The following is a 144,179-nucleotide window of genomic DNA, read 5'->3' as shown; positions in this document are numbered from 1 at the left end:
AAGACTTCCTTGTGGGCTCGCAGAGCACTGCGTCCCTCCCCGGGTGCATGGACAGCTTCAGGGCGAGGGACCAGGGTGGTCAGACTTCCCTGTGTGCAGATGGGTCTGTGTTTGGTTGAAATTCTCCAAACTTTAGAACAAGGGGCCCTGGAGTCTCCCTTTCCTCTGGAAGATGACAATTTCTTAGCCAGACTTGCAGGCTGTAATCAGAAGGTCACCCATCAGGCGTATGAAAAGGATCTTGTCTCCCGTGGTGGGTGGGGTGGCCCCAGCTGCTTAACCAGGGGTTGTTGGGGTCTTGCCTTTGTCACTCAGCCCCACTAGGGTTAGACTAGCCCTCGAAGTTCATGGTGAGATTTAAGTGCCATTGTCACCATGTAAAGAAGCAGGGCCTAAGAGGTGACTGAGTCACAGGGGCAGCACGCTCCCAAGTGAGTTCGTGTTGTGGTCACTGAGAACTGGTCATTATGGATCGAGCGCAACCTGCGCTTCTCTCCTGCACACATGAGCACGTCCTTCTAGTGCCAAGGGTGATGCAGCCCGCAGGCTCTCACCAGACCCTCTTGACTTCTCAGCCTCGAGAACTATAAGAAATAAGGGTTTTTCTTTACAAAGTTCCTAGTCTCTGGTATTCTGTTATAGCAACGCAAAACAGATTGTGATATCATGAGACATCTGTTTGTTCTTCATCCCCATTTCATGGCTCAAAACTCCCTCCCCAAGACAGGGATTTCCCCCCAAGCAAGAATTTTTCAGGCAGCCTGGTGGTGCACACCTGTAATCCCAGCTACTAGGGAGGCTGAGGCAGGAGGATGGCAAGCTTGAGGCCAGCCTCAGCAACTTAGCAAGACACGGTTTCAAAATAAAATTTATAAAGGGCCAGTGGTGTAGCTCAGTAGTAGAACACTCGCCTAGCAAGCATGAGGCCTGGGTTTAATCCTAAATACCACGAGACAGAACAAAACAAAAAACCCTAAAATCTCCCTTCCCCAAGGCAGCTCATAGAATCTCTAATCTGCCCCTGTCTCTGTCTTGGAGTTGCCATAAACAAATCCTCTGTTCTACTTGAGTCCCATAGTAGGTCACAGGAGCATCCTCATTCCAGAGGGCAGGGTGAGGAATGCTGCGGAGGGAGGCCCAGAGGAATCTGAGCAGACAGGCCTGGCTGGTCTCCCCACCCAGCCCCTCAGCAGCGTGCTGTGCCGGGCAGGGGAGGCTCCATGAACCCCAAAGGACAGGGCTCTGAGAGCTTCTGGACCCCATGTGGCCCAGAGAGGCCTGGACGCCCACACCTTCCCCACCCTCACCCTCTGCCTGTGTCCTGTAACACCATGTGGATGACGTACAGAAGTGTTTCCATAGTTCCGAGCCACTCAGGAAAGTCCACCCAACTCGGGAGGAGGGTTGCGGAACGCGAGGTGGAGAAGACAGGAAGACCACCTGGGCTGAGGGCTGGCTGTCGAGTGAAGGGCGGTCTTCGGGACGGAGCCCCAGCTGGGGGACCCACGGCAGATGGATGGCCTCCTTGCTGGTGGGGAGAAATCCCTACTCATCTGGTGTCCACAGATTGTGGCGTGAAAGTAGAGGAGAAGGAGACACTATGCGAGCTGCGTCCCTAACAGGAACCAAACACACTGTGTCTACACCGTGTCAGAATTTATTGAACAACAGTAAGCTCACAGCCACACCACGGTACCCGGCAGCAGTTCTCTGAATACTTGGGGGTCACCCCCATCACAAGCTGGGCAATCACAGCTTCCTCTATTCCAATCTGAACGTCTAATATCTACGACCCCCAAGTCACCCGTCACCACTTTACACGATTATGTGTGTAGGTCACAGAAAGGCCAAGGACGGGTAAGGCAGCCTGGGGGCTCAGGGGGCTGAGCTGAGGGCGGAGGCAGAGGCAGGTGGGAATGGGAGCCCCTGTGGGTGGGCAGGTACGGTTAGGACCAGCCAGGGACCAGCTCCGGGCGCAGAGCCGTCCAAGGGCGGGAGCTTACTCTAGGCCCAGGTCCTGACTGAAGGCAGTGTGGCAGGGTCAGCTTGGAGTGGGCCTTGCGTGGCGGGCACAGGCAGGAGAAACCCTGCTCTGCTAAAGCCCAAGGACAGAGGTTCCGAGGTCCATCGCTGTGGCAGGTTTCCTGGGCAAAGCTCATGATGAGTGACCAGGTGACTGGGTCAGGATGCTGTCCCGTCCAGTCATGGGGTGCCCTCGAGGGAGGGGTGCCCCACGTGGTCTGGTGTGTGATAAGCTCATGGCCTGGTTATTCCAGTGTGAGTCCGACACGCCCATGCATCCGTGAGCTTCTGGTTAGTTCTGGAAGTCCACAGGTGAGCATTCTGATTAGCACAACGCATTTGTTTATCGGTTTATGCCTTACAGCTGTACCAGGGAGATGGCGGCTGTTTACTTGTGCAAACAAGATGTAGAGTCCTCTCACCTCAGCACTAAACTCAGAATGGAGCAGCCTACAGACAACCCCTGCTGACAAGATGGAGTAGCAGAGGCTCCGACACAGCCGAGAACCGCTGCTCTGTACGTGGTGGACTAACTCAGAGCTGCCCACACACCGTGTCCCCAACACGCGGTAAAACAGAACTGGTGCTGAGCTCTGGCTGTTACTAGAGCCAGTACCTGAAAATGGGGAAACCGCTGCCGAGCTGGGCCTTGGCGGAGGCTGGAGGAGGGCAGGGGCAGGTGAGGATGGCATGGAGCTGGTGGCATGGAGCGTCAAGAGCAGTCAGGTGAGGGTCAGAAGAGAGGGAAAGTCCAGAATGATCTAGAAAGAACTGAAGAGGTTGGGACCAGAATGTGGATAGAAATGTGGGCAGTCAAGGCATGGTGGCAAGGTCCCAGGCAGAGCCACAGGGAATTGGGATATGGAGTAAAACCAGGCTTGTTACAGAGTGAAAAAGACCTGGCCGCCCTGGGTGCCAGCCGGGGCGTCTCCTGAAGGCAGGATTCAGGAGAGAACAGCTGACTCTTTAAATGTCCAGTGGTACCGTGTGTCTCCTTTTAATGGCCAATAGCAAGCTGCTAGAGAAGACATTTTTTTTAAGAGAGAGAGAGAGAGAGAATTTTTCAATATTTATCTTTTAGTTCTCAGCAGATACAATATCTTTATTTTATTTTATGTGGTGCTGAGGATCGAACCCAGTGCCCCGTGCATGCCAGGTGAGCACGTTACCGCTTGAGCCACATCCACAGCCCCAGAGAAGACAATTATTTAAAAACAAACTTATAGCTAAAAAGCAGGCAGAGTGGACAAATCTGTGAAATTTGAAGGCTGGCCATGTAAGAACAAAAATGTGTCCGGAGGAATGGCCAGGCTGCCCCGTGGTAAAGAGAACAACAGAGATGGAGGAAAGCCGGAGGCTGTCACCAGGACAATGGCCGGGTCCCCAGAGGCATTTTAGAGATATGCCAGCTGCCCCCACCCCACCCAGGCTCTGGGTTCTGGGAGGGCAGAATGGTTTCAGGGCACAGCTGGGGTTTCAGCTCCCTGAATTCCAGCGCAGCGCTCCTGGGCACCCAGGAGGGGTACAGCCCAGCTCTCCAGAGGTGCTGGCCACAGGCCTCACTGGCACCCAGCTGCTTGCTCAGATTGCAGGTGAGCAGGAGGGAGGCCGAGGGAATGGCCCAGATTTCACAGGACGTCCCAGGGGTCTGTGGGCCACAGCAGAGGCTGGCCACAGGGCAGAGCCCTACCAGGGCAACACTCAGCAGACATGTGGGGACACAGGAGGGGCTGTGGCGGTGGGATGGAGAGCCCAGAGCTGTAGGCGCACCCGTGAGAGCCTCTAGCTGGGAGCACTGCGGGCGTGAGAGGCCAACCCGTGAGAGCCGCCGGGTGGACCGTTCCTAGCAAAGCTACAGGGCAGGGCGTCCAGACCCCCGGGGTGGCCAAGTGGAGGGCTTGCTGCTGTTTCCCCGACTCTGTTCTTTGTGCCTGTTTCTCCCTTTTGGGCTACAAATGTCTGTCCCAAGCCAGTCCCACCATTGTACCTGGGAGTTGGCTGACAGTTTGCTTTCCCAGGCTCCTCCAAGTAGGGGATCCACTTGAGGGGATCCTGTCGTGAATTGTTGAGAGCCACAGCGAACTGCCCCAGCAAACTTCCAGCTGATTGCTCCTGGTGGCCCCAGCAAAGTTCCAGCTGCCAGCTGATTGGCTCCTCTGCGGTGATGCTCATTGGGCTGTTTCCCCCGCCCTTTCAGACCACGGAGCTGCTCATTGGGGGACTCTTTTCGCTCCGCCCATGCAACCCAGCCAATCGGCCTCAAGAGCAGGAGGAGTGGAGGTTGAGAGGCTGCAGGAAGCCGGTGGTGGCAGTTGGGCTGTGAGGGAATTCCTGAAGCGTGTGTAAATAAAGTTCGTTCCTGCTTGATAAGTGGCTTGTGAATTGTGCCCAGCCAGACTGCGGCAGTGAATCTTTCATGCAACACTCTGATTTTGGACTTTCCGGTTGGTGCCAAGACAAAGTAAGACTTTGGAGCTTACCTTGATGAGGGAGTGTATTCTGCAGGTGAGAAGAAAATGAACGTGGGGAGCAGGAACAGGATGCTGTGGTTCAGATGTGTCCCCTGGATTCATGTTCTGAGTCTTAGTCCCCTGTGTGGCAGTGAGGGCAGGAGCTGGGTCAGCAAGCAGGGCCCCTCAGGAATGGACCAAGTGACTGTCACGGGGCGGGGTTGGTTATTAAGAGGGCGGACTGTCGTCGCAGCAGCCTGCTCTTGCCCCCGCCTTCCCTGGCTGCCCTGCTCTTGCCTTCGCTTGCTGTAGTATTTTCAGACCTAGCAGAAAGGTTTTCACCAGATACGGCCCCTTGGTCTTGGAATTCCGAGCCTCCAGAACCTCAGGAAATAAATTTCTTTCTTTCTTTTTTTGTTGTAAGTGGCCCAGTCTGTGATGATTTGTTATAGCAGCACAGCATGGGCTACCATAGAACCTGTTCAATTTGGGGTCAAAAATGTCCTCCAAAGAGCTCATGCATCAGGCAATGTGGCAATGTTCAGAGGTGAGAAGATGGAACTGTGAGAGGTGTGACCTCCTCCATGGGTAATCTATTTGATGGACTAATATTTAAATGGACATCTGGGTGGCAGCTGTAGGGAGGTGGGGTGTGGCCAGGCCTATATCCATCCCCGACCCCTCTCTCCCTCTGCTCTCCAGTTGCCATGAGCTGACAGCCTTCCTCCACCACCTCCTTCCTCCATGAAGTCTAACTCACCTCCAGCTGGAGCAGTAAGGCTGCTCAGCCGTGAACGAAACCTCTGGAGCCATGGCCCAGAACAACTTCCCCCCTAACTTACTCATTTTAGTTGCGGTGACGGTGACACAAAGCTGATTAACACAGTGCCCTTCTGATTGAATATAATAATTTTCCTCTTGTTTTCGTGATAAGAGTCCAGAGTCACTACTTTCTTTTTTCAACTTATATTTTCCTAATCAAGCAGAGAAAAAATAAATCCTTAGAACAGAAAGGGCTCAGATCTGGCCAGAGGCAGGCTGGCGTCTAGTTTCACCATTCTGCCCTGTCCCTCTCATCGTCATTTTATCCAGACGCATAAAAATCAAGACAACCTGAGGTTTCAGGAAGGTCATGGAGTGATCCCCAATCAGCACTTGGGTACAGAAGTGGGTGTGGCTGGCACCATGCACGCCCAGCTGTGTTCTCTGATGGTCTGGAGGTCAGGTCCAGTGACCCTCTCAGGGCAGCTGAGGCAGAGAGCAGGAGATCTCCTGAACTCAACACTGGGCAGACAGCCCAGCCCTGAGAGGCCCTAGAACCAGATTTAGGAAGGACCCTGGGCCCAAGAGAACGCTTTTCTCCACCTCTGTCTGGGGAACCATCTGCTTCCTCTTCCTGGTTTCTCTCTGTGTGTCCATGTTTTTTGTTTCTCTTTTCCCAAAGGACATCTTACTGTCCCACTTTTACGTGTCTTTTCATGACCTTGAAGTTCAAAGACCCTGAAGAGATTACAAAAAGCTTCAAGGTACAAATTCTAAATTCCCAGGAGAGGCGATCAGAGTAGGGCTTTGGTCAGGAATGCTGTCTAGTCCTAGAAATGGTGCAGAAGGGTGGGTCGTGAGACCTACGGGCCATTCAGTAGGGTCCACAAGAGCAGGCTCTTATGAAGGAGTGGACTGGAGGTCCAGCCAGCAGATGCATATACTATCTAAGGTCCCACAGGAAAGACATGGTCAAGAAGTTCCAGATGCAACTTGGGAGAGGGCAGGCTGTGGGTGGAGCTTGCTGCTAGATGAAACGGAGAGCTGATGATCCAGCTCTTGTGCTGAGTGGTGAATTCACGGCTGACCATTTGCATGTACATGCCAACAAGAAAGACAGGGACAAGGGATCATGGGTCAATGGTATTTCATCCTGAGCCAAGGGCTATACTTAATGATCAGTTTCAACTTACAGGGAAAGAATTTCAGTAATTTAAAAATGTGCAGAAATATATATGTCAGTTTATGTTTATAAAAGTCATTTTCTGTTGAGTGCCCCTGGTCACTAGACCAGGAACTTGGTTGGAGGCCAGAGGCCAAGAAGCCCACAGTAGCTAATGTAGCCCAGCTATTGCTGTCTTGGAACCTGCCCCCTCCCAGGCCCCCAGTGGCTTTGCACCACCAACTCTAAAAGAAAAATAGTAATAGCATCTTTTTTTTTTTTTTTTTTTTTTTTTTTGGTACTGGGGATTGAACTCAGGTGCACTCAACCACTGAGCCACATCCCCAGCCCTATTTTGTATTTTTTTTAGAGACAGGGTCTCACTGAGTTGCTTAGTGCCTCACCATTGCTGAGGCTGGCTTTGAACTCGTGATGCTCCTGCCTCAGCCTCCCAAGCCGCTGAGATTACAGGTGTACACCACTGTACCCGGCATATCAGCATCCTTTTACATTATCCAGTGGACGCTCAATGTCACAACAATTTGATCCACATTGTCATCTATTGAAACAAAACCACACCCAATGAGCTCTTCATTAACAGCTGGAATTTTACTTCTTCCTTTTCTCTTTGAACTCACATTTCCATCTACAGGTTTTCATCTGATATAAAGCATTTTATGCTTAAAAGTATTTTATTTATTAGATGTCTCTGGATCAAAAACAAATGCGTACACGAACAGGAACTGAAGCATGTTCTCCATGTGCCGCCACCACAAGAATCTAGATGCTGGGGCCTTCCTCCAATCACATTATCATCACCGTCGCTGGCAGCAAGCAAGGGGCAGAAAGGCAGGTACGTTCCACCTCTTGGAGTAGGCCCCAAGAGGAAACAGCACCCACATTTCAACTCTTAATGGAATGAGGGTGTTGTGTTGTTTTTCAACTAGTTCATTGTCTGAGTATAAATATTCTGCCAGAATGAATTGGGATTCAGCATGAAAACTATTTCTATATTTCATTTTATACTTATCAGCACTGAGAATTTTACACTCACACAAGTAAGTGAATTGTTGGAGTATAAGAAGTTTTCATGGTGATGATTTTTATTCAGTCTCACTTAACTCTTTGAACTCTTTCTGCATTGTGTCCCAAAACACACAGTGTTCTTTCACTAAAAACATTGATATTTTTCATTAAAAACATTGTCATTAAAAATGAACCGAGCAAGTGCCTGATGGTGCTGTGGAGCAGGTGCCCACTCAGTCCTGCGGCCTGAGAACCAGGCACGAGTAGTTCAGGGGGTCCCTTTTCAGTGTCCCCGACTCTAGAGGGATCAATGTTGGGGTCCCCTCTCCCACCTCCCCCTCACACAGCCCTTCGCCCACCTCCTAAGGAAGCCTCTTCTCTCTTATAGGGACACTGGTCTTTTTGGACTGGGACCCACCCTAATGACCTCATCCCCTCCTGATTAGCTCTACAGAGACCCTCCCTCCATACCTCCAGGGCTCCTGAAACACCGGATTTCAGCCCTGGTGCTGATGTCCAGAGCCAACAACCCTAAACTGAACAGCACGCCCTCTTCAAGCCGGGGGATGGTTTTGAGAGCCTTCAGGAGACACAGGGACAGGCAGCGAAGCACCTTCAGACCTGGGCTTGGGGTGCTTGGCTGACAGGTTCACCTTCATCACTTTGAAATCATCAACCGCTGCCTTCTGGGCTCCAGGCAGGGTTCTGGAAAGCAACGTGATAGGACCTTGTGGGGACCTAATGACAGGCACCCTTGCTCTCGGCCCCAAAGACATCAGGAACGTGGCCATGGGGCTCAGGGGCCCAGCATTTTGTTCCGGTGTGGTCAAGTGAGGGACGTGCTACCACGTTTTTGACTCCAGTCAATCAGAGCACATCTCAGGGCCGTGGGTCTGCAGGAGGAGGAGGCCAGCAGGGTGTTCAGGCAGGTGGCCAGCGCCGTGGGCTACTGCCGCACACAGAGCATCGTGCACCGGGACCTGAAGGCAGACGACGTCCTGCTGGATGCCACAGGCAGTGCCAACTCTGGGACTTTGGCTGATGGCTGGCCAGAAGCTGGCCATGCTCTGCACCACCATCGCATACTGGGCCCTGGAGCTGTACAGGGTGAGGAGTACGGGGCCCGCAGTGGGCCTCTGGAGTCTGCATGTCCGGACCCTGGGTGTCCTCCTCTTCCTCATGCTCATGGGGGCCTCCCATTTACCAGTCCTTTGCGCAGGCCCAGGAGCAGGTGCTGAAGGCCAGGTGTGACCTCCCCTCCCACCTGTCAGCCGAAGTCTAGTCTCCAGGATGCTGACCGTGAAGCCCGCACACTGGCCCACGCTTGAGGAGATCTTGGGGCACTGGAGGCTGAGCCAGGGTGAGGGACACTGGCCAAGTTCACTGAGTTGCTCCCCAAGCGCCTGGACACCTGCATCTTGCTGGCCATGCTGGACCTGGGTTACTGTCTGCAGGACACCTGGATGTTGGTGTTGACATGCCAGTTCAATGAGGCCATGGCCACCTACCCCCTGCTGTGCCACCAGAAAACCTGGACGGCCACAGGGGGAGCCTTGCCCATCCCCCTCTGTCCCCTCCAGGTTGGCTGTGGGCCCAAGGAGGAGTGCCGGCAGGCCTGCCCCTCGCTCCTGGCCCCTCTCGGCCTGCCAGCAGCAGCTGCCTGAGGAACAAAGCCAACAGGGCAGAGGGCAGCCGAGGAGCCAGGCTGCCCGCCATTCACCTGTACGGCCTGCCAGCCAGCACCCCTGCTCCCAGCCCTGCGGCCCCTCTGCCTGGCTGCTGGCCCAGCAGCAGTGGGTGGGAGGCAGAGAGCCAGTCCTCCTAGGCCCTGGCCCTGGAACCAAGCTCCCACACCCCTGTCCAAGCTATGACACCACCAAGCGCTGGAGGGGGTGGCCTGGAGGATGGCCGTCTGTCTGGCAAAGCTGTGCTGCTGTGTGCAGGCGCCCAGGACAGGCCCAGGACACCAAAACAGAGTGGCTTCCATGCCAGAAGGGCACACACCACCAGCAGCACCCACAGCCCAGCAGCTCCCCACCACGATGGTTAGCACACCGCACAGCCTCCAGGAACAGAGTGGCCCCCTGGCCAGCGCACAGCTGAGACGCTTGCAGAGCCAGGTAGGCGGGGCCTGGCCACCTTTGGTTCCACGCGTGCTTTGATGGGTGTCATTTCCAAAAGTCAAATCAGCAGCTTTCACTCTTGCAGGGTGCCACGAGAGTTAGGTCCACCTGGACGCCATGGGGCGTTGGCTCTTGCTCCTTCCCTTATCTGTGTCCACAGACAGATGACAAGGGGTCTCACAAGGACCAGCTGCTGTGGCCGCCTCCTCATGATTCCAGGCAGGAGGATACCCGAAGCCACCTGGACCCAGTGGGACCTCCACCCGGATCAAATATCAGGGACTTCTCCAGGGACACCTGCCTGCCCTGCTCTTCTCTTTCTCCCATGTATCTGGGGCAGAGATTCTTCCCATAAGTTCTTGATCCATTTCCGTTTCTCACAAATCTTGCAATAAATTTGGGGCTCCATTGGTGACCAGCTATTGCATTCCGTGGCCGCCTCCTGGCAGCCAGGGGTAGAGATGGTGTAGGGGGAATGTGTAAGGGAGTAGGGACTTCACAGACCTACTGAGGTGCCCCAACAGCGACATGTGACTCAAATGGACAAGACTCTAAGCTGCCTGGGGGACCTGACACTGTGTGGCCTGACACTGATCATGCCTGGTTCCCCACTCACTGGTTTGGTGAGGCCCACCATGGTGTCTCCCACTCGGGCTTCCAGGATTTTTGCCACCTTCACAGTCAGATGAAGCTGGGACTCTACAACTTGGTACTTCGGTGCGTTCTGGACACTGAGATTGCCTGTTTAGAAATGTGTACCTGTGCAATGTCACATAAACCCTCGGGAAAGTCGAAGCCTGATGATCACCCAGAAATGTTCGGCTCCTTTCCCTGAGAGCCTTTACTTACTGGTGACATCGTCATTTCCTCACAGAAGGCAGCGTGCTGTGCTCAGTGGTCACTTCCCCAGAAGAGCTGTGGTTGAGATTATAGTGTCCCCCAAGCCCCAGCAGCTGAAGGCTGAGTCCCCTGGAAGTGGTGGAACCTTTGAAAGGCGGGGCCTAGAGCAAGGAAGTTTGGTCTGAGGCTGGTCCCTCCTTTTCTTGCTCTTTTGCTTCCCAGACCTGAGACAAGTGGCTTTGCTCTGCCACCCGCCCCTGCCATGATGTGGTGCCCCACCACGGGCAGCAATGATGCACCGAAACCTAAATCCTGCACTAAAGCAACCCTTTCTCTCTATAAGTCCATCATCTCAGGTGTTCCTCCTAGTGACCGACTCAGGAACACGACAGGTCACCACCCCATAAAGAGCAGACCTTCTGGGCAGCCCTGCGCCTTCCTGCCCCTTCTACCCCAATGCCATGTAGCCATCAGGCAGCTGTCACAGTCCAGTGTGTCTCAGTCTGAAAGCAGGGCTGCTAAGGGGCCCAGACAGGCTGCAGGATGTGGAACACCCTGGCCACTAGTGGGGTGCCATCGGGCAGTGGGGACTCCTCCCACTCCAGCCAGGGCAGGGGGAGATGGACAAAGAAGTCCAGCTGTCAGCCCTGACACCCATGTGTGGGTGCCCTGGGGTCCCAGGGAGGAGGCTGAAATTCCCATGTTAGGAGGCTGCTTTGGAAATCCGTCATCAGAAAACGGAACCCTCTGCGAGGCCATGGAGGACCTGGCCTCGGGTAGCGGACTGTTAGAGAGAATTAATGTTGATCAAATGGAGCTGAAAAATAAAATCCCAACACTGCAACAGAATTGGAAAGGCGTCCGTAGACAGCAGAGGACATCTTCCTTTTCCTTCGAGCCCTAACAAGGAACCTGGTTAAGCCTCTTCTGGGAGAGAACCCTGTTCTCTGACCTGTCCAGGGACTGGATCGCTGACTTTCCACCTGACCTCTGAGGGCCAGCTGCGCAGAAGGGCTGGACTTCCCTTGCACGTCTGTGCCTGCAGCACGGTGGCTTCCCTGTCTGGAGAGCATCTGGCCTGGTGTGAAAGTGTAGGGAGACCTTGCTCTCCCAGGAGTGACCTCAACAGGAACATGTGAACTGTTTATTTGGTTTTTTCCTGGAAGTTTTGTTCTGAAATTAGTAAATGTACACTCTTTTTTCCTGTTTTCATAGGTTTATTTCCCAATTGGCTAAACAACTGAACATGTATTCAGAGGCTGGTTTTATAAAGTTGTGGTTTCTGAACCATGATGACAACCCCACTCTTGAGCCAGAATCCCACAGCAGGACTCAGGGGTGAACAGAGGCCAGCATGCTCCCCTGGGCCTGGGACAACCAGCTTGCCTTCTCCTCCGAGTCACTCTGAGAATTTAGGGGTCTTGGCTGGTGAAGGGGGGTCCCACAGTAGTGGCAGGACACATGACTCTTCTCAATTTAATAACATAAGAGGCTTGCAGGTCTATTATAGGAAACGACAGCTCGTGGGTCTGGAGAATCAGTGCTGACGAAGTAGTCAAGACATCCTACAGCAAACTCTGTTCTTGTCAACACACCCTCTTCCTCACGCCTGGCTGCAGATAAAGTGCTGCTGCTGAGGAGCCCTATCCAGGCTGGAGAGGAGCCTGAGCCTTCCTCAGATGCCCCCTTAAGAGACCCTGCTGTAGTTTTCCTGAGAGGCATCGGGGGGCGCTGTGGGGAGCTGCCGGCTTGTGTCTGGGGCTTGCAGACACCTCTGGATTGCTGTCCCTTATCGGTGCTGTTTGCCTGATTCATATTCCTAAGCGTTTCTGAGCTCCGTGACCTTTCTCCCTCTCCCAGAAGCCAGCTTGACCTTCGGGTGACGGTGACACTAGCTGTTTGTAACTCAGGTGGGAGGGCAGCCACGTGCTCCAGGATTGGAACTTTGCCTGAGGAAGGAGCTGCCTTCCACTTGGGTGAAATGACACAGCAGCCGGGATGTCTGGGGACATGATTCATTGGGACGTTCAGGCTGGAGAGGAAACCTGAGGCCTCTGGTCTCAGCTTTGACATCACTGAGTCACTCTGAGAATTTAGGGGTCTTGGCTGGTGAGAGGGGGTCCCACAGTAGTGGCAAGACACATGACTCATGTGCAGGCTCAGTCCCGCCCCCACATCCAGCCATCAGAGCGGGAGGGTGGAACATGAGTGTCACCCGCTGAGAGCCCGGAATTCTAACCCTGCTTCTCCTCTCAGGACCAGCTGCACAGTTTGCAGGGCCTATTACAAGGGGGAAATGTGGGTCTTCAAAAGATTATTAAGAATGTCAAGGCAGCAAAACAGAGCACACCGCACCAGACACAGGCCCTTTCAAGTGCGTGGCTGCTCTGGCCTGTGGCACGACATGGAGCACAAGTGTCAGGTCCTTCACCTGGAGAGCAGGGCCTGGAGCCCACAGCTCCTCCCAGGTCCATGCTGACAAGTGCCCTCTCACTCTGGCCGGGGGGGGGGGGAGCAACCAGGGAGAAGTAGCCCCAGGAAGCAGGTGCCTAGTCCTGTTTGGAGGGTGGGGAGCCAGGGAATCCCACTGAGTTCAGAACCACTGGAAGAGACCCAGGAGGAGCTGGGGGAGATCAAGTGCAAGCCCTGGTGCTGATGGCACTGCTGGGGGATTAAGAAAGACACACAACCATTTACAAAGAAAAAGCTGGGACCAGGGACCAGGGGGGACTCCAACCTCTGATGGAGGAGCAGGGACCCAGATCTGGCCCAGTGTGTTTATCATACAGGTTTTTTTTAATCATCACAGGGTTATTTGTGGGAAGATTTCTGCAAAGCAGGCAGGCTTGAAGGTCGCAGGGCTGGGACGAGATTGTGCTTAGGTCGTCATGCTCAGAGTCCTCTATCCCCGGCAGCTGGTGTCTGAGCTCAAGGTCAAGACAGGTGTTGTTCTCTGCACCTTTGCACAGAACTTCCTCAGCAGGGCATTGCCACAGCTCCTGGGCAATCTCGTCCTGCACCTTTGCATAGAAAGTTCCCATAGCAAGGCGCAGCCACAGCTCAGAGGCAGTCAAAGACCATGGTCTAAGTCACCGCTCTCCACAGGTCTTGGGCGGGCAGCCCCCAGGCTTCCTGACCCTGGACCTCAGGAGCAGACCTGTGTGGCACATGCCTCTGCAGGGGCAGCAGCCTTGAGAGCCGAGCTGTGTCCTTGAGAAGGGGTGAGAGGAGAAGGGTGGCCTAAGCTACCCTGTCCATTCCCCTCTGGCCTTGCCCATCAGATCAGTTCCTCACCTTCCACCAAAGCCTGGAATGGCCGGGAGTGTCCCCTCCGTGAGCGGGTTTTTGGAGAGTGCCCTGCAGGTGCTGAGCAGGAATTCCCTGGGGGTCCTGGGTTTTCCGGAAGAGCATCTGCCCTCAGAACACATAGCTCTTCTGTGTGGAGCCCTGTGCTAGGCCCCTTCCACCATCCACCGGGGCCATTCTGAGCCCTCAAGTGGCTGCGGTCTGATCAGGTATTGCCTTGCCCCACCCCTGGGCAGGGATTCTGGAAGGCCTTCTCCAGATGGGCTCACAACAGGTGCTTCTAAGTTGAGGAAGGAAGGAAGGAAGGAAGAGAGGAAGGGAGGGAGGGAGGAAGGAAGGAAGGAAGGGAGGGAGGGTGGGAGGGAGGAAGAGAGGGAGGGAGGGTGGGAGGGAGGAAGGGAGGGAGGGAGGGTGGGAGGGAGGAAGGGAGGGGTTTGAAGACCTGACAGTGCGTGTTCCTAGTGACACAGCACAGGTGAGTTGCCCCTCATGTCCACACTGCTGGAGCACAGGGAGGGTGTGGATACAGCAAACACAGAGGCCAGAGAGCCAGACAGGGCAACAGGAGGCCAGGGGATGACTTGGCTGACACCTGCTTCTTTTGGTCAGTGTTTGGTGAGGAGAGCGCCTGGTGAATGGCAGGACTCACGTGGTTCTGTATTTCTGAACATCACACAGGGAGGGGCTGCTGAACCCCTGGGTTACAGCCACCCTGGCCCTGGCGTTGTTGGTGGCGTGGGCTGGGACGGTTTTCTGTTTGACTGTCATACACCGAGTCGTGTGTGGTAGAAGCTGAAGATTGAGCTGCAAGATAGAAGACCGCAGGCCACAGCCGGGCTCGGTGGGTCACTCCTCCTCCCGCCCAGGAGAGAGGGCTCCATGGCAGAGCTGGCTTCCTAGGGGAGCAGGTGGGTGGGGGTGGATAAGCAGACACAGGGGTCATGCTTTCTAGGAGCAGGCTCCCCTGTGAGTGAAGGGACAGGGTCAGGAGTGCAACAGGCTCACCGACACGTGCACAACGTCCAGGGCTAATTTATTTCCGGAAAACCCCCAAGTGGTCTGGGGCCTCTGGCCAGCTGGTCAGTGGGCGGCCCCTCACCTTCCAGAAATGAAGGCACTTTCAGGGTGCTGGGAGGACAACCTGGCTCACAGCCACCCATACAGACCCAGGCTGATGCAATACAGGCTCAGGCCTCTCCTGGGTCCTGACTCTGGGACTGTTTCTGCCACAAGCCTGCTGCGTAAAACAAAATAACGAAATAAACCCCAAAGCCCCTCAGACACAAGGCAAATTGCCCTGCGTGAAATTTAAAGTTGAAAGGATGCTGGACCCATGGAAGGATGAATCAACGAGTGCCTTTGTCCACCACACTCTATTTCTTGTTCTGACATGGGCGACATCACAGTCCTAAGAATGTGCTGTGCTTTATCTGACAGATTATTTCCAGCAATATGATGAGTGGTGGTTTTGGTGGGATCCATGATTTCTGGGCCATGTGGCTGCAGGGAAGACCAGGGTCTCTGGGGACAGAAGGATGCTTGTACACAGTGCTCCCAGGGTTCTGCCTCCACCCTGAAGCTCCAAGCAAGGCTCTGGGCCTCTAGGTCATTTGGTCACCCTTTAATGTGGGCAGAGTCCCCTGGGGAGCCCTGGGGACTCCGTGACCAATAAACTCAGCCCCACCCTTGAGGACTGCTCAGGATCAATCGGCATAACGTGTTTTGACAGAAATAAGCAAAGGGATCGCCCATCTCATATTCAGGGGTTCTGGACGGCTCAGGAGAGGCAGAAGTGAATACTGGGCTTGAGTTGGAAATGGGGCATCCAGTCCAGCACCCCCTCCTTAGGGATTCAAGTGGAGCAGCCGCTGCCCTGCGGTAACTTCTCCTTGGGAAGCAGGCCCATGCCCAGGGGCTGGGTCTCAGATTGTGTTAGGAGCAGAGTGCTCACCAGGGCACTTCCTCTCTGGGCCTTGGACCAAGCAGTTGTGCCTTGACTCCCAGACTGTCCTGGGATCCTGGCCACTATGCAAACAGCCCAATGGTCTGTCCACTGGAACTCCTGAAGCCTCAAGTTCCACGCCTTTGGAGAGGGCCCCAAGCTCAGTTACCCTTTGGAGACCCCATACCCCCTTATTCAGAATGTTCCTTATGCACACCACCCCAAACCATAGAAGTGCAAAAAATTCAACAAGTAGTTCTTGCTCACTCTTCTCTACAATGTTGACTTTGGTACCTTTATTAAAATATCCCTTATCACCACCTCCCACATTTACCATGGCCCTCCGGCTCCCTCGCTGGCACCCTGAGTGGTTTCAATCGGGTGATCAAGCTCCACTGCCTCAGTGCACACCGAGGCCACCCGTGCTCCTCAGTTCCCCACTAGAGGCCTGAGTTGCCTTCAGACTTTGATGGTAGATATGGAGCCAGAATATGATGCTTTTATCTATTTGCCATTTGTATTTATGTAGTCTAAAAAGGGACAAGTGCATTATCTAAAAATTTCGAAAACACAAAAAACATAAAAGGTATATATTTTTAAATATGTATATTTTTAGTTGTAGATGGGCATACTACCTTTATTTTATTTGTTTATTTTATGTGGTGCTGAGGACTGAACCCAGTGCCTCACACGTGCTAGGCGAGCGCTCCACCACTGAACCCCAGCCCCAGCCCCGTGAAGTCTTTTGATGGGCAGCAAAACCTTGTCTGAACAAATCGTGGATCAGTCAGTGGTTTCTGGAGAAGCCCTGCAGACTGTGTCCAGGCAAAGGTGCACAGTCACATGCTCCAGAAAGACGCTTCCTCAGGGCACTTCCCAGTGCTGGACCAGGCCAGAGTGGGCTGTTTCCTGGGACCACAGTCTGGAGTGTGACAGGGCCACCCCTGCAGTGTCAGAGAAGAGTCCAAGGACAGACGCTCATGTCCTCACTGCTCTCTCTGCACACCCACGCTCCCCCCCCCATGACCAGCATCATCACCGAACCTGTGCCCAAGCCAGGAGACAGTCCTGCCCCCAGCCCCTCCTCAGTCCTGCTCACACACTCTTCCTCACCCACGATGCTAGTGATGCTTTGGTCTGGGCAGGTCTTTGCAGCGGGGCTGTCTTGTGCATTGTGGGCACTGAGCAGCACCCGGCCTCCGCCCACTGCAGGCCAGTCGCCCCTCCTCCTGCTTGTGATGACCTTAAAGGTCTCCAGGATTTGTCTAATTTGTCTTGGGGCTTAAGTCACCCCTGAGCAGGAAGTTTCCAGTCTGGCCTCTCAACATGGCCTCTCAACATGTCATTGACCATCTCGACTGTAAGCCATAGTTTCTAAAACTAATTCTGTATGGGACATACTTCGCTTACCGTGTTTCACTAGGTCCTCACTGCCCGTACTTCAGAGCAGTGGAACACTCACAGAGCCACCAGGATCCTGTTTCATGAGGTGTCAGCCTCCCACCACCAGCGTCCTCTTGCCCAGGCTCCTCTGGTTTCGGCCCCCTGGTCTTGAGTTTCAGATCTCTTAGTTCTCCGCTCTGCCTCCACCTGCAAGCCTCCCCTCCCCCACTAACTACTTGACTGATTGGTGAAAAGGAGAACGTGCCCCCCGTTTCCCCAGCATCGCCTTTGCTCCTGCACCCCTGCATCCAGTATCCTGCCTGTGACCTTCGGAGATGCCCCACCCCATCTGCTAGTCATGGGGGGAGAAGAAGTAGGCCCAGGGAGAAGGCAGGTTCTCCAAAGAAAGAGAAGTCATCAACTAAACCAAGAGCTCCCCAAGAAAAGGGTCGTTAGGTGTGGATCTTCCAGGTAAGAGGGTCTCCGTTCAGACTCAGCTTGAAGAAGACAAACACTAATTTTGTCTGATTTATTAAGAAGGGAACAATCTTCAAAGTCACAGACTGATGAAGACATTGGCAACCAATGGCAGGAGGTGGGTCCAGAAGGGGCGAGCAGGATACCCTTGAGCAGGCTCTGGTCTCAGGGATGGGCTGCTGCTGCCAAACTCTGCCAGAGGAGCCTGGAATCCTAATCGGAGCCAGTATGTCCAGACTTAACCATTATTTTAAATATTCTTTTTCTCAAAAAATAATAATTGTTTGCCTGTAGAACTACATATCCATTGCCCCAAATTTGAGAATCACAAAAAATAGAAAGAAAGTCTGACATAGTGGTGCATGACTGTAATTTCAGACTCAGGAGGCTGAGGGAGGAGGATCACAAGTTTGAAGCTAGCCTCAGCAACTTTGAGACAGGGGAGACTCTGGCTCAAAATAAAAGAGAAAAGGCTGGGGATGTAGCTCAATGGCAGAGCACTCCTGGGTGCGCAATACCGCAGAATGGGGGGTGATTCAACCACACTTTTAATTTCAACTCAGTGTTAATACTTGGCTCACGCCTATTGTTCAGTAGCCTGTTTTTGCACTTAAACTTCATCTCAGCATTTCTCATTGCTATTTCCACGTTTTGAATATGCAATTTTTATGAATGTGGTGCCCTGCCTTGGGGATGGCAATGCATCTCTTGCTGCATCAAAATTGCTGACAGAACTGAGAACTGTCAGCATTCATAAGGAATCGAACTTTTCTTCCTGATCAAAACTTCCTGTTTAAGAAAGGGTTCCAAGTTTTGTTGCATTCTTTTGGGCCTGTTTGCTTGGCACTCCAGGAGTTCTTGTGCACTATTGAATACTCATTCTTGAAACTATTCCGTAGATTCCTAGAAAGAGGAGACACTCCCGTTTTGCTTTGAGAAGCTGCGTTTGTTCACACCCTCTCCCCTCCCATATTTTGTATTATCCAAGTTTCTGCATTTCTTAAAATGTTCTATCCCTCTCACCAGCAAAGGAGAGCTTGTGTTGGCCTATCAAAATCTCCTACTGTAATTTTTTTTTTTTTTGTAAATTTTCTTCTTAGATTTTTAACAGTATTTACTTTGAACATATCGGCCACTTTATTTGCCCATAAATATTTTGTGATTGTAATTTCATCATGATTGAATCTTTCCCAATGGGAAATAATCTTTCCTGCTTATTTTTTCTTGTATATCACCTAGTCTGATTACACCTTTTTAAAATCCTGCTTTATTTCATTAGCGTGCACTTAACCTCTCTTTGCCCACATTTTAAAAACAAATCTATTTTGTCCTTTTGTTTTGGTGAATCTTATCAGTAACACACACATTTTCTTTTTGATCCAGTCTGCTGTTTCTGACAAGAAGAAAACTCTTTTGCTTATGGTCTCAAAAAATACTTTTTCTCTGACTTTTTTATCCTGTTTTTATGCTGTGGGTCTAATATAGGCTTGACTTTTCCCCTTGGCTTTACATCTTTTGCTCTATAGACTGTATTTCCGTTTCTTCCTATAATTTGGGAGCTATCTATGCTATTCTAATTGTAGTGATCTTATCTATAAGATACAAGATACCATCTGTCTCTAACCTGACATTTCTCTATTGGCTTCCTGTCTGCTAAATGGCATCCCTGAGTGTGTTCAGAGCCACGCTGTGGTAACACTCTGGGGCTGGGCTGCGGAAAGGCCCTGGGATCTCCTCACTGTCCGCCCTATTGGTGACACTATTCTGTCCTCAAGTTCTTAGCCGGAGGGAAGGCCATGGGCCACATTGCTGGTGTTAATAGGATTCGGTCAGTAGGGGGTTCCTCCTCATGACCAGGAGTGCCCCATGACGTCACTCATGACATCTTCAAAAACAGGGATTAACAGGACTGCTGGTGGTTGGGGAGAAGGAAGTGGCCCTCCTCTCTGGATGTGGTCCTGCCTTGCTGAGAGTTCCTGTCCAGCTTCTCCTAGGGCTTGCCGGGCTCCTCTGCAGTGGCCTGGCTTCCTCCTGCCGGACCTCAGGACTCTTTTGGAAACCACACTGTGCATCAGCTAATGAAGTTCTCAGTCTGCCCTCATCTGCTCTGCCTTTGGCAGAAATCCCTCCAAGACTGTGGCCAAGCACTAATTGGTATTCTTAGCTTCTGGTGCAGTCGCAATTTTGTGTGTATCTTCATGGGTGTTTTAATGGAAGGATGGGGAAGATGAATCAGGCAGTCAGGCACCTGCTGTGAGCTGCCATATCAGTCTGGGGGTCTGTGAGTTCTACTTGGAATGACAGAATGAGAACCAGGGTGCTTTCAACTTACTGAGAGCTTACAGCTCTTATTTCAGTCCAGGGTTCCTCCTGGATCATGTGCTAAGGAGAAAGACCTAAGAAAGAACCACATTTCAAAAAGCAGGAAAGAAAGGGGGCCTCAAGGTCAAGGTGAACCTAGTTAGGAAGTAGTGCACTCCATGCTTTGGGACTGTCAAATACACCCTAGTGTATTAAAAATTAGAAGTAACAGATGTAACAGAAAAACTGCTCCAATTTTGTGCAGACAAAATTTTTATTTTATTTTGTCTCCTCTGCACTTGACTTTGAAACCTTTGCAGTGGGCCACCAGGAAATGTCCACCAGTACTGGTGTTCTTCTAGAAAACCATGTGGCCAGTGGCCAGAGTGGACACATAGCAGTCTGGGAGAGAAGGCAGCCCTGCCTTTCCAGCCCCTGCCCAAGTCCCCCCAAATCCCATGGTGGCTACCCAAGGAGGCAGAGCTTGCTGGTCTTCACTTAAGCCCCGTCTTAACCACCCACAAAACCAGTCCTCCCAATTCACAGTGAGGAGTGCATTTCAAAACTTCTTAGGAATTCAACCGGAAAGTTTTGATTTATATCTCATCTCTGTGCTTTAAATAAGACAGCAGCTGAAGACGTGCCTGGTAATGTTACTTAATATCCAAGAACCATCCTGAGAGATGTATTTCATCATGAATGTGGCTGCATTGCAACAGTAAATGTTTCTGGTTTCACTTTTCAGATACTGAGTGTAATCAAATGGCCATGGTAACCAAGAAACTCCAAAACAAAGACACATCCTGTCTCCAAAGTACTTTCTTAAAGTCATCTGGAAACATGAAGCTTCTCTTTTGGGGATAATCCTCAAATTTTTAAATCCTTAATTCTCCTCTGTTTCTGATTTCTTATGCTATTGAGAATCCTTTTAGAATTAAGTAGGACTCAGATTCTCTGTTTTAAATTTATCTGACAGCATATCAGTCTGTTTTACATTACTATGACAAAATACTGAAGCAGGCTAACTTCATAAAGAAAAGAGATTTATTTAGTCTATTAGTCAACTTTTTGCCACTATAATATAATGCTTCAGATAATCAACTTATGAAGACAAAAGAGTTGTTTTGTTCCATTGTTCTTCAGGTTCCAGTCCATGATCAGTGAGCCTTATTTGGTCCTGTGGCGAGGCAGTGCATCATGGCAGAATAGGTGGCAGAGCAAAATATCTCACGTCATCGCCAGAGAACGAGTGAGAGAAGAAAGGGCTGGAGGACTGCTATACCTTTGGTGGCACACCCCCAACAACCTAAGAACTTCTCATCAGGTCCCAACCAGAGAGGGACTGGGGCCCACCATCCCTTCTGAAGGCAGGCCACCCGTGCCCTAGGGACGTCCCATTAGGCTCCACCTCTAACGGTCCACCACCTCCCACCACCACAGTGAGGACCACACCTCCAACACAGGAACCTCTGGGGGACAGAGAACCCCCAAACCACAGCAGGCGTGTAAGGAGCAGTAGGGAAAAACAACTTGGTTCCTAAAAGGAAACAGAGAAAATCTTCGCATTTCCCAGTGCGAACAGTGAAAACACGTCCCTTATTATCAGAAAGCGTGCATCACAGCCATGTTGACAAAGAAAAATAATCCAGCTCATCTTGTTCCCCGTGCCGATGAGGGCTTGAGCTCCACATCGTGACGATGATGTATTTTCATATCTGCAGCCATGGGCGGCTGGAGCCGTGACAGTTTTCATCTTTTGAAGTTTTAAATAGTCCAGCTAAAGGCTCTGCAAAACCCATGTGTCCCTGCCTCAGCTTCAGCTTCAAAACTCACCACCACTTTTCTAACCCCGTTTCACTTTGTTCCAACTCACATTAAAAAAACAAAACAAAAAAAACTTTTGAAGCAAATCTCAAGTATCATGTTTTTTAATGTAAATTTATCTGATAGGTAAGTGCTTTAAAAAAAAAAAAAGAACTACATCTACCGTGTCATTATAACATTTAAAAAAACCAACAATAATTTTATCTCATCTTGTACCTGTTCCATAATCAAATGTTCCCAATTTTCTCAAAACCTTTTTTTTTTTTTTTTTTTTTTAAACAGCTGGTGTGCTTCAGCTTTAAATCAGCCAGGGAGAACTTGTTTGGGGAGATCTACACCATGACTTTCTACCACTTGAAATAAGAAGTGTGTAAGGATATAAAAATATTTTCCTTAAAAGAAACTGGTTAAGAATTTCACCTAATGCATCGTAAAATGTTTTTTCTTTTGTCTGATATTCAATAGCAATCGAATACTACCGAATTAGTCACCATTTTCATTTTCAAGGCGCGAACAGAGCGCACACTGGATTTCACTCTGCTTCTGTCACTTATGTTACACCAAAATCCTCTCTGGGTTGATGGTCTGAACATGATCAGTTTTAAAACTGTCAGCGCATGTTCTTTCACTTCGGTGGCATTTATTCCATACCTTGCAAGTGTTGAGGGGGATGCTGGCCAAGGGCGCCCATTTTTGCTTTCTGTTCCTTAACCTTGTATTTGACCTTGCTCACGGGCTGTGGAGGGAGGAGGAAGGCAGCAGGAAAGCAGGAGGTCTGAAAGGTGGAGGACTGCCTGGATGTGTCTGTCTCCATCTCCTGGGTGCCGCACCTGCTCTGCAGGGCCAGCGCTGGCCTCGAACTCACCCCTCCCTGAGGCCAGCTGCAGCTACAGGTGAACCCAAATCCCGGGGCTCTGTGTGTTCATAGTAAACCTGGAGAGCCAGTCCCCCATGCTGGCAGCTGAGATGCGCCACCCCTTGCTGCACAGAGCCGAAGCCTCTGGTCCCCATGTGCTGTGCGGGTGACAGGTGACGGGTGGGCGAGCTCTGCAGGGTCTAGGACCTGGATGTCAAGCAGGTGGGCCATCTCACTATCAGGGTTTTGTCCCAGAAGGACCTGGTGCTCCAGGACAGGGCTCAGGGTGCACAGGAAACACTGCCACCCCAGGGCTCACTGTGGGTTGGTGGGCAGGAGACAAGGACTGCTGCTTGCCGGGGTCCCAGCCCCCGTGACAAAGACAGGGGTACTTAGCTCCTGTTGTCTTTATTGTTATCCATAGGAAGTTTCAAGGAGATTTGGGGCCCATGTACTTGTTTTAAAATTTTTTTTTTTTTAATTTGGGTTTTTTCCTAGAGGATTTCTAAGGACGGATTGGATCTAAAGTTGAAGGGATTTTAGGAGGAAAAAAAAGATGGAGAAAGAGACTTATACTGCTTTTCAAAAGGATGATGCTGACCACCACGACCACAAACGCAGATGTCTGGGGACAGAAATATTCAGTTTTGTCACGCTGAGGGTCTAAAATGAGACTCCTCAATTACCCCTCCATGATCCGCTTTCGACATGAAGAGACCTGACCACAAATCAATTAATGGACTCCTCTGAGAGGGACCTGTGCAGCTGAAGCCCCCGGCGAGGGTGCAGACGTGGGGAGGCCAGGCGGTCACAGAGGGACAGTGCCACCCGGGGATGGCCACCCGTAGCTCCTCGCCAACACCCGGTGTCAAGCGTGCGCGTGTGGCAGTGGCGGCTCAGCGCTGAGCACCTCACGTCTCCCGTCTACCAAAGCCGGTCCACCCAGAACACCCTGGAAGCCACTGGGTGGAAGCAGTTTTATTTCCAAAGCCACAGAACAGCATCGCTTGCAGCGTCAGCACACTGAGGCCGGCACCGGGAGGCCGTCTCCGGCAAGGGAGGCCCACTCCAGCCAGAGCACGACTGGTGTTCGCTGGGTTCCATGGCGCTGTGTCCCAGAGTCTTCGAGAAGACGCAGCTCTAGGGAGCTGACAGCTCTAGGGAGTGCGAAGTCAAGTGCTGGGGGGTGAAATATGTTCCAGGCAGTAGCAGATGTTCCCAGAACAAATATTTCTGTGAAACGCTGTGGTACAAGAATCAACTGATAAAACAGCAGAGGCTATTTCAGTAGCTGGCCTCATGGTGAGGCGAGCCAGGGGAAGGGGAGAGGTGGGGGGGGGAGATAGGAGATGAACCCAAGGAAGAGAGCCAGAGGGGGAACATTACTGGGCAGGGGAAAAGGACTCCAGAGCCTGCTTCAGCCCTGGCCTCTCAGAGCCCAGATGCCTCCACAAAGCTGAACACGGTGCTTCAAACCTGGCCCTCTCCATGACCACTGAAGCTTCCTGGCCTGGGACTCTGCAGAGTTTGGGGTGAGCGGCTGGGGGGCGCCCAGACCTGGCATTCAAATCCAAGCATCTTTGAGAGTCTTGGACCTCCCCAGCCTCCAGGTCCCCTCTGCCTCCACATGGCGACCATTCTTAGATCCCAGCCTCCTCTTTCAAGAGCTCACTTACTCTAACACGTGTGAGTACTGCAGAACCTTCCGGAAGGTGTGTTGGGGCAGAGTCACTTTGAGTAGCGCCCGAGCTTGGCCGTGGTTCTGGCTCTCCTTCCCTTTCTGGTCCTGCCTTCTCGCTCCTCCCCCTCCCAGGGCGCTCCCCCCAGGTGCTCCCAGATCTTCCCCCCAGAGCGGTGGGCTCTGCCTTCCTTCACCTGTGACGCCCACACCTGAGTCCATCCAGGTGCTCGCTCACCTGGGGCTTCCTGGGGGTCAGGTGCCACCTCCTCCGAGGCTCTCTTGGTCCCTAGACTGAGTGGCCTGTAACCACACAACTCGCTTCTCAAGTTGCGGAGGCTGCGAGGTCTGAGAGCGGGGCCTGCCTGCTGGGGTTTGGGTGGGAACCTCTTCTGGCCTGGGGGCTGCCAGCTCCTCCGAGCTTCCTCCCGCAGTGGACGGAGGGCTGGAGGACTCTCGGGGACACCGACTCCATTATAAGGGTGCCCCCTGGTGACCTCATCGCCTCCAGGTCCCACTCCCATGCCATCGCCTTAGGGGTTGGATTTCAACCTACAAATTTGGGGGCAGGGGACATCTTCAGTCCACTGCAGAGGCCCTTAAGGTTCTGAAGGACAAAACACTTTTTTTTTTAAGTCTTAAGACAAAGTAAATGTGGTGCCTTCTTATAAAGAGACAGGCTGTGAAACGCACCCCCAATAGCCCTCCTTGCTCCCACTCTGCCCGCCATCCTCCACTCCACCTGCCCAGGCTGCGGACCTCACACCTACAGAATCGGCCACCCTAGGTCTGGGTTTATGGGAAGACACCTGACCACACCTCCCTTATCTGACCACACCCCCTTATCTGACCACACCCCCCTTATCATGGGATGAGATTAGAGTGAAGTCATTCCCCGTGATTTCTAGTGGGACCTGGAAGTCCACTGGCAGCCCCGTGGGTTCTGGATTGTTCTCTGACGGCTTCTTCTTGCAGTGGACCTGACTTTTCAGTCAGAGCTGGTGGGTGTGGATCACCTTTGCAGCTTCCTCTTCTTCAGGAATTTTCCCTCCATAGGCACAAGCCTCAGTCCAGTACCTCTGGGGCCTTTCCTCCAGGTCCACTGCTCCTGTCCCTAGTCACTACCCAGGCTCGTTCCCCACCAAGATGACAGTAACTACCTCCCAGCGTTCTGACAGATCTTCCTGTTTAACTCAACACAACAAAACCTTTGCCCTTTTCAATAATGCAGGCCGGGTCCTGCCGACGTTCTCACCTTTCCCCTTCCGTGTGTTCCCACCGAGCCTAAGGTAAGGGCGATGAATCTGCGCCCTCTCACTGGAACACACATCCTGAGCCACCACACGTCCTTCAGGTCTTAGCTCAAAGTCACCCGGCCAACCTGAGTAACGCAGCCCGGCCTCCTGGCCCCTCTTCTCCTTTCTGCTCCTGGGCAGACCTCGTGGTCTTGGCTCATCCAGTTCCCCAAGGAGCTCCATGGAGTAGGGACCTTGTAGGTTCTGCTCACCTCTCTGGTCTCAGAACCCAGAACGATGCTGGTCACATGGCAGGCCCACAAATATACGACTGAACATTAAATTAGATCAAGATGTTGGTAGTAAGTGGTGGATTCGGGATTTAAAACCAAGCAGTCTGATTTGGAGATCTTATTTGTCCTTCACGAACTTTCACGTATGAGGCAGCATGGTGTCTGAGAACTTGAAGTACAACTCAAAATGTCTTATGGAATAATCACACCGACAGGAGAAGCTATTAGCAGATCACAAGAGCACTCCGGTAGTCAAACGTGAGTCTTGCAATATTCTTCTTCTTCCTCCTCCTTCTCCTCCTCCTCCTCCTCCTCCTCCTCCTCCTCCTCCTCCTCCTCTTCTTCTTCTTTTTTCCCAGTGTGCTGGGGTTGAACCCAGGGCCTTGTGCATCAAGGTAAGCATTCTACCAGCCAAGCTACGTCCCCAGCCCATTCCTTCTTGCAGTATATGATGACAGCTTTATGTGCCACCAAAACACAACTCAGTCACATGTCTCTGATGGCTTTAAAAGTCCCCAGATAGTGTTAGCTGGTAAAAGTTTTGGGAGAAACACAAGGCCATCTATTACGTCTTAGAGGAGGAGACCGTTAAACCCAAGCAAGCAAATCAGCCATGAGAACCAAAGAAAAATGCTGTCTGCAGGTCCACAGTCAGACGCAAACATGGCGGAGATCTGTGGGTCTCAGTTTCCGCTGGTGAAAGGGAAGAGTGACTTCGCCCTTCTTCAGTCCAGACAGCCAGCCGGTGGGGCACAGGGAGCAAGTCACTGAAGAGTTCCTGGTGCAGAGAAGAGAATGGATGTGGGGGAAAGCCCGCCCACAGCCCCAGCCTAACGCAGGGGCTTCACGCCCAGTGTGCCAGGTGCACATCTCACCTTGGCCAAACCATCGCCCTCTCTGACAAGGAAGAAGCAGATCACCAGTGGGGGTTCAAGACTCCCCACCAGTGGGCAGCTCTCAGGAAGCCACAGACACCAATGGAAGCATCCAGAGACAGTAGTAGATTGTGAATGCCTCACTCCTGAGAGGTTGGAGGGGGACTCCATTGGAAGAATGAGTGTCCCGATTCCAGATCGATGGCCCACCCCAAGGACCTCCCCATACCTTTTACAAAGAAGCAAATTGACAAAGAAAAACAAAGTTCTGCACCTGAGGGCATGAGAGTGATCAAGTAATGACTTTAAAAAAATAACTATTTGGGGGCTGGGGTTGCAGCTCAGAGGTGGAGCGCTCACCTAGCATGCACGAGGCACTGAGTTCGATCCTCAGCACCACATAAATGTAAAATGAAGATATTGTGTCCACCTATAACTTAAGAATAAATATTTAGGGGTGGGGATTGTGGCTCAGTGGGTAGAGCACTCGCCTAGCACGGGCGGGACCCAGGTTCGAGCCTCAGCACCACATAAAAATAAAGGCATTGTGTTGCGTCCATCTACACCTAAAAAATAAATATCAAAAAATATTTTAAAAAATAAAATAACTATTTAGAAATATGAAATTAAGAAAAAAAACACTTCTCCTAAGTAATAATTTGCAAAAAAATTTATTTCTAAAAATCTACAGAATCCCGACCCCTCACCCCACTAATTTGTTTCACAGAGACTGTCCTGCAGAAACACTTGCCCCCACTCCAAGATGTGTGTCTTTGGAGACTTGTTTTAGCCTTGGTTACAATATTATAGCACAAAAGCCTTGTGGGAATCCAGACGGGGGCCATGGGGGCATCCTTAAGTAAGTTGTGGAGATGTTAAAATAACTCAGTGACACTCGCACACAGGGAACTGAGTGCGAGTCCCATTAGAGGGGGGATCTTCATCTTGCTGTAGGTGTGTTTATCCCAGGGACTTCGACAGGAAAGGGCACATAGTTACCCCCTAGTAAACACTGAGTAGGTCTTGGGGTCTCTGAAGCACACTGTTAAGTGACAGCAGCACCTCAGAACCACTCGTGTGGCACGAGCTGGGCATGCTCGGGTGCCTGTTGTGTGCCCAGAAACTCCTCTGTGCACAGAAAGGCCTGGAAGAAGGGGAAGAGAGACCCCAGCCCCTGCCTGGCCTGGGTCTTGAGACAAGGGATCGGGGCTGGGAGGGGCAGTTGGGGAGAGTCCCCTCGTGTTCTGAATGTTCCTCGGTTTTAAAGATATTTTACAAGAACATTTTCATCCAATTAGTTTTAAAAACAGAAAAGATAAAAAGAATAAAAGAGAATTAATAAATAAAGGATTGATCTAGGAGATCTCTGAGAAATCTCAGAAGGAGAAACTGGATGTGAAAATGAGAAATGAGAAGCGGAGATGAACTTCATGAGAAGTCTAGGCACGAGAAGACACCAGGAAACCTTCAGCCATCGATAACAAGGTTTTATTCTTGCCCATGTATTATGTGAAAATTTTCTCAAGTGAAAACCTGAACAGATTTATTAACAATGTAAAAAATTATAAGGCAAAATCAAACCACAGAATATAAAAGCAAAGCACCGTCAATTATCACTGTTATTGAAAAAAACCCCTTAACTTCATAGTAGAGAAGAAAATAGTACACTGAATAGACAACTCCAAACTTCAGGAAGGAAGAGCTCAATGCATATCTCAAAGTCAGAAATCGACTCTTGTCAGGTCCCGTGAAATGGCACCTTCAGGCCTCCATCTGCTGACTGTCCCTGCCGAACCCGAGGGTCCAGCAAGTCTTCCTCTCACCGGGTGCAGCAGGCTAATATGGCTCCAGAAGTTCTGGGAGTAAAATATGTCAAGACACAACAGTAAATGGTACAACTTTTTTTTATTGATTATTCAAAGCATCACACAGCTCATGACATATCATCTTTCATACATTTGACTCAAATTGTGTTTTGAACTCCCATTTTCACCCCAAATACAGATCGCAGAACCACATCTGCTACACATCCACATTTCCACACAATGCCATATTAGTGACCGCTGCACTCTGCTACCCCTCCCATCCCCCTCTATCCCCCCTCCCCTCCCCTCCCCTCCCATCTTCCCTCTCTACCTCCCCTGCTGTTGTTCAATTCTCTCCCTTTTTTTCCCTCCCCCTTGCCCCTCATAACCTCTTATAATTTTATGTATCATTGAAGGTCTCTTACCATTTCCATATGCTTTCCCTTCTCTCTCCCTTTCTCTGCCCCCATTCGTCTTTGTTTACTGTAGTCTTTTCCTCATGCTCTTCCTTCCTGTTCTGTTCCTAGTTGCTCTCTCTATATCAAAGCAGACATTTGGCATTTGTTTTTTAGGGCTTGGCTAGCTTCGCTTAGCATAATCTGCTCTAATGCCATCCATTTCCCTGCAAATTCTATGATTTTGTCATTTCTTAGTGCTGCATAATACTCCATTGTGTATAGATGCCACATTTTTTTTTATCCATTCATCTATTGAGGGGCATCTAGGTTGGTTCCACAGTCTAGCTATTGTGAATTGTGCCGCTATAATCATTGATGCAGCCGTATCCCTATAGTGCGCTCTTTTAAGGTCCTCAGGGAATAGTCAGAGAAGTGCGATAGCTGGGTCAAATGGTGGATCCATTCCCAGCTTTCCCAGGAATCTCCATACTGCTTTCCAAATTGGCCTCACCATTTTGGTGTTAGTTCCTCTTTAAAGGTTTTGTAAAACTCCGCTGTATACCCATCCGGTCCAGGGCTTTTCTTGGTTGGTAGTCTTTTGATGGCTTCTTCTATTTCTTCCTTTGTTATTGGTCTGTTTAAATTGTGTGTGTCTTCCTGTCTCAATCTGGGCAAATCATATGCCTTAAGAAATTTATCAATATCTTCACTATCTTCTATTTTATTGGAATATAGGGTTTCAAAATACTTTCTAATTATCTTCTGTATTTCTGTAGTGTCTGTTGTGATATTGCCTTTTTCATCCCGTATGTTAGTAATTTGAGTTCTCTCTCTTCTTCTTTTCGTTAGCATGGCTAAGGGCTTGTCTATCTTATTTATTTTTTCAAAGAACCAACTTTTAGTTTTATCAATTTTTTTCAGTGGTTTCTTTTGTTTCAATTTCGTTGATTTCTGCTCTAATTTTAATTATTTCTTGTCTTCTACTACATTTGCTGTTGTTTTGCTCTTCCTTTTCTAGGTTTTTGAGGTGTTGTGTGAGTTCATTTATTTGTTGGTTTTTTCTTTTTTTGAGGTAAGAACTCCAAGAAATGAATTTCCCTCTTAAAACTGCTTTCATTGTGTCCCATAGATTCCGGTATGTTGTGTCTGTATTATCATTTGACTCTAAGAATTTTTCATCTCCTCCTTTATGTCTTCTATAACCCATTGATCATTCAGTAACATATTGTTCATTTTCCATGTGATGTAGGATTTTTCCTTCCTTCTTTTATCATTGATTTCCAATTTCATTCCATTATGATCAGATATGGTACATGGTATTATCTCCACGCCTTTATATTTACTAAGAGTTGCCTTATGGCATAATATATGGTCTATCTTTGAGTAGGATCCATGTGCTGCTGAGAAGAACGTGTATCCACTTGATGATGGTTGATATATTCTATATATGTCGGTTAAGTCTAGGTTATTGATTGTGCTGTTGAGTTCTATAGTTTCTTTATTCAGCTTTTGTCTAGAGGATCTGTCTAATGGCGAGAGCGGTGTGTTGAAGTCACCCATAATTATTGTGTTGTGGTCTATTTGACTCTTGAACTTGAGGAGAGTTTGTTTTATGAACATTGCAGCTCCATTGTTTGGTGCATACAAATTGATGATTGTTATGTCTTGTTGGTGGATGGTTCCTTTTAACAGTATATAGTGTCCTTCTTTATCCTTCTTGATTAACTTAGGTTTGAAGTTGATTTTATTCGATATGAGTATGGCCACTCCTGCTTGCTTCCGAGGGCCATGTGAGTGGTATGATTTTTCCCAACCTTTTACCTTCAGCCTGTGTATGTCTTTTCCTATCATATGAGTCTCCTGAAGGCAGCATATTGTTGGATTTGTATTTTTGATCCAGGTTACTAGCCTATGTCTCTTGATTGGTGAGTTTAGGCCATTAATATTTAAGGTTACAATTGAGATATGATTTGTACTTCCAGTCATGCTTCTTTATTTATTTATTTTAGTTTGGCTAGTTTTACTTTTTGGTTATTTTCCTCCCCCTTTACTGAGATACCTCCTGCTGTTAGTTTTGGGCACTATTTTTCAATTCCTCTTCTTGTAGTGTTTTACTCAAAATGCTTTGCAGAGCTGGTTTTCTTGCTGCGAATTCTTCTAGCTTTTGTTTATCGTGAAAGATTTTAATTTCATTGTCAAATTTGAAGCTCAATTTTGCTGGATACAGTATTCTTGGTTGGAATCCATTATTTTTCAGTGTTTGAAATACATTGTTCCAGGATCTTCTTGCTTTCAAAGTCTGTGATGAGAAATCGGTCGTTAACCTAATTGGTTTACCCCTGAATGTAATCAGCCTCTTTTCTCTTGTAGCATTTAATATTCTCTCCTTGTTCTGTACGTTGTCTATCTTCATAATTATATGTCTTGGAGTTGGTCTATTATGGTTTTGACTGTTTGGGGTCCTGTAGGCTTCCAGGATTTGGAAATCCATTCCATCTTTCATCTCTGGGAAGTTTTCTAGAATTATTTCATTTAATATGATGTCCATTCCTTTGGTTTGAATCTCTGTGCCTTCTTCTATCCCTATGACTCTCAAATTTGTTTTTTTTATGACATCCCATATCTCTTGAATAGATTGCTCATGGGATTTAAGCATCTTTTCTGTGTTGACTATATTCTTTTCAAGTTGATAAACCTTGTCTTCATTATCTGATGTTCTGACTTCTACTTGATCAAGTCTACTTGTAATATTCTCGTTTGAGTTTTTAATTTGGTTTATAGTTTCCTGCAATTCTAGGATTATTGTTTGATTTTTTTTAAAGATCTCTATCTCCTGGTAGAGCTCGTTCTTTGCCATTTGAATTTGTTTGTTTAATTCATTTTCAAAATATACTTTTATTTCTTGTACTTGCTGTCTCATGTCTTCTCTAATATTCCTTTCCATTTGAGTTAGGTATGCCTTGAGTTCTTTCCCTATCCCTGTTTCTGATGTTTCTATGTCCTCCTGTAGAACTGAGTTGTCTTGCATTGTTTGTAATCCTTTTCTCCCTTGTTTCCTCATGTTGTCCGCGTTACTTTCCAGCTCTATTTGATTGTCGTGTTTCTGCTCTCTTCTATAGATTTGTTTTGTTTCTGTATCACTCTGATGTCTCTCCTTTGTGTTGTTAAACTATGCCTGCTAACGTGGATTCCACTGGGAAGGAATTCCGACGTCCGAGCTCCAGTGACGACACTACTCTGCTATGATGGGCCCCAGTCTCCTTGCCGGGGTGTCCTAATGGGGGGGTGTGACTGGACTGTCTCTTTTTGGTTTCAGCTCCTGGTCGCAGCAGGCGGGCGGTCTCCAGCCGCCCAGTATCACAGGCTGCGGGCAGGTGATCAGTCGCCAGCGGGCGGGCGTTCTCCTACTGCCCAGTTACGCGGGCAGTGGGTGAACTGTCACCGGCGGGCCTGCAGTTTACAGCCGCCCAGTCACGAGGGCCTTGCCTCTAGTCTCCTGGTTTCTCCTGCTAGTCTTGGTTTCTCCTGCTAGACCAGATTTCCCCTGAGTGATGGTTCTCGGCAGTTCAAACTGTACTCTGGGCCTGCCGTTTGTTGGGTGTGGAGGGTGGCTATTGGGAACCCCAGCACTCTATTGTTTTGTTTCCCTTGTGGGGGATAGAACTGTACTGCTTCCTTCCCCGTCTGAAATCCCGTACTCAGCCCGGGGGTCAGTGCGGGCTTGGCTGGCAGGATTCCACTGTGTCGCAGCCACTTATCTCCCTGCTTGCTAGTTAATCCCTTCTCTGCCGCGCCACGCCTTCTGTAGCCACGGGGCAGGCCGCGCGAATCAGACAGCCCGGATCTCCGGGGTCACACAGTTGGCTTTTGGGATCCCCGGCACTCTATGGTTTTGATTTTTTCTGCTTGCCCCTCCCCCAGCGCTGGCTAGACAGGTTTTGTTTTGGCTGCTGATGGGAGGGGGTGTTGAAGGTCAGGTGCCTCTAGTTTTCCCTTAGTCTTTATGCAGGCTCACTCTGATACTCCCTCCCCCGGAAAGCCTAGGAGAGATTTTATGCGAAATCCCCCTATGTATGGGGGCTGAGCTGAGTGACACACACCTATTTTGTTGTTGCAATCTGTCGGAGAGTGGCGGTGGATACTTCAGCTCTCCAAGATGGTGGCCGCTGATTGCCTTAGTGGAGTGTCCCTTGTGGGGGATGGGGCTGTACTGCTTCCTTCCCCGTCTGAAATCCCGAACTCAGCCCGGGGGTCAGTGCTGGCTTGGCTGGAGGGATTCCACCGTGTCGCAGCCACTTATCTCCCTGCTTATTAGTTAATCCCTTCTCTGCGGTGCCAAGCCTTCTGTAGCCGCGGGGCAGGCTGAGCGAATCAGACAGCCTGGATCTCCGGGGTCACACAGTTGGCTTTTGGGATCCCCAGCACTCTATGGTTTTGATTTTTTCTGCTTGCCCCTCGGTACAACTTTTAAAGGAGATGAAATCTCCTTTATTTGCCTGTGATATGCTGGGATGTGATTTTTACATTAAAACTATTAAAGTTAACCAGAGAATCCATCAAAGAGGCTGAGTTTAAGATGACAAACACCAACCAGTGGTCACACAGCACAGCCAGATTGGGTGAGTAAGGACATCCTGAGCTGTGGCCGGACCCTGCTGTGGCCGGACCCTGCTGCACCCAGTGAGAGGAAGCCTTGGCTGGACATTGTGTTCATCAGGGACAGTCAGGAGACGGAGGCCCAAGGTGCTGTTTCACAGACACTGTGAACTCCACCATGGTCTGAGGCTCTGGCCTGTTCTGAAACCTCTGCCTCTGTTGGTTATCTGTGATACCTTATCTCTGCGTCTCCATGGATATAGAATCTCTTAAAAAACAAAAATAAGAAAAGCAGGCTCTGGCTACACTTCTGGTCACTCCAAGATGAAGCAGCAGCACAAAGGTGTGCCACTCGGCCTGCAGAGGTCCAGCCCCAGAGGTGTGGTGGGCACAGCCCCCTTGGAGCCCTGCACACCACAGGGGGCTGTGCTTGAGCTGAGCGGTCAAGGATGGTCGGGGACTCAGAAGGAGGAGGCCTGGGAAGTGGTCCTGGAGGCTTCCTTGCACCTTCTGGGCAGGCCTGGAAGCGCAGGCGACCAGGCTCCCTAGGCTGCACCTGCCCCCTGCTGGCTTGCCCTCCCCAGTGCCCTTTGGGACAGGCGGGGTCAGCAGTGCTGGCTGCGGGATTGCTGCCTGGCCTTGGGGTGGAACATATCCTTGCCCAGGGTCAGCTGCAAGAGGTAGAATTTAGAGTCTCCTGCACAGTCCTCCTGTGGCCTTGTTCTTGTCACTTGCCAGGGGATGAAGGCACACGTGCCAAAGCCGTTTTATTGCTGCCTCATTTTCTTTTATTTTTAACTGACAGCACATCCCCTTTCTTTCCATGATGCCATAAAGCCCGTGACTTTTGTGAAACGAGCTTCCCCAAAAGTCCCAAGAGGTGCCTCTTGCACCCGGGCTCTGACACCAGGCTCTGGCATGCTGCGCCCCAGGCGGCCTCTTCTTCCTCGTGAGCTCTGAGGGCTCCGGCTGTCCCGGCCACTTGGCAGCTGGTGCAGATCTTTTCACAGACGAAGCGAACACATTGTCTGTACTGTGGCTTCCTCATTTTTAAAACAGGGAAATCAGCGAATCTCTTGAGTCACGCTATGTTTTTGTGACCGAGGGTAACACCCTGAGATGGTATCTCCGAGAGCTACATGGTTCCAAGGAAGGACTCTTAAATCAAGCACTATGGTCTTCCCGGTTCACACATCTAGAAAACATGCCAAGGTGACCTTGCACCTACACTTGTGGGTGAGGACAGAAAAGCACACGGAGCTCCTGCTGAACCACCAAGCACGTGACTCTACCCACAAGATTGTCTGCCCAGGCCCCATGGGTGAGAAGCCTTGGTTGTCTGGGAAGGGGTGGGGACAGGCGGTTCGCGCAGAGCACTGTTAGCCCTTCTCAAAGTAGCAGGCTGAGCATGGCAGCGCCTCGATTTTGTTTTCTGCCATAGGTTGCTTTGGGGCTTCTAGCAAGTCTTTGTCCTCCAATAAACTCATGGAAGGAAAGATGGGAGTTACGTAGGGATTGCACTATCTTTGGCTTTCTCTGCTTCCCACACCACAGCACCCATCCCAAGTCCTGCTCCAAATACTCCTGTAGACTAGGAGTCTCACAGTGCTGGTAATCAATACGAGGGCTTCTATGAACAGGATCGCCAGAGAATCAGTCACGTGCTTAATGTTTTCTCTGGAGGAAACTCATTCTGCTGTCCAGTGGTCAGTACTGGCCTACTGAAGACCAAACGCCATCCATCTGTGGCATTTGGGCAAGAAGATGGCTCCTCACTAAGTTGGGCTTCTTCCCATCGGCAAGGTCCGTGCCCAGGAGGATGATGGACGTGGACTGACCCGACCATCCTTTGGAGGAGGCCCAGCCTGGGTTTCCAAGGTTGGAGGTGAGGCAGCGTGCAGCGGCCCTGGGCCTGGGAGGTACCTGGACCCTGTGAGCTGAACCTCGGGGTTGCTCAATTACCCAGGTGATCTGCCCGGGGTCCACACGGCATGCATCACTCCTTATTCACACTGACTGGTTGACATTATTTCTTAGAAAAAAGTTTTTTCTGCCTCAGAAACAGGCGACTTGCTTGGTACCTGCGTTGGTACCTTGGTACCTTGGTATCTCGCGTTGCTTAGTGCTTATTAAAACTCTGGCTTCTTCCGCTAGATGGTACGTCCCTTGCAGGTGGATGCTTCGTGTCCATCTGTCTTGGTATTCTTTAGTATTTCAATCTGGAATGTCCCCCAAAGGCTCATGTGCTGAAGGCTGGTCCCCAGCCGATGGTGCTGTTGAAGGTGGTGGACTTTAGGAGGTGGGGCTGGCTGTAAGAGGTGAGTCACTGGGCCGTGCCTTTGAGGGTTACATCTTGACCCCTGTCCCTGATTCTCTGTTTCTCTCTGCTTCTGGCCACTGTGAGCTGATTAGCTTTGCCCTTCCATGCCCTTCCATGCCCTTCCACCATGATGCTGTGCCTCACCACAGGTGCAGAGCAAGGGAGCCAGCCAGCCATGGACCGAACCCTCTGAAACCAGGAGTCAAAATAAACCTATTCTCCTGTAACTCATTTTTCTCGAGTGTTTTGTCACAGCAATGGAGAGCTAAGAGTATTCTCACGCTTTTCACAGCAGATGCCTGCATCTGTTAGCAATTGCTATGTAACACAGCACCCCAAACTCAGTAGCTTAAGACACCAGGCTCTTACTGTTCAGTGGACCCGCTGGGGGCTGGCTGCTGCTTGTCCTGAACTTGTCTCAGCTGGGCTCAGTCATGCTTCTAGGGTCATCTGGGGCCACTGTTCCCACCTGGGCTGGGCTGCAGGGATTTAGGAGGGCAGCTCTACTCCTCAGAGCTCACAGGGAGCTACTCTGTGCGTCTCCTCAGCAAGACGTCAGAAAAAGAAAAGGGTAAACAGAAACAGGGAGGCCCCTGAGACCGGGCTCTGAAATGGCCGTACCTTGCCACCTAAGTTGGGCTTCTAGGTCTTGGGCAAGGTGAGTCTCACGCTCACCCACACTGAAGGTCCCAGTGAAGGGGGAAACGGGCTCTGCAGACTTCAGGGGAGAGGCTCCCGGGTCAGCCATGCGGCAGGAGATGAGCTCTTTGACCTGACCGCCCACACCAGCAGCCCGCCCTCGGCCAGGTCAGGCTCAGCTCACCTCCGGTTCATTCCCCAGTGACAAGGGACTCGAGGGTCCTTCAAGTGGTGCTGACCCAGCCTCGGGCACCGGCTGCTTCCTGGTATCCAGCCCAGGGGTGCTCCGGCCTTGACTTGGGTGGGGCGCCCTGCAGTAGCCGGGAGGAGCCTCCTGTCCTGGGCCCATCCGAGGTGGGGCCTGCAGAGTCCCGAGAAATAGCACTGCAACCGCCGGCCCTGCTCTGCAGTTCCTGTCATGCGGAGGGCTGAGAACGAGGGTCCCGTCCACCAGCAAAGCTCCTCTCTGCCCTACGAGGTCTTCCTGTTGGCCCTCCGTGGATGGAACTGTCAGGTTTGGGCTCCTGAACTCAGATGTTGAGTCAAGCCCACAGGGCTGTCTTGACCGAAACAGAACAGGGGGAAAGCTTGTATTTGAAAACTGCTCTCATACACTTAATTTCACTTTATCCTTTTAAAAGCCTCACCTGTAAAAGGGAAGTTTAAACTGAGAAGATCAAAAAGTAGCAAAGAATGGGTCACTTTCTTAAAATCAACTCACAAGCAAGGAGCGGAGCCCAGGCTAAGACCAGGCCCCGACTTCTAGTTCAGGATTCCTATGCCTGGGCCGGACCCTCTTCCAAGAGCTACCGGGAGTGGCAGGGAGGTGGTAGCAAGGACGAGCCGCGGGACCGAGATGGTGATACATGGTTGTGGTCCCTCTTCCTTTCACCCCATATGCCTGACCGGACTACCTGGCCAGGTTGTAAATGGCAGGTCACCTTGGAAATACCCTCAGTGGTTCTCAAAGGGTGACCACCAGGGCATCAACGTCAGCCTTACCTGGTTGCACCCTGTACCTCCTACATCAGCAACTTAGGATGGGCCCTGCATTCTGTGCTTTCACAAATCCTGCAGGGAATTCTGATGCACGTTCAAATCCATCAACTACTGGGTCTTGAGATTTCTAAGCCATCACGGGCCTATTGGTGATTGCTTTGGGACACATGGGGCCATTGGAGTGAGATTGTCCTTAACTACACGAGGACACCATTTCCCTCTCTACCAGCACCATAGCCAGAGTCAGGAGAGAAGGTAGAGAGTGAATTTGTTAAAACAGATTGGAAGGGTTGGATGGCTGTTGTTACTATTTTTAATTTGGCAGACAGAGGTTGGAAACTGTGGAGGGAGATGGACAGACTGGGTGACTTGTCCCTCTGTGTGGTGGGTCCGGACGATAAGGGTGGAAGCCCTTGGAGTCTACAGCAGGCCCAGCGTCGCTCAGCCCTCTCCAATTCTTTCCCAGGTCTCGCTTCTCCCAGGCCCCCTACTGCATTATTTCTGTCACCCAGTGTGGCCAGCTCCAAAATGAAGTAGGTTAGTGCAGGTGATGCTTGATGCTAAGGGACGCTGCCTTCTCCGTGTGGGCCACGTTGGGGGAGGGAGGAGCTCTCCATTGTGCTCAAGGTGGAGGGAGCAGGGTGGGAAGGTCGGTCAGCAGAGGCAGCGCCCTCCACTCTGTCCTGGAGAACCCAGGGTCACTGCTTTGGGGAGTCAGCACACAAACTGGGTCAGATCGCCATCCCTGCCGCCTTGAAGGCAGCAGTTGTCCTCGGGTGTACAACCTGAAGCGTCACTTCTCTGCTCTGCGTCCTGGAGCTCAGGGTCCAGGGTTCATCTTCATGTCCCAGCAGCGCCCTGGGAAGGCTCAGCGCCATCATGATGACCCAGGGTCCCAGGAGATGTTTGCTGAAGGAACAAGAGGCTCCAGGGAAGCTTCACAGACTCCATCCCTGGTGGGGGGACAGCCTGGGATCCTTGGGGCAGGGGTCCTGATGAGGACACCCCTGACCTCATTCACAGCAGGCGTGGCCAATGGGCACTATCCAGACCAGCCTCCTCCAGGGACCGCAGCCACAGTCAGAGGAAGCAGCAGAAGCGGATCTCCAACAGGAGGAGACGGGAGAGGGGAACCTGAAGGAGGATAAAAGAGACCAAAGGGACGCAGGTCCCCAGGACCCCCAGAGCAATCTGGTGCCGGGGGTTGCTTTTTCACTGGATCAGACTTCCTCCCGAGCTGATTCATGTGGAGTCCATGCAGCTGTAGGAAACAGGGCAAAGAGATTCGGGGGCTTTGGGCTTGGCTTCCTCAATGGGAGCATTTTGCAGCGCCACAGCTCAGTGTCACGATCACAACAAGACGCCGATTCCATCTCCTCGGGTCTCCTGGGCCCTCACCTGCCTCGCCCTGGCCCTGGCCCTGGCCCTGGCCCTGGGGAACTCTCTTCACATAGACACCTGGAGATGCCTCTAACTAGGCTGGGGTTTACGAAATGGGAAGTCATTACTTTCAAACTAGAGAGTTTAAAGTATTTAAAGAAGTACTTAGTGGTTTCTTCCCCAGCTACGGGCACCCATGCCCTGAGGAGGGTGAGGCGGGCACCATGAGGACTGGTGATGTCTGGATGATGAAGGGCTTGGAGGCCCTGGGTGAGTCTGCGTGACGGAGCAGGAGGAGGGCCCGGACCTGGCACCCACTAGTCCAGAGAGCGGGTGGACCAGGGAAAGAGGAAGCCCCGAGCAGGGTCCAGAACCCATGAAACCAGGGAACAGGGTGCTGGAGGCTGGGGGACTGTGTGTGTGGCCTCATAGTGAAGTCTCTTGGCAGTGGGTGGAAGTCAGTCACACACAGGCTTTGTGAGTCCTGGAAGGAAAGTGGGGTCCCTGGGGGGTGCACCTTCCTCCTCAGTGTCGGATACCACCTCTGCAAAATAAGTGGGACCGTACCTGTCCCTGGAAATCAGCTCCAGTAGAGAGACCATCTCCTGGGGGGCGCTGACCCTACATAAATGATTTCACAGGAACTCACAATTTACCCTCTATGCGAACCTGAGCCAGGGCTGATCCAAAGACAAGGTCACTCTTGTGTTTATAGAGGAAAGCTTCCCGAAAAGCCGCCCAGAACGGCTTCAATACCCCTTCCCAAGGGAGTGGAACCCAGCCAAGCACAGAGGCTACTTCTGTCCTCCGTGGGCCTTCCCAGCAGTGAGGATAGAGCTGCAACCCCGTAACTGATGTGTGTCTCCTGCTGCAGGAGCCCTGGACCAGCTCCAAACACGGGGGGTGGGGGTGGGTGCAGGAGAGCCACCCACAGGAGGCGGCTGGATGTGAAACCCTGGACCTGAACCTCAGGAGGGGTCTGGCCTTCAGCCTGCAGGGCCCTGTGAGCATGCATGGGAGCCTGCAGCCCAGGAAGGGATCCTGTGGCTTCCAGCTCCTAACACAGTTGAGGGCCTTGGTTTGGAAGAATCGGGGCATTGGGGGGAAATGAGAGCAAGACAAGACAAGGCAGGCTCAGTGGCCTGGGCTGTGTGGCTGTTGAGCTCCCAGTTCTTCAGGATTCTAAGCACCTGACTTTGATGGACACAGGGAGGCTCAGCACACACCTGGGAATAAACCCCGCACATGTGGCTGGTGGACACTGTGGGCTGGGGGTGTGCCGAGAGGTCGTGTGTCTGCATGTGCATTGACACACATGCATGAATTTGTGAGCAAGAGGGTCTTTGTGTTGGAGAGTGTGTGTGTGTGTGTGTGTGTGTGTGTCTGCACACGTGCTCTGTGTCTGGAAGGAGGTGCGTGTGTGAGCGTGTGCATAGGCAGGCTCACGGGGCCCGGGCGTGGAGAGTGGGGCAGGAGCAAGTAGAGAACGCTGACCAGGCCGACCGAGCAGAGGACTGCGGTCACCACTGGACACTAGAGCAGAGTCTTCTCAGGTCAGGGAGCCCAATGCCAAAATAAAAATGTCTCCGTTTACTTTGCTACGATGTTGCCGGCAGCCAGCGCGTGACAGCAGGGCTGTCGAATGGGCAGCTGGGTTCCTTCCCTCCTGCGGAAGTGAGAGGAGGACGGTCCTTCAGGCTGCGGCCTTCACAGCCGGGCCTGCCCTTCTGAGGTGAGACGCTGGGCTCAGATCTCCCCGCCTCCCCTCAGGTAAGGGCAGAGGGTCCCCAGCAAAGGAGCTAGAATGTGCTGTGCTCAGGCCTGCTGCAGGCTGCGGGCTGGGGAGAGCCACGGGGAGCATCCAGACTGCCTGCAAGTGGCCAGTTCTTGCTCCTCTGTCAGAGTAAAGGTGTGTGTGTGTGTGTGTGCGCGCGCGTGGGGGAGGGAGGGCTGAGACATGCACATGGGACAACATTCTAGTCAGGCCAAGGGATAAAGAAATGGCAGCCACTCCTTTTTATCATGTTACTAAAAATCCTTTTCTGACACCACTCCCAGCTTCATGCCTTGGGCAGGGCTAGGGCAGGGCTACCTTTGTGTAACTATGGGAAGGTCAGTGTGCAGTTATCTATTGCCACAGATGCCATGCAAGTGCCATGCCCAAGCTCCGAGGTTTGTTTTATCATCACTCATTTATTCACTTTATTTATTTAGGGTACGGGGTTGAACTCAGGGGCCCTTGACCACTGAGCCACATCCCCAGCCCTATTTTGTATTTTATTTAGAGTCAGGGTCTCACTGAGTTGCTTAGTGCCTTGCTTTTGCTGAGGCTGGCTTTGAACTCACGATCCTCCTGCCTCAGCCTCCTGAGCCCCTGGGATTACAGGTGGGCACCACTCACCTGGCTCATTTATTTACTTAAATTATTTTATTTATTTTCAACGACTGGGCCTGATACAATCAATTGAGCCCTTGCCAGGGATTGGGATCCCACTGGAGACAGATCCAAAACAGAGGGAAAACAGATACTGGCTTCAGAGATGGAGGCAGCTGAGTGACAAGGATCTGGGTGGACTCTAGGAGCCGAGAGGCCCCCCGCTCACAGTGGCCTGGAGCCACAAGGAACTGAACTCTGCCAGGACCTGAAGGAGCGAAGTTCTTCCCCAGGACCACCACAGCAACGCAGCCCGCAGATGCCTGATCCTGTCTTCCAAGACCCGGAGCAGAGAGCCCAGCTGAGCCTGTTGGGGCTTGTGATGCCAAAGCTGTGAGCTCTGTCTTAAGCCACCTAATTGGTGGTGACCTGTCACACAGCAACAGGAAACTACTACATGCTGGCTACCTTCTTCACAGGAGAAAGGCAAAAAAATTCAGAGGGAACAAACCCAAACTACTCTATCAATTAAACTGCCGCACCTGGGATCGATTCCTGGTCTCCTACATTGGATATGAATGGCCCAAGTGCTTGTCTTTTAATCAGCATTGAGGCTTACAATTTTATTTGAAAACGCCACTTTGGTGTTATTTTAATATACTGCTTCTGGTGAGAAATGCTCTTTCTCGTAGGATCTTAGCCCAGCGACTGACAGGAGCATGCTCTCTTACCTCCTGGTTCTTTGGACTTTTTTTTAATTTGACTTGCAGCTAATTTGTTTTTGCAGAATGCCCCACACATTGGGTGCTGTTAACATCTGCTGAGTGACTGACAGAGTTAATAAATGAATAAACAAGAATCTTCAGCAGCCTGCTCACTGACATCAAGGGTGTTGGTAATAGGACAGCACTGCAGAGTGCCCAGGGCAAGGCCAGCTCAGTGGAGCAGAGGCTGCCTGACGTGCAAATGTCCTGGAACACCTCGGTTGGGAAGCAGGAGGTCAAGCAGGGGCCAGGGGAGGAGGCAGGAGCAGAGCAGATGTGAGGGGAGGGAGGACCGGAAATCTCTGTGAATAGATGTTGATGGTCATTCGGGGCGAGTGACTGAGAATGGGGACATTGAGGCTGCTTCAGTCCACGACTTTAGGTCATCAAAGACATAAGTTAGGTATGGATTTTGGTTTGTTGGAAACATACTTTTACCTTTTTAAAAAAAGTTTACTTGCTTAGAAATAATTACTTAAAAATTAGGGCTGGGGCTGGGGCTGAGTGGCAGAACGCTTGCCTTGTACGTTAGCGGCACTGGGTTCGATTCTTAGCACCACATAAAAATAAATAAAATAAAGGTTTTTAAAAAATTAATATAATTACTATTTAAAATATTTCCAAGAGTTTAGAAATATTTAAAAAGGGGAAAAGAAACTTTAAGGCCTCCATCTCTCTGCCCTCATGGTGAACTGTAATTTACATACATAATATTAAAAGGAAAAAAGGATCAAACTAAACCCACTGTCTACCATGTATTTTATTGTCCCTCAACAGAATCTCTTGAGTATATTTTCTGAGATGTGAAATTCAAATCAGGAGACTGGGGTATGTAGGTCTCAGTGGGGGTCCATGGATAAATGTCAGGGTGCACCTGGGTCCTGGAATTCTGGTGCCTTCTCGAGGGCTTGGGCGCGCAGAGGTGTCAGAACACTCCGTCCCCCAGGCCTGTCTCGGCATGGAGACCGACTGTGATTTGCCCCAGCCTCGGTGTTATGCGGGAGATTAAGAGAACTTACTTAGTCAAAGCATAGATAAAAATGCCGCGTGTTTTGACCCTTTCTTACCGGCTTTTCTGTCTGGGCAGGGATGCCAGGCCTCCCGGGAGACAGATGTCCTGCTCTGGCCTCAGCCTGTCCTTTGGTAGCCGGGTTGCTTCTGCTCAGGGTGGGCCCCACTGGGCAGCAAGGGCTCACCACTGAAGCTTGGTCCTCACCCACCAGGCTGGGAGGACCCCTCCTGCCGCAGCTTCTCCGTCCATGCCCTACAGGGCAGCGCCCGCCTGGGACTCCTGGGAATGGGGGATCCGGTGGGCCCTCTGCTGGACCTCCCATGCGCCCACGAGCCAGGCTGCAGGGCTTGGTGTGGGAGAAGAGGGGGCGCAGCACCTCCCTGGGGAACGCTGAGAGGAACAGTTTGTTAATTAAACTCGGAAGTTTGGGTTTTGTTGAACAACTCATTGGGGATATGCCGTGGGCCAGTGTGTGGCTCTAGATACAAGGACAGCCAACTCCAGCAGGGGACCCTCTTTAGAAATGGACATAGTTTCTTGTCTGGGGGGCCAGGGGCTGGTGACACCTGGAATCTGGTGAAACAGGGCTCATGAGCCAAAGAGCTGAGCTCCCTGACGGGGGTCAACGTGGAGCAGCCGTGTGGCACACGGAGACGGGCCCAGGAGTCATCGGAGGAAATGTCTGAAAGGGGGGTCGGGAGGGGTTGGGGGCAGGGAGGGTCTGGGGATCTGAGGCCAGTCTGGCCCCTGTGGAAGGAGAGGGGTCAGGCAGGGGAGTAGAGAGCCTGGGGTCCTGGCTGGTGGCAGGGGCGGTGCCTTGCATGGGGCAGGAAGTTCCAGCTCTGGTTTCTGCGAAGAAGCACTTCACCAGTTAGAAAGCACCCACAAGACAAAATACCTAAGAATATCCTTCACCACAAGTATGAGGGGCCAAATAGCTAATACAACTAACAGTGAAGCCAATAGATATTTTTATATAGCTGCACATATTAGAATGGAAAGTCCTGTGTTTTAAAGTGAGTCACTTGGGCTGGGATCTAGCTCAGTTGGTACAGTGCTTGGCTTGCATGCCCAGGCCTGGGTTCCAATCCCCAGCACCACACACACACACACACACACACACACACACACACACACAGAGAGAGAGAAATAACTAACGTGAGTCACTTTCCTAAACGATTCTGGAAGAGGGAGCAGGTAGGAAAACCATGGAAAACATCACAGACGAGGAGAAGTGAAGGAGCACTTGTGGGAGATCTAGAGCCAGTGTTCCTGGATGTCACGGGCACCTGAAGAAGCAGAAGAGCCAGGAGCAGGGAAGTGTGCAGTCACTGAGTGATTCCAAGAGAGACCACCCACTCGGGGGGAAGGAGAAATTTCTCCAAGACGACTCCCGATTGACAGGACGTCAGGAGACGGCCATCTCTAACTTTGCCACACACCAAAGGGAGCTGCACATTGATCAGAGCTCTGTTAGTTCAAAAAGGAAGGGAAGAACCCCTTGACCTCTGGGTGGAGCGAGGACTGCTTCAGCTTAAAACCAGTGGGAGGCATTAAGAGGGGATAAGGAGGGAGATTCAGGGGCTCAGAAAAGTTTACACCCACAAAAACAAGCGAATGAATGAAAGGAAAATTACAACCAAGAAACAAACTTTTACCCTAATAAACAAGATTGAGAACGAATTTAAAATATACCAGACCTTAAATCATACTACAGTCACCAAGACAGCAAGACACTGGCACCAAAATAGGCAGGAAGACCGAGTGTTGAAAGGATGAATTGGGGGGAAGACCAGACTCTAGACTGGGACACTGGAAGGTGCTGTGTTCCCAGACAAGGAGGTGACAGCAGAAGACTTAGAAAGGCCACAGCCCAACAATAATCCCTCCAGACAACATGGCCTGGTCCGTGGATCCACCCAACGTTGCCTCCTAGGCGTCTCCAGATGTTGCTGCATGTCAGTGGTTTTGTCTAGGATTCTACAGACCATCAAAGTATTTTTAAGAACCACTTAATGATTTTTCTTATAAATGTGATAATCCTCATTATGTGGATGTGAACTTCGTGCCAGGATCACACCAAGGGATTTTCTCTCTTGTTCTTATAACTTAGTTTTAGCTTTTTGCTTTTTTTCTAAATATAAAGTGTTACATTTCTATGTTTCAAACAGGATAATATATCTCTTTAAGAGTTCTGTAAAAACTGAGCCTTGGTATGGGTGCCAGCTTCCCCGGTGGATGGGAGGCCACATCTCTGCACGCTGCTGCTGCTGGGGGAGCTGGGGAAGGAGCATGGAACTCTCTGCTATTTCTTACCACCACAATTATTTTTTTGGGGGGGAGTGCCAGGGATTGAATTCAGGGCACTTGACCACAGAGCCACATCCCCAACCCTATTTTGTGTTTTATTTAGAGACAGGGTCTCACTGAGTTTTTTTACCGCCTCACTAGATTGCTGAGGCTGGCTTTGAACTCACGATCCTCCATCCTCAGCCTCCCAAGCCTCTGGGATCACAGGAGTGGCCACCTCACCAAGCTAAAATCATAGATGAAGCTACGATTATCTCAGAATAAAAGGCTGTAAGAGAAAGTCTGCAATATTTACATTCCTTACTTAGCATCATGTAGCACAGGGTGGAAAGGGAATCTCACAGAGGAGCCAGGACAGGCGATGGTCGTGGTCCCCTGCTCCTGGGCTGCAGCTTCAGGTTCCTCAGTTCATTTCAAAGTAAAAGCACCTCTAGCTCAAGGTTTCAGGTCACAAGACTGTAGCCGGGGTGTTTCTGTGGTCCTCTGAGCGTCCTCACGTCCTCTCTGTAGGTCTGCCTTCACTCAGAGGCCTGAGCATGGCCCATTCGGAGGGCGCTGTGTCCTCACCTGTCCATGGCTCTGTCCAGACCACGGGAAAACTCCTGTTGACTGGGCGTGGTCGGTGATTGCAGTCCACAGCTGTAGGTACTCCTGGCTGTGTGGACAGTACGGACAGCTGCAGGGGCCCTTGTGGCCTGGGAGGGACCATCAGGGAAGGGAGGGGAATGAATGGGCAGAGGAGTTTCACTTGTGCCCTCTTCTCCCTCACCCTCCTGTCATTGACTCTGCAGGGTGTCCCCGTCTCAAGGGTCCTGGGGCGTGCACCTGTGGTCTCCTTGCCCCCAGCCTTCCTTCCTCCCCAGACTCCACCCAAGCTTGCGGCAGGTGGTTAGACACTCAGCAGCTGAGCCCCAGAGGTGCCCGCGTATTAGCTGCATGAGTCTGGTTTCCTGGGCCTTGATGGTGTGTTTCCTATCTCTGTGCAGCCACGTCCTTCTTTAGAACCTCTCAGCTGGCCTCCCTGAGTCCCTTTGGCTCTTTTCCAGTACATTCTCCATGGACAGCCAGAGCGATTTCTCTAAGGAACAGCTGATCGCATCATCCTCTTTCGCAGTGCTGTTCGTGAATCCGAGTACTTCAGGATAAACCTCAGTACGGCCCACATGACCCCCTGACCTGGCTGTGCGTGCCTCCTGGCTGGTGGCCCTCCCTCCGGCTGTGTGCGAGAGGCACCTGGGCACCGGGGAGCTCAGCTGCACTCAGGGGCCCCATGGAGCAGCCACCAGCGCCTAGGAGCCCAGGGGTTCAGTGGAGCTGGGGTCCTTGCCAGCATCCTGGGTGTGGGAGCGCCCTGGCTTCCAGCTCCGCCTCCCGCCAAGGCATCTGGGTGTGCTCTCTGCAGGACAGCACCATGGCCGGCTTGGAGTGGACCTCATGTGCTCACTCCTTTACCTCCTGACCCACTGAACCTGTCGTGACTTAGCAAGAACAAATGTGGCCACCACAGGTCCCAGGCAGACTCCTGCGGTAACACCCACCATCCCCCATGAGCGCTCGGCTTCTCGGGGGACTCTCGAGCCTCCCCACTCCTCTGCGCCCTCCCGCTCCTCTCTGCCTGTGTGTGGGCAGTGCCCACCTGCAGCAGGTGCAGCAGGAAGCAGCTGCTAGCAGGAAGTCGAAGCCAGTCATCAAGCTTTTCTAGAGAGAGCGTCCTGGGAAGGTGGAGGGGTCACTGGGCAGGGCTGAGGACACGCGGGAAGGCCAGAGCTGGGGTCCCACGTCCTGAGGGTGAGCCCAGGCGGGAGTCTGGGACCTCAGGACACCCGGCAGAACCCTCGGTAGGGGAGTCAGAAGAGGCTTGAGAGACTCTAAAACCAGGTGGAGAGTGCAGCGCAGCACGTCCAGAGCCAGCCAGCCCCTCCCTTTACAGCGGAGAGAACTGAGGTTCAGGGAGAATCTAAAACCTCCTCCCCCATCAGGGAGAAGCACCAGGCCAGGATAGGGACACACGAAAGCACTCGTACCCATGCCTGGAGCCGGCCACGGGCGGCAGGGTGCGTTTGTGGCTGCTGTGGCCTGCTTGCTCCCTAGACCCTGCCTCCAGGAGTGTGCAGTGCACATGCTGCACCACTGTACAGCCAGCACCGAGGCACAGTCAGGGAGACCCAAGAGGTCCCTCAGACAGCATGGCCCCATCTCTTAGCTCCCAGTATGTGGTGGAATGAAGGCAGGAGCGGTATCTGGAGCAAGGCCACCGATGTTAGGTCCACCTTTGGACATGGCATGTAGAAACTGGCATTTGAAAAGGTAGGTCAGGCCTGACCCTGCCCTAGAGGAAACCGGGTCTGGGTGTGAAGAGGCACAGAGGGGCAAGACGAGGACCTGTCCTGGGCTGAGGGTTTCTGGGTGTCTGGTCATGAGAGAGGAGGCCCTGTAACCTCCATGTCTGGAGGTCAAGGCTCACTGAGCCGTCAGCACAGGCCCAGGGAACCAGTGTCCTCCCTCGCAGGCTGCAGGCCACACAGAGCATGGCCAGCTGAGTCGGGACAGAGTCCAGCAGGCTTTGCCACACCCAGGCCCGTGCACTCCCCAAGGGAATCAAGGACAGAGGGGACCCAGCCTCAGTCCTGGTCAGCCCAGCCGTCCTGCACCACAGTGCCCTCTTCTGGCCATCCAGGGAAGGTCGTTCTCAGGCCCTGTGGCCAGAGGTGGGAGCACCCCAGGCTCTGGGTGGGCCCGGGGGAGGGAGCAGGTAGGTTGGGGCCCCACAGGACCCAGGCCATGGGCTGTCCTGCGTAGGCAGGGGGAGCGGGAGCTTCCAGCAGGTGGTCCTGACTGTGGTGGCTCTACAGTCAGTCTGCAGGTGGTGCTCTGAGGGAAGGGGCGGAGGCCGGCCTCCACAGGGCGCCTCGGGAGCGGCTCTGCGCTGTCCTGGCCAGGGCCCTCTTTTTCTGACAAGGAGTCCTTTGATGTCCAATGGCTACTTCCCCACAGGTCCGAGCAGCCCGCCTGGGCCTCCGGTTCAGTCCTCTGCGCTTCCAGAAGCGGATTTCACAGGGATTGACCTCAGAGGAAGCGGCCCTGGTTCTTCCTCCCTGGCCTTGAGGGGCATGTGGAGGAGGTAGCGGAACACGGGGCAAAGCCAGAAATTATTCTCAAGCCACCCTCCCAGCAAAATCCCATCCGCGCTGGGGTGCGTCTCCTCCCCAAGCTCAGGCCTAGCTTGGGTGTCACTTTGCCCACAGTGTTCTCTTCTCTTTTGTGGCTTAATGCGACATTACAGGGGTGTTATGAAATGTTTTATGAACACCCGGTGTGTGTGTGTGTGTGTGTGTGTGAGAGTGTGGTGCTGGGGAGGGGACCCAGGGCACTGTGCAGGCCAGGCAAGTGCTCCACCACTGAGCCACACCTGAGTGGCCGTACACAGTCCATCCTGTGGCTGGCCTGTCACAGTTATGGTCTCTGCTGGACATCTGGAGGTTTCTCAGCTCACTGTTGCATGCTTGATGGTCTGGATCTGGAAGGTCTCTCAAGGGTCTGCTGGATCCGCAGAGCAGTAGCGTCCCGCAGTGCAGCTTTGAGGAGATGGCTGCTCTCGAGGTCTCTGTCCTCCTGGGTGGGCACATCCATTTGATGAATTAATGATTTGAATGGATTATCGGGAAGCCGAGCCTGGTTAGAGGAAGCAAGTCCCTGGAGGTGTGCCCCGGAGGTCCACCTGGCCTGGGCACTGCCCCCTCCCTCCCTGCCCCTCTCTCTCAGCTGCTGTGAGCCAGCTGCGTTCCTCCACACCACACCTCCCACCGCGAGGTCCCACCTCACCTCAGGCCTGCAGCAGAGGGACCAGGAGCCCATGGACTGACCCCCTGAAATCACGAACCAAAATGACCTTTTTGTCCTCTAAGTTGTTCTCGTCAGCTACGTGGTCACAGTCATGTGAAGCCGACTAACAAACGACGCTCTTGGAAAGAGCCAGTGAGGGAATCTTGGTCCCCGGGATGGAGTCCCGGGAGAGCCACCTGGAGGTGGAAGGAGCCACAGTCCCAAGGTCCGCCTGGTGGGCGAGCAGCCACAGCTTCACCTCCGTAGGTGTGACTGTGCCACTTCTCCTGCTGGACCTCCAACCGCTGGTGGGTGGGCACAGACCTTTTTGGCGTTTGTTTGGCTGCCGAGGCAGGTGGACATGGCCCACAGTTTGGCTGAAGACTCAAAAGGCCACGAGCAGCTCTTTCCTCTGCCCACAGAAGAGCGATTCCAGAAATAAGAGCAGAGACGGGAAACTGGGCCAGAGATCCCTTTGATTCCTTATAAAGACGAAGGGGGAGGATGCAGCCTCTGGGAGAGCCAGATGGGGCTCTGAGTGAATCAGGGGTTCAGCAGCAACCCCACTCCTGGTCCCAGGAGAGCTCCCTGGACTGACAGCCAGATGGCCTGCCGGGCGGACTTTCCTGGAGGTGGACATTGCCTGGACTTAGCATGGAAAGCTGGCGGGGGGGCGGAGGTGTCACTCTATAGCCATCATCTGGTCCCCTAAAGGAAAAAGGGGACATGAGCTGAGGATCCGATTATTTTCTGAAATGCCCCAGTCGGAGGACAAGGTGCCTCCCGGCTGCCTTCCCCAGCCACCTGTGTTTCCTCCTATTAGTGTTAAATTCTTTCTGTGGGGATTATAGCAACAGTGATTCATTAAAGGCCTCTTTAAAAATTATCTGTGCCTTTTCCTCTGGTTTACCATGTTCTTGAATTTTGGAGGTTTTCAATGGTAACTAGGCCAAGTTCACCATTTTTCATGCCGTTTCCATCCTGAGAACCAGCACTATCACATCGTCTCCCAGGTGTTTGAGTGAGTGGCTCGAGCCCCACGCTCTGGGGACACCTGCATGTGCATTGTCATGAGGTCCTCCCAGCAGCCCTGTGTGGGAGCCCCCGGTGTCCACCTGTGACGGCAGGGGCAGGGGGGTCTCCAAACGCCACCCTGACAGCCGAGACACCTGGAGTCAGGAGCAGTGTCCCAGCCTCCCGTTCCAGAGCCCAGCGTTTGGGAAATGGAGACACTCACTTATCCGGGCTCCTAATTACTCTTCCAGGAAGGGAACATGTTACTGCTGATAATGTTTTTTGCAGGGAAGATACAGACTCCAATTTAGGAAAGATAAAAAGCTACAGGAGAGACCGTGACTCATTTTAATGCTCTGTTTTGAGAGACATCAAAGGCCACCTCAGATTTATCTGTCTGCCTCGAGACACAGCTGTTCCCAGAAAACATTCTCGTGCTTGTCCAGCGGGTATCCCTCCCCCACTTCATGACAGTGGTCAGTTATGGAAGTCGACTGTCTTTGTGAAGTAGCTCAGAAACTACAGTCATGGCCCAGCTGCTGGCCAGCTGCCCTTCCTCCCTATCCACCTTTGACAACAGCAATACTTAGATAATAGTCTTCAATGCACAGTGAACAACCCAGATAACACCGCTTAAGTAATTAACACTTCAAGGACAACAAGTGCCACCTCTCATGGAGCACTGGCCATGGGCCAGGAACATAGTGTGACGTGCTCAACCCTCAACACGATTGCGTGTTTCCTGATTCACAGGTGGGGAAACCGAGGCACGGGGAAGTTCATAAGGCACCTAAGGACCCATGGAAGTCCAGCCCCATGGCCAGCCCCAGGGCCTGGCTCTGACCTGCAGGCGAGAGGGAAACCCCGTGAGGGCTCTTTGTGTAAATGAGCCATTGCAGAGGGACAGACCTCGAGCTTAGACGGTCTCCTTCTCTTTGTTTTCTTCTTTCCTTTATGGAAAAATGACTTGCTCTGCTCATGATGCGTTGGACGTCTTCCGGGTACAAATGCACCCGATTCAGGGCACCTCTATTGACCGGCCACCTCGCTGGTGTTTTCCTGGGCTCATTTCCTTCCGTCCACAGAAGCACTTTTCATCTGTGGCTGTTTCCAGCAGCTTCCAGGCGCCCAAGCTCAGCTGTTGGTGGCGCCATCTTCTGTCCATTTTGCTTCTCTTCGGTCACGAGAGGGCTTTCCGGTGGCTTCTCCCAGCTTGGCCAGGTTGGTCCAGACCTTTGCCAACTTGTGCATCATGGGAGTCACTTTTCACGGTGAGAGCCACTGAGACGGGGCGGTAGTCCCTGAGCCACGACCTGACTTAACCCTGTCTCCCGCGTGCGTCAGAACCAGAAATGGGCTGCTGCTGTAACGAGAGCCGTAGCGGACCTGGTGTTGGCATTGGGGCGGGCGTGGGCATCAGGGTGACAGATGCCAGCGACTATCCTGATGGCTTGAGGGACAGGCCGTGAGCCCAGAGTTTGGAACTGTTGGGGAAACGCGGAACACAGACCCCAAGAAGCACGTGTTTGGTGGTTATTACCTAATCACTTTGGTGATTTCCAAACAGAAAAGGAAGGGATTGGAGGAACCCAAGAGTTCCAGGCCTTGCTGGTTGGATCAGCCCACACTTCTTCACCAGAAGCTCAAGAATCGGTCAGGGGGGCCTTGGAGTGACCACCCCCAGCAAATCCTCCTGGGGGGAAGCCCACATAAACCCATGAAGTCTCAGAGGAAAGAGCCTCAGAGCGGAGGTTCCCAGCGACACTGATGCACTCGGTAGAGAAGGACGGGGGACGAGCCGGCAAGAAGGAGACCACCGGGAAGAGTGTTGGCACAGCGGGGACCCTGCCCCGGACACTTGGGATCCAGAAACCAGGTACAGACGCGCCTCCCATTGTCCCCTTTCAGGTGGGCACTGTTTGCTGCCGTCTGTCCCTGTCCTGCTGTTGGCTTTGGGTGTCGTGGTCCCTTGGCCTTCCAGTCACAAGAGGACAGGGACGTCCTCGGATGCCTCAGGAGGCAGCTTTCTCTCTGCTGGCATCACTGAGCGGAGACGGGGTGCCATGGGCCCAGCAGAGCTTCCACCAGGCAGAGAGCACGTCCCGGCAGAGCAAAGCCAAGCAGGTTCCAGAAACCAGAGGAGACTGTCCTGCCCAGGCCACCCCAGGTCTGGGTGCTTCACTTTGCACTCGGGGTGGCTCCCCACGACTTGCGCGCATGCTCCCTGCTGGCTTCAGCCTTCCCCGACCTGTGTGTGCACCATGCACAACCGAGAGTCCTGATAGACACAGGAGAAGCCAGAATTCGCTGGCTCGTCGTCCTGAGCTTGTTCTTTGTGGGAAATCGAGCAGCTCCACATGCTGGGAGAAGCCTGTCTGCTCAATGAGGGTTCATAGAAAAGCACCCCAAAACCATCAACCACTGTACCATCTCTCACAGCCTCTTAGAGTCAGGACCTGGAAGGACACAGCAGGTGGCTCTGGTTCTAGTGGGGGGGTGTGGGTGGAGACGGGGCTGGACAGCCGGGCCATCCTCTCCATGCAGTCTTCCTGACACCTCTGCAGAGGGGCTGGCTTGGGCTTCCTCACAGCATGGCTGTCTCAGGGCTGCCAAATGAGCACTCCAGCCGGTGGGTGGAAGCTGCAGAACCCAGAGTCTCTTCTGACTCAACCTCCAAGGTGGCGGCACCACTTGGACCACACTTTGTTGGCTGCGAGTGAATCCCCTGCCTTCCCAGGTTCAAGGGGGAAGAAAATTAGATCCTGACTCTGCGTGGAGGAGTGGCTGGGTTCCCACAGGCTATGTGTGTCCCACTTTGTATTGGAAACTTGATCCTCAAGTGTCCCTGCTGATGACAGTTGGTAGTAAAGTCTTTGGGAGGTAATTAGGGCTAGGTGAGGGCCAGAGGGCGGGGCCCCAGGATGGCACTCGTGCTTTAGAGGACAAGGAAGAGAAACCCAGGCTGGCACACTTGCTCTGTCTTATCTCATGATGCCTCCATCTCATGAGGCCTGGCTGGCACCACCCTCCCAGGCTTCCCAGTCTCCAGGACTGTGGGCCAAATAAACTTCTATTCTGCATAAATCACCCGGCTCAAGTGTTCTGATACAGCCACGAAAGCCAAGCTGAGACAGTGTGTGAGGTGGGAGGGATGGAGTTGAAAAACCCAGTCCTGCACTGAGGGGACGCTGGCGGGGAGGGAGGAGGACCGCTCAGGCTCAGCAGGAAGGAGAAGGAGGGAGGCAACAGGAGCCGGAGAGTGCTGTCCAGCAAGGCCAGGTCCGGGTGAGGCAGGCGGGCTCACAGGCTCCAAATCCAAGATGGTGCTCCCTGTGCGGCTGAGCGCCCTCCGTGCCAACCTCCACCTGGTGTCAGAGCTGTAGGAAGAGGAAAGCTACAGTAAGTGAGGGGGAGGCACGCCAGGGCCAGGAGGCCTCACAGGATGCAGCGCCTTGGGCTTCTGGCCAGCAGGCTTGAGGGGCTCATGGTCAATAACCTCAGGCAGGATCCAGGGACGGTGTCCATGAGGGAGACTGTGACACTCAAAAGAAGCATCTTCCAGGTGCCTGAGACACAGAGGGTGTTAGCAGCCCAGAGCCATTTCTCAAGACAGCTCTGTGCCGAGGTTAGAAATCTTGAGTTATCGAAGGACTGCTGGGGAGGCCCTGCAGAGGCCCGAGCCTCAGGTGCGAGATGGCTGGGCGGGTCCGGGCCTCGACGCTTTCTTGTACTGCCATGAACGGAGTCCACTCGGCAGACGGCTGGGCGCTCGCAGGGGGACAGGCCCATTCTAGGCAGCTCAGGCAGCCCCTCCAAGCCCCTGGCTGCTCCCATTTTAATCACCATTTAAAAACTCAGGCCCTAAACCATCTCCCATGTCCCTAATGCTGGTGAGACCTAATGAATCAATGGTCATACCAAAGACAAAATGTGTCATGTGTGGAGCAGATCTGTGTTATTGGATCCTTAAAACCACCCAGTAAGGGAGGGATGGTACTCCCGATGGCTGCAGCAGGTGACCTCTGAAGTCTCACCTGTTAGCCGAAGAACCTGAGAATGTGACACTCCAGGTTGGGGCTTGGGTTAGCCAGTTTTTGTGTTGCTGTGACCAAAACACCCCACGAGAACTACTTAGAGGAAGAAAAGTATGTTTTGGCTTAGGGTTTCAGAGGTTCAGTTCACGGCCCGTCGACACCATTGCTCTAGCCAGAGAGGAGGCAGGACATCAGGGTGCAAAGTAGCTCAGCTCAGGAGAGCCAGGAAGCAGAGAGAGAGCAAGATGCTGGGGGTGACCTACTTCCTCCAGCCACAACCCACCCGCCTACAACCCACCCGCCTACAGTTACCACACGGGTAATCCATTAAAGTGGATTAATCCACTGACTAGGCTGCAGCTAGTCCTGTCACCTCTGACCTTTCTTGTGTTGTGTCCCACATGAGTCTGAGGGGACACCTCACATCTAGACCACAACAGCTCCCTAAGGGCTAAGGTGCTGGACAAGGACAAGGGACCCTGCTTCTCCAGCTGATGGGTCAAGCGCTGGATCACAGAAAGCGAAGCCTGCTCCCCCCCCCCCCCGGGGGCCCCCTCCTCTATTATGATTCTCATGCCAACAGGGAAGTTTTGGAAACCAACTAGGATGAGCAAGGAAGGTAGGAACCACGGCCTTGACCCAGCTCCCCCCATACCTCTGCCCCCTGCACCAATACGGTGGCTGCTCTGGGCGCCTCGCCTCCTGTCTGCAGCCTGGTGCTGCAGAGGGACAAGAGGGTGTCCTGTTCTGGCACTGGCACTGAGCGTCCTTGGCCTTGGGACCCCACATAAGAGCAGGGAAATGAGTTCTGAGGGCAGGTTCCAGCTTTGCATGAGAATAACAGGCCACAGTGGTGGTGGCACCTGTCATGTGACTCTGTGATCTGCTAACTTCAAGTGTCCCTGGGAGGCCCATTTGCCTTAGAAAGAAGAGCAATCATGTCTAGTCTGTGGGGTTTTTTGTTCATTTGTTTGTTTTTTTAGAACCAGGGATTAAACCCAGGGGTACTTAACTACTGACCTTAATACTGAGCCACATCCCCAGCCCTTCTTAGTTTTTGAGACAGGGTCTCACTGAGTTAATGAGGCTGGCCTTAAACTTGCAATCCTCCTGCCTTAGCCTCTCAGGTGGCTGGGATTACAGGCGTGCGCCCCCAGCACCCGGCTGGTTGCTTGTGCCACTAACAGGAGTCTTTTCCATTTAGACCCCACTGTATTTAATGGGAAAATAAAATTGAGGGGTAGGAGAGGAAAAAGCAAAATGAGGGAGACAATTACATCTGTCAAGATGAGCAAGGGAGGGGGCGGGGGGTGAAGTGGGGCACCTCTGTCGCCCCGACTCCTCTAGCTGCTGCCTAAGGAAACAACGTAACAAGCCGGACAGATGAAGGGAGGGAGGCTGGAGCAACTGTGATCCATGAGGAGGAGGAATGGGGCCCCCAAACAGTGGGAGAGGCAGTCACTCGGGCCTGTCACCTCACTGCCAGGCCAACCCCTTGAGCGCCAATCTTTCTCGTGCTTCTCTTTGCATGTTTGACCAAGGATGAGAACACGGTGGATGCTTTAAAAATAACACGCCTGTAACCCCACAGCTTGGGAGGCTGAGGCAGGAGGGTTATGAGTTCAAAGCCAGCCTCAGCAACTCAGCGAGACCCTGTCTCTAAATAAAATACAAAAAAGGGCTGGGGATGCGTCTCAGTGGTTAAGCACCCCTGGGTTCAACCCCCAATACCTAATAATAATAATAATAATAATTGTTGTTTTTAAAAAGGTCACCCACACCAACCTGGCTCTTTGGACCCCAAGCCTGGAGAGTGACTTGGATCTGAGTCTCTGGGGACTCAGACTCAGAGGAGCCCTCACCTGGACCCAAGTCCCAGAAGTCAGGCTGAGAGCCGGGGTTTAGGAATTTGGGGATCAGGCCCCCGTGAAGGAGGGCTGAGGACCCTGCACTCCCAGAGGCTGCCCCCCGGAGCCCACTCCTGGCTCCCAGCCAGGACCAACAGGCGGCTCTGTGGGGAAGAGGCGGGGCAGACAGGCCTGGCCTGGAGTCCGCGTACCCGGCCTCGGGTCGGGGTTCCCTCTGGGCAGAGCCATGTTATGGGTGGAGCTGTGACCTCAGTCGATGAGCAAATGAAACCCACAACCTAGAAGCTCCTTGGTGTGCAGCGGACACGCTCCACATGGTCCACAGCAGCCGAGGGACGGGAAGGCCACACACACTGGTCCTCGAGGCACCCTGAATGTCTACCTTCCACTCTGCCGAGCCCCACACCTGGCAAGAGGCGGAAAACTCACACACGGAGCCCGTGGAGCCAAGCATCCCTCACGTGCCACCTCCCCATCTCACTGGGATCCTCTGTGGCGCTGGGGTTATGGGCCCATTGTGCCCACGAGGCCCAGAACATCTAAATAAGCTGCCCTATAAGGACCAGCTGGTCAATGGCAGAGCTCAGATACACACAGGTGTGGCTTGAAGCCCATGGGCTGCCCAGGGTGGCCCGCTGACTTCCTGCTCTCTTCTACCTTTGCCACCCTCTGCCTCCTCTCCTTGGCTCACAGGAGCCATTGGGACACTGCGAGTGATTGTCCAGGTTGCATACTGCACAACTCCAGGGGGTGGTGGTGTTTCATTGTTGGGGTCACCTCACGCTCCACTGCAGCCCTGCTGCAGGTGCGGGTGCATCCCCCTTTCGCTTCCTAATGATGCCTTTTGGTGAAAAGAGGTTCTTATTTTTGATATAGTTTAATTAATTAGTTACTATTTTTTGTGCTGCATGACCAATGCTTTCTGCATCCTATCTAGGAAATCTTGAGCCAGGCCTAGTGGGCCACACCTATCATCCCAGGGATACGGGAGGCCAAGGCAAGAGGATGGCAAGTTCAAGGCTATCCTGGGTGACTTAGTGAGACCCTGTCTCAAAATAAAAATAAAAAGGGCTGCGGAGGTAGCTCAGGGGTAGAGCATCCTGAGCGCAATCCCTAGTCCCACAGATGGGGAAGGAGAAAAGCCTTGGATTGTTCTCCAAAGTCATAAAGATGTGCTCTCTATTTTCTCCTGTACCTTTCCCATGAGACCTGGAAGTGTCTGGGATGGACTTTGTAGGTGAGAGGCAGGGGTCAGGTGCTTGGCCGTCGTCCATGTGGAAAGCCAGTGGGGCCAGCAGGTGTATTACAGGTATGTCAGCCTCCAATGACCCTACTCGGCCGTCACTGCCATCGTGCATTGACTGGCGATCTGCGTGCGCTCGTCTCTGATTTTATTCTCCCTCTGTCTGCTCGTCTTCCTCTCTACATGTCAGTGTGGTCCTGTCTTGGGGTCCAGGGTCCCTCTGGACACCAAACGTGCAGGTGGTCAATGCCCCTAGATGGTAGTATTTGCAGGTAACGTGCACACGTCCTTCTGTGTACTTGAACCAGCTCTAGATTCACTGTGATGCCTGATACCAGGTAAATGCCATGCATCCTGTTGTCCTTTAGGGACTGGTGACAGGAAATGAGAGTCAGAGCGTGTTGAGCACAGAAGCAAGTTTTCCCAGATAAAAACTCTGGGCCCGCAGTTGGTGAATCGGGGGTCTACAGCTGGCAGACACTGAGGGCCAGCTGTACTGCCCTGTAATTGCTAGGGTTCAGCAGGACCTGGGAGCTGGCAGTTGGTCTCCCACCTTGCTCCTCAGGATGGCCATGGCTACTGTCGGTGAGGGCCAGGCCTGGCGGGGTCTTGCAAAGCATGTTGTGAAGACCTAGTGGACACTAAGGAAGAGGCAGGTTTGAGCAGATTAGCATGTGCCCAGGTTGGCCTCGGTCACTGTGCAGGGAATATGGGTTGGTTAGAGGAGCTGAGCAGCCATCAGGACATTCCGCGGCTGATGTGACCATGGTCAGGTAAAGCAAGTGTCCCCGGGAGCCAAGAGCAGCACCCTCTAGCACTAAGCTCCCTGCTCTCTGCCCAGCTGCCCTCCCCTTCCTCAGCACTCATTCCTCCCACATGTTCCTTCTGCCACTGGGCCTTTGCATAGGTGTTTCCACTGTCTGGTTCTGGACCCCTGCCCTTGGCCTTGTCCACTGCTCTCATCCTTCACACTTGGCTCAGATGGCTTTTTTGTGTACTGGGGATCGAATCTGGGGCCCCACACCTGCCGGTGGGACCCTCTACACTGGGCTATATCCACAGCCTTTTTTATTTTATTTTAAAACAGGGCCTCGGTACGTTGCCCAGGCTGGCCTTGAACTTGCCACCCCCTGCTGCAGCCTCCTGAGGATTACAGGTGGGAGCCTACACCTGGCTTCAGACACCTTTCCCACCAAAGCCTTCCTTGAGGCTGGTGGGTGACAATGCAGTCACAGCAAGAGTGACATGCAGTCAAAGTTCATTCAGCCGCCGCCGGTGACAGGTCTGCCCTGGACGGGGGAACAGCACTCAGCAAACCAGGGCGGCCCTTGCTGACCGGGGCGATCAGGGAGGAACACAATGCAGCGGTGCTTGAGGGTCCTCAGAAGAAATCTTAACCTCGCTGTCACTGCCTCAGGACTTAGAGCAAGTCACTTCACTTTTCTGAGGTGGGGACTTTTTCCCTGCCTGTAAGGGCTCATCCGAAGCTGTCCTCCCTCTTTGACAAAAGAGAAGCCCTTCCCTAGGGTAAGACAGCTGCCGGACTCTGAGTCCATTGCTGAGTTCCCAGCAGGGGAAAGGACCCCGCCCCGGAGGTGGGGAGACCCGTTCCCCCAGGACTCCGCACCCCCAGCTCCCCTCCCCACTTCCCACTCTCACCTCTTTTCCTGCTGCACAAGCTCTTCACGCCCTGAGACCCTCAAAGAGACAGCATTGAGGTGAAAAGGAGCCCCATCCTCTTCAGGCGACTTGAGCAAACCTGGTGCCTTCCACCCACTTGAGCAGTGAGAACCGTGGACGGTTGATCCGCAGCCTGCCGGCGACCAGCTCCTGCTGCAGAAGCGGAGAGCGCATGTCCACGTGGTTTAAAGAATCACGTGTGACTCAGGGGCCACTAGCTGAGTGCCAGCCTCCAGCTCCTCGTCCCCCACGCTCCTTAACTTGCTCCTCTGGCCACTCCTTATGACCTGGGCAGGATGCGGTGACGCTCGGACCAGGCCACGACCCAGGACTCTGGGAACCGTGGCGCACTGAGCAGACCAGCCCTGACCTCGCCATGCTCCCAGCTCACGGGCCACCTGGTGACCAGGATTTGAAGCCAGTGTCCTCCCTGCAGTGACCGCGCTCAGCTCCCATCGCACTGCACGGGGGGAGAAGCAGGCGCAGCGCCCTTCCCTACAGGAGAGGGCAAACCTTAATAGCTGAGCCTGTGGGCTTATTTTTCGTTTGAGCCGCCCTGGATGTTTGAAGATGTTCTTTGAAGGGAAAAATAATTCCAGGAAAGAACCTTCTGGTATCGAAAACTCTAGGATCTTCATGGGACGAAGCATTACAGCATAAAAGGAAAAAAAGAAAAAGAAAAAACAGGTTTTTCTGTCTTCATGTTCAGTGCTATGCAGCTTCTGCGGGGTGGGGGGGCTGTCTGCACACGTGGGTCCAGGCGTAGACTTGCCGTGCTCAGTGGTCATCACAGCTGTGGCCACCAACAGCTTGATTCTCAGAAGAACTCATCAGAAAGAGGATTTGTGGGGGAGGCCGGGGGCCGGGGTGCAGCTACGAGGTGCTGGGTTCCATCCCCAGCAAACAAACTGGGAACCTTCCAGATGCCAAGAGCAGGGGCTTCCACAGCCAGGGAGGGGTGTTTCAGGAGAGCCACCACCCACTGCATGTTGAGCATCTGGGTTCTTCTGAACCTGGCCTGACCAAAGATCTGCAGCAAGTGGACTTCTGGGCCACCCTGGAAAACAGCCCCATCCCCCAGAGTCCAGGAAGGATGTGGTCATCTCCACCCTGATGGAGGGGGCAGGCAGGACTGTTGGCCCCCCAGGTGACTGTCACATGATTTAGTGGCATTTTCCCTTGCTACATAACCCCCCCCCCCCAAATAAACAAGCTATTTCACAGCAAGTAATTCTGCAGTGGACACCCGTTAAATGTCCTATAATTCAGTTCAGTTCTGACACCGTCCACGTGGAATTTGAAGTCAGGTCCCACAGGTGAAGGGCTCAGTCCCAGTTCTCAGGAGAAGACTTACTTCAGACACAAACTGCACGTAGAAGGCGTCACCTGGTGCTTCTGACTGGCCAGTGTATACCAGGGTCCCCCTCCTTGGGTGTGTTCCCCAGAACTAAGGAAATGCATTTGCCAGTTTATCATGAATGACATTACGGGGGGATTCAGTGAGCACCATACAGAGAGACGCCTCGGGCAGGTGAAGGGCGTGTGGAGGGAGCTTCCATGTCCTGCTGCTGGATCGTCCTCCCAGCCCTCAGCAACTGGAGGCCCCCAAGGCTGGTCAGAGTAACGAAAATCTGACTAAAAATACTAGCCTAAGAAACCCCTGTTTATATTGCATGTGTTCTATTGGTTCTGTTCCCCTGGAGAAGCTGACTGGTACAATCCCAGCTTAGTGACCTGAACTTCAATGCATGCAAGGATGGAACGGGTCTGGTAAAGTCCCCTGTGACCACCCAGCAGGACGGGGAGCCCCAATCTGCAGTCCCACTGGAACGAGCCTGTAATAATGGAGGATGGAGCAGATTCCTGTAAAAAATGAGAACTCAGAAAGTGGGGGGATGTTTACAAGCCCACAGGATGGATTTGTGGTGTCTGCTGTGGACATTGTGGACAGAGCTGCCACAGGACCGTCACCAGAGGGAATACTGGTGGATCCCAAGAAAGACACCAGAGAACCCCTGGTGCCGTGCCTCAGGGAGGCAGCAGCTGGGCTGGGTGCTCACCGAACGAGGGCCGAGGTCATTTTGATGCCCAGTTGCCTGGGGAGTGAGATGGGCTGTGCCCTTCACAGTGTCGGTCAAACCTTGCCTTATTGACTAGCAGCCCTGACAGTGGAGGCTTGGGTTGACCAGAGAACGTCGTTCAGCACTTTATGTGAATACATGTCTATCAAACAAATGAATTTTTATTCTGATTGAAAGGCCCAACTTTACCTTCTTAGCTGACTCTGTGTTCCTTGGCATATGTGACTCTGGGACCCTGGGTCAGCCATGTGTGTGGTACAGTGACATGTGGCACATGGGTCGCTGCTCACAGTCCACCACAAATGTGCCGAGTGGAGGTTATAAAAACTCAGCTGCAATGAAACCTCATTCACCTGACCTTCACAGTCTCCAGGTGGGAGAGGCAGGATCCACGGATAAGCAGCCCCCGCATGCTCTCAGCAGCAGTCCAGGGCACGCGTCTACATAGGCACGGCCTGCCCCCAAAGATGGTCCTGGGTAAGTGACTTCTTGGGGAAGGGCATGTGCAGAGTTGCTTCCTTCCTTTTGCTGTAAGCCGTAGCTCTCCCAGTGTGTGAGCAAAGGCTTTGATGGAACACTGCAAACTAAAAACGGCAGATGCAAATACGTGCATCCAATTGGATCTTCATCTCACTGCCTTCGACTTCTATAATCAAAGGACTGGACACCTCCCAGGCTCCAAACCCACTGGTGACTAATCCGTGTCCCTACCCTAGAAAGCTGCCTCATGGGAGTGGAAAGAAAGAAGCGCCCCTCCCCTGTGCTGCAGACCCCCCCCCCCACTGCCCCACATCCTGTGACTCACAGGACTTGGGCTCCCGGGCACAAAGAACCCCACAGGGAGCGTGTGTGGCCCGTGCCAGGTGTTCTTCCACACCTCCTTAAAACATGCCCGGGCAAGCCGTGGGGGATGGCATTTTCTCATCTCTCCCCCTGAGTCTTCTGTGGTCAGAGACTCAACAGATCCCCGAGCCTGAGACGCTCTGCGGAGTAGCCATCTCCGCACCAGCCTCCGAGCCTCAGGCTTGGAGATTGGCACAGCGCTGGCAGCCCTGCCTGCCGGAGGGAGATTGCTCCCCCTGCCTTTCCACTCTCGCCAGGGTCTGGGAAGCGGCTCCCTTGCCAGATTCACTGGGAGGATTCGACGCCTTGGGACCAAACTGAAGCCGAGCTCCCGGTTACCAGAGGGGGTTGGTAGAGCCCCTCCGCTCTCAAGGCCCAAGAGTTTGTATCTTTACATGAATTAAATCATTACATTCTCTTCTCTCTTTTTCTCTTTCTATTTAAATATTTTTCCATTAGAATTTAAGCTTTCTGAGAGCAAGAACACTATCTCACCCACCTCCTGGAATCACACCTGGCAGATAATAAAGGTTCAGTATATACGCACTGTGTTGATTGGCTTTTCAGAGTTGATTATTGAGATGTTCTGAGCTCAGAAATGCAATACGACTTCTCTGTTGCCTCTCCTTGCCTTGAATCACCCTGCACTCCCTCTCTGATGGTGAAATGACAGTGCTTTTGATGGTGCCAGACCTGGTGCTACACACTCTACTTTGAACCCACTTAAACCTGATGACAGGGGCATTATTATGATCTGCATCTTCATAATAAGACAATGAACCCAAGATTTTGAGATGAAGTGATTTTTCCAGCTCTCCTGACTGTAAGTGGATGAGCAGGGATTTGAACCAGGTGCCACTGGCTGCCCAGTCTGTACCTGTGACCAGGTGTCCGTCGGTGGTGAGATCTACCACCCCATGTGATGATCTTAGAGACTCACCATTTCATTACGATTCCAGCTGGAATGAAAGCAGGACTGGCACATCAAGGTCGGGGAACTTGACACATAATGACAAAGAAACCCACCGGGGTGAGCAGCTCACAGCAGACCACGCCCATCATCGCGCACAGAGACTACACTCTTGTGCACAGGACCATGGCTGAGGCTCCGTGGGAAGCGCTACCCCAGGAGCACTCACCAGGGGGATCAGCAAAGCTGGGTCACTGAGGTGGTGTCATCCTCCGTGGAGCCACGTCACTGGCCTCCCCGGATCGCACAGAGGAGGGGTAGATGTGCCTGGCCCCCACCCCCCAACACACTCCAATCTCTGAACTTAGTAGGAGGGTCTCTTAGTTCAACTTAGACAAAGACGACTTTGTAAAAGTGAATTTTATCATGGTGACCACACACACACAGATACCAAAGTTCTTCACCCAAATCTCTAAAGACGGGCAGCATCTGGCCATAGTTTGCCCAGGCTGAGGACAAACATCAGGCACTTAGACCCAAACTCTCTTCTTCAGACTTGACTTTGTTGAAGGAATGACAGGCCCTCAGCAGGGAGGTTTCTTGGCTTGATTCATTTTTACTCTGAGAGCTGCCTGAGGGTCACATTCTAATCTTTCTTTCCCTCTGTGTATTCTTTTTTAAAAAATTAATTTGTTTTAATTAGTTATACATGACAGTACCATGTGTTTATGCACTTTGATATATCATATGTAGATGGGATACAATTTCTCGTTTTTCTGAGTGTACATGCTGTAGAGCCACACCAGTCAGGCAGTCACATATGGATAAAAGGTAACCATGTCTGCTTCATTCCACTCTCCCTCCTCCCCGTCCTTCTCTCTCCTCTACCTAATCTACAGTAGCTATTCTTCCCCAGTGCACCCACCGTTTATTGTGAATTGGCATCCACATATCAGAGAAGACATTAGCCTTTTGGTTTGGGGGACTGGCTTATTTTGCTTAGGACAATATTCTCCAACTCCATCCATTTACCAGCAAATACCATAATTTCATTCTTCTTTAAAGATGAGTAATATTCCATTGAATTGATATACCACATTTTTTTTTATCCATTCATCTACTGAAGGGTGTCTAGGCTGGTTCCATAGTTTAGCTATTGTGAATTGAGCTACTATAAACATTGATGTGGCCACATCACTGTAGTATGTTGATTTTAAGTCCTTTGGGTAAAATCTTTACCACATGCACCTCAGATAAAGCATTAATCTCTAGGATATACAAAGAACTCAAAAAACTTAACACCAAAAAAAAAAAAAAAAAAAAAACCAATAAATGGGCCAGGAACTGAGCAGACACTTCACAGAAGAAGAAATACAATAGATCAACAAATATATGAAAGGATGTTCAACATCTCTAGTAGTTAGAGAAATGCAAATCAAAATTACTCTAAGATTTCATCTCATTCCAGTCAGAATGGCAATCATCAAGAATACAGGCAACAGGGCTGGGGATGTGGCTCAAGCGGTAGCGCGCTCGCCTGGCATGGGTGCGGCCCGGGTTCGATCCTCAGCACCACATACCAACAAAGATGTTGTGTCCGCCGAGAACTAAAAAAAAAAATAAATATTAAAAATTCTCTCTCTCTCTCTCTCTCTCTCTCCCCCCTCCCTCCTCTCTCACTCTCTCTAAAAAAAAAAAAAAAAGAATACAGGCAACAATAAATGTTGGCGAGGATGTGGGGAAACAGGCACACTCATCCATTGCTGGTGGGACTGCAAATTTGTGCAACCACTAAGGAAAGCAGTGTGGAGATTCCTCAGAAAACTGGGAATGGAACCACCATTGACCCAGCTCTCCTGATCCTTTGGTTCCAAATAGAACCAAAATCCTGGTTCAGCTCCAAACAAAACAAATTTAACACAACGATAAATTGCTGAGGCCCTGGAACCCCACACAGGGGTGGCGCTTGCTCCTGATGGATTGGCATCCCAGCCGAGAGCTAGGCACACATAGTGTGTGTGTGTATGTGTGTGTGTGTATGTGTGCGTGCGTGCGTGTGCATGTGTATGTGTGTGTGCATGTGTATGCGTGTGTGCGTGTGTGCGCGTGTATGTGTGTGTGCGTGTGTGTGAGTATGTGTGTGTGTGCGCGTGTGTGTACATGCTGGGCATGAGCCCACCCTGGAGCCCCAGCAGCACCCTTTCTAGGGAACCCGCCTGGAGACCAGGTTGAGAGGAAGCTCTGGCACCCCCTGGACTTGGCCCTGGACTTGGCCCTCATCTTCCTCTCCAAGGCCGACCCAAGACCCAGGAGCCCGGATCTCAAGCTGGTAACCCGTGGCCAGTGCTAGGTTGATAATTCAAATGCAATGCCCAGTTGCATTTGCATTTCAGGTAAATAACCAAAAAATTTAAGTATGTCCCAAATATCCCACAGGACATATTTATACTAAAAGTTCCGTATTTATGTGAAATTCACATTTTCTGGGGGCATTCTGTACCTGTTTGTTTTTCCTAAGCACCCCTCACCTGCATGACTGTTAGGCCTGCTGCTCCAGTCTCAGCACTGTCCTTTATACGGCTGCTTTTTTCTAACCCTGACTCCACCATTACAGGCTACAGGACCTTGGACAAGTCGTTGAACCTCACTGGGCCTCAGTATTCTCATCTGTAAGACAGGGATATGCTTTCATCTGCCTTCTGTTGCTATAACGAAACTCCTGACACTGAGTAATTTATTAAGAATAGAAGTTATTTAAGTTATGTTTCCGAAGTTAAGTCTTAATGTCAAATGCCAGTACCTGCTCAGGCCTTGGGACATCTGCAGGGTCCTGAGGCAGCACAGGGCTTCACATTACTACACAGACCAAGCTCTCTCCAGCTCATCTCCCTTCTTATGAAGCCACTAAGGTCATCATGGGGGCCCCAGGTCAAGATCTCATCTGATCCTTGTCACCTCCCTAAGGCCCCACTAATGCCATTAAGGTATGACTTGGGGAGTTTCCAGCACAAAACTTTAGGGGACAAGCTCAAACCAAGCAGGATTATAGCAACATCCTTGGACAAATGTACTGATTCACAGACCAGCAGCAGGAGAGGGCGCCCTCAGGTCAGCGGGGCTGCTGGTCATTTCCGTGGAGAATGAGAACGGACTTGTCCTGCAGGACCAAGAGGGCCTGACTGTCCCCCAGCCTCTTCCCAGTGCGGATGCGTTTCCGAAGGCCTGCCAAGGTAATGAAGTTACGGGGGTCTCAGCTGGGCTTCTTATTTTATTTTATTTTGAACACACAAAAGATGGAATTCACGTGTTACGATATAAACAGATAAAAATCTTCCGACGAGTTGGCAGGATGGCACCCCAAACATGAAACGCTAATGGGAACACAGCAGGTGTGTGTGCACCACGTCACTCCCCGCTCCTGGTCCTGCTGGCTACTTGGCAGCCGCCCTGGGAATCGCGAAATGACTGACACATCTATTTTCACGGCTTTGCCTGCCAAGACGAAGACTCGAATGGAACAATTGGATTTTCTCTCTGCAGGGCAGGGCTGCCCAGGGTTTGGAAGGACCCGAAAGCAGGGTCCGGTGGAGGGCCTCGTGCTTATGCACCCCGGCCCCCTCTCTTCTCTGCCCCGAGCATCCCTCGGGGTGCAAACTCACTTGAGGTCTGGACCCACCGTGTCTGCAAATTCTGCCGCTTGGTCTGTCTCTCCTTCCCCGACACAGACGGTGTTGGAAAGCCTTCAGTGAGCGTGAAAGGCAAATGGATGCTGGAGCCAGGGCTGCCACTCCCCAGCGATGCAGACGGAGAAGGAGCAGGCACCCATGAGCCCCATGATCTCTCCATCCAGCCTCTACTGGCTTGAAGGATGGCCAGGCGGGCAACATGGAGAGAGCCAGGCCAGCTCCCTGCCCTGGGGGGGAGGGGAAGTCTAGTTGGTCAGAGAGAAATCAAGGAAAGAGCTGAGTGAGATGGCAGGGAAGTTCAGTTTCCTGGGGGTCTCCTATCAGGAGCAGGGGCTGGAAGTGAAGCCACAGAGAAGCCCCCCGCTCCTGGGGCCGAGCTCAGTTCTCCCCAATGAGCTCCTGAAACTGACGCTCTGTATTCAACATCTGGGCTCCCCATTCCACATCGCCATTCCTTGTTTCATATTTTAGTATTTGAGAGATTTTAAAATAATAATTTAGTGAATGTTCGTTTTGCTTGGATCTGGTTCAGAGCATGAATTAGACAGTCTCCCTAATTTTTTTTTTCCTGAAGAAAAGTTATTTCAGAGGAAAGCAAGCCCTCTGGGTCTTCAGACCTACTGTCTCTCTCTAATGGGTTAGAGCTGAAGGATCCTGGGCCTGGTGTCCCAGTCTTCCTCAATTGTGAGAGCAGGCCTTCTGCTTGACTGGCACCAAGTGACCCTCCCCGAGGGGCTGCAGGTTCTTCCAAGAGCGCTCACCAGAGGATCTGGGATCACGGATCTCTCCAGGTCCAGGAGAGGAGGAGAGGTGGGGATGGCCAGCCAGGGCTGGGAGAGGGGTCAGAGCACACTCTAGCTGGGGACCCAGAGCTGCCCCCCATCAGGTGAGTGGAGATGGGTCCTGGGTAGGGCTGAAATGGGTTACATCCTGGGCCTGCAGCAGGCAGCGTCCATCTCTCTGGGATAACCGCAGGTCATTTCTGGGGTTTTCCCAGGATCCGTGGTTTTCTCTTTCCTTCATTGGTTGCTGACCCTGGTGTCCCCTCTGTTACCCGAGATGGGGTTGGAGTTGAGGTGAGTCTGCTCATCAGCTGAATTAGGACCACTTTGCCCGGATGAATGAGTGTCCCCATTCTGGAGTGGGGAGAACTTTCAGTGATCAGGGCGGTCACCCAGTTACTTGAGAGAGCACAAAAGCTGATGTGGTGATTTGGAATCCTTTTTTCCTTCATTTCCTCCTTTTTACAAAATATGAAATTTAACTGCATTGTACATAACTCAGAATGTACCGTCCATTTTAAAATCACACGGATGCACGTCACCACCTGGAGCTGCCCACTGCACATTTGGATGCTGGGTCTTCTCAATCTCCATCCATCTCCATTTCTATTAACAGCTGGATCACGCTGTACATACTGCTCTGTGACTCTGGGCTCATTCGCGACAAGGAGTTCCTCTGGGGGTGTTTAATTAAATCTGCCACAACGTTCTTGGCTACAGGCCAACTCTGCTCAGTCTGAGACCAGAAGACAGGTTCTTGAGGACTTTGAGGCCGAGGCCAGGAGGACTCATAGAAAAGTCCAGTAGGCCACAGCCTGACCGCCCTTTGACACGCCGGGTGCGTCTGTTGGTGTCACAGAGGCATCACGGTCCCACTCCTACCACGTCCTTGGGAGGGACCCTTCACCCTCAGCGTGGCCAGGACAGGGACCAGGCCCGCAGACAGGTCTGGGGTAATGGTGCGCTGTGTCCCCCTTTCGTTGGTTTGTTGAGAGGTTGAGGACTTGTGATCAACACCTGCTGCTTTGACACGTGTTGAAACCGTTGGTTAAAGTCGGCCCCGGACTCTGACCCGGGCGGTGGTGAGCTTTTCTGTTAATTCTCTCCCTGCCTCAGGTTCACTGTTGATGTGACCCAGCCTCAGGGGACACCACATCTGGGTGGGAGCCTGGGCAGCCTCTCGGGGCAAAGCCAAGCTTCTGCCGTCCTGGCCAGCTTTCTGCATCAGACCAAGGGACGTGAAAGATGGGAGCTGGCATAATGAGGGCCGAGGGTGCCGATCTGAAGTGAAGGACGAAGTCACAACAGGCTTCGGAGCCTCCAGAGCCTGCCAGCCCGGGGCTGCGGCCCGAGTCCCTTCCCTCGCTGTTGTCATGGATGTCGCTCATTGTTGAGAGCCTTCACTTGCCAGGGCGCAGCCCTGTTCCCTAAATAGCCGCAGGATGAGCTGCGACTGAAGGCAGGCGTGCTGAGTGAAGGTGCTGTCATTTGGTGTCACGTTCTGACATCCCAAGCCGCTCTTGCCTCTCTAATCAGGCTGACAGCAAGAACCAAGACCTCAGGGGACAGCCACGTGGGGCTTCTGGACAAGGCACAGTGTGGCCCCGGAAGCTCTTGTCCTGCCAAGTCAGAGTCCTGCAAAAGCCAAGGTCAAATCTGCTCTGCAGTGGTCACTGTCACATAGGATGCACTGTGTATGCTGGGGCCTGCTGTATACACAGAGAACCCTGCAAGCGGCTCAAGCCCAGTGCACAGGCAGGGGAACACGGGGGTTCACAGCCCAGGGAAGGAGGAGTCCTTCAGAGGAGGTTCCTCAAAGCAGATAACCGGGCCCGGCACCAGGGGTAACCTGGCTGAATCCACAGTCAGGAGACTCAGGCCGTGAAGCAAGAGCCAGGACACCCCAGATGCCTGGGGGGCTGTTCTGCCAAGATGGGGTGCAGGGAGGAGAAGGACGCAGGTGAGGGAGCCGGGATGTGGACAGACCTCTCTGGGGCCACCGGGTGGGCAGCCAGCTGCACACACTGGACCTGGCGGGGAGCCCTGCTGCAGTGTGACTCGGGAAGCCCGGGGAGTGGGTCTGAATGCCCAGTGTGTCCTCACAGAGCCTCAAGTGTGTCGTGAAATAGCCCATTTTTCCTACCGAAGACCAGCCTAGAAAGTTCCCATTAAAGAGGGAATTCTGAAAAGAAACGAAGAAGGGGAAATAGTCTACCCCAAATGCCTTTTTGCTTTTTATTTCATAGTAGAAAATGGGGGGAAATACAGAAGCACATAGAGAAGACATAGAGAGCGAGTGAATGTGTACCCGACGGTGACAATGAGCCCCATGTTCTCCAGGGTTGGGAGAAGTGGAACACGGTGGCTGTCGCTCTGAAACTCTAGCTTAGATCCTGAACAACGGGCTTAATATTACCACACAGTGTTCTCTGCAGCCATGCAGAATATCCTGAAAACGCAATTCTTAAAGACTGTTCTACCTTGCTGAGGCACTGAACCGTCTGATTGGCTTACACATTGTAAAGCGTTTATTTTAAATCACTTAGTATCTCAACAGTCTGTCGTGAACATATTCACGCATAAACAATCTACCACGAGCTGTTTCCTTAGGAAGAGGCTCAAGAAGAGTGCGTACTGCGAAGTATTCTGAGATCCTTCATCTGTGTTTCCACCAGAGTGTGGATTTCTTGCCAGCCGTCCCTCCACTGTGGTGAAACACTGTGACGACTCCAGAGTCCGCAGGCGGACTGTCTACTTTTATATTCCTGTTTTGTTATTTTCTCATTGTTGGCTTGTGCCTTTCAGCCCCATGGTCACAAGGTGGCTGCTGTGTCTCCCTTGACATGGTACTTACATTCCAGGAGCACAACAGGACAGGACCGAGGGCACTGGAGTCTGCCTCATAGAAGGGGCCTCTGATAATATCAGCCTCATGTGCACCAGTTTGATTGAAAAAAAAAAAGTTTTGTGGAAGTTCTGAACAATCGTTCTAATGACATGGGCCATGATTGGCAGAGAGGAGTCAGCTGTGAGCAAGTCGAAGGCCAAGACTCTGAGAAACGTGAAAACACAGGAAACAGAGACAGGTGTGAACACTGGCCAGAGCCGGGCAGCAGCAGCCAGTGCCCGCTCAGGGCCCCTCCTGGCTGCCTCTGCCCCTCACCCAGAACTTTTATTCTCAAGTGAGTCCACATCTCCAGAACCCTCCCTCCGGTCATTTTCTCCAAATCAACGGCTGTAAAAACACGTGTCTGGTCTCCTAGACATCTGCCAAGGCGCTGGGCATCTTATCCGAGTGGTGGCCTTGCAGAGGTCTTAAGCTGCATTTTAATAGAAACTGAAGCCGTTTGCATTCCAGCCCTCATTGCCCTGTGCTGGCCCTCCTCTCCCAGGACGGGGACTGCTGGCACATGGTGACGAGCATCAGGGTGGGTGTTGGGTCAGGACCCTCTTCCTCCTACCAGGCCCACTGAAGTCCGACTGCACATGTTCATCCTCTCTCTCTCTCAGCTGAATAGATTCAGCCTCTGCGTGGGCTCTGCCTGGCCTCTGCCTGGCCTCTGCCTGGTGATCTGCATGGATCACTCCAAGCAAGTCACTCAGCACACCCTTCAAAGTCTGGATGTCATCAAGGGTAAAAGACAACACCTTGGACCAGTCTTCAGGGTCCTAGAGATGGCCCTGATCAATGGCATTTATCATGGAAATTAGACAAGAGAAGTCCTGGAGAGTCGGGCTTCAGGGGAACACACTGGGGAGCAGAGGTGGGTCCCCTGCCCCCCTCAGAAGCCCAGCTGAGTCAGACCTCGGTTCCCATAGAGAATGTGGATTTGATTTCACAAGTCCAGCGTCCTAGACTTTACCCATCAAGAAGCTCACCCTTTATTTTAAGAACAACAAAACCATTAAGCTTATTAAAATTTCTTATCTCTATTGTTGATGATGTTCATTCTTCAGAGCTAAAAAAAAAAAAAAAATCAAGCCAGACAGTGTGAACAGAAACCGCAGTAGGCTATTCTGTTTCTGGTAATATTGTCAGAACCGGAGGTTAGATTTAAACGTGCACTGGGCATACCCCTCTCCTCTTGGCTGAAGTGACTTTAATGAAGTCTTGAGTTCCTATTGAGTGGTTAGGTAATGTTAACTTCAACACAGTTTTTTAAAAATCAGCACTTGGAGCTTTGGAGGCGCTCCATGGGGTGCTGGCTTCATTCAGCAAAGCTGTTGTAACAAAGTCCTTGGTGAGTCATCCCCTCAGACAGCCTCAGGGACCAAGAATGCTTCAGTGTGCATTGTCTCCCCACACCAATGGCATGTTCCCCTGGTCTCAGTCCCATCCTGAAGGTGTGGCTTTCTCAGGAAATCAGTAATTCCCTCTTCACGCCCCTGAGCCACTGCTCCAAGGCATCCTGGGCAGGGCATCCAGCACAGTCTTGGGAAACCTCCAACAACCCCTGAGCTCTGAAACCTGCTGCAGACGGGGTCTTCTGTTCTCCACTTCTCTTCAGCCCTCATTCCCCCAGGTGGTGAGAAGGCTCTCTGAAGGCAGGAGGGAGTGGGAAGGCCAGGGTTGGCAGTGACCAGGGCTCTCTGCAGAAGCAGATCTCTGCTGACAAGAGCATCCACAGGGACATCTTAGATGACAGGCAGGTGACTGTTGCTGTGGTTCTGATATAGCTTGTTCCCTGAGAAATTCATGCTGAAATTTAATCCCCTCCATGAGATATGAAGAGGTGGGAGGCCTGGAGATGTGGCTCAGGGGTAGAATGCACACTTAGCACGCACGACACCTGGGTTCCACACTCAGGACCAGCGAACACTTGTACCTGCAAGTGCAAGCATACACACACACACACACACACACACACACACACACACAAGGCAGGGCGATGGGGGCTCTGCCCTCATGAGTGAACCAATGGATTAGTGAACTGATGGCAGAATGGGTCCTCCTGAGCGTGGGTCAGCTGTGGAGGTCACTGAGCTGGAAGGTTCCCGTGCACCCTGTCTTCCAGTGCGGCTCAGACTCTGCCAGAGCCAGGACCAGCACCAGAGCTGCCCCAGAACCTTGGTCCGAAGTGTGAGCCACAATGCACCTGCTTTTATCAGTAACTCCCCCAGTCTGCAATGTTGGGCCATAACTACAGAAAATGGACAATGCCAAGCAGGAACCCCAAATCAGTCACAAACACATGAAGGAACCATCCTGTGAGTGAGGAGCCACAGAAACAAGAGACAGCAGAAGTAGGCCCTCAGCCGGGTCCCTGGGAACTGTCCTCCACGCACAGGAAATGACTGTTCTACATGATGATGCAAAAGAATAAAAATGGCCAGAAACAAAGGTGTGTGTGGGGTGGGGAGTGTGGCTTTTGGGCACAAAGTTCCAGTTATAAGATGAGGAGATTCTGGAGGTCTGACGTGCAGCTCGGCAATGATGGTAATAAAGTACCACCTCCTTGAAATTCGCTGAGAGCGCGGACCTCTCCACACACAGAACACTGTACACAGTGACAGACGCGTTAATCACGGCCATCACTTCGCTGTGGACTCGTGTAGCAGGGCATCAAAGGGCACACCTCAATGTGTACTAAATAACAACACTGATTGAAAAGCCATCTGAAACAAGAAATAATCAAGATTTTCAGAAATTAAAAAAATAATCAGGGTAAGTTCTACAAGTGGAAATTATCATTAATGAAATGGAAAAATTTGACAGATGGGTTACAAGTACATTAAATATAATTAAAAAAAGAACTGAAAAGCATATTTGAAGAAATTATCTAATATTCAGCACAGAGAAATGAGAAGAGAGAAAAATATGAAAGAGAAGTAAAATACAAAGTAGGAAGCTTAAAAGATGAACATGTATCCGTCTAATCAGATCCTGAGCATGGAAAGAATGGAAAAGGAGAAACAATGGCAGAGATACAGGCTCAGAACTTTCTAGAACAAATGAGAACATGACTCCTCTTTTATAGAAAAATATAACGAACCAAAAGCTGGTTCATAAAAAGAACATCACACCGTGTTACATTACCATGAATTTATAGAAATCACAATGAGAAAGAAAAGGTCTTAAAAACATCCAAAGAAAAGGCATAGATTACACACAAATAAAAATTATGCTTGCAGCAGACCAGCTGCTGTGGAAGCCAGAGAGAGTAAAGCAACTGCTTGAAAGGGCTGTCTTAGCACTGCCAGCCCCGAAAACCAGAAGCAATAAAATATTGAGGATAATTTTATGAACACCAAGAGGCTGTCCTAAAGGACTTGGAAGTGTGTTCCTGGGTAGAGGAGATGATTTCAGAAAGAAGTTCTGAGGTTAAGGACACAGAGTAGAATAGCTTTCAAATAAGTGGGTACATTTTTAGAATTCTATGTAGAATAATAATAATGATGATCTGATAATAATAAGTTAAAGAACCAAATGCCAGAAAGTGCTGGTAGGTAACTGAGGGTGATTAGGGTTCAGGAGTGACCCAGGTCAGAATTAGAATTAGAATCAGAATTAGAGATGAGGCTTGGGGAGCCTGAATTCATATTGGAATCACTAAAAGTGAGCAGGAGAAAAAGGAAACTACCCAGTACAGAGTGACAATTCAAAACAAGAAGGAGAAAAATTGTGTGATAATAAGTAGGAAACAACAACCAATCAAGTCATTTCCACAGAAGAAATAAATAGAGAATGCACAGAATGAGTAGAGGGAAAAGCGACCCTGACGGGTCATTATTGCAACAAACGAAAGAGAGCTAGGCTTCCCTTCAAAGGGGAACGAATCTATTATGGCCCTGTTTAAATGAGGCACACCTAAAACACAAGAATACTGGGAGGTTTGATACGAAGAATAAAAATGATAATAAGGAACACACAGAGGAAAGGGTGCTAGACATATACCAAGAAAGGCGAGGAAGCTATGAAAAATCAGACAAGATGAATTATGACGAGGGATCAGGCCAGTCACTCCACATTGCTGTAGAGATTCCAAATCTGCATGATCTTAGTTTCAAAGTATGTGGAGCACAAACTGATAGAACCACAGGGAGAAGCTGACGTGTTTTCACCAGGGGGCGCGTCCCAGCCTCTCAGTTATCGCTCTGTCAAGTCGATGAACACATCAGCTTAGGTAAAACTAAGCTTTTGTCCAAAACTAGTTAAGGGACTTCACTTACTAGACCTTGAGGTACACAGCATTCAACGATGGGAAAATGCACCTTCTTCTTACACACAAATAGAATATTCATAAAGACTGAACATAGAGAAAAATCTTAAAACTTAAAAAAATCCCCACATCTTACAGGTCATGCTCTTTGGCAACAATGCAAATTAGTTAGAAATTAATTTTAGCAATATGCATTTCTCCCGATTGTAGTCCATAGACAATGTGCTCAGAGGCTAACGGTGATGGGAAGCCCGGAGGTCAGCAGAGCTAAACAAGTTTCGGGGGCAGAGGAGGAAAAGGAAGAGCTCGTTCCTGGAGGAGCCCTTAGCCCTCACCTGCTGACGTGGATCACGGACCCACGAGTGAAGGAGTCCCATGGTTTACTGGGTGTCGTGGCTTGGTTTTGCCACGTGGTCCCTGTCCCAGAACCGGCATGCTATGGAGCACACTGTGGGAAGCTGCTCCACCCTAACCCGGGGGCACTTCACCCCAACCCTGCTGTTCCTAAGCAACCCCGGCTTCCCAGCCGCTACAGGCCTGGGTGCTCCATCTCTTCGAGTGGGTTTCAAGAAAACCAGCCGCAAAGGTCCTGATGCGCCGCGGGAGGGAATCCTACACCGCACTGCAGTGGACAGGGAGGGGCAGGCCGGGGAAGACAGGAGCACTTGTGGTTTCAAGTTATCCTCGTGGTTCAGAAAACACAAGCTGCTCTTAATCCTTGCTACAAAATTCCTTAAAGTGACTTTCCAGCTTCTCAGAACCCCTGTGGCCCTCCTTGGGGGACCCTTGTCCCAAGCCCTCACTTCTAGGTACTTGGGAGACCTGAGTTAGTTTTCAGATCTGAGGCTCGCAGGACCGTTCCCGCTGTGGCTGCAGAGCTAGTCCAGAGCCGGACCCAGTCCTGCCCTCTCCCGGGTCCTTCTCCCTCAGGCACTGAAACAGTCGTTGGGGGCTCACTGCACCCTGTCATGAGCACCCAGAACAGACTGGAGAGACGGAAGGGGAAGAGGCCCTTCTGAGGCTGGGGAAGTCTGAGGAGTGGGTTTCTACAGGAATCTTTCATATTTTAAGATATGAAATTAGCTCCCCAACTTTCAGCTTACCTGACGGCACTTTATATACCTGAGAAAATACACATCGACCCAGTGTGGTGGCTTCAAACAGGGGTCCGAGAGTTCTCGACACACCTCCCTTTGAGAGACAGGGCTTGATCCTCCTGCCCTGGACTGCCAAAGGGTCTGGTAAGTCCCCTCTGGAGAGCAAAGGACAGCAAAGGCATGGGACGGGTTCTGAGGTGAGGTATCAAGATGGAGCATGGCTTCCATCTTTCCAACATGGATGTCTCTCTCTCTCTCTCTCTCTCTCTCTCTCTCTCTCTCTCTCTCTCTCTCTCTCTCATCTCTAGCACCCTAGGAAAAGCCATCACGGGACCAGATCATATGGAGAGGTCCGTGTGGCAAGGGCTTGAATCCTCCTGCTGCCCCCTCACGAGTGAGCTTGGACGTGGAACTCCAGTCCGTCCGGGTCGGATCTTCAGAAGCAAGAGCTGACCTCACGGGAGGCCCTGAGCCACAACCAGCTGAGCTGATCCTCAATTCCTGACCCTCAGGACCTGTGTGAGCTACTAAGTGCTCCATGGGGGTAATTTGTTATGCAAATTCAATAACTAATGCACTCCATTGATCAAAGCTGTTTGGGGTGCAGGGAAGCCACTTCAAGATGGCTTCAGGGAATCATGTTCTGCCCCATGTGCTTGGGCCGTACTGGATTGAAGGCTGACCTGCTGCAGGAGGCGGGAGAGCAGAGGTCTGCTCTGGACTGAGGGTTGCCTGGACAATCTGACTCCTGTTGTGGAACATGCTGGGATCCATCCACACCGTGGGGCCCACCGGCCCTGAAAGAAGAATGGAGAGAATCTCCGACACTCACGGGCCGTGTCCTGGAATGTATTGTTAAGTGGAACAGCAAAGTGAAGGAGAGTCTCTATAGTATCCTATTTTTTGTTTAAAACAGGAGATTTGAGAAATACTTGTCTCTGTATATTCTCATTAGCACAAAAATAATTCAGGAAGGACCAACTAGGGACTGGTGAGTCTGGGTGCACACAGAGGGTGGGTTGGAACTGGGTATGAAGGAGGGGGATGGGAATGGGCCTGGAGGGACAGGGTGGAGTGTCACTTCTTCCTGAGTTCAGCTTTCTCTCATTTTGACGTTTAGAGTCATGTTGTTTTTCTTACACTAGAAATAAGTAAGTAAATAAAATCAGTAAGTTTGCAAATAAGAGAAAATTAAATACAGGTAGAAAAAAATAAACCTGATTGTATTTCAAATGGAAAGCATAATCCCATTGAATTAGGAAGGAAAGACCTGAGCTCAAGAATCTCCATCATTCATCCTCAAGCCGGAGACCAAAATGACTACAAATGCATTTTGTTCCCTCATTTATATATATTTATATATATAGGCATTGGCACAGACTAGCAATTCTGAAACCACTCAACATGTATGCTAAAACTGAGCAAATAAGCAATTAGATTGTGAATAACAAGAGCCATGTGTCTCACAATCAGAGAAGCGAGTAACAAATAGGTAAAGATGGAATTAATCTTGTATTTAGACCCGGGAATGAAGTCTTCATTATAGGTTTTAAAAAATGTGGATGTGCTCACACACACGCACACACACACAAATACATATAAATGTTTTAGTTCCACCCACTGAAGCCTGAAGCAGTGGCGTCCCAGTAGCACTGAGCACCCTCCAGCCTAGGTGCTGGCTTCCAGTAACATTGTCCACTAGAAGAACTAGAGTTCCTTGGAGAAATGGTTGGTTCCAGCGTTGGGGGAAGAAAAACACCTGTGAGCCTGAGATCTCTAAGTGTGCCAGAAAGCAAGGAGGTGCTGAAGGCTGGTGAGGATGGGTCAAAGGGCACAGCAGAGGTCAGGGCCCCTGCTCTCCAGGTCTGAGAAAACATGAGCATCAGGTAGTGGTTATGACTCCTAGCAGTCGCAGTAGGAGTCCACACAGACATAGCGAACACATTCCGAGGGGAGGGAAAAAGCGCTTGCTTAGAACAGAACTTGGGCTGATAAATTTGGAAGAGATGATGGAATTAGAAAATCACTATTTAGCAAACCCCAGGGCAGCAATGTTTCAGGTCTGAATCATCAGTGGTTGCCAGAACTTGTTGTGACAGGTGTGAGGAGGACAGGATGTGTACAGGGTCTCAGGTCTCTCTCCACAATGCACTATTCATTCCAAAGTGAAAATTTATGACTTTATAGTGGAGAAACCTGGCAGGAACCAGCTAAACTAAGTGGTCATGATTCAACTTTTGGGGTGGGGGAGAGGCAGAGAGAGAATGATAAATAAAACCAAACATAATGAGCATATGCAGTAACTATTTGTACTAATTTTGCAATTGTTCTGTCTTTAGTTTTTAAAAATTCAAAATAAAAAATACTTAAGAACCTGTCTGATGAGCACTACGCATTTTGGGGAAGTCACTTTCTGCCCACAGGGCCGGCTACTCAGCAGGAGGAAGGATGAGCACTTACCTTTAGCGTCTGGGAAAATGAGTGCCTCTCATCTTCCCCTCTTCCTGTCTCCTGAGAATGCCACTCAGAGCTTCCTGATTGGGAATAGGAAGTGCCACCAAAGCACACTGATTGTTTTCTTGCTTCCCCTGGGAACAGAGAAAACCCAGGTGACAGAGGGACGATGCCCGCAGCTTAGCGGTCAGCTGGAAGTACGTGGGAGGGAGGGGCGACTCTACAGAGGTGGCAGCTGGGGACTGGGGCCCCAGGGGCTCCTCCAAAGCCTGGCTGTCGGTGGACGACACCCAGATGTGGGTTGAAGCGGTCAGCGGCAGTGGTGCAGAAACAGAGCCACACTGAGCCAGGGAAGGGGCTGCCATCAAGGACGGGCTGCACCGGTGGTCTGAAAGGCCACAGAGATGAAAGGTCACATTGGATGTTCTGACTAGAATTAAAAAACTAAAGCCCGAGACACACCAACTGGTTTGGTTTTGTTTTAAGGGGCACACTGCCACTGAGTTTCCTCCCCAGTCCTTTTTATTTTGAGACAGGGTCTTGCTAAGTGACTCAGGCTGTCCTTGAATTTACGATCCTCCTGCCTCAGCCTCCTGGGTAGCTGAGATGACAGGCACGTGCACCACATCCAGCACACCTGCCCTTTCCAGGCTGAGATGCACTAAGACTTCAAGAGTATAGGGGGAGGAGGCCTTTCTTTCCCACCCCTCCAAGGATTTATTTTGAGATTTAATGGATGAACAACACCCAAGAGTTAGATGATGAGCCTTAAAATATTTACAGATTAATAACATTGTAATAACTTATTGACACAGTCTTTCCCCCAAATTTCTATTTTATGAAAGTTAATTCTAATGTGTTAATACCCTACATATGCCTCAGTAAAAATTTCACATGAAAATGGTATTCTGTTCCTGATATGTTAACTGTTCAAGCTCTGTCAAGTTAACATTGCAACAATATTTTGCTGGGTAACCGAATCGTTGTTTTGAAACTTATTTCGGGAATAGATTTTGCATTAATTAATTGGGTTTCACTAATGACCCAAGCACATAGTGATTCATTGTATCGCATCAGAAGTAAAGAGAAGGAACAATTTCCTTCACTCTCCCAACACTACTGTTTGGATGCCACACACGTAAATTAGTGAACAGGGAATCGAGTGGTTAATCACCTGAGACCCACACAGTTGTCCGGAGGAAGGCCAGCAGCACAGGATGAGGATGCTCCCGCAGCTACTGAGGCTGAGGACTGACACCCATTCAGCCCTTTATGCCTAGACCAGTGCTCAGCATGGTTTGCCTAACATCTCTACAACTGCTCTATGAAGTTGTTATGAGGAACATTTTCATTTTGCAGGGTAGAAAAAGCAGCTCATTAAATTAAATTAACTTGCCCAAGGTCATACAGTGAAGGCTGCAGCCTATATTGACAAACAAAATCTGTCTGGTTCCAAAGGCTTGTGCTTTTAATTTCCACACCAGCAGGAGAATGAGAAGGGAGTTGCATACATCGGGAGGATATTATTAGATGCACTAGATAAAATGTCATAATTAAAATCTGCACATGGAAGCAGTAAAGAGAGGAGTCAGCATCCGCGGGGTGGAAGACCCATCTTGGGCAGTTTTCAGAATGCAATGACAAGAACAGCAGCCCAAGCCCTGGAGAGTGGGGAGCGGGAGCAGAGCGGAGCAGCCATCTAGATGGCAGGGGGCAGCAGCTTGGGATCTCCACAGAGTGCACCCCACCAAAGATTAGGAAAGACACAAGACAGAAATAAAGTGTCATTACTTATGGGCTCTGGGGCACCCACACACGAGGGACGCGTGCCTGCACAGGGGTCAGGGAGTGCAGGCAGGGGAAGAAGAGCAGGGCACTGGTGGTCTCACACTTTTACTGGGTCCAGGGTACCAAACAGGTTCCCATGGAGAGATTTGATTGGAGCGTTTAAAGCAAGCAGGCCGAGTTCCCGGAGTTCCCAGTGACGGAGAGGTGGTCACTGTGGTGTCTGCACAGTCCATGATGGGTGTGGTGGTTAGTAGGGTCAGTGAGGCAGGCCACACCTTGCTGCCCACAACAAGGCAGTCACCAGGGAGCAAGCACAGAAGGCCAGAACCTGCACCAGCCATGCTGAGCAGCTGGGAGGAGGCGCAGGACCAGGTGTGACTGATCCCTGCTTCTGGCCCAAGGAGGTCTGAATGTCATTCAGCGGAAGGGGTGCTGAGGCCATGGAAAATTATAAGAGTCTGCTATATAAGGATAAAAACTCCTGCATTTAAGGAAAGCCTGATTCCTCAGCTTAAGAGAGTCAGTAAGTACAGAGTAACATGACCGAAAAATATAAACCGTGAATGTGTTCAGGGTAAACACTTTTATTTTTAGTAAAATCCAAGTAGATGTACAAATCCTAAGTGTCTGCTTCTGAGGCTGAACACAAACTAGGGAGAAATTGACTCCCAGACTCTAGGAAGTTCCACTGTGCCTCTCTCTACTAATCTCTGCCCCAGAAAAGACCCGGTTCTGCCTGGGCGCGGGCTGCATGCCGGCAGCGCGGTACACAGTGGACGGCTGGCTCTGGCTCACCCCGTCTTCATGGGGACTGTGCTTCCTCTATTGCTGAGGTGTAGTTTAGCGTACACATAAACAACAGTCTGCCATCGCTCTTGCTAATGAAGACCTGGCATGTTTCCAGTTTTTGTCTCTATATAAAATTGCCGTGAGCGTGTTGGGTAAGGTTTCTTCTAGACATACATTTTTATTCCTTTTGTGTAAACACCTAGGGCAGGATTTGCTGAGATTAGGACAAGTTCATGTGCAACCTTATGAAAGAACTTCTGGCTTTGCCAGAATGCTGTGTCCCTGGACACTCTCACCAGCAGCACCCCCCCGGGGCCACTCGCTCAGGTTTGGTCACCCGCTCCAGATTTTGTCACTATTTCCTGTCTGTAGCTTCCCCTTCACTGGGGTGTGAAGTGGCATCTCCCGATGGTTTCGATGCTCATTTTCTCCGAGTCTAATCATTTTGAATGTCTTCTCATGCACTTATGGAACACTGTCTTCTTTTATGAAATGTCTTTTGAAGCCATTTGCCCTAGCCAGGGGAGGAATTCTGAAGGCCTGCACTAAGGTAATGGCTACAGTGACACAGAGCTGAGTGTATAGTGAAGAGATATTGAGAGGGTAAAACCTGCAGAATGGCTGAGAGAGGACGTGGAGCTGCTGACCACAGGCTTCTGGTGTGAGTGGACGATGATAGCAATGGTGGGCTCATTGGTGGACAGAAGTCCATGCTCCCAGTCATTCCAACACTGCTGAGGAGATTCAACAAGCTCTTGGGGGAGGCATGCCTCCTTATACCTGGGCACCCCCAACACCAGCTCCAGCCCCTGGGGTTAGCCACAATCCACATGTGGAACTCTGCAAGAATGCACCCAGGGTGAGAACAGCTGCTGCATTAAGCCATCAGCTGCAGGGATACTGCTGTGTTTCTGGAAGGTTCTGAGAGAGCTCCATGGGAGATCAGAGCAGGAATCTCTAAGGGTCCAAAGTCCGCAAAATGTTAACCTGCAATATTGTGTGACATTTATGTCCACTAATGTGTTGACTTTGGTTTGATTTGTAAGAAAAGCACATCACCATCCTGTCCCAAGATAACACTGCCCCAGAACACTGCTTCCTTGGGGCTGCCAGCCAGAAGTCTTCTACTCAAAATAATCAAAAGTAGTCTTGTCTTGGAGGTTCTGCTGTGTGTGTGTGTGTGTGTGTGTGTGTGTGTGTAGAGAGATAATGATAGACAGATAGATGTTGGCCACACGAATTTCATGAGGACCATCCTTTGAACAGGATGAATCCACTTCTTAGTTGACTCAGAACTCTTAGGTCCGTGTAAGTGTTCACGCCTGGTGTAAAACAAGCTTAGTCACAGGATGACTGTATTCGTGAAATCAACAGAACCATTCTCTTTAGAAATGCCGACTCATTTCCAGGGAAGTCCCTTTGTCTTTATGGGTTTTCCATTTCCCCTTATTCTTCTTTAGTTGAGTGTGTATTTAGACACATGAGTTATTGTATATTTTGGGGGATAGACTTGTCAATGTATAGATATAAAATGATCTCAGCCAGCTTCATTATATATATTCTTGTTTTAGCTCAGCTATGAATGTGCAAATCATGAATTTTTGGATGGAGCCCATATTAGTTACATAAGATAAATAAGTTTTTATAGAAAGGAACAAATCTGAAGTGAATTTTTAGTAGTACACAAGGGCGGGCAGCGCCATGGGATTTAGATTGGTGCACATACACCATGCATTTGTGGGTTGTGACCTTGGGGGCTTTTTGTTCCTGTGATACCTCCTTTCACCTTGCCTTGGGAAGTACGAGGAACATTATAAATTATAGTAAAATACAAAAGTTCCCTGGAAAAAAGCATGAGTAGGACAACGGAACCAAGAGACCCACTCTAAATATGAGAGGAGTCTTCAGAAGCAGCAGCTGTTGCAGAGGAAGTAGAAGCTGAAGGAGAGTCATCATCAAAGATGATGCTTTTTAAGGATAAAGGAAATCACTTTGTAGCATTAAAGAAAGCATGTTCAAGGATGCTTTGAAAGAAGAACACGTAGTCAGGTTGGCGTCACACTCAGCTTCTGCAGCACAGAATGCTAAGCCTCACAGATGGCTGTGTCTACCTTAGGACCCACTAACCCACAGGGACGCGGGTCCACAAGTCCTCAGACAGTTATTCAGTGTGAGAACGATGGAATCACTCGCAAACACAGAAGACGTTAGACAGAACGCCATTCCAGCTCCCTATTAGGTAGATGACAAATTACCGTGCCTGAATTCAGATTCATTCTCCTATGCTTCTGGAGGTCAGAGGCCTACAGTTAAGGTGTCTGCAGCACGGCACGGCTCCCAGGAGCTCTCAGGGACGTGTCCTTAGAGCTCAGCTGCACTCTTTGCCCCTTCCCTGCCTCCCCTGAACCAGCCAGGTGGCATCTCTGGTCTGTCTTCCATCAGAGTCCCTCCTGCAGTCTCTCATGTTGAGCCTCTCCTTCCACTTAGCAGGAGCCTGTGATGATACTGGGGACATCACAAGGACATTGAAAGCAACTAAATCCACCGCCAACTTCCATCTGAAGTTCCCGTTTTGGCTGCTAGAGGCCGCCTGCATTCCTTGGCTCATGCCCCATCATCCGTCTTCAGGCACCAGGGCATCTGCCAATCTCTCCCTCTGACCCTGCCCTCGCCTGCTCCTCTCACAGAGCCCCTCCACGTAACCCAGGGTACTCTCCCACCTCCAGATTCTTCACCTGATCACATTATAAAGTGCCTCTTGCCATCTATGGGAACGTGTTTACAGGTTCTGGGGTTAGGACATAGGAATCTTTTTGTTTTTACATGTATACCATACTAAGCCCTTCTTGAAAAGAAGTAAAGGACATACAAATTTAAAATTCAACTGGAAGAATACATAATAGTCTGCAGAAATTTTTAAATAGAAATGTAGTGATTGGAAAATGCACTGATAATTTGCTTAGAAATTTGTAGAGCTTTTAATACCACACAGACAGACAAGTAGAAAGTTTACTCATGGGTCCAAACATGCACGTGAATTTAAATCAATGAGAACATGAGAAAGAAATCTAGTCTGCATTATTAGGATAACTGACAGATCATTTAAGGAAAAAAAAGTGTTTGGATCCTAAACTCATATCTATACCCACAGCCCTTGAAAATTTATATATACATTTAAAAATGGAAACAGGAAAGCATTGGGAAGGATTTCTAAGCATAAGTCTCAGTCAATAACCATTTAAACAATAAATAATTTCCATATGATCAAACATCTCAAAGTGAATAGTTGATAGGTCAATAATTTATCTATAACATAAATGACAAAATTGAATATCTTTCTTATACAAAGAATACTTAAAATCAATAATTATTGCCAGCTAGCCGGGCTAATGACCTGAGCTGGGTTCACAAGAGCTGGCTACATCAATAACTAAGAAAATGGCGAAGGAAGCACACAACACACAGAAATACCTTTTGCTTGCAGAAATCAGGGACGGCTCTCGACCTTAAGGGTCCACTGGAAAAAGAGAGAGAGAGACCATGCCTGAGGCCCTATTTATTGAGGGGAAAGACATTCAAGAAAGTTCAACCCAAATAAGGCAAGGGATTGGGTTTCAGGGAGTTGCTTGGTGAAGTCTTGCGGTCAGCAGATTTGATTGACATCTTGGAGAGTCACACCCATCTCAGGTGCCGTGTGGGGTCAAAGGCAGAGCAAGGGGAAAGGACAGGTACATGGCACAGCCCAGTCAGAGCAGCAGGGTCAGCCCAGTCCCCTGTGTGCTCAAATGCTCATGGGTCACCCACAGCCCGTGGCTGACTCATGACAGATAATGAAGAGATAATCACCCTAAGAGGAGAATGGGCAAAGGTTGTGGGCATTTCAGAAAAGATCAGAATTAGGAAGCATGAAAAGGGATTTATCTATCAAATTAATCAGTGATTGTTTAAGAATGTTAATATCTGGTTTGGACATGAGGGGTTTTCATTGGTTTGGATTTGGAGCCAGGCCACTGGCCACATGTACTCACCCTGATACTCTCTGTGCCAGGAGGCAGAGCAGGAGTAACGCTTGGGCTGAACGGGGTGGCTCTGCGGCTCCCCTGAGGTGGTGGCACGTGACCTCGTACTCGCCTTGGTGCCCTCACTTCTTCCCTTTTCACCCTCATATGCACTGGCGGCTGAGTCCTTTAATTCATGTCTAACTATTGCAAATTTAGGGGCTTGAGTGGACAGTCCTGGCCCTGCCTGGGCAGCACGGATGCAGGCTGGTGACATGTGACCACTCCCCTGCCCTTGTCCCTGGTAGACTGCATGTGCCTGCCCGAGACCCTCCATTCCTGCGTAGGCTACCTACTGCAGTCATGTTCCCCAACACAGCCTAAGCCCCTTCTCTGAATTTGAAAGATGTTTGGCAAGAAAGTTCTCCTCTTCCCTCTCCGTCTCTGGAATTTTGGGGGTTTTCTTGCTCTCTGGCCGTCAGTAGAAAAAACTGGAGGGGAGGAGTGAATTCTCTAGTTAAACTTGGAATGCAAAACAAATACTTTCAGATAAGCAATAAATCGTCATAGCATTTGACATTCCAACTGCCTACGGTTTTTATCTCTGTAGTTAAAAGTTTACACCTTTGAAGAGCAGGCACGTGGCTTCCCCCGGGGAAACGGAGCCTGGCATCTTAAGGAATGAATTAGCTGCTGCTCAGCCTGCACAGCCATGGGCAGAGAATATGCTTGAAATAAATTAATCCCTTACGTAATTGAAAGACGAATGCAAACTCTGGGGCATTCACCCACACCCACACACCGTCACATCCACACATAGACACAGGCAAGGTCTCCTCCCCAAATCAGGCAACATTTCCCACTGGCAACATTTTAACTTCAAAGGAACACAGCAGGCCCATATTTACAGAGTAGAAAAATGCTAGAAGAGTCTCAGCCAAGGTCTACTGGCCAGGTGTGGCCCACTGTAGTCAGACCTGCACGCTTCTCTCCCACCCAGCTGCCCTTCAACCAAAAACGTGCATTTTTTTCTTTAAGTTATTTGATTGTGATATCTTTTTTTTTCTTTTTAGTACAGGGGATTGAACCCAGGGCACTTAACCTCTGAGCCACATCCTCAGGCCTTTTTGTATTTTATTTGGAGACAGGGTCTCCCTGAGTTGCTTAGTGCCCCACTAAGTTGCTGAGGCTGGCTTTGAACTCTCGATCCTCCTGCCTCAGCCTCCAGAGCCATTGGGATTACAGGTGTGCACCACATGCCTGGCTTAATTGTGATTTCTTTGAATTACAAAAATAATACCACTTTTTGATAGAAAATTCTAAAATGCCAACATAAGTCAACAAAATCCTTCAGACTCCTCCAAGATCAAGTGCTATTAGCATTTTAGATTGAATATTCTACCCATCCTTGATGGAGGCAATTTTGTTTTTTCAAAAATAGTATCACACTGTTGGAAACCTACTTTCCACTGATTATTTCATGAATGTTTTCCATGATATCATGGGTTTTAAATTGTTTTTTATTGGAGCATTTGTTCCATTATATGGGTTACTGTCATGGATGTAAATAGTCCCACCTGTGAAACAGTTTGTGTGTTTTTTTCCTAGTTTTCACTGTTTTGCTCAGGCCAGCTAACCCTTTATGTAGATGCATGCTCACTCAACCAGCATGAATTCCTAGGACTACAAATTTTCAAGCTTTATATATTTGCACTTTTTTTGATAATATTATTTATCATTAGTAAAACTATCCTCAAAGATCTGTACTAATGGGTGAAATGTTCCCGCTTCCCTACATCCTTACCTACCCTGAGGACTGGGTTTTGAATGTGACCTAATTAGACTGTCAATGTCAACAAACATTTTGCTGATGGGCCCTCTCTTCAGGAACAATGTTTCAAATTAAAGATACAAATTTCACATGCATTATACATCTATCAAAGACACGTAAATAAAACATAGAGCTATGGACAGAAAGACAAGAATGAACAGCCCTCTTTTGCCGACCTCAATTTTGTGTCTTCTAATGGCAATGACCATGAAGCAGTGACCACACGGCTGTCCACCTGGCTATTTTTTAACATGATGGGGAAAAGGGTGCAGGCCTGATTCTGTGTGTAACACTAGCCCTTTAGGGACATGCAGTGCTAGGGGCGGGTTGTGCAGTTGCCCAGGTGCAGGTGACTCTGACGTCATGGGCATATAGATGGCCAACTCCTGGCATGAAGACATCACTGTCCACAGAGTCACTTCTGTGGGAAGAACACATAAGAGCCAATGTCCCCTGAGAGGAGCTCTGTTATCAGTGTTTAAACATAGGATGTGGGGACGGGAAGGGTCATGGAAAAAGAGGCTGTTACCTTTCTAAGGACAATGTGATTCTTAGTGTCTTACAAGCCTCCCCCCCCCCATAATCCAACTTGAAAATATTTAAACAATTAAACAATCAAACATTTCTCAATCATTCAGTCATTTGACAACCTTTTATTCTAGGTTCCCTATGTGCCAGGCTCTCTGAACAGCCTCCTCTGAGGAACACGTCATCCTGGGTGAGCAAATGTGCAATTCGGGTGATGAAGAAGGGGGTCCAGGTGACACTCTGGAAGGCTGTCTGGAGGAGGCAGAGGGTGACTCTCAGGCAGGAGAGCTTGCTTATCCTGATCCTGCAGATGTCCAGGGGCCTGCCGAACAGAGGGCCAGTGGCTGGGGTCAGCTGATGGGGGCTGGTCTTGGTCAGACACTCCAGCTGCCGGCTTCGTCTGGTTCTGTGAGCCACCAGCCTCATTAGGGTGCTCACCTCCTGGCACAAGGGGCAGGTGCAATCATGTGAGACCTGTGAAGGCCTCAGCTTAGCCCTCGAGTGGCTTCACCCATTGCTGGGGGGCAGGGAAGGAGACCAGGAATAAGCAGGTGTTCTCTGCCCCTTCACCAGTCATTTGAGCTTCTCCTCCTTCCCCAAGATCCTTGGCAAATGGAAGCGAATGCCTTATGACTACCATAGCTCTGTGCCCAACCTCCCTTATCAGGTTCCAGCCATTCCGTCAGTGCCCTCCCTGGTCTCTTCCTGGTTTACTACACCTGGCTTCATGCTCGACTCTTGCCTGCATGTAATTCAGACGCTAGCATGGCATGCAGTTCATACATGAAATAATCCTTCCTACCGGTCCCTCCCCTCTAGACAAGAAGGGAACTCATTATGAAAATGGAATGCCACCTTAAAATCCCCGGACACCACTGAACTGCTTCCCTGCATTAGAAGGAAAAGTCAAGGATGTGAGGTGTACGCCCAGTCCTGCACTGTGTTGCAACAGGCACAGTTAATACAGAAAAGCGGACACTCATTCCTGTAGCTGTCCAACTAGGAGGGCAGCTGTCTACACCCTAGGGTGGCTCCTGAGCCAGGGAGACATGTGAATTGATGTTATTCTTCATAATGCAAGAGCAGCAGAGCCTCCAGAATTCTCTTCCATTATCCCTCAAACACTCGATAGATGAGTCCCCTGTTGCTAATCTGAAGAGGGTCTACGCGGCTGATGGTCCCATCTGGACAGTCCCTGGTGTCGGCCTGCAGCTGTGGCTCCTCCTCCTCATTCCTGGTTCACTGTTCCTGAGACTAGACCTTCCCTTTCAGCCTGCAAACAGGCCTGGGGAGGTGAGCCCACGATCCTGTACAACACCAGAGCTGCCCAGACCCTCACGTGCAGCAAGAAGGCTTCAGGCTATTTCACGTAACTCTCCCCACAAAGAGAAGAGTCTCAGCATCTTTGCACGCTTGTCTAGAATTGATCTAACTCTGCTTCGTTAGAATCAAATTGCCCTGCTTTTCACTAGGCTAAACTGGCATCTCTGCTGTCTATTGTGAAGGGATGGAAAGACTTGATTACTTGCTTCCATGCAAGATGTCATTTTCCAAAAAAGGCTCCTTACACAGACACATTTGCAATCAGGGCTCCAGAGCACCCCACCCCACAAAAAAATGCTTGATTAATATTCCACCCAGGGCTTCACCACATGGTCCTGTGTCGAAAGGCTTTCAGATGAGCCCATCGAGGAGGATCCAGCCCTGGTGGAGAAGATCGTGGCACTTGCCCAGCCAGGGTGACACAGCTGGTGCCACATAAAGACCCTGGTGCTTTGGGTACAGAAGCCAAGTGGAGGCAGGAACCTGGTGTTACTGAGAGGGTCTCGCACAGCTCGGTGTCCAGGACACACTGACCACTCAATCAGGGATGAATTACTTAGTGTTGTGCCTCATGGAATCCAGAGGACCCGGGAAGAAGGTGAGAGAGGGGTTCCCCGAGGCCACACTCCTGTTGTTGCACCACCATCACATAGAACTTCCCTGTTTTCCAGTGGGCCCGGGGATTGGTTGAGCACTTACTCCCTGCTAGGCAAATAGCTATTATTTGGCAAATGGCTGTTAACCCAAGCCCATTTCCCTTCTTTTGGAGATGCCAAAAGACCCCCTTTCTCCTCCCTTCAGTGACGTGTCTCTGCCTGGGTTCCAGCCAATGAGAGGTGAAGACAAGTGTGCCTTTCCTTAAGACTGGCTTGGCAGCTCTTCCCCGACACTCTCCCCTCCAGGTGGCTAGGATGGGATCCGCCAAGGTGGCTTTGTTAGCCACGTGTTGAGGATGGCGGTGTGTCCTCCCACCTGCATCCTCGTAGGACCCCACTGACCTGAGCATCTGCCTCGGACTCATAGGTGAGCCAGGATAGAGTTTCTAGAGGGCTAAGCCAGCCCCTCTCCCCAGGGAGCATCAACCCCCGCACGGACGGGACCGTGTGGCCCTTTGCACTCCAGAGAGGAGAGCCACGCAGGAGAGTGCCTGCTCCTGACACCTGCTCTCGGTGGTGGAGAGGGAGCAGATGGCCGTGAGGCCCAAGCCCTCACGAGAAGGCCCTGCTTGGACACCATCACGAACATACAGCCAAAGACAGTGTCTCAGGAACAGAGAGAATGCTGTGACCAGCCAGAGGCAGAAGGGAGCATGAGAGAAGGGTTCCTGGAGGAGGGACTGATGGCTCTGATTCTTTGGTCCCAACCAGTGTGCTTGCGAGAAGAGGACCCTCATCCACAGGAGCCATTTTGTTCCAAAATACAAGGAAGACTGTTTGCTACTAAGCAACCAGTTTCCAGTGGATTCATTTAAAGGGCCCTGGTCTCTTCACACTGCAGGAAACCTTTATAGATGTTTCCCACTTAACCTTCAAAAGGGCCTTGCTGACCAGCGAGGTTAGCTGGTCCAAGCCATACGGCTCCAGTTCATGTCAGGTACTAAGACACTCTTCCTTCACCTGCCCCTGGTAGTTCTTAAGACCCTCTGCCTGTCAATGGATCCGCAGCAGACTTGAGCTCAACCTGGAGGCTGGGAGCATGCAATGGAAGCTCTGCTCCATGCTGACCACGCAGCACCCTGAAGGCAGCAGGGCCGCTATGCAGAGCATGGAGAAGCTGTTGGAGGGTCAACACCGAAGTGCCACATATCAATCTGGGTTTTACATTCAGTTCTCCAAAAAAAAGAACAGAAATGCAGAGGGCCTGAGGGAGGTGGAGAGGCTCTGGGAGCTGCTGGCTGTGAGGGCCGGATGGGGCCAGGTCGGAGGCTGAGCGGGTGTGTTGGAGTCTCAGCTCCTGGAGAAGTGAGGGCTTGAGATGTCCCACTTGCTGCCTCTCTACGCACCACCCCCCAACTCCTGGCACCTTCTTTATTTCAATTCAGCACAAATCTACTTAGCAGCTCAGGGAGAGACTTGCTGACATCCTTCCCCTGTCCGGATCCTCAATGGCACAATCTTAGATTGAAAACTGTGTAGCAATCCCACAGCCATAAGATTGACTCCATCCCTGCCAGGGACTTCCATCTAAAATGGGGAAACAGATTCTTCTCACCTTCAACTGTGAATAACTTCAGATTCCATCCGTTAGACTCAGCTTGCCTGTTTTCTCCGTGATCTTTGCTACGGTTGTGAAAGCAAAGTCAAGTGGTCGGACCGCGGGACGGTCAGAGGCAGAGGTGCGCTGTCTGTGGCTGCTGTTTCCTACAGGGTCCCAGCAAGTCAAGTGTTCAGGCGCTGAATTTGAGGCAGAAGGAGAAGGAAGGGTCTTTAAATGTTGTTCATTGGGTAATTAATTATATGATAGTTTTATGAAATAAAACCATATGAGTCAAAATTATTTAACTTGAATTATTTTATTATTTAAAAAGTGAAATATCACAAAGCTCTTGAGAGCTCTGAATTGTAGCGTAGCTTTGAGGGAGTGTGGTGGCAGCAGGTCTGGATTATGATACAACGTGTTGATATATGAGGTGACATGGAGAAGACTGTCTGGAGCCAACTGGAGGCCCAGCCCGGGAACCTTGGATTTCTCATGGTCATTGGCACTTGGCTTTTTTTGTGTGTGTGTGCTGGAGATTGAGCTCAGGGGCACCAATCACTGAGCCACATCCCCCACATCCCCAGCCCTATTTTGTATTTTATTTAGAGACAGGGTCTCACTGAGTTGCTGAGCACCTTGCCGTTGCTGAGGCTGGCTTTGAACTGGCAATCCTCCTGTCTCAGACTCCTGAGCCGCTGGGATTACAGGTGTGCACCACCACGCCCTGCGGCACTTTGCATTTCTGTACTTCACTTTTTAAAAAATAGTAAATTTTATTTTTACAACAATTTATAGAAATTTGTAGAAAATTAGAAGTTCAATTTATAGAAAAATTGAAAGATACTGCAGAGAGTTACATCCCTCTTCGGGTTTCCTGTTATGAGCATCTTGCATTAGTATGATTACAACTCCTGACCCAGGGTTGGTACATCGTTACTAACAAAATCCACTTAATTCAGATTTCTTTATTTTTCCCGGACCACCTTTCTTGGCCCAGGGTCCCAACCAGGTGGTCAGGTCTCCTCAGCTCCTCAGCCTGCAAGTTAGGCAGACTTTCCATGCCTTCGTGACTGGGGGTTTGAGGAAGCTGGACAGGGATTTCAGGACGTCCCTTGGTTGGGGTTTGTCTGGTTTTTGGTCCCTTCACTTTTCGTACCTGTAAAATACAAAAAGTAGAGGGAGTCATAAGATCCTCCTTGAGGTCCAAGGGGAACTACTGAGTGGACAGGTTGTTGGGCAGCAGAGGTGACGGGGACTGCTGAGCACCTCCTGGTGGAGGGGTCTGTCTCTAAAGTCGTTTCATTGTGAAAACTCCTGACCACCTGTTGGGGTACATCTAACTGGACTAAGCTTGAGAAGCATTTAATATGGTTCCTATAAGACCATGCGACTGGACAGATAGCCCTGGGCAGTTGCAAGGCTCTGACAGCTGATTCCGGGGCCTGCTGCCCCCGTCCTGGGGAGGGCCTTTCTCCTGCGTCTTTGCAGGGAGTGCTGACTCATCTTCTGGGCTAAGTGGGGGACTCCATGCCTACCTGGGCTGCCCAGCAGCGTGCAGGCCCTGAGGATTTAGTACTGGAAAACTTACTCCAAATGCCAACAGACCCTCCTCCCCACAGGCAGCAAGACCAGCTCCATCCGTGTCCCCTTTCTCCTAATATCTAGGAAACTGGGGATGAAATAAGACTGACCAGTGCGTCCAAGAACTCGGCTGTGGACTGCAGGCTTGTCGGCGAGGTCGGCATGGCATTAGCTGCCCTCAGGGAGGGAGCTTGGCATTTGTGTGGGAAGCACACCCGAGCATTTCAGAGACCCAGCAAGACCCAGCAGAGGAGGGAGGCGGCTCCCCGACTTCATCCTAAGGCCAGGCCAGGTGCCTCCGTCTCACTGCTGCTCCCCACCTCTGAACCCTTGGCAGGTCCCACACCACCCACCTGCTAAAGTGCAGACCCAGCCCAACCCTTCCACCCCGGCTCCAGGACCACCCTGGTCAGGGCTGCCCACCTCCCTCCCTGCACGGCTGCCATAGACTCCCAACCGGTCTGGCTTTTCCTACTCTGGTCTCACTCAACCCACTCCCATCCAGCAGCCAATGTGTGCTGTCAAAGTGGAGATTGGTGCAGCTTACCCCCCTACTTAAAACCACTTGATGGCTGCCTATTGAAACGGAAATGGAACTACTCTTCCAAACATGTTCTGGGAGGACCTGTAAGGTTTGGTCCCTGGTACCTCTCCTTCCTTCCTGGGCTATGCTCTGCTTGCTCCAACCATTCTTCCACATCCCAAGCTTCCCCTGCCTCAGGGCCTTTGCACCAACTGGTCTTTGATTCACATTCACTTTTTGGCTTAAGCACTGCCTTCCCTGATGATTCAATCCAACTTGATCCATCCATCACCCTTCTTTAAAAGAGTTTCCTACACATTGCAAGCAGATGGCTCTCTTGTTGATGTCTGTTTCACCCACTCAAACTGAGAACAGAGATCTTGCTTGTTGTAACACCCCAGCACCTTGGATGGAGCTCAGCACACCAGATGACAGGTGATCAATGAATGAGTTCAGAGCCAGGGCTTCTCTGCACCCTGCAGTAAAAGGCTGTTTTCATTGATGAGAACATTTTCTTCCCTCAGGAGAGAGCCTGTTTGGTTTCTTCAGTAAGTCCTGGGAGAGGCATTGCAAAAGGTACTGAGTTTGCAGGGAGAGGAGACAGTAGAAGAGACTTTGAGGTGGCTAAGACAGGATACCAGCACAATGTAAAGCTTCCACTAATGAACACTGTTAAGAATAGGAAAAGACAAGCAACCAACAGGGAAATACACGTGTCCACCAAACAACATGCATGCAGAATTTGTAGAGAATTCCCCAAAATTAATTAAAAAACAAATAATTTAATAAGCTGCAGGCAATTGACTTCAATCAAAGTATCACAAAAGAATATATGCAAATAACCAGTGAGTACATGAAAAGATGTTTGACATCATTAGCCATCAGGAAAATTCAAACCACAGTGAGATACAACTTCACACCCAGGAGAATGTCTAAAATTGAAAGACCGATGGCCCTGAGTGGACTCAGATGTCTCTGTGGAGGGCAAATGCTACACCCACCCTGGAAAACCATTGGTGGATTCTTAAAAGTTTAGAAACACATAACAGAACCCTGCATCTCTGAGTTCACTCAAGATGCATGAAAGTATATGTTAATAAAAGATTTTTGCAAGACTCTTCATATAAAGTTTTATTTGGAATGAATAACTGTCCATTCACTACTGTTTTTCTCAGTAAAAACAACAAAACAACAAAACAAAACCAAACACAAGCTGCTGGTTCATGCATCGACACGGAGGCCTTAAAAACATTTTATTGCAGAGAAGAAATGCAACACGATGAGAACGTGCTATTGATTCCATTTCTGTGGCAGTCACGAGGGCTCAGAACTGATCTATGGTGAGACTGAGAAACTGTGTTGCCCGGGGGGGCCGTTGGCGGTGATGGGAAGAGGGACACAAAGGGAATTTCTTGGTGATGGGCGTGTTCTATGTTTTGTTTATATGTTGGTCACCTAAGAGAAAACCTTCAAAACTCATTAAGTGCACATGAGGCCCGTGCCTTCACTACACGTGCACGTTCCCCAAAGGAGTCTGATACGGAAGATGACTGTGGAAAAGCCAGGGAATGGGTTGTTCCCGAGGCCTGTGCTCTGTCAGGGCCCTTTCCCTTAATGTCCACGTGAAACACTGGAGCGTCCACCCTTGACCTGGGGGAGTCTAGCCCTTTGCCTGGGATCCCAGGTTTGGTAGATAATCAGGAGAAAGGGTCTTGTTACAACTCACTGTAAATCCAACCACAAGATCACCACCCTCCAGCTAATAATTCATGTATTTATTCCACAGATGTCTCCTGAGTTCTTACTTGTCCCAGGCAACACACTCTGCCAGGGGACAGAGGGTGAGGCCTTGGGACAATGTTCCTTATAATCCAAGGGAGAGAGACTCAACTAGACAATGGAACTTCACTCAGAATGTGGGTCCAGGCTCCTCTCTCATGTCTCCAAGTTTAACTGGTGCACAGATGTGCACAAGCCATTCGATGAAGGGTTACGGGTACGGGGGGGGGGGCGGTAATAGGTTGGAATTAGGAATTTCTTCAAATTTAATGACCGAGGTCACCATTCCCAGAAATCCTCTTGTCATTCTCCACCATAGGCCTTGCTCTCCTGAGACCTCAACCTCTGCCCCTCTACTTCAGCATTTCTCCTGTCACCCTTGTTAGGGGCTGGACTGTGGATTGTGCCCACCACCCCCCCCCCAAAAAAAAAAAAACACTTGTTGGAGTTCTGCTCTCCTGTGCCTCTGAATGTGGCTTATTCAGAAACAGGCTCCACAAAAGAAGTCCAGTTAGAGTGAGACCAGTTGTAAGGATACTAGTTCAGCACCCCTGGCGTCCCTGCAGAAAGAGGGAACTGGGGTTCAGAGACAGACACAGGCAGACGGAGGACCAAGCACATACAGGGCTATTTTCCATACTGGGGCAGGGGGAAACACAGATATCCTCAAAAGTTTATTCCTCTTTTGCAAAAATGAAACAGAAATCTTGATCTCTGAATTGATCACTGAATAGAATATTTTTTAAGGTAGAAAAACACCAGGCATTTTAGAAAAGTCTCAAAGACTAATGAGCCAGCCACAAAATCGATCTGTAAGGCCCAACACAGGTCAGCGACAGTTCAGTTAAAGGTCATTAACAAACACAAATTGGGATCAATTATTTAAATAAAATTTAAGACAAGCGTAGTGCAAAGCCTCCCCAAACCAGACACCATCGATTTACTGAAAACAATGTTGTACATCCAAGAGACCAGCCAGGACCAAATCAATAAAATTACCCCTCACTATAAACCTTTTATCCAAGGCCAATTTATCATCATCAGTACCTTTTAACAAAACAAGCATCTGATGTGCCGCTAAGAGAATTCTTAGTGGATATTTTCCTGAAAAAGCTCATAAGCCAAGAGAGTTATCTATCCGTTGGTTCACACACACCACCTCCTCAGGATGAAGGTTTTGTTCAAAGCAATCGAAGCTAATTCATTTTGTGCTTCAATCCATCTCTATGCTTCTGTTCTGCATAGAAACGGCACGATGCAGTGTTCAGTCCCACCCAGTGACAGCTGATGGAGTGTCAGCAATGGGGTCTCGACCTTTCTGTTCTCCACTGAGAGACCAATGATGGAGAGTGCTCACGTGGACAAAGCCTGCCCAGCATGACCCAGGGAGAGCCTGGATTCCACGCTTTCTCTCCTGCTTGGCAAAGTGCATCAGAATGCCCAAGGGCAGCTGTGGCCGCATTGCAAGGAGCATCTTAAGTCCTCTCTAACTCCAACTCGGGGGCCTAACTACTATCAGCACCACTTTAACAACACATCACTGGTTGAAGGTCTCAGTACAGAAGGCAGTGGTCGCTCGCACAAGATATCATGTTAACGACTTTTAAAAGGGATACGCAGCCATGCTCATTAGCCGAGTAAATGCCAGGCTCTTCCATGAACGGCTCAGCCACTCTCCCGACGACAGCAGGTTCTGCAAATCTCCGCTGAGATCACGCAGTTGATCCAGCTCTTGAGGCAAGTCTGACTTTTCCCCCTGTCGAGTCCATGGAGGCTGCACCCAGTTACCCTGAGGCACCCATCCCTCGAGGAGGAGAGGAGGTGGAGGCAGGGCTGGGTCAGGAGGCCAGGTAACAGGCAGAGGAGACAAACTGGGCCTGATCCCCAGGCCCACCTCTCCTCTGGCCAGTTCAGCCAGGCCAGCCGCTGGGGAGGTGGCCAGAGCTTAGGCTGCAGTGATGGTGGTTGGATCCCTGCTGCAGGAAAGGCTGGTGCCCGCAGAGGCCAGGTGTGGGCCTCCCCTGTTTACGACCTGCACCCTCCATGCCCTCCCAAGCTGCCTGGTCCACTCACCCCAATGTTTTATTATGGAAATTTCCAAATACATAAAAAAGAGTACAATGATCCCCATCTGGCTCCATGGCCTCAACAACCTTGACCCCGACTCACCCAACTTCCCACCTCCACTGGATTGTAGAGTGAGTTCTAACTGAGCCTGTGCACCCCTCACCCACCTGATGAATTCCAGTAGGTTTGTTAAATTTGTGATTCTGTCTGTATAACAAGTGGGTGATTCCATGGAAAAAGAGAATGGAGAGGGAGAGGGAGAGGGAGAGGGAGAGAGAGGGAGAGGGAGGGGGATGGGAGGGAGAGGGAGAGAGAGGGAGAGGGAGAGGGAGAGGGGGAAGGAGAAGGAGAGGGGGAAGGAGAGGGAGAGAGAGGGAGAGGGAGAAAGAGAGAGAGGGAGAGGGGGAGGGGAGGGGGAGGGGGAAGGGGAGAGGGAGGGGGAGGGAGGGGGGAGGGGGAGGGGGAGGGGGAGGGGGAGGGGGAGACCATCCACCTGTGCTCTCCAAACTGGTGAAACAAGTTAGAGTTGTCCTTTGACATGCCTGTGCATCCTCATCCCAGCCTAGGCACTTGCTGTTCTTTTCTCCAGAAAGTTCTTCCTAGAGCTACTCTCTTACCTCTCACTCTTATTCTGGACTCTTCTGAAGCCTTACCCAAACTAGAAACCTTCTCTGATCACCTGTTTAAAAAATCACCTCCACTCTCACAAAATCTGTTTGGTTTGCTATTAAAAGATACCACAGATCAGGCGGCCTTTAGACAACAGCGTGGAGCCCGAAGCCCATAGTTAGGAACCAGGTGGGTGGTGCTGGTGAGGGCCCTCTCCAGCTGGCCGGCTACTGGCTCCAGCCACAGTGTCCGCAGGAGAGAGGGGCAGACAGGTGCCCACTGTGGAGGGTTCTGCCCTCAAGATCCAACCTCCTCCCAAGACTGCACCCTGCATGCATGACATCAAAGGCAGGAATAAAATGATGTTATGCGTCATTCAGATATGAAAAAGTTTCTATGAAAACTAGAGAACCATCACAAACAATGACAAATCAAATGACAATCTGGGGGAAGTACATTCAAGTTATGTGCACCTTGTTATATAAAGAACTCTTCAACAAGGAAAATATCCTAAGAGGAGAATGAAGAAGAGATTTAATAAAAAAAAAAAAGTGCCAACGTGAAGTTTAATCCTGGCATTGGTCAAACATGATGAAAGTTAAATAAACACATTATTTTTTATCTATACGTTTAAGGATTAAAAAGAGAGAGAGAAAGAACAGTATCCAGTGTTGGCAGGACTGTAGAACTTTCATTTATTTCTTCTGGAACAGAATGGTCGACATTCCCTGGAAGGCATCTCTTCCATAAGAACCTAAAGCATGTTCTCTGGTGCAGGGGGTTGCTGGGGGAAGGCCCATTTCTGGTAAGACTGGGTGCTCTGTCTGGCCCATGGTGGTGAACTCCTAAAAAAGGCCTTCGTGGAGAGGGGACCCAGCCACAGACCACATTAGGGTCCATCCTCACATAAGGGCCACATCTCAGACCCGGGCTCTGTCCTGACTCACCATTCCGGAGAGCCTTTGTCTTTTGCTCCCCAGCAAATACGCACGATTTCTCATCTTCAGGGCGAATGCAGAGCCAGGACGAGCCAGTGTTACGGTCATAACCAGTAATATGACTGGCCTCTATCGACTCACACTCTTTATGACAAGTGGAGACCTTCCTGACACCCATCTGGAGGGTTCCGTATACCTTCCCCCAGAGCCCCAGGAGCACATGCCAATCAGACAGATTTAGCCCAGGGGAAGGGTGTCAATGACCTCCACTGTCCCCTTCACTGCCTGAGTCCTGAACCAGGCAGCCAGGAGGCCAGCGTTACCATGGCCGGTGCTCACTGGGGCTGGGGCTTGAGATCCAGGCACTCGGCTTGCAGTGCTCTGCTGCTCTCACCTGGTCAGCAGCTTGCCACCCACGGACCTTGGTCCTCAGGGGCGGGCCCTGGCTGACCACACCCCCTCTGCAGGTGGACAAGCTCAAGAAGGGACAGTGAAGAGCGGCTGAAAGGCTGTTGCCACCTTGAGCACCAGGCTCCTTTTCCTCCTGGGGGAGGACTGAGGGACGGCTGAGGGGACAGGCTCACCCACCCGCACAGCTGAACTTTCTGGGCTCCCCAGCTACAGAGGTGCCCCAGCACTGCCCTGCAGATTCAGATTGGATGGTGGAAGGTGGTCACCAGCTCTGAAACTCCCTAGGGGAGTGACATGCAGCCAGCAGCTGGACAGCTCTACCGAGGCCCAGCCAGGCCTCAGGGGTGGGGACTCCGCGAGAGCATGAAGGGGAGATGCAGAACAAAGTCCCCAGGAGGACCAGTGGAAGACCCAGTGCCCTAGAGAGGAGGTAGGCAGCCATTGTGGATATTCCCTCCCTGAGCCCAGGAGCCAGCTGGGGCCATCCAGGTTCTGAGCCTTCTGAGGACCTCCGCACAGGGAGTCTTACCACTACTTCAACCCCCCGGTTCCTGGCAAGCCCAGATGATGGAGGTGTGCAGGGACAGGAGATGCAAACCGGGCACCGGGGACACGCACCCCTCCAACCACTCAAGCCTAGCCGGAGGTTTCTGCAAGACGGACGCCCGACACCCACAGGACGGACAGACTGAGTGAAAAGAAGCGGAATTCCTCACTCGGTGAGGACCGTCTTCTTAGGAGGGTCTGCCCCAGGCTTCCAGTCAGCCAAGCCTCCAGAAACTGGCTGGCATGAGGTCTCTGTTCATAAAACAGACTGAAATTAAAGGGAGGCAGATTCGGGAACCTCTCTGCTTGACAACATGTGGGTTGTGAATAATCAGTGCTGTTCCGTGCAAGGGAAGTGGCGACCACTGGGAGGAATTAAGAGGCTGCTGGCTGGAGCACCACTTCACAGGCAGCTAGAGCCTGGTCACACTCGTGTCTATGTATCTGTGGATCCAGGGTCACAGTTATGCACTTTGCTTGGATGTGCAAATACCCCACATGTCATGTTCTGTCCCGGTTCCCCCCGAGCATTGGGATCCTCCCATAGGGCCCCATGTGGGCAGGACGGAGAGGGGGGTCCATATCTGATTAAGGGTGTCCATGACTCATGTTCAGTGCTTCTGGACCCTTCTTTGGAGAGGCTCTTGGACCTGTCTGGTGGCCCTTGCTGTCGTGAAGCAGGCTAAGGTCTCTCACCCCCCAGGTTCACACCACTCTGATCTCTGTGGCCATGTCCACTGGTCTCCTTGCCCTGTGGCTGCTGAGGGGGTTCATCCCATGGAGCCTGGGCAGGATACTAAAGGGAGGGGAAGAGCAAGGCCAGAGCACTGGTTTTCCAGCTTCTTTCCTGCAGAGCCACTGGGGCCACCAGACCTTGATCCAAAGTCTCGGCTCCCGAGGGGTCCCTCTGCAAGCAGCCCTCCCCGCGTCTGGCTTCAGTAACCATCTGCTGCTCCGTAGGATATGGCACTGTCCCTGTGGTCCCCTGATCCAGATGTACCTTTGGAAATGGTCCTGGTACCATTTCCAGGCTCCTCCACTGCAGGGTCCCAACTTGATTGTCCCTCCCATCCAAGACAGAGTTCTAACTAAGGCTCTGGGCCCCTCAGCCTTTGGATGACACTCTGGTCCCACTTGCTCCTCTCTGGTCCTGCCGCTAACTCCTGAACTAGCACACACTTGAGCTCTGGAAGTGGCAGGTGGCTTCCTCGGCAGGTCCAGGTGCCCTGTGAGTCCTACAATGGTTCCCACTGGAGCTGCGGGTCCTCAGCCTCAGCCATGGGGTCAGCCACAGGGCCAGCCATAGGCCTGGGTGGGCCTAACCTTCTGGAACTCCTAGCCTCCTCTGGATGCCTCCAGACCCTGGGTGCACAGTCACTGCCAGACATGCCAGGGCGCCCCCTGCAGGCGCTCACTGGCATGGGCAGCTGATCTCTGCCCCAGAAGGGAAACACCCAACTCCTACCTTTCCTTCTGTTTTCCCCCTTCAAGGTCCCTATTCCTTTCCTCTCTCCAAGAAAGATCACCCCAAGGGCAAGTCCAGGACAGTGGCTTTCAGCCCTCCACCCTCCTCTCTTCCTTCCCTCCCAGGCAGGCAGTTTCTCCTCTCCTTTGTCCCCTGGGACCTCCTCTAAGTCAAACTCATCCCCTTCCCTACCCTAAAACCCTTTGCTCTAGGGCTCACCATCTTCTGTGGGGCACGAAGCCCCCAAAGAAGTCTTAGGGCCGATGAGGTTCAGGAGAGAAGCCTCCAGGACCCCCACGCTGGCCTGGCCTGGGGGGTTCACAGAGTGGCACTGGGAGTGCAGTCATGGGGGAGGCTGCTACCTTCAGGGTTCTGCAGAGAGGTGGGCCAAAGACCTGCCAAGAGGGGATTCAGCAGGGCTGCGCTGGCCGCCTGCCTCTGCCCAAGCCCAGAAGCCTCAGAACCAAGAAGTGGGTGGTCCTTCCACCACTGAGACGAAGGCTCCAGGGGCCCCAGGGGCTGCTGGTGCAAGTTCCGGAATCCAAAGCCAGAGAACTGGAGTATGAGGCCCAAGGGCAGGAGGAGAAGCAGAGACAGGACGAATCCCCTGCTTCTGCCATCTTGTTTCCGCCCAGGACTCCCACTTCCTAGATGGAAGTCCACAGACTTACACAACAATCCCCTCTGGAAACAGCCTCTCAGGCACACCCAGAAACACTGCTTCATCTGCCACGTAGGTATCCCCCAGTCCTGCCAGGTTGATGCCTAAAATTAGCCACCATGAAGCCCTCTTAAAAATAACGTGGGGAAGCCCAGAAAGATCACCCCCACTGCAGGACTTCTCAGGGCCTTTATCACACTGCTGGGCTTCAGAGTCTCTGAGGGGATACACAGTGTGTGATATTTGACCACAGACCTCTCTCTTTTTTATTCCTACAGAAAATCTCACGGGATGAGTGTTCTGCAAACAAATTCTGAAAAGCACGGCTCTAATGGGATTAAATTTAGAACATCGATGTTCCAACCATTTCAGAAGAGCAAGCTAGACATAGCCTCCAAGGCAAAGGGCAGGCAGGCGAGCGAGCAGCCTTCAAGACAGCAGCAAGACTGCAGACGAGTGACCCTGCTGATTAGTGTCCCAAGATCCTGCTTGATACGCTACTGACAAACCTGTAATCCAAGGGGGAGCTGAGAAGACAGACAGCAGGACAAGTAGCCCAGGCACCTGTCGGCACACACAGGGAGGGAATGGAAATGGAATCTCAGAGAGACCGACTTCCCAGCCGACGTCGTTAAGAGTACAACCAGCACCTCTTTTGATGGACACAGAGCCCAATCCATGTGAGGTGACACTGGTGCTAGAACTTTGAACATGAGATGGCAACAGGTCAAGCAAAAACAATTATAGCTACACAGGACACCTAGAACAATGGAAGGGTTTGAAAATAATATTGTTCTTCTTAGAGGAGAAAGCACACAAATAAATACAAAGGAAATTTGATCAGTATGATTAAGGAGAAATGTACAGATGTGTTGCAATTTTATGAAGTCAAAAGGTTTTCTTTCTTATTTTGTGTCCATGAAAATTTAGAATATTACATATCTTCAGGTCTCTTATATTCCCCAAAGTAAAGATTGTACAACACACATTTTTGAATACGGTATATAGTAAATCAAAATTTTAAATTATGGGTTTAAAAGAGAGTACCAAAATCACTTTGAAATTTTAAATAAAAGTGAAAATCTTTTGTCTAAAGCTAGTGGAGTTAAGTAGTAAATAAAAATATTTGGTGAAGGGTATTAGGTGGGAGTGAGAAAGAGAAGGTCCCTTTTTAAGACCCATATGCCACAGTCAGTGGGGTCACCAGAGACAGGAGTGACTTAAGAAGGGAAGAGCCAGCCTCAAATGCACTCAGTATTTACCTCAGGGGTTCCTTTTGTTTGTTTTAAAAAACAAAATTAGTACTTGGAGAAGAGGAGTGGAAGAATTCGGCAGAAATTAATTGATTGGAAAAAAGGAATTCTAAGTAGGTTTAAGAACTGTTTTTAAAATAAAATTAGTAAAATAGATAAATCTTTGTCAAATTTTTAAAAAATTAAAATACAAAGAAATAAAATCAGAAATTTGTAAGATGCTATAAGAAAAATATGACAGTTTCTTAAATATATTAGTTTTTTTAGCAAAATCATGCAGTAATAGACTTTAAAATAATCAAGAAACAGAAATGTTTTGTGGAATTTTTTAAAATAATAGAAAATTTTCTACCAATGATCTTTCTTTTATTATTATTATTTTTTTTTGCATAACAATTCTTAATACACCTTTATACCACAATTTATCATATCTCTGATTGTATATAAGGTATGTCAACACCAAATTCATATCTTCATAAATGTATTTTGTATAATGATGAAGGTTTCCTTCCACCATCCATATCAAAGGAATAAGTCCAGGTATTACAAATTAATGTTTAAAGATTAAATTCAATATTCTCCTCATATTTTGAGTGTTTTACTAAGTTATAGAACCCTATAAGCCAAATCATCTTCATAGTAATAATGAACAAAAAATTCCCCAACTAATCAATTTTCTAATGTACTTCTATTGTAACAAAACATAACTTTTTCTACAGAAATTAAAAAACCTAATTTCAAAAAAAATTAAAAATAAAAAAATAAAGTAATAGAAAATTTTAAGTAATGGGATCAATAACTGAAAATACCATACAAGTTTTAAAATAATTGTTTCTTAAAGACTCTGATTTCAAGCATCTCTTTAAGCAAAACACATTGATAATTTAAAAGAAAATGTGCTTTTGAAAGACCAACAGGGACCTGATGTCCTTGGGGACTGCAGCACAGACCTGATACAGTGGGGAGGGGACGTGGGCACAGCCTCCCATCCAGGTCCCATCGGCACCTTCCACAGACCCCTGCACAGAGGCGGAACCCTCACACCCAGACACAGAGTCCAGATGAAGAAATCGATGGATATTCACCAGGCGATTCTTGCCACCTTTTCCATGACTTAAAATATTTTCAAAGTAAAAAATCACTTAGAAAGAAACTAATTAACAAAATAGAAACCCCAAGAAAGATGCCATTAGAAAAATGGACCAACATGTTGGGATATAAGGCCAACAAAGATCTGAAAGTGAGAATCCATGTCATTGGTCCCTGGGGACAGAACCAACAGTACAGACAATAAACCACTTGTGGTTTGTTGTGGAATGAAACCAGCAATAAAAATAACAGGTAATCGCTACATTTAACAATAGGGTGAGAGCACAAACCTGACAAGAGAAAAGCAAAACACCAGACAAAGGAGTTCCTCATTCCAATGACCTAAAACCTCCAGGGCCGGCCCAACACAGCCAGGGAGCTGCAGAGCCAGGGGCTACTGTTCTGACCTGCTCTGTCTGTGCTCACCCCAGGGGGTGACGCTGGAAAAGCCCACTCAGCCACACATCTCTCATTTACATTTGCTTCTGGATGTTAGACTCCAGGAAAAAGTTTAAAATATAAATAAAAGAAGAAAAAGAAAGAAAAAAAAATAGTCCTCTGCAGGAAGAAAAGCCCTTCAGACCGAACTTTCACACTCAAAAGAAGAGGGAGCAGCCGCTTGCCCGCCTGCTCAGCCTGCTCACGCTCATTTCCTGAAGCGCCAAGTGGATAATCCCTGTGATTAGCAGGGAAACCATGAGTCACCCTGGTGGAGTGGCCGGGCTTCAGGAGAGCATTGAGCAGTCCCAGCATGAATAGGAACCTGGAATTAGTCACCGACTATTACAGCATGTCAGTGTTTGGATTAGTAGCCAACAGAATTGAACAAGCCCCATTAAAACATGTTTGGAAGGGAATCTGTTCTTGCGATCCCTGTGCCAGGCAAAACAAGGGTGTCATCTGCTGCGTGGAGGTGGGGGTCTGGAGCAGCCCCCGGGTGCTGCAGCTGCTGGGCTGCATGGACAGCTCGCCTGCCCTGCCCCCCCCCCCCCCGCCTGAGTCCCAGGACTGTGGCCCTGAGACTGGCACTGCCATGCCACAGAAGCACTTTACAAACTGTAGGAGGGTCCTCCTGAGGTTTACCCTCAGCATCGGTAGCTAGTGACAGAGAAAGTGGTGCTGTTCACCAGAAAAGAAGTCACAGTGGCGTTAGGAGGACCCCCCACAAGACCAGACCTCCTGCCCAGTCTGCCTTGGCCGTCCGCCGTCAGAGGACATGAAGGCTCAGGAGTGTCAGCCAGGAAGACCACCCCAAAGGCTTGCTGAGCAACAGTACTTGCAGATCCCTGTAATTTGAGGTCCACTCATGTCCAGAACCTTGACTGGGCCACACGCCTGAAGCCGCTGCCCAGCCCCCTCCTCAGTAAGTTCAGCAAAGCCTGGAGCCTACTCAAGGACGTCAGCCTGGAACCACAGGGTCCTGGAACGAACCTCGGAGGCTGAGGCTGAATGGGTTGGTGGTCATCTCATCCACAAGTCCACCCCCCAGTCGTTCACGTGTGGGAACTGAGTCCCAGAATTCCAAAGTTAGCCTTTGGGAGGGTTAGGTGAGGCCGCGAGGCCAGGGCCCCATGATACCATTGGTGGCTTCCTGAGGAGGGGGCAGGAGCTGAGCCGGGCATCGCTCTGCTCAGTCTCGCCTGTGACGTAGGGCCGTGGCGATGCAGCACAAGAAGCCCTCACGGACACATCCCTGATCTTGAGTTTCTCAGCCCCAGAACCATGAGCTGAATGGACTCCTGCTGTCTCACCGTCGACCCAGTCTGTGGCATGCTGAACGACCACAGAAAACCGGTAAGACGATGACCTCAACAGCTGATATAGAAACCGCCACAGCAGAGCAGGGCTGGGACACGGGCAGTGTGGGTCCTGGTCTCCTAAAGAGGGAAACATTCGGAAGAGAGGTTTGCATCTCAGTTCTGGAGGTCTCTGGTTGCCTCACGTGGAGTCAGTCCCTGGGTCTGAAGGAACCTCGGGCTCCTGGTCCGTCCATCATGGACGTTCACCGACTCCCAGGAGGACAGGGAGGATGGAGGGTGGGCTGTCGCAGTGCTGCGTCCACGTGCATGACGACTGTTAGCAGTCTGGCCTGCCACTTCTCACCTGCAAGTGAGACCCCCAGGGGCCAGTGCCCATCCTTGACAGTGTGGGGCTTGTGGGGCACCAGGGCGTGATCTGGGTTGGCGGTGTCCAGGACAGGAGTCCCTCAGGGTCTCAGGTGTCAAGCTCTCCCCCAGGGCATGGGGTCTGGAGTCCTGGCCTTCCTCACTCCTTCTGTGCTCATGGCTTCCCACCTGCTGCTGGGCTGCACCTCAGCTTCTCTGATCCTCATTCCACTGGACTGCACCCTGACCTTGGCCTGCACCCTGACCGTGGCCTGCGTGGAACTTACCAGCTCCCTCTTCCTTGGGTCCCACTGAACTGTCTTTCTTTCACCCCACTCTTCTCTGAGCTTCTGCCAGTGTGCAGCTCTGACAACTGAGGCTAATGTTAGCCCTTGCCAGCCCAGGTTTGCTGTGTATCAGGAGCCTGTGGCCTTACTTCTCAACTACCCAGCACAGCATGCAACCATCGACATGGGCCTGCGGGTAGCTGGGTCAGCTTGCCAGGTGGCTCCGTGTGTCTCTCCTCCTCCCTGGGCCAGCTTGCTCACGCCTTGCCCCAGGCGATGGCGGAGCCCGGAGCCACAGCACACAGGCAGCCCTGTGTCTCCCATATTGAGTCTGCCAAAACCCCCCAGCCAGAGCAAGCCACACTGTCCAGCTCATCGTCACACTGTGCGGGGATGGCCCTGCCCATGGACAGGGACACAGGGAAGTCACACTGCCCCAGGGCACAGACACTGGGAACCACACTCTGTCTGATTCATTCTTATCTTTCTCAAAGGCTGGCTCAAGTGTCCCCGCCACCCTGATGGATCTTATTTCTTCTTCTGCTTTCATCCCTGCTTCCCAAAGATGAGTTTGGAAAGAACTCAGGAACTTGGAGGCCATTTTTGTCTATCTCAATCTGGGCCCTTTGTTGTTCTAGGTCATAGCAGGTCATTTCTACTTTTGCTCACATCTTTCACCCCCAAAGTAAGTGGGGCTCTCTCATGGTTCTCTGAAATGTTTCCTCTGGAAGCTTATTTCTAGGATAGAAGGAAGTTAAGTCTGGTCATCATACATACCAAGAGCTTCCCAGGGCCTGAGGAGTCTCTGCTTTAACTTTCTTGATTTGGTGATGCCTAATCTGAAGCCCTGGTTGTAACCTTCATTTGAATAGTTTATTTTTGGGGAGGGTGAGTTTCAGCTCATCAGCATGGTTGCTTCCCAATGATGAGTTTGGAAAGAATGGAGCTGAGAGCAGCATGCGAGTCGATTGACAGAACACCACTCAGACAATCCCGGTTGCTAAGAAACCCCGTCTTTGAAGGAGTGGCAACTACACCCCTGAAAGCCTGCTGCAGTACTCCCCAGGAGCCCCCCCCCCCCAGGGCTTGCCCCAGGGCGGGGTGAGCAGGAGTGTGACATCCAGGGAAACCCTGAAGAGACCTCCAGCTTTGCTGGCTTTGAGTTACGTGCTTTCATCACTAATTTTAGGAATCGTGGAGCTGAGCCGTGTATCCTATTAGCTTTGTTACAGAAATCACCTCTGATGCATGGTCGCTATGGTAACAATCATTTAAGTTGTTTTTCAGGAAGTTGGAGGCCATATTTGTCTATCTCAATCTGGCTGAGACCACTGACACTTCATCTGGGCCTGGGTAAGTGTCCTGTGGGTGACGTTTGATGTGAGTGGGCCAAAATTCACCCTCAGAGCACACTAACACCACCGTGTTGTGAACACAGGTCCTATGAAGATCCGTGAGGTTTGATCACACACACGAAGACCACCAATTACTTCACTTTACCTCCAATCACCTCTCCCTATGCCTTAGACCACCCGCCCTGCTTTTGGATCCCATGACTACCTCCATCCCTTATCCTCTGGGAGTTGAGTTTGAAATCTGGGGCTTCTGCCTCCTCATGATTGGCACCTCTCCTCATGAATTAACTCCCTCTTTTGCAAAACTGGTAGCTTTAGTTATTGGTGTCCTGTGCAGAGGCACCACGGGCCTTGTTTGTTACCAAACCCAGACACAGCTGGGTGCAGAAAACCGAGATTCTGCAGCAAAAGGTCTATGAGGAACCAAGCACCTAACCCACCCATGGAATCCTGTAGAATAAAATCAGTGTAAATTCAGAGGAAAGATGAATCTGCCTGCCATCACCAAGCCGGGCTAACTAGAGACACTGGGGGCACCAGGTGGCTGCAGCCTCGACCCTGACACAATCCAGCATAACCATGTCAGCCCTGGAGGGCGGGGCTGGCTGCATAGATGGGACAGGGAGTCGTGGCTAGTGTGTTCATCAGACACCTGTAGGAGGTGATGCCACCCTTCCAGGAAAAGACCTTCGTGTCCCACAGGAGAGCTGGCCAAGAGGCTCAGCTACAGGGCCTTGGGCCGGAGGCAGAAAGGTGAGGTGCCCTGCGGTTCACATCATGAGATGTCCAGGCACTTGGGAATCTTCTTATGTTTGAACCAATAAAGATTCAGATCTCAAAGCCTGAGCTGCAGACAAGAGCAGAAGAAGAAACAAGGTGTAGCAGGAAAAATCAGGCATCTCATCCAGAGGGAATCACATACGCATCCTTGCCCTGGCCGGGCCTAGAGCGGGGTCTCCCTGCAGGAGGGAGTCCACACGCTAGACCTGAGGAAGGCGGCTCCCCGACTACCTGGTGCCGCACACCAGCCCCGCTCACGGTGCGGCGCTGTCACTCCATGGGTTGGGACACATCCTTGCCCATTCCAGGTGGCTGTCAACCGACATGGGCTACACTGTTCTCGGAAAGGTGTCCAAACGGTTTTTTGTTTGTTTTTAATTCTTAGGTGTTTTTATTCATGGTTGGTGGATTGGTAGACCCACTTCCTAGCTATTACGTCCAGGAGACAGCCGGTCAGTGCCCTGTGAGGCTGTTGTCCTAAGGAGGGGAAGAGAGGGAGAGAGGAGGAGGGGAAGAGAGGGAGAGAGGAGGAGGGAGGGAAGGAGAGATGAGCCTGAACTGTCGGCTGACTTTCAAAGGCTGTGTGAGTGCTGGGGTTTCATTTTCATAAATAAATAGGGCATCTCTGGGGGCCTTTCCTAACCACTGGACAAATTCATTCCAGGAAGCAGCTTAGGGCAGAGCAGACCTAGAAGCCTTCCAAAGCTCTCCAGCACCCCAGTCTTACCTATAGGACGCACTTGCCCCAGTAGGGTTTTTCTTGGTGTCTGAGTAGATACACCCTTGACAATCCTCACCAAAATTGTATCTTTGTGCACTTGGAAAGCTGGATTCTCTGATGAGAGGTCCCTGTTGTAGAGACGCTGTGTGTGTGTGTGTGTGTGTGTGTGTGTGTGTGTGTGTATGTGTGCGTGTGCTCATGCCTGGGTCATGTTTCAGGGTCCCCAGTGTTCTGTGTCCTTCTCCCCCCATGTGTCTAGGCCTGAGAACCAGCCTCTGCCCTGTTCCCGGGTCCTGCCCTCCTCCCAGCCTCGCCTGCTCCTCCCACTGCACACGCTGCTTCCTGCAGACAAGAGCAGAAGAAGAAACAAGTGTCTTGTGTCCTACGTGCTCTGGGCATATCCAAGACTCTGTCGAACCCAGGGACTCTCACAGCTGTATTTTATCTCTCATTTTTTATCAGCTCTTATATTTTAACCTCTTATTTTCCTATCAGCCCCTGCTAGTCCAGCCAGCAACCCCCCTGCTCAGCCCCAGACCCCCTCCACCGCACTCCAAATGGGGAGCCAGGTGTGCCGCCTCCCGAAACCTCTTCCACCTTAGTTTCCTGCCTTAACCACGGGTACCCGGTCAGTGTGCCCTGGAAACCGGGGAGTCCTGCCAGAATCCTTGCTCTCCCTCACCTTCCCAAAACTCCTACCCAAAACTCCATTAGTGCCATCTCCAAATCCCTTTCATCTGTCCCCTGCACCCCTCCCCTGCCTGGACAGACTTGGCAACATCCAAGTCCCACGACCCCAAGTTCTTCCCCCCTGGGGCCGGTCCCCCCACCGCTCTCCAGGAAACATTTCTTGAATTCTCGTTTTTGTTTTAGCAACTTGCTCAATGTGCTCCCCACCCCCTGGGGCCCAAGCCCTGGCCCCCTCTGTCCCCCTGTCTGTCTGGCTGTGTAGACTCCCCTCGCTGCTCCCAGTCAACCTGACGTGTGTCTCCTCCCTGCAAGCTTCCCTCCTGCCCCGGTGCCTTGTCCTGAGCTGGCTCTGCTGCCCAACACCCCTCCACCCCCTGCAAGTCCTGCCTCACCCTCACGGAGCCCCACCTGGGTGCTTTCCTTCTGATTTGGCCACCTGAGCCCCTGTATGAGCATTGACTTGGGTTGATTATGACTTTTTGTTTAGATGCTGATGTGTGAATGCCTCCATTTCCTCATTAGCACCATCCCTGGCTGGTGGCATCTGCTAGGAGAGGGCCGAGGGTGCATGGAGGTTGCTGATGGAGCTATTAACCATGGTTTCCTGGGGAAAGCAACCCAGGGGCGTAGGCAGGAGGCACCTTTGCAGTCATTTAGATAATGACAAATTCAGCCAACCAAGTGCAACTGTGCTGGGTGTAGTAATGTCCCCCTTGCCCCCAGATTCCTGTCCTCTTGAAACCTCAGAATGTGGCTTATTTGGAATCGGGTTGCTATCAGTGTGAGCGTGGGAGATGAGGTCTTGTGGAAACTGGGAGGGGCTTCAACCTGGCAGGAATGGTGGTGTTGTCCAAGGAGGAGGAGAGACGCAGGGACAGATACACACAGGGCGAACGCCACGTGTCAGCCGAGCAGAGGTTGCCGGGATGTGTCTGCAAACCAAGGGATGCCAAGGGCTGCTGGTAACACCAAAAGCAAGAGCCAGGCATGGAGCAGATTGCCGCCAAGGGCCCTGGAGAGAGCATGGCCTGCTGAGACCCTCGCGTCGGCTCTCGGCCCACAGATCTGTGAGAGAGCACAGCTCCACGGTGTTGAGCCACCCAGCCTGCAGTACCTCATTTTTGCAGCCTCAGGAAATGGGCACCCCACCAAGTAACCCCCATGGTGGAGAGGAGCAGCCGGTGCCAGGGAATGATTGCATCCTTCTGCCCATGGGAAAGGGGGTTCGTCACTGTGACATGCAGCATGACGACTGTCTTAAGCCTCCTTCCTCCCAGCTGCAAATGCACTCCATATAGCAATGCTGAGAGGGCACTTAACGGGAAAGCCATTGGTGGACAAGGAGCACCCAGGACCCTGAGCAGGGTCACTATGCCTCTGTCTCCCTCATCCACTGATCCCTCGTGCAATGGGTCCTTCACAGCCATGAGATTCTAGCGGATATTTGGGGACACTTAGGGCTGAATTCAGTCATTCTGAGGAAAGGGATGGGTCAGAGCGAGGGAAGGCTGACTGAGAGAGGATGGGGGAGGGAAGCAGCCGGGCACTGGGGACAGAGAAAGCAGACGACGGGCCCCCTCTGGGTGTGGCCCACAGCCCAGCCACTGTGCTGCTGTGAGGATAAACTGATTCATGTATTTCTCTCTTGGATACTAAATCCTCCGATTGCACTTCCGGCTTGTCTCCCTCCAGTAGCCCCCTCCTTCCATGTCCCCTCTTTCCAGCCCTTTCTTTCCACCGCCTTCAGAGTTAGACTATGTAGGGCTGGATTTCCCTTTGCTTCAGTTTCCTCAGGACTCAGTGCAACCCGGAACACACTGTGCCTGGCGCATAGTAAGCAAAAAATAAATGTTTCCAAAATCTACACCAAATATCACACAACTCCTCTTTAGTGCACTGCCTGACCCTATGTCCCCACACCTGCCCTGAGTAATATCCTCATTCATATATCTTGTAGCTTTGAATTACTCTGGGCCAGAAGGGTTTTTTGGGGAGGGAGGATTTAAATTTTTTTATTTGTTTTAATTAGTCATACATGATAGTAGAATGCATTTATGCACTTTGATACATCATACATAGATGGGATATGATTTCTCATTTTTCTGAGGGTACATGTTGCAGAATCATATTGGTCATGCAGTCACATATGTACACACAGTAATAATGTCTGTTTCATTCTACTGTCTTTCCCACATCCCCTCCCTCCCATCACTTCCCTCTACCTAAACTAAGGTAATGCTATTCCTCCCTAGTGCCCCCTGCCTTATTGTGAATTAGCATCTTCATATTAGAGAAAATATTTGGACTTTGGCTTATTTTGCTTAGTATGGTAGTCTCCAACTCCAACCATTTACTCTTGGCAAATGCCATAATTTTACTCTTCTTTAAAGCTGAGTAATATTCCCTTGAGTATGTATACCACATTTTCTTTATCCATTCATCTATTGAGGGATACCTAGGTTGGTTCTATAGTCTAGCTATTGTGAATTGAGCTGCTATAAACATTGACGTGGCTGAATTGCTGTAGTATGTTAATTATGTGGTTCATTCCAGTTTTCTGAGGAATCTTCATACTGCTTTCCATAGTGGTTGCACTAATTTGCAGTCCCACCAGCAATGTCTGAGTGTACCTTTTTCAACACATCCTCGCCAAAACTTATTTTTGCCTATATTCTTGATGATTGCCATTCTGACAGGAGATGAAATCTTATAGTAGTTTCCATTTGCATTTATCTAATTGATAGAGATGTTGACACTTTTTCATATATTTGTTGATCGATTGTATTTCTTCTTCTGTGAAGTATCTGTTCAGTTCCTTAGCTCATTTATTGATTGGGATATTTGTTTTTGTGGTGTTAAGTTTTTTGAGTTTTTTATATAGCCTAGAGATTAATGCTTTACTAGAGGTGCATGTGGTAAAGATTTTCTCCCAGTCTGCAGGCTCTCTCCTCCCATTATTGATTGTTTCCTTTGCTGAGAAGAAGCTTTTTAATTTTAATTAATCACATTTATTGATTCTTGATTTTATTTTTTGCACTTTAGGAGTCTTGTTAAGGAAGTCAGAACCTAGGCTGACGTGTTGAAGTTTTGGGCCTATTTTTTCTTCTATTAGGTGCAGAGTCTCTGTTCTAGTGCCTAAGTCTTTGATCCGTTTTGAGTTGATTTTTGTGCAAGGTGAGAGATAGAGGTTTAATTTCATTTTGCTCCATATGGATTTCCAGTTTTGCTGGCAACATTTGTTGAATAGGGTGTCTTTTCTCCAGTGAAAATTTTTGGCACACTTGTCTAGTATGAGATAACTGTATTTATGTGGGTTTGTCTCTGTGTTCTCTATTCTGTGTCATTGGTCTACAAGTCTATTTTGGTGCCAATACCAAGCTATAGCTCTATAGTATAGTTCAAGGTCTGGTATTGTGATGCCTCTTGCTTCACTTTTCTTGCTAAGGATCGCTTTGGCTATTCTGGGTCTCTTATTTTTCCAAATAAATTTTATGACTGCCTTTTCTATTTCTATGAAGAATGTCATTGGGATTTTAATAGGAATTGCATTAAATCTGTATAATGATTTTGGCAGTATGACCATTTTGACAATATTAATTCTGCCTGTCCTGGAGCATGGGAGATCTTTCCATCTTCTGAAGTTTTCTTTATTTCTTGAGTTTTCTGTAGTTTTCATTATAGAGACTTTTCACCTCTTTTTTTTAGATTGATTCCCAGGTATTTTTTTTTTTCCTGAGGCTATTGTGAATGGGGTAGTTTTCCTAATTTCTCTTTCAGTGGACTCATCACTGATGTATAGGAATGTGTTTGATTTATGGGTGTTGATTTTATATCCTGCTACTTTGCTGAATTCACTTATTAGTTGTAGGAGTTTCTGGTGGAATTTTTTGGATCTCCTAGATATAGAATCATGTCATCAGCAAATAGTGATAGTTTGAGCTCTTCTTTACCTATTTGTATCCCTTTAATTTCTTTCCTTTGTCTAATTGCTCTGGCTAGAGTTTGAAGGATGATGTTGAATAGAAGTGGTGAAAGAGGACATTCTTGTCTTGTTCCAGTTTTTAGCAGAAATGTTTTCAATTTTTCTCCATTTAGAATGATGCTGACCTTGTGTTTCAAAGAAAAATTAACACCAATACCCCTCAAAGTATTCCATGAAATAGAAAAGGAGGGAAGCCTTTCAAACTCCTTCTATGAGGCTAATATTACTCTGATAACAAAACCAGACACATCAAGGAAAGAAAACTTTAGACCAATATCCCTGAAGAACATAGATACAAAAATTCTCAATAAAATTCTGGCAAATCTCATACAAAAACGTATTAAAAATATAGTGCACCACGATCAAGTGGGGTTCATCCCAGGGATGCAGGGTGGTTCAACATATGGAAATCAATAAACATAATTTATCATATTAATAGACTTAAAAACAAGAATCATATGATCAACTCAATAGATGCAGAAAAAGCATTTGACAAAATACAGCACACCTTTGTGTTCAAAACACTAGAAAAATTAGGGATAGTAGGAACATACCTCAACATTGTAAAAGAAGGTGTGGTTTCAAATAGTAGTACTTGTTTCAGTGTCAGGTGCCCACATGACACAACAGCCCCTACAGCACCCGTGCTCTGTAGTCAAAGCTCAGCCCCATCGGCTCCCAGATCCTCTGGAGGCTGCACTGTAGGAGTAGAGAGGAAGACTTCTCAAGCCCGACCTGAAGAAGTAAGTTTTGGCATGCTTTTATGTAAATGACGCCCCCTCCACAGGACGACGGGCTCCGAGCTTGCCAGTTTAGGCTCGAAAGACTGAGTCTCACTGCAGGACTAATGGTCAGGATCTAAAGACCAATGGCTGTGGGCACTGCTTTGGATTCCTCTCTGTTTCTTGAATCTCCAACTTGCCAGTTCAGCATCACCCTTGGCCCCAGGATGCTGTGGTTCCTCAGAGCCTTGCAGGAGTTGGAAGTACTGCAGGTAGCAAGAAGCCCCCCAGTCTGTTATCTGTGCGTGATTTTGTTCTCTGATGAAGAGAAATCATTATGAGATCAGCCACACTTCACCTTGTGGCTTCACTTCTCACGTTTTACTGATTCTACGGGCAAAGACACGATGAGCCATTTTTAGATTTGGAGTGTTGATTATTTATTCTGTGAGCAAAAAACCAAAACAAAACAAACAAACAAACCAGTTGGGGTGCCAGCATCCTGTACACCTAAAGGATGACATCTCAGCAACTGGCCATTGGCTGCAATGAAGCTGCGGACACCTGGGTGCCCAGGAGGTGGGCCCAGGCTGCAGCGGGTGGTCATCGTCCTGCCCCTGGGAGAAACCCAGGAGGCAGGAGAAAGTGCCTCTGGACAGGCTCCCGGGGGCAGGGCCACTGGACAGCTCCCGCCTGTCTGCTCCACTGGGTCTCAAAGCTGCTTGGGTCCTGGAAGGACCACAAGGCCAAGACTCCATTCAACTGCACACTCAAGCCCATGCCTGTGTGGCCAGTGAGCCTCCCCTGCTTGTCCCGGTGGACGGGGGCGGTTCACATCTTAGCAATCATTTTCTAGCACTTTTGAGATGATTCTGTGATTTTCCTCTGTGAGTTCATGAATGTGGTGAATGACACTGAAGCATCTTCTGATTTGAAATGTCCTTGCACCCAGACCCAAGCCTTCCGCATGTTTTGGAAGACTGGCCTTTCCTGGGGGGTTTTGCACCCCCTCTCACAGGTCGATGGCCTATGGTTTTCAGTTCCACTGTCCTTCTAGTCTCCTTAAGTCAAGCTTACAGATGACTTAAAAATGGGGAGAGCCTGATCCTTGTACTTCCCAGAATCATCCTACTACGTGGAAACTATTTCTTGAAAGTCTGGGTTTGATTTTTTGTTGTTGTTGTTTATTTGTTTGTTGTTTTTAGACAGGATCTCTCTGAGCTGCTGAGACTGGCCTCAAATTTACAATCCTCCTGCCTCAGCCTCTGGAGCAGCTGGGATTACAGCCATGTGCCACCACGCCCAGCTTCTATCTTGTTTCGGTGGATTTTTCCCTGTTGGTCTTTTTCCACTTCTTGAGTTGAAAACACCGTCAATCTATTTTTGACTTCCTTGCTTCCTGATAAACATTCTTACAATGATGAATGTGTCTTTTGACACTGCTCTCAATGTGTCTTAAAAATTGGACATGAACCACTCTCGTTGTCAGTCAGTTTTAAGCGCCTTAATTTGCTTTGATTCCCTTCTTAACCCATGGGCTCTTCAAAATTCACTACTTAGTTTCCAAGGAGCGTGGGTTTCAGAGGTAGCTTCCTTGGATGCCTAGATGTGCTGTGCAGTGGCGGGGAACAGAATGTGGGGCTACTCGTCCCTCAGAGCCCCCTGCTGTTGGACAGGTGCGGCCTCTCCTGAGTGTTTTAGATCTGCAGGCTTCCTTCCTGTGGAGTGGAGTTCCACGTTACCTATCAGCTCAAGCTTATTGAAGAAGCTGTGAAGATCCTCAGAACCCATTATGTTTTAAAATGCTCCCTGATTCTCGGTTTCAGGGAAGAGTGTGTGGATCTCCCCAGTCCAGTCGATTTGCCTGTTTCTCCATCTCTCCACCAACTGCTGTGTCTTAGAGCTTGAGTTGGTTTTGATGGATGCCTCTAGGTTTATTCTATTGCACAAAATGCAGATAGATGAGTCTAAAACACCCGTCTTGGCTCTTAGTGTTATCTTTTGCCTTAATTCTATTGCACTGAATATTGGAGTTTCTACCTCGGCTTTCCCTGGGCTCACACTTAACAGTGGACTCCTTCCCACCCACTCACCTTGAGGCTTTTGTGTCCCCTACTATCAACAGCCTCCTGTAGACAGAACAAGGTTGCAAATGCCAGAGGCCACTGCTGGAGGCCTGTTCAACTTCCTGGTGGAGAGTCCCCAGCCCTGCAGGCCCTGACAGCCCCCTACTGTCATCACAGCCCTGGCCTGAGCCTCTGGCCCTTAGACACAGCAGCAGAAGAGGCAGCCCTGGGACTGCAGGCGCTGGCTCTGGAGCCTGGAGGAGGACATGGACACAGTGCTCAGGAGAGGCTGGGCAGGCGCCTGGCCGTAGCACATCTAAAGATCTGGCTGGAGTTCCTCTGCCCAAGCTTGTTGTTAATGCTCTGTGGGTGACCATCCACGTCCTCCCCTTGGTCAGGCAGGGCAGGAGCTAGCCACACAGCCTCTGCAGTCACGTGGAGCAGAAACCCTTACGGAATTCACATCATCTTTTGTTCAAATCAACCCTTTGCTAAATTAACCCTTTCGACTTGCCCGGGGATGGTGTCTGTTGCTCCATAAGACGAGTGTGCGATGCTCTGGGTGGACTGACCCCTAGTCTCAACCTTGAAAACCCGAAAGTGGTGGGTTCACATTTTCATACATCCGAACTTGAAAATATCCCCCAAAACCACATTTTTAGACATTTAGAAGCTGCCTCCTTTGCATATCCCAGGGACACCCACAGGCAGCTCTTACGTAGTGATAGAAGAGGGACCCGAGTCATGCAGCCTTGCAGAGCTCCTTGACCCAGGGACTCTGCCGTGTGGCCCAGCGACATCGCTTCGTCCCCGGAGCCCTTTCTTCCCCCAGGGTCCCTCGTCCTCCTCCCTACCCGAGCAGCAATCCCACCAAGTCCCGTCAGGACTTTCCCGTCAGGGGGAGCTTCCCCTCGGGGAAACTCGGCAAAGCACTGCCAGATTGGGCTGTGCGCCCCTCTTGTGCGGTAGGTCCCCTTCCTCCGTCAGCACGCACCTGCATCCCTGCCCTGGTCCATGCTGGAACCAGGGCTCCAGGCAGTGGCTTCCGGGTTCTTTAGGACAGTGGCAGGTCACAAGAGTGTCCAGAGTGTAGGTGGGATTTAGACTCCCAAGCCATCCTCCTCTGCTGTCTCTTTCCCTGCCCCCCAGGCTGAGGCACCTGCCCTGTCCCCAGGGGAGTTCCAGGCTGCATCTGCCCCTCCCCCAGCCTCTCCTGGTTTCATCATTGGGGGTAAAAAAGATGGTTTATTTCTTTGCTTGCTCTCTTGCTTTATCTGTTAAATTACATTTTTTTCCATTATCAAAATAATGCTCAGATGATTTTTCCCCCCAAAGTTTGGAAACTAAAAAAAAAAGTGGGAAAAAAATCAAAATATTTTCATCATGCAAAACAGGCATCATCCGAGTGATCAGTTGGCTGCATTTCCTTCAAATCCTTTTTCTATTCATTTTTTGTTTTAAAGTTATTATAATCATGTGGTACATTCAAAATTGTGCAGAATGGCATTTAAGCCTATTTTTTCCTGTTTATAAAGGAATTGCGTGCTCATCACAGAGAGGCTACCTCTGGGTAATGTATTGACTGTTCTCATCTAGAAAATATCCCAAGATTCAGGCCCATCATTAGGAGTTCTAAAGACACAGAGAACTAGCCCCCCAGATTTTGGCAGTGAAAATGGTCATCATGTTGTTCTCTGCATCCATGTTTCTTGTGGAAAGTGAAGGAAAATATCTTTCTGCTTTATCTTTTCTCAAATTCACAGCTGCATATAGCTTGACCCTCATTAGCAAGTTCCAGAACAGAATGGTCATGATGTCAAGTAGACATCAAGACTGCCGAGAGGTTCCGGCTGAGCTGAGAGGACACACAGAACATGTGGGGCCCATGCTCGTTCCCATGGACCAAGGACCAGGGGCACCCTCCCCTCACCGCATCTTGGCTCTGTGTGACATCCTGGAGAAAGGAGAGGAATGACACTTCTCTCTGGAAGGAGGGTCACCGCCCTGCAGCTGCTGCAAGCCCATAACCCCTGGAGTCCTGAGCCCAGGAGACCCAGGCGTCCTGTGCCTGGCCAGGATGTGGGAGTGCTCTGTGCAGGTGTGTGCCACAGCTGTGCGCAGACCTTCCCGCTCACACCAGCAAACTGGCAGCTGGAAGTCGGTAGCATTTACACCACAGAAATTGGCAAATACTACAGGCCAGAGGTTTTGTTTCCCATTTCAAAAACCAGCTGTTGACTGATTATGTGGCAGTGCTGCCCTGATCCTCTGAAAGGAAAGGAGGAGAAGCTCACTCGTAGAGAGAGCACTGCCCAATCATCTTGTCAGTAGGGACAGTGTTGCTTTCTTTCTTCTTTGCTCTCCCCCCTCCTCGTGTTTTTTACCAACTCAAATACTAAGTATCTTTGGTCCCTAACAGGAACCAAACCCTGGTCCCTGCACCTGGGATGCTGCAGTGGACCAGACAGACAGGGTCTCTGTCTTCCTACAGCTGATGTCTCACGGGAACCAGTCACCAACACACATGCAAACAAATATAGAGGAAAAAAAGTGGTAACATAAAAGTGATCTGCTAAAAATAAAGCCAGGAAGGAGAAAGGGAGGTGGTCGGCTCAGAATGGCTCAGAATCAGGGAGACAAAGAGAGCAACCACTGACACCTGCTGCTCCTATGGTCAGAAAGACAGCAGAGTGGCCTTGTTTCTAGACGGCAGCATCTCCTAGTTGAAGCAGGGAGCGTGAGTAGGCCAGAGCACTTAGATGAGCTGCTGACAGGCATCGGGGACCTTCTGAGCCGACTGGGATACAGTGGGAAAGTATTTCCCTGACCACGGCGCTGCCCCCTCTCCTGAGCAAGGGCGGTTTCCGCGGTAGGAAACTCTCTTTTCAGCAGGTCCCAGGAGTGAGTCGATGGCCCCCCTGCCTTCCTGGCCGTAGCACATCTAAGGATCTGGTTGGAGTCCCTCTGCCCAAGCTTGTGGTTAATGCTCTGTGGGTGACCATCCATGTCCTCCCCTTGGTCAGACAGGGCAGGCGCTAGCCACACGGCCTCTGCAGTCACATGGAGCAGAAACCCTTGTGGAGTTCACATCGTCGCTTGTTCAAATCAACCCTTTGCTACGACTCTTCCACCATGCAGCCCCCAGAAGCTTCTTGTGGCCCCTGCTTCACTCTGTGAGTCTAGGTATCACATGTGCGTCCAGATGGAATTCTGTGGGAACTTACGTTTATGGTCCATGGAAGATCAGTTGAGAAAGATCTGTGTTTCTTTGTAAAATATACAAGTCTGAAATTTACATCGGGCCCTATTGACCTTCTCCAATGAGCTGACAAACTTCACATTAGCTTAACACTGAAATACCCATTTGTTAAAAACTTTGAAGAAAGGTTTTATTTTTGTTTCTGTTTTGTACTGGGGATTGAACTCAGGGGTGCTTTCCCACTGGGCCACATTCCTAGCCCTTTTTATTGTTTTGAGAGAGGATCTTATTGATTTGCTTAGGGCCTCACTAAGTTGCTGAAGCTGGCCTTGAATTTGCCATCCTCCTGCCTCAGCCTCCTGAGTCTCTGGGATTACAGGCGTGCACCAGCACGCCCAGCCACAATGTTTTATTATATGGCTTCTCATGACCGACCTAAACTGGATTTCCTTAGGCGAAGGGTGCCTAACTTTATATTCTAAATAATCTAGCAAAGGCTTCCAAAGCTGTGGCTTCTGTAGACCAGAACAGCATCCACAGCCATTAGAGTATCAGTCAATGAGCCCCTTGGTGCAATGCCTTCCTTTTCCATCTCTCTTTCTCGCTCTGGCAATGCTCCCCCCGCCTTCTGCCGTATTCCCATGATCGCACACACAGACACACAGACACACAGACACACAGACACACAGACACACTTCGCCAGCTCAAGTGGGAAGGCATCCATCCCACCAGCATCTCAGCAAAAACCTTCCTTCTTCATTTTCTTCTAATTTAGGGCATTTCTCTGAAGCAAAAGACTCACAGAGTAAAGGATGACAGGTCCCAAATCTGCTGCCAGCACCACCCCTTCTGCAGTCTAAAAACTTCCACAAGAATACGTAAATAGGGCAAATCTGCATGCTTGCTGGAAATCAGGGATAAGTGCCTCTAACTGCTGGAGAGCCGGAGGGGTTTGTGCAAACTCAGCACAGCTCATCAGCTGAAGATGAGTTCCTCACCACAGGCTGCCACAAAGCAGCACCTCAGACCAGGGGCTCAGCAGTGATTGCCACAGTGATTGTTGCAGGACCAGCTTCTCACCGGTCCCTATTTGGTGATCAGCAGGACTAATTATTGAAGGATGGTGAATGGCCCAAGATGGCCAGACTGGAACTTGATGGGTGAGCAAAGAGAAGGTCTTTCCTCCATGCATGGTAATGCATAAAGATCAGAGCACAGAACTGCCAAAGCCACGTGACAAAACAGGGTCCCAGCAAGGAACCAGACGCATAGCAGAACACTCCAGAAAATCAGGAAGGGAGTGGAGCCCAGATCCAACCCCACTGAGTTCCCGCTCTGCTGTTGGACGTCATGGTTATAGAAGCCATGTAAGTCAGATTGAGTGAATTTTCTTCTCTTTGCAATAGAAAACGTTCACTTGGGCCAATCCCTTCCAAGGAAGATTGGAATATTCCAGGAAAAGGGGGAGAGAGCCACCAACAACACCTGCCAACACCCTCCAAAACCTGAAGGGAGGCTGGAGCAGGCCACTGGAGCCTGTCCTGGGTCCTTTTAGCTTCTGCGAACAGACACGGGAGTGACCATGGCAGTGGAGGCGAGCTCTGAAAACGTATTCACATTCAAACTGGTGAGACCAAACAGAGAACTGGCCGAGAGATGAGGTGGACGTGGCTTCCTTTAGTAGGAAGTATGTCCAGGCAGAGACCTGGGCACAACCTTTGGAAGATCCCCAAGATCTTGAGCAACATCAGACACGTCTAGAGGAGTCTAGAGGAGAGCTTTAACCTACTCACTGCAGGCAGTAAGTGCTAAATAAATACTAGCTATTGATATTGTTGCATGGAAAATATCTTTAAGATATATTGTTAAATAAAAAGTCCAAGTTGCTGAACAACAAATGCATCTTGTTTCTTTTTTTATATATAAGGCAAAAAACCCACAATAAATTCTATCTGTACAAGCATGCTGACAGCTTGTAAGTGCTTGAAGACAAGGCAGGAAGTCACACCAAAGGGACATGGCTGTTATTCCTGAGACCTGAGGGTGGGATGGAGGCTGGGGAAATGAGCTCACATTTTATTACTGCTCTATTTTAAGATATATGATAGTATACATTATTACAATACTTTACAATTGATATACACTCATGTACTTCCTTAGACAATTAACACTTGTTTTTATTAACATGTATTAATTGGACATATTAATGGGGCTCAGTGTGCATCAACCTTCCACCCCAACAACCCTTTTCCCACCCACACCACACCCTCCCAGTACTCAGTGATCACTATGAAACAAGCACGTGGTACTTGTCCTGTGTCTAGCTTATTTCACTTAAAATAATGTCCTCCATTGCTATCAATTTTGCTGAATATAACAGGATTTTATTTTTCTATGGCTGAATAGACTCCATTATATGTATACATGTTACGGTTTATACATGAGGTGTCCCCCAAAGATCCTGTGTTAATGCAGGCGTGTTCAGAGGCAATGATTAGGTTAGGAGAGCCTGGATCTGATGGGTCCATCCTAGTTCAAGTGGCCTGGGTGGTCTGAAGGCAGGGGGGTGTGGCTGCAGGAGGTGGTCACAGGAGGCGTGCCCTGGAAGGGTTGACCTTCCCTGCAGTTCCTTCTCCCTTCTCTGTTTGCTTCCTGGACACCATAAATGGAGCAGCAATCTCCACCATGCCCTTCCACCATGGTGTTCTGCCTCAGCTTGGTTCCAGAATAACAGAGTTGAACCACCATGGATTGAGCCTCAAAAATCATGAATCAAAATAGACTTTCCCTCTCCTAAGTTGTGCTTGTTGGGTACTTTGATCACAGTGATGATAAGCTGAATACCAAATACCCTTTCTTTCTGGGCACCAAGGTTGAGCCCCTGTCTTAGGTACTGTGAATAATTCCGCAACAAACATGGGTGGGCGGTGTCTATTGTTGTGTTTATTTCGTTTCCTCTGGATGTGTACTCAGAAGTGGGATAGCTGGATCATAAGGTCATTTGGTTTTGAGTTAGTTGAGAAATCTCCATCCAGTTCTCCATAAGGGCTGTGCCAATTCATATTCTCACCAACAATGTAAAAGAAGAGCTCCTTTTTCTCTATCCTAGCCAGGATTTGTTATTTTTTGCTAAAATTTATTTTTAAATACCCAATCTCACTAAAAATAATAAAATGCAAATTGAAAGTAGAGCAGGATGCTATTCTGTCTAGCAGAGTAGTAAAAGTTGCAGAAATCTGCATTCCCCAGGGATGGTGAGCACTTGGAAAATGGTCATTCTAATGTCCTCAGATGAAACCAGCATAAGGTTTCAGGAGGAGACTTGGCACTGTCTTTCCAAATTCAGAAGTGCTTACATGGGACCCTAAAGTCTCTGCTCTGCAGAATCCTACTCCCACACAAATAAGAAGTCTCTTCGAGGGTGTTCACTGCAGCGTCTTTATATCAGCCCAAAGCAGGGAAGAGCCTTAATACTCGGCAGAGGATGGCTCAGCCAGCACTGGTCCCTGCATTGTGTAGAGCAGCGTAAGTGTCAGGGTTCTCAGCTATGGTGAAAATGTCCTCTGTCACTCTGTCCAGCAGTAATCTCCAGCCTCTTATGACTGCTGAGCACTGGAGATGTGGTACATGTAATGGAGGGACTGAATTGGAAATTTTATTTCATTTTAATCATCTTATTTTAAATTGAAGCAGATCCACGTGGCTAGTAAGTACTGTCTTAGACAGCATGGTCTAGGCCACCATTCAGACAATAAGAAGGAAATGGACCTACGAGAACTGATAAGGAGATACAAAATATTGCTAATTAAAAAGTAAAAGCCAAGGGCTGAAACATCGCATGCATCTTCTATGTGTTTAGTTTTCAAATGTTTGTGTAAGCACAAATATATGTCAGCAAACACACAGAAAGTGCATAGAAATGGTACACGACTGTTCCTCGCTGCCCGGAGGAGTCGCAATGGGAGGCAAGGGGAGAAGAACTTCCATATTTGACCACGTGGATGTTTTTATGGCAGTGTAATGAGGTTGGAAACTAATTCCAGTATAGTAAGAAAGATATAGGAACAGTTTGATAAATGACTATTATGTGTGTTGCAGATTCAGACCTCCAGGTTTAGTTCAACTATCTCATCAAATGGGAGTACTGCACGTCAAGCAAAATAAGCCAACCTCTGAGGACCAAGGCTCAAGGCTTTCTCTCCCATGTGGAAACTAGAGGGGGAAAAAGAACAGAAAGGTGGAGGGGGTCTCCTGAAAGGTCAAAGAGAGGTCAGTAAAGGGGAGAGATGGGGGGTGGAGGAAGGGACAGAGAGCAGAGGGAGACGATACTGTGTGTCAGTGAGAATGCGTAACAACAGTCCCACCGTTATGTGCAACTAGAGTGCAGCAATAAAAAATATTGGGAAAAAAACAAATAAAATATCCCATTTTCTTGGCATCTTTTTTGACCCATAAACCAAACCTACTCTCTCCCACCTCACACCCCAAAGCTGGCTCTTCCTCTGCAGCTCTCAAGTCTGTCTGTCCCTGTGAGACTGTCAGTCCTTTGGGGTAGGACTGTGCCTTCGCTGTCTTAATCACTGCATCATATCCCTTGTGGCCTGAGCACGTTTTCTGCATGTAACAGAAATTATCCTCCTGTATTGGATTGGACTTTGAAAAAGTCTTTTATGGAATTCAGTAATCAGCACTCATTCTCTCCTTCTTAATAAACACTTTTCCCCTTCCATGCTTATAATCAATACCACTTTCCAGGGCAGATTTGTATGTCTCTGGCTGGCGGGCTCAGCTGGTAAGACTTCTGTGTGCACAAGACCACGATCCCAATTGATACTGGTTCTCTGCTCCATGGCCACAGACTGAACCCTGACTCCAGCCAGCTGTTATCAAAACATCATTGTATATAATGATGATATCAGATGGGAGATCTGCCTACAGCTGTCATCATTACTCTGGGTAAAGGGATGCTCTATCAGGGTTGTTTCTGTCCTGTCTGCCCTGCTCATTAGACAGTAAACCCCATAAGGAAAGGAGATATGACTCACTCATTTTGTATCCACATCAGTGCAGATGCTACTTAGTATCTGTATCCAATAAGTGCTTATCGAATGGAATCTTGCTAAGTATAACATTCTGAGCACTTTGTCACCATAGTAAAGCATGGACCAGGGGAAAGCGCTGGGGGACCCTTGCTCATCTATACCTTCTCTGTTACAGTTAGGATAGGAGGCTTTAAATCTGTAACATCTGTTATCTGACTACAGCCCAGTGTTTATTTTACTTCTGTGTTATGAATAAGAAAAATCGAAACAAAATGTTAAGCTCAAGGGCACTGAGATAATAAAAGGCTGAAGCAACACTTTAATTTTAGAATCTAAGCCACAGAATTACTGTTATGAAGTAAAATACCCAGTTCTCCAGATCCAGTGAATCCTAGTTGATGACTACAGATCTCTTCCGTGGGTGACTCAGTGAACCAGGGTGGGTCAACACTGCATGTGCATGTCTCCACAACAAGCCAGCTGCTCTGGAGGTCGTTGGATCTGACTTGTGGTATAATCCAATTTGGGGTTCTTAACCATTGCTGAACTTAGAGAGGAAACATGGAGAGCGAGGGTCTCTGTCAGCAGAGGGGAAGGGCAGGCCTGGGACTATAGGACTGTCTTTCAGAAGACCACGGAGAGAGTGGCGTTGGAATATGGTGGCTTCCTCCCAGGAGCTGACAAACCAGCTGTGAGAAGACAGGTGCATGTGCACATTCCTCAGGTTCCAGCATGAGGTGCAGGATGCGAGCACAAGGACAACCTTGACCGGTCAACCTTGACCCCAGACCTGGATGTCCAACAGCCCCCTCCTCCCCTCCTCCAGCTCCCACAGGCAGCTTAAGCCCAAGTCAGATGTACCCTCTTTCCTCTCCTAGAGAGAACCCCCCGAAGGTGCTCACTTCCCATTTCCTGAATCTGGACCCTGCAGATATGTTTGCTTACATGGCCTTGCATGGCCAAGGGACTTCACAGATGGATTAAGTCGAGGATGGCGAGGAACGGGGATTCCCTGGGTGGCTGAGTGGGTGTAATGTCACCACCAGGTTCTGATGAGACGGAAGCAGGAGGGTCATCGTCAGAGCATGCTGTCTACAGAGGCAGAGTCCAGAGGGAGGCAAATCCATTGCCCAGGCAAGGGCAGCCTCCAGCGCCTGGAGCAGCAGAGAGGCCTGCCCAGGAAGGGGCCTCCACCTTCCCAGACTCTGACCTCCAGAGCTGCAAGAAAACAAGTTCTGCCTTAAGCCACTAAGTTTGTGGTAATTTGATGCAGAAACAATAGAAAATGAGCGCATTTGCCCTTCTCCTTACATTAGTCAGAAAAGCTGTAAAAACGGGGGCAGAAGAGGACAGTTAGGTGAGGAAGCCAATCTCAAGGTGTGGGCACAGTTGAAGAACACCAACCAGGCGCGGCCACATGCCCCTTGTGGGCAGCATCAGGAGCTGGACTATCAGACTTCGGGGCGCAAGGGGTCATTCCCGGCATTGAGAGCAGCAGGAGAGACCCTGTGGCCAGTGCAGCCTGCAGCCTGGTGTGGTAGGAGCCAGGGAAAAATACTGTCACCACTCCCTCCTCCCAGCCCTCCAATTCTCTCCTGGAACTGCCCACTGGCCAAAGCCAACCAGAAGCCACAGGATGAGAGAACCCAGGTGTGCCAGCCATACAGATCAGCCTACATGGCACAGAATGGAGGGGGGAGGATGGAGAGGACTTCAGCCTTCTTCAGCATCTACCCTCACCTTGCCACATGACTCGGCAGCTACACTCCCTCCATCTCACCACGCACAGTCTGCTCAGCTGCTCACACAGGTGCTCAGGATTAGTCCCACCTCCCTCCACCTCTCCCCGAAGAGCTGATGGATAGGTGGACTTCTCCTGCATTGCTTTAGAGCATTACCAGATCATCCTGAACAACACAGAGTGCTGCTTCTCACGCCTGAAACTTTAGAGAACGTGTTGAGATGATACAAACCCATCTCCCTGGACCTGCTATTCCGTAATTTGCTGAAGTCTGCATACATCTGTTGTCTTGTGTGATTACAAGAGTTATGTTTATGAACTCCAACATAAACACTTGGACGTACATGAGTGAGTTCCTAAGGGACAGATCTAGTTGGTCCCTTGTCCTGGCTGCCCAGGATCATGCTGTGAACTGGGAGGAGCAGTGTCTGGAGCAAAGCATTAGAGAGAGAGAGAGAGAGAGAGAGAGAGAGAGAGAGAGGGAGGCGGGGAGAGAGAGGGAGAAGCCAACGTATTTCCAAAATCTACTCTAACTAGAAGCAGAAAAACGCATCCAACAGCAGGAGACAAGCGGAGAGGTGGCCCCACAAATCTGCCCTTATCTCCCTCCGCTCAGCTCAGCTGCATTCCGAGGGTTTTACTTTCCCTTTACTAAAAATGTGCAGTAATTCTTCACTTGAGAAAACCTGCACTTATCCCCACTGCTTGGGAAGTTTATGGGGTGATGAATTTGAGATATGGACACATTATGAAGCAGAAGATTAGCGAGGGCTGTTGTCGGAATCTAGGGAACTTTCTGCAATTTAGCTAAGGTGAGGAGAATCATTCTATGAGGAAAATAAGCTGAATTTATAGGCCCCTGTCCGCATTCACTCAGAAGCACAATAGTTTAAAATGATACATGAGAATATGGTTTTCCTGATTATAAAATAATATAATACATAATAAAATTTCAAAAAATATACAAAAGTATTAAAGGGAAATTGTGCCCCTCCTCAAAATGGAGCATTATATATCATTTCTTCCAGAATTCCTCAATTTCCTCATGAACACACTTCCTTGAGACAGAGGGCTTATGCTTTTTTTTTAAGCATCTGATTTACAAAGAAAAGCAATGAATTTTCAAATGAGACAAAATATCATTTTTAACAAGCCTCAAGAGGAAGTGAGTATATTTACCATGAGAGAGCAAATGATGAATGGAGTAATTCATGGTGTAGCGTATTTACTGAACTGGCAACAGAGGGAGTTGGTCAAAGGAAGGCAGAGAGAGGGAGAATCAGAACCCAAGGGCTCCCCATCATCTGGCCTCCACTCCATTGTATCCACAGATGACAATCAACAGTGGCTACAATTTGGCGCCTATGCTGAGCTGCTCCTGGCGCTCAGCAGTCATCTGCATGGCTCCCTTGGTGTGTGCACGTCAGGGTTCAGACCCTGGATCCTCAGCCATCCTTACAGCCACTCTGTACTTCTGTTCCAATTTCTCTGTTTCAGCCATTAAGCCATCAGCTGTTCAAGGGATAGCTTGGCATCCCACAGTCCACCACTAAGGACTCTGAGTCCAGATTGGCTTCAGTGGAAAAATTGATAAAGGTGGTGTCAGCCCAGCTGTGATGGGGAGGCCAGATGTGACGGGGAGGCCCAGCTGGGATGGGGAGGCCCCACTATGCGCTACAGTGGAAGGAGAGGCAGGGAGGGTGTTGGGGCTTCTCTTTCCTTTAGTATCCTCGGGTCTTTGTTTTTCTTTTAGGCTTTATTCTACCCTGTAAGCCTCTCGACTCTGAGACCACGCATGCACTTCAAGGCCACACCCCAGTGCTTCCTCGAGGTGCTGGTTCTTTCTTTGGATTCTGTTTTGTTCAGCTTCTTCATGATGCGTTGTGAAAGTATGGTCCCTGCCACCAACAGTCCCTGTGACTTCAAATGACAGGATGGCTTCATAGATGGAGTTGGGGCAGAGAAAATTAAATTCTATCTACTCACATGCCAAAATAAATTATAGAGTATAAAAATTTAAGAGTTAAAAAATGAAAATACAAAAATACTAGAATCCAACTTGTAAAGAATGTGTATGATTTTGAAGTGGAGAATTGTTTTCTGAGCATGTTACAAGATTGAAACCCTTTTTAAAAGAGTCAAATTTGGCTGTAAACATCAACTTCTTTGTGAAGAGAAAACCTGAGCCACACCTAAAGAAAAGGGACCCAGTAGTCACAACCTTTATGGCAGGCAACGGGCTGACATGTAGGATATTTAAAAAAATAATTAGTTAGGTATTGAAAGGAGGCAATTCTTAAAAAGTGTTGAGAGCCACAGCCGAAGGAGCCCCAGCAAACTTCCAGCTGCCAGCTGATTGGCTCCTCTGCAGTGATGCTCATTGGGCTGTCCCCCCCCCCTTTTCAGACCACGGAGCTGCTCATTGGGGGACTCTTTTGGCTCCGCCCACATGACCCAGCCAATCGGCCTCAAGAGCAGGAGGAGTGGGGGGTTGAGAGGCTCACCAGAAGCCGGTGGTGGCAGTTGGGCTCTGAGGGAATTCCTGAAGAGCTGTGTGGTCCACCGTGTGTTCTGAAAATAAAGTTCCTTTCTGCTTGACAAGTGGCTGGTGAATTGTGCCCAGCCAGACTGCGGCAAAAAAGGTAACTGTAAATGTTCCATAGGACACAGTTTGGCTTCACTGACAACAGAATTAATAGTGGAAGAAAGAAGCCAAATGTAATGCACCCACCTGTGATCCCAGTGGCTCTGGAGGCTGAGGTAGGAGGATCATAAGTTCAAAGTGAGCCTCAGCAACTTAGTGAGACCCTGTCTGAAAATAAAAAATAAGAAGACTGGGGATGGGGCTCAGTGTAGAGCACCCCTGGGCTCAACCCCAGCACCTAAGGGCTGCCGGGGAGGAAGGAAGGAAGGAGAAGGACACCGAAGAAATGGGGACTGGGCTGACCCTGGAGCAGTGCCAGTGGTTGACAAAAGGAAGGACTCCAGGGTTGAGAGGGTTGCTGGACATCGGCCTGGACATGGCTGCTCACATTCATTGGCCAAAGCAAGTCACGTGGCCACATCCAGCAAGAAGCAGGCAGGAGTTCAATCCTGTTCTCCAGAGAGAGAGAGAAGCCAGCAAAGCCATCAGCTGCCGCGGCCACCTTTCCCAGTGCTGGTTGTTCACAGCGATGTGCTGCTCGCTCACCTTCGTGCCTCTCAGGGCCACTAAGTTACTAATCCAATTAGCTACGGTCCACCCTCTGGGGTGGGGGAACTGCATGGCTACTAGGTGTTTTTTCTCTCTCATTATTTCCTCAACAATACAGTATGACAACAACTTGCAAAGCGCCTGCACTGTACTTGGTAGTCTAAGTAGTCTAGAGAGGATTTAAAATATAAGGGAGGTAGATATAAGTTCTATGCAAAATCTACCCCATTTTATGCAAGGGACTGGAAGTATCTGTGGATTTTGGTATCTTCAGGGAGTCCTGTCACCACTCCCTCCTGGATACCAAGGGACAACTGTGTCTCTCAAAACAAAACAAAAAGTAAAATACCGTTGCACGAATAAATTAAAATATTCCTACAATAATCCATGGTGTGTCCAATCGTTATTTAGTAACCCATTACCCTATTTGGGCATTTGTACTTTTCTGGAAGTTTTACTTAATGAACACTGCAACAAATGCTTTATTGCAATGACTAGTTTCTCTTGCATTTCTAGGATAGATTGCTATCAGCAAGATTAGTGAATCAAATGGCAGGAACGTGTTCTGACACTACAGTTTATTTTACCTTCCATACAAGGGTGCGCGAACTTCAAGAAGTAAACTGAAAAAATGAATTGGAAAGGAGGTCGGGGATTCCTGACACCAGGAGGCAGGCCTCCTACCCCTGCAGCTTGAGATTGATATTCTCATCTTGTAGGCAGTGTCACTTTGTGAACTTGAGGGGTCATCTCATGAGCACTGGGTGAGGGGCAGGTCAACAGCTGGCCTCCCTCCCGACTCTTTCCAGCTCCTTTTCTGCAGGCCTGGCCCAGCGTGGGGCCGCTCACTCTGCCTCCCCAGGCCTCAATGTATTGACTGCAGGAGAGAGACTAAATGCCCACTGTTCAGGGGTGTAAAATAGATTTTTTGAGAGGTCTATTAAGGACCCACTGCGTCACTGTCTGGCAGGAGTCATTCTAGATGCTTTTGTTGGTAATTTAATAATATGGGCTTACAAAACAGCTGCTCGGAGTGGAGGAGGAAAGAGGTGTGAGTTCTGCTGGTCCAGAAAAGGAGAATCGATGCATTGAGTACAACATGCTGCCTTATTTTCAGAACAACCTTCCTCCTTCTCCCTGATCCTCTCCAAAGCCCAGGGCTGCTCACCTGCGCTGGAGAAAGGTTTTGAAAGAGTACAGATGGCAGATGGTGCCTTTAGGACCAGCAGGTCTCCAATTCATCATTGAATAAGTATTTCTATCTGTCTTCCTCCCTCCCTTTCACCTTTCTATTGGCACATAAGAATTACACAGGATAGTGGGCACATCCTGGCACATCCCACCTGCACTACATGCCTTGATCGGCTCCTTCCCCAGTCCCCCCTTCCCCTCCTCCCTCCTGACCCTTCCTCTGCACCCACAGGTCTCCCTGCTATTTCCACCAGATCCCTCTTTTCCCTTTTTTCTCTTTAGCTTTCACATATGATAGAAAGCATGATCTGAGTCTGATATAATCCGTGGTTTTCAAGCACAGGAGACAGTTTTAGTTGAGCTTTAGTTGTCACAACATGGGGTGTGGGGAGGGAGTGACTCTGGAGTAGATGGTGGGACCAGGGCTGCTGCTAAAGTCCTCTAAAATCCTCTAAAGCACAGGACAGTCCCCCCTACAAAGAACTATCCAGTCCACATTCTTAGTAGTGTCCCGATTCAGAAACCCTGCTCTCTAATGGAATGTTCTGAAATCTAGTTCCATTTTATTTATTTAACCTTGTCTTTGATCAGCAAATTTATATACCCTTACTAATTACAATTTTGTTTAGATGTTCAGGGTTGCCATATATTTTACTCAAGCATCATATTGGGTACAGCACTTAAGGTCTTTACTAGCAATGAAATGAAAGAAAGGAAGGAAGGAAGGAAGGAAGGAAGGAAGGAAGCTTTGAAAGTTAAATAAAAGCCAGGAGGAAAAAAAATTTTAAAATGATGCTTTGGTTAATTAAAGAAAATCAAGTTGCAGTTATAACCCATTTAGAAAATAGCGCTCATACAGATACTGCCTTTCCCAAACCCTAGAGTCCTGAGAAAGCCATCCTCCAGTGGAGGTTCTGTTGTAAAAGCTTTTATTACTTGGCAAAAAAAGAGAAAAATGTCAGTAAGCTGAGGATTTATCTTAAAAATCTAGAAGAAGAAGAAAAAAGAAAACACAACAGTGACTAAACCAGAAATCCAAGAGTTTCCAAAATACAATGAACTCATTCAATAAATCCAAATTAATTATTTGAAAAGGCCACAAAAATATTCCAATTGTCCAAACTGAAACTATCATGAGCAGACTCCAAGTGTTTGATAAAATTAAAGCACCAGGTCTGCTTTCTTCTCCAAGTTCAAATCCAGAGGTTGTGGGGCAAGGCCATCAAATCTGTAATTTTTTAAAAAAATGTTTAGTTGTACATAACAGTAGAATGTATTTTGACATGACATATACATACACGGAGTATAACTTCCCATTCTTGAGTTGTTCATGCTGTGGAGTTACACTGGTCGTGTGCTCATATATGAACACAGGAAAGTTCTGACCCATTCATTCTACTGACTGTCTCATTCCCATCCCCTCTTGCTTCCACCCCGCTTCCCCCTGTCCAATCTGGTGAACCTCCACTCCTCTCCCCACCCCGCCCCCATTGTGAGTCAGCATCCACATATCAGGGAGAACTTTGGCCTTTGGTTTCTGGGGATTGGCTTTTTTCACTTAGCATGATAGTCTCCAGTTGCATCCGTAATTTCATTTCTCTTTATGACTGAGAATCATTCCATTGTGTATTATGTACCACATTTACTTTATCCATTCATCTACTGAAGAGCACCTAGGTTGGTCCATAGCATCTCTTGTGAGTGCCTTTCAGAGCTGCCATCTCTTCTCAGTTGTTCCGTGGTTTCCTCAGCTTGCTTATCATGCAGAGGGGCCTGATCTGTACCCTGGTAGCAGAGGTGGTCGTGCTGGCTTCCATGAGAAATGGGGACTGAGTGCTCAGGATACTGCTGTGGTGTCCAGGCCCAGGGAAGTGGGGAGAGAAGCCACCATAACACACCTCTTATTTGGCAGGTCAGAGGTCTTTCTGGGGAAGGACTTCATGACTTGCATTCAGCAGTTTCTAGGTCACCTGCCCCTCTCCCAGGATGTGTGGAGCCTCTGGTCAGCTCCCCTGCAAATGTAGTGACAAAGACCCCCAGGGACCATCTGCCCTGACTGCAGCTCCAGGACACCCGTGAGAGTGATTGTGACTTCCCTCTGTGGCCATGCCCGGATTGCCTTTCATCTCTGCAGAGGTTAGATGGCAGCCTGCTGTCACCTCCCCAGGAAGGAGGGGCCACACATCACTCAGCCTGTCCAGTCCCCTCCATCTGATTTGCATTGCCAAGGACAATTTGCAGAAATCTGCTAAGTTTGGGGTGTGCTGTTAAAATGCACCGTCCCTGGGGTCCACTGCCCTCCGACTTTCTTCTGGATCACTCTCTCGGTGTGCACCAGGGCAGGGGAGGCGTGTTGAATGCCAGTGCTCTGCTCCCCGTTTGAACTGAGATGCTCAGTGTCTAGTAGAGGGGAGTCGTCCTACTCTTGCTAATGAGGAGCAAAGCAAGACAAGGCACCAACAGGTGTCTGAGGTGAGCAGAGCAGGTGCAGGGAGGCTGGCCTTGCCGGGCGTGTGCCTCCACCCAGAGAAGCAACAGCAGTGAAGCCCAGGAGCACTCAGCCACTCAGTGCAGGCCGCTACACCAGGTGGCCGCCAACGACTTCACTTTGGAAGGTGAGTTCTGATTTTCCCAGGAAACACACGCAGAGAGCCCTCCCTTTCAGCTCAGATCCATTCCTGGAAAAGAAGATGTCTGTATCACCTGCCTAAAAAACTGAAAATAGTTCAAACGAAGGGAAAGCTGAAAAGGAAAGGACTCGGCCATTTGTCTAAGGGCCCATTAAGCCCTTTCTATTCTGAAAAGCGTCTTCAGGCATCCTGTGCAGCTCCAAATTTAGAGCTCGCCTGCACGGTCAGGATGTGAAGGTGGAAATGAGGGGCCCAGAGGCCCGCTGAGGCTATTTTAAGCCCATCCATGTCCTCGTGGCAGGGAGGGATGGGAAATTCATTAGGAAAGGGGCATATTTTTGGCTGGAACCTCCTCATCTGTTGCCATTGCTGGGGGCACGGCTAAAATCCATGGGCTAACTGCTCCTGCCTGGGAGTTCCACAGCTGGGTTCCAACTGGGGCCGCAGCCCCCAGGCACCTGAGGCGCTGACTGTCCCTGGCTTCCCCCCGGGAGCTCAAGGGAGCCCTGCTCCCTCTTAAATCCACCTCCCCAGCTTTCCCAGGGATTCTTCCTCCTTTTGCAAATGAATGAATACATACACACGTACATACATACATACATACACACATACATACGTACATACATACACACATACATACATACACACATACATACACACATACATACACACGTACATACATACATACACACATACATACACACATACATACACACATACATACACACATACATACACACATACATACACACGTACATACATACATACACACATACATACACATACATACACACATACATACATACACACATACATACGTACATACATACACACGTACATACATACACACATACATACATACACACATACATACACACATACATACACACGTACATACATACATACACACATACATACACACATACATACACACATACATACATACACACATACATACACACACACACATACACACACACATACACACATACATACACACATACATACACACATACATACACACATACATACATACACACATACACACATACATACACACATACATAGGAGCAGGTCATTGGCACCCACTGGGCAGGTGACCGGACAAGCCAATCACTTCCAATACTCCTTCTAACCCCTGGGCCTCTGAACACAGGTTTGAGCTTTGAGCACAGGTACTAGGCTTTGAACAGCTGCTCCCCGGCATCCTCACTGTGTGACCCTAGAAAAGAGAACTGACTGCTCTGAGCCTCAGGAGGACCGACACACTGGCCTCAGCAGGGCAACGGAGGGTCAGGAATGATGATTCCCGGAATGCTGACCAAGACGGTGCTCTCCCAACCTCCACGCCTACCTAGAACGGATGAGCGTGGTGGTATTTGGTAACGGGATCTCTGAGATGTGAAGACGTTAAACAGAGACCCTGCTGGATTGGGGTCGGCCCTGGCCCCGCGACTGGCCTGCTCATGGGAAGGGGGAGAGTTGACATGGAGACACAGAGGAAGGCCACTAGATGCTACAGATAGACCCAGACCAGAGCCATGTGGCCCTCGGTCATCCTCACTCAGCACCAGGTCAAGGGACAGCCAGTGCTCCCAGCAACCCCAGAGACAAGGAAGAGGTGAGAAGGGACTCTCCTTGGGACCCAGGAAGGAAAACAGTGCTGCCAACACCTTGATTTTGGACTTGGAGCCCCAGGGCCCTGAGGGAACAGGTGTCTGCTGTTTTAGCTGCCATGCCTGTGGAAATAACCAATAGGTGAGTTTTATTAGCCTAACAATGTGCCTGAACACATTAGGTGCTCAATCAGTGTCTGTGGAATGGAATGAGTGATATTAGGAAGTTGAAGTAAAAGGATTGCAAGACCAAAGCCAGGCTCAGAAACTTAGCAAAGCCCTCAGAACTTAGTGAGACCCCGTCTCAAAAAAAAAAAAAAAAAAAAGAAAGAAAGAAAAGAAAAGAAAAACAAAAGTTTTAAAGGGCTGGGGATGTGGCTCAGTGGAGTGGTTAAGGGACTCTGGATTCAATCCCCAGAACTCTCTCCTGTCCACCCCCTCCCCCCAAAAAACCCTCCATGTCTTTGAAGTGTATGTTAAAATATATTTCTAAATAAAGAATTTTTGCAGAAAAACATTTTTGATAATAAGATACATAAGGTTAAAATATTTTTTAAACATTTAAAGCCCAAGATTAGCATAGTAAGCAAATTATGTATATCCATAAAATAGAAGTATAGTGATTTTAAAACATTTCTAAGTATTTTAACTATTTTTATTATTGTTGTTGTTGTTACTATGATTTTGGGGATTAACCCCAGGGGCACTTAACCATTGAGTCACATTCTTGCTCTTTTTATTTTTTACTTTGAGATAAATCTCACTAAGTTGCTGAGGCTGGCCTTGAATTTGCAATTCTCCTGCCTCAGCCTCCCAAATTACTGGGATTATAGGTGTGCACCACCACACCCGGCTTAATAATATTATTGAACATCATTTTGATATAAAACATATTACTTTGACATAGAATTTTTAGTATCACAGAATGGTATAGTTCAATGAAATAAAACATAACCATATGAGGTTAATCTATATTAAATATGTATTAAAAGGCTAGAGTGTTAACAGTACATCATTATAAGTAATGGCTCTCCTTCCTCCCTCCCTCCCTCCCTCCCTCTCTTTCTTTCTGTTTTTCTCTAGGGATCGAACCCAGAGCCCTGAACTTGGGTAGGTCTCTACCACTGAGACGCACCCCAGCCCTGTTCTTTCTCTTTTCCATACACATCTGCCCCAGTGACGGTGTATTATATTTACAATAAAAAGAATCTTCACCTTTAAGAAAGGATTAAGGTTGCAAAATAAACAGATATGTAAACTTAACAGCATCTCACTCCACCCTTCTTTACACTGTAGCATGGATTTTACAAACCAGAGTGGCGTCTGGAGACAGCCATTTAAAATGAATTACTCGGGGCCAGGCTTGTATCTGCAGCACCAAGAATAATCATCTGTTGGCTCCAGACCTCGTTATGTCCTGCAGAGAGCTATGTTCCTGGGAAATTGCTGATGGAGGCTGTGCCTCAGCTTGAAAATGTAAGATGTGAATCAATCAATCAGTGAGTACAATGTTAATGATGGTGGCGTGCCTCTTATGTACCAGGCACAGGTTGAAAAGAAATATAACCAGGGAATTTTAGGTTTATAGGAAGGATCCGTGGTCCTCTAATTCTGCATCCTTCCCCGAGAAAGGCTCTTGTCCCTGAGAAAGCCGGCTGCATGCTGTAACAGAGCCTGGCTGGTGGAAGCCAGCGGATGGCGCCTGAGGAGCCCTCCTGCGTGGTCTCTCCCTGGAGTGTGTCTGGCCCAGGACCTGCTTCCACCAGGGGGAGTGGGGGAGTGACACCAGGCCAGCTCTGAGCCTGACCTTAATCGGCCTCCTAACCGCTCCTTTGTCTAGGTGAAGCCAGACCCCGTGTGAGAATTCTGACCACCACCCTGCGAGAAGCCCGCCTAGTCATGGGTAGAGACCACACGGGGGAGACTGGAGGCCTCCAGCCAGTGGCCCTGGCTGAATTCTCAACCTGCACTGGCTTGCCAGCCATGAGGGAGGCCATCTTGAAGATGGATCCTTCCATCCCAGTCAAATCACCCAGGTGGCGTCCCGTGATCTCTCCCTGACCAACCCTGCCCAGGTTCCAGAATTGTGGGTGAATCAATGAAATGGTGGCTGTTCAATTTTGAGTGAGTTTGTCACATGGCAATGGAGAGACCACAGACATCTGGTCTCAGGAGGCTCCTAGCCTCATACTGTAATCCATTCTCCTTCTTGGTAGCAAGAACTGCAAGAACTTTTGTATTAGTACAATTTCAGTCACTACGAGAAAATACCTCAGGCTAGGTACTATATTAAATAAAGGAAGTTTCAATTAATTTTTTTCTAATGTCGAACAATTTTAAAAAAATAATTAAAAAGGTTTATTTAGGTCATGATTTTGGAGGCTGAAAGTCCAAGTTCTTTGATGCTGGCTCTGGTGTGGGCTCCCCGAGCACATCATATTTCATGGCAGACTGCATCACAGTGGGAGTGGGTGTGAGAGGGAGAGATCCGATGGCACAATTTCCAGCTTTTCACCTCTGTGACAAAATCCCTGGAAAAATCAACTTAGAGAAGGAAAGACTCATTTTGGCTCATGATTCAGAGGTTTCTGTCCCTGGTCACTTGGGCCTGTGACCTGGGCCTGAGGTGAGGTAGAGCATCCTGGTGGGAGGTGGCAGAGAAGAGATGCTCGCTTCATGGTGGGCAGGAAGGAGAGGGAGAGAGAAGGAGAGGGCCGGGGAGAAGCCATACCCTTCAAGGACATGCCCTCAGTGATCCAGCTGCACAGCAAAGCCCCTGCCCCCCACCCCCCAACAAGACCCGTTCCACCATCTCCTAATAGTGCCACTGTCTGGGGACCAGCCCTTCAACACCTGAGCCTTTGGGGCCATTCCAGAGCCCAACTCCAACACATGGCAAGACAGGAAGCCAGAGAATGGAGGGCTCCGTCTTGCTCTTCCATGACACTCTCTTGTGGGAACCAACTGAAGTCCTCAGAGGTCTGCAGTGACCCCATGGACCCAGTCACCTTCTACTTGGCTCCACCTCTTGCCCACCACTTGCAACCCCTGCCACACCGGGGACCCAGCCCCCAACGCAGGAACGCTTCGGGGACACGCTGAAACCAGATGCAACCCATAGGGACATTCTTCTCTCCATATAACCAGCCTCTGCCTGCCTGTCACTCACTCCCTGTCTCTATGTGAAGTCTGTCCCTGCCACGTTGTGGCTCTTCCGGAATCTCCAGTGTCCATATCCACTCCACACACCTACAGTGCTGTTGCACACTCACACCCAGTGCTGTTGCACACTCTCTGTCTAGAGGTCGGTATCTCCAGTTCCTTCAAGTCCTGACTCTTTTCTTAAAGAGCCCATACTCCAAGGGTAGACCAGATGCTCCCAGAAGTACGTGCAGGTCATGGCACAGTGTGATCAGGCAGTGCAGTCGGAAAGAATTCCCACCACGTCAAGCCATCTTCTCCACATGGCCACTGTCCTGGGGTGGCACATGTGTACACGTATGGAAGTTATTTTTGCCCTTGCCATAAAGTGTTTCTGAGAACCTGGGAAACAGAATTACACTGGTGGAATCGTAACTGAAGAATCAGCTTAGAGGAAGCTGTGGGCCTCGCTAGTGTCGGGACAGAAGAGATGCTACGTTCAGGGTGTCTCCCAGTTACGGAACAGGAGCAACTATGTTTCTTTACCATTTAACCCCTGGATGCGTAGAAACGTAATTTACTGATTAAAAAATACACAGCATATCTACGTATTTGCAGTCTGTGTGATCAGGAGAGGAAGGACGTGAGGTTGCTAGCTGCTCATGGCCACACCTTCTCTCTGAGTCGTTGTGTTGCTTTCCAAAAGGCTTCACCTGCGAGATGCTCCAGGAGCAGACTGTCTTTACCCAGACAAGAGCTTGGGTCTGCCAAGCTCCTGCTGAAACAGACTGTGGCACTCGAATTCAGCTATCATCCAACCCCATGACCAGTGACAGTCGCAGCCCCACAGCACACCTACGGAGCTCTGCAGGTGGCCCAGGGGTCAGATGGAGGCAGCCAGTGGGGAGGCCTTCTTTGGCCCTTGCTTGACACTCCTTGGCCATTCTGTAGAGCAGGATAAGATGGAGTGGCATTGGGGGGCACAGGAAGTGCATATCATGGCCCCAGGTATTTTTTTTTTCCAAAAAGTATTCCTCAGTGATGACTGTGAAGACCTGGTGGAGAGGAGGAGGTGGGATCAAGAGGGCTGGAGAGAAGACATGCCTTCAAGGACGCACCCTTAGTGACCTTGGTCTCTCCAGCTCCTGTGGCTCCTGGGTTTCTTACAATCAACTGAGTTACTAGATCACTCTGTGAATTAATTTTCTCATTTGAAAACTGAAGCAAATACTTCACAGAATTAGTGGAAGAACGGATAAGCTCTCTTAAATTTTTTGTAATATGGAATAAAGTGCCACCTACATGTAAGGGTCCTTGGGTGTCCACATAGGCACCCTTTAATACACCAGAATCCATCAAATCCCAAGGAGCTTCACCTTTATTTCACTTTCTCACTGTTAGGAACAGCCTTAGTGAAGACCTGTGATCTCCCTGGGTGGCTGGTGGTAGGGAGTATCCATAGGGCCTCAAGGTACTGATTTCCACCACAGAGTCCACTCCACACCATGGCTTCTTCCACTCTTCACCTCTGATAGCCCCTGTGCTGTTCCACCCCATCCCAGCCACAGCCAGTGCTTTCACATGTGACTGGTCACACCTATCCCTTGTGTGGATGGTCCACATCACAGCTCAGCATGTCCCCTAACTCGGACTCAAGACTTTCTTTCCCAAACCCTCACTTAGTTTTTCCACATAGAACACTGAACACCCAATTAAATTTGGATTTTATGCAGTTGGTGAGTCTTTTTAAAGTATAAGTATGCTCTCTGTGGCATTTGGGACATAATACTTACACTAGAAAAATATTCATTGTTAATCTGGTAGCACGGTATGCACAGACGTACAATATTGTATGAGGTATCATATGGGATGCACTCAACATGATATGCTTTGCACATGAAATTCAGATTGTACTGAGTGCCATGCACTTTTATTTTATTCGAACAGCCTCCTCCAGCAGCCCCCCTCACCTGAGGGGCACCTTGGCTCCTCCCTTCTAAATATTCCTTAGCTCCTCCCCATGGCCCTAGGGCAAGCCCAGTCTGAGCCAAGGTCCTCTAGGGTTGATTTCCCGCTTCTCCCGTTGCTCTCCCCTTCCTCAGTCCAGGGGCCCAGCATCCCGGTCCCTCTCGAGCTGATGGCAGAACACCTGGGGTGGGCGATGAATAGAGAACAGAGGTCACTCTCGAAGTTCTGGGGGATGGAGGGCCCACAGTTGAGGGGCCCACATCCCCTGAGGGCTTTCTGGCTCCTTCTCCCCATGTAGGAGGCAGAAGGCTGGAAATTAGAGAGAGAAAGAGGCGGGGGGGGGGGCAGACACCTCCTCTCATCAGGAACCCACCCCGTGACGACTAACGCTGTGAGACTTTGCCACTCCATCACAAGAGCCCAGGCCTCCGGGGCTGCTCTCCCTAAAGGAGTTAAGTGTCCCACGCACCCTCTTTGAGGGGACGTGATTAAACCGTCCCCAGCAACCTGGCTGGACTCCGCTCCTTGGGTCTCATTGTTCACAGACTCCGTGGTGCCCTCTCGTCCCCAGGTTTCACCTGAGTGGCGCTTACTGATTTCAGACTGTCTTTAGCTGTCTTGGTGGTGGGACTTCTTTGAGCCTTCCCAGGACAGGGTCCTTGGGCTCCTGGGAACCGGCAGCAACGGGGTCCTGGGACTGGGTTTCTACAGCTCCTCCGATGAGCTTGCCCTTCTCCATCACTGAGGGCTGAGGGACAGACACTGGCTTTGGTCACAGGAGGACCATTGTCATAGCCCTGGTTGTGGGAGCTGTGGCCACACGGGGATGAGGCTGTGCAGCTGGTCTCAGGTCTGCTGAAGACTCCTTCCTGACCTCGAGATTGTGCCCGTGTGACACTGGATGCATGTGAAATGTCAAGCCCAAGCAAGTGGTGACCTGCTTCTCAAGCCCTGACTTCCTGTGTGACGGCAGCAAATCTCTTAGCATCTCTGTGCCCAGTGTTCTCATTCATAAAATCACAAATGGTGGTAGTCTCCTTCTCTTCCACCTGTGTCCGCCCATGAGCGTGGATCTGTGAAGCGGCTGGCACTGCCTGGCCTGCCTCTGAGCTGGGCGCTCGGAGCCCACTGGACAGATGAGCCGACAGAGGCTCAGCAAGGCTGTGACCAGCCCACGGCCACAGTGCTCGTAAGTGGCAGAGCCAGGATGCAAACTCGGGCCAGTGAGGAGAGACAACCCGGCACCAGATCACCACAGGCTGGGATGGGACGAGACGGTCACCCAGCCTGGCCCTTCAGAAGCTGAGGGTGGACCAGCCTCCATGGTCCCCTCTAGTCATCAGAGCCAGGAGGCCTCGGGCCTTGACCCTTCTTCCCTTCACAGTCACCTCTACTTTCCAGGACACATCCAAGGTCATGAGAAGGTGACCACGTGCATGGTCGTCGATCAGCCATGGGTCAGCCCAGAGCCATTCCCATTCTAGATGGGGGGGCGCCCTCCGAGGCTGTCATCCTGGACTCTGTCTTTGGTCCTCTCCCCTTTTCTCCTGAAGCCTTGGGTTCCCAGGTGGACCAGGGTGGTTGACCACTGGAACCCTTGTTTTAAGTGAGATGGAAAAAGGAAAGGGCTCCGTGGCAGTCCCCAGCCGTGGCTGCATTATTTACGCCAAAGATATAAATAATGTCTGTCTCTGATCCTGAGAAAGTTCTGGCCAGAGCCGTGGGCATCACAAACGTGGCTACAGAGCAGAATTCACAACAAAGCCCTGTGAGCACAAGGTCGGGCGCTCCTTCGTGTGTGTGATTGATGCCTGAGACCCAGAGCCTAAGATGTCGAGGACAGAGCCAGACGTGAGCAGATGCAAATGGAACGGCCCCTGGGGACAGACTGAACCGCCAGACCCTTAACCTGATAACACACGGCCCCCACCTCACCCACCAGGAGGCTCAGGGAGGCCAGCCCAGGCCCAGGCAGCCCTGAGGGCCCACAGCTCCGCAGGCAGCGGGCTTCAGACTCATCCTAGGGCGGAGCCCTGCCCTGGGCTTCAGTCTTCCTCTCACAAAACTCAGTTTGGCTATTTCTCTGTTGATCTGCTTTCCAAACAACCCATGGGCCTGGTCGTAATGGCCCCACCTGGGAAGGTGTGGCCGGGCCTCTGGAGCCCTGCTGTTCACCCTGAGCTACTTCCTGGGTCTCCAGTAACAGCTGGCCAGATACGTCCCACCTCCCAGCCTGGGTCACCAGACTGCCCGCCCTGAGCCTGACTCGTGGAATCTGCTTCTCTGTTCACCCGGGCAAGCAGACACCAATGGAGGCATGCCCCTGTCTCCAGGCCACACACACACACAGCAGCCACAGCATGCGCCTACAACACACACAGAGAACATCCACAGAACACATGCACACTGAACTCACAACACACAACACCCAGAGAACACACAACAGCCACAACATACCACATGGACACTCACAAAAAAAAAAAATAAAACACAGAAAAAGAGCAAACATACAACACACAACACATATTTATGAACACTCATAGCACACATACAGAACACACAACACATGAGAACACTAACAACATGCAGACTACACAACACTTGTACACACAAAACACTCACAACACATAATACATATACACAAGCATAAAACACACCTAACACAACCCAACACACTCACAACACACATAAACACAGCACATGGAACACAACATAATACCCACAAAATGTACACAGCACATATATCCACACAACACAACTCATAATATACCACACACAGCACACAATACATGTATACACACATGTCTACACATGTGTACCACACATGTACATGTCTACACAACCTGCATGCACAATCTGCAATGCACATATGTCCACACACCTCACATGCAGAACACACACACACCCCAAGCAAACGCCCATAACACACAGCTCACAAGCTCACCCCCACCTCTCCTGTGCACTCGGGGACCACAGGTCAGGTCCCTCCCTGCTGGTTATGCCACAGGGACCCACTGAGTCCCCTGGCCTGTCGGCCCCAGCAGTTCTCTGTACCCCGGACTGGCTCATCACACACCTGGAAAGTGGTCCCCTTTTCGACTGGGGACGTGGAGAGTGCTATTTGGGTTCATCATAAACAGTGGAGCTGTGACTGTGGAGTGGTCTCAGCCCTCTGAAGAAAGACCCCAACCCAAAGACAACCTGCCTGATGCCTGCAGCAGGGACTGGAATCGTGCCAGTAATGGAGTGCCAAGTGGACCTGTCGGGGATGAACCCATGTGTGCAGAGATGAAATACTGACGGGGACAGAGCGTCCTGCTCCCTGAGGACCCAGACGTCCTCACTTGGTCAACACCCCCACCCATTCGTCGGAGGGTGCTGGAGGCACATTTGTGGGAGAGAGGAGGACAGGGTGGCTTCCTCACTGAGGAGGGGACGTGCAGCGTCCCTCCCTGGCTCAGAGGGGACACAGCCATTAAAAGTCACAAGGAGAAATCTCCAAAGCCAAAGGCTAAGTGTTCTGTCTGATATTCTGATGCTGACTCCCATAGGCAGGGGAGGTGGGGAGGAGGGGAGAGTCACCAGATTGGGACAGAGGCAGTGGGGGGAGGGACGGGATGGGAATGGGACAGACAGGAGCATGAATCGGTGTAACACTCCTGTGTTCACATATGACCACAGTCACCTGGAAGTTGGGCTCCATGTATGTACAGTATGTCCAAGTACATTCCACTGTCGTGTAAAACTAAAAAGAACAACAACAATCACAGGGAGAGGCCACATGTGGCTGCTCTGGCCAAAGAACCTAACAGAACCAGACCCTGGGCTGTCCCAGCTCAGGACCTGACGTGTCAGGGATGAAGATTCCAGAAGAGTCCAGCCCTCGACCCTTCGTGTCTTCACACCTGAAGCCCCAGGCAGCAGGGAGCAGAGAGGCGCCATCCCCCTCCAAATTCCTGACTCTCGGAATCTGTGCTAATGGAAGGTGTCATTTACTCCCCTAAGTTCGGTGGTCTGCGCCGCAGCCACAGGTGACTGGAACTCACACCTGCGTTTTCCTCAGTTAGACAGTTTGCCTCAGACTGACCCCGGGAAGCTGTGGACGCTGCTTGTCAGTTGTCAGAGGAGCCTGTCCTCAGCCTTGGGACGTGAGACAGCAGCTGGAAAGGATCACTTTGGAAAGGGATCACTTTGGAAAGGGATCACTTTGGAAGTCACCTGTGCCAGGCAGGAAGCCCATCTTCGCAGGCGGGCTGGGGGCTCCCATCTGCAAATGTCTGTGGAACCTGGTTGCTCCCGGGCCCAGGGAACCCACAGGGAGCAGAGTGGAGCAGTTCCCTCCTGCTCCCAGTGCCATGGAGCAGCCCCCGTGAAGGAGGAACCGCTGACGATGGCCCAGACGTCCTTATTTAGTGATGGCTTTGTGGATAATATCCCTATAATGCACATGTGACCACACACACAGGGGATTTGCAGATCTTAACAAAACTGCCCAGAAAATCCGTGAGATGGTGCAGCTCTTATGAACGGAGGCAGGGGCACACCT

Source organism: Spermophilus citellus (assembly GCF_964194105.1).
Source record: "Spermophilus citellus genome assembly, chromosome: 11".
In the NCBI taxonomy this organism is placed as follows: Eukaryota; Metazoa; Chordata; class Mammalia; order Rodentia; family Sciuridae; genus Spermophilus; species Spermophilus citellus.
Note: the sequence above shows the minus strand (reverse complement) of the source record.